This window comes from Peromyscus leucopus, chromosome 16_21, assembly GCF_004664715.2.
Source record: "Peromyscus leucopus breed LL Stock chromosome 16_21, UCI_PerLeu_2.1, whole genome shotgun sequence".
Lineage (NCBI taxonomy): Eukaryota > Metazoa > Chordata > Mammalia > Rodentia > Cricetidae > Peromyscus > Peromyscus leucopus.
The window spans coordinates 15,845,958-15,984,960 of NC_051084.1; the positions used below are offsets into that span (position 1 = coordinate 15,845,958).

At 52.2% G+C, this 139,003-nt stretch overlaps 8 protein-coding genes, 2 non-coding genes and 1 pseudogene across 14 annotated transcripts in view; 5 read left to right on the forward strand and 6 right to left on the reverse strand.

The window, feature by feature from the left end:
• Positions 1 to 8,779: 8,779 nt before the first annotated feature.
• Positions 8,780 to 60,410, forward strand: Trpm2 (transient receptor potential cation channel subfamily M member 2). Of its 5 annotated transcripts, XM_028860425.2 has the most exons (33): positions 8,780 to 8,854; positions 11,759 to 12,038; positions 12,797 to 12,885; positions 19,926 to 20,094; positions 22,368 to 22,548; positions 23,871 to 24,037; positions 25,361 to 25,541; positions 26,852 to 26,913; positions 27,639 to 27,839; positions 29,128 to 29,230; positions 31,630 to 31,751; positions 31,977 to 32,330; positions 33,234 to 33,371; positions 34,126 to 34,255; positions 34,479 to 34,624; positions 35,464 to 35,576; positions 36,659 to 36,872; positions 38,859 to 38,977; positions 39,493 to 39,625; positions 40,074 to 40,245; positions 44,052 to 44,235; positions 45,031 to 45,212; positions 45,471 to 45,603; positions 49,379 to 49,466; positions 50,103 to 50,190; positions 50,772 to 50,929; positions 51,714 to 51,790; positions 52,053 to 52,154; positions 54,895 to 54,981; positions 55,820 to 55,925; positions 57,094 to 57,195; positions 58,353 to 58,469; positions 59,397 to 60,410. In XM_028860425.2, exons 2-33 carry the CDS (start codon positions 11,880 to 11,882, stop codon positions 59,541 to 59,543), a joined length of 4,524 nt encoding a protein of 1,507 aa, XP_028716258.1. In that variant the 5' UTR covers positions 8,780 to 8,854; positions 11,759 to 11,879; the 3' UTR covers positions 59,544 to 60,410. The 5 variants fall into 5 exon arrangements, with proteins under 5 accessions (XP_028716258.1, XP_028716261.1, XP_037055380.1 ...); XM_028860428.2 differs by lacking the exon at positions 8,780 to 8,854 and having other exon boundaries at positions 11,950 to 12,038; positions 19,999 to 20,094; XM_037199485.1 differs by lacking the exons at positions 8,780 to 8,854; positions 11,759 to 12,038; positions 12,797 to 12,885; ... (11 more) ...; positions 34,479 to 34,624; positions 35,464 to 35,576 and having other exon boundaries at positions 36,814 to 36,872; positions 38,856 to 38,977.
• Positions 55,879 to 55,937, forward strand: LOC114685817. The gene has a single exon (XR_003733499.1). It is a non-coding gene; the product is annotated as a Z6 small nucleolar RNA (small nucleolar RNA).
• LOC114685818 lies at positions 57,062 to 57,137 on the forward strand. Its single transcript, XR_003733500.1, has one exon. It is a non-coding gene; the product is annotated as a Z6 small nucleolar RNA (small nucleolar RNA).
• Positions 60,411 to 66,118: 5,708 nt separating the features above from the next.
• Positions 66,119 to 70,878, forward strand: Lrrc3 (leucine rich repeat containing 3). The gene is made up of 2 exons (XM_028860454.2): positions 66,119 to 66,251; positions 66,925 to 70,878. The coding sequence occupies exon 2, from the start codon at positions 67,056 to 67,058 to the stop codon at positions 67,827 to 67,829; it is 774 nt and encodes a 257-aa protein (XP_028716287.1). The 5' UTR covers positions 66,119 to 66,251; positions 66,925 to 67,055; the 3' UTR covers positions 67,830 to 70,878.
• A 9,934-nt stretch (positions 70,879 to 80,812) lies between these two features.
• Tspear (thrombospondin type laminin G domain and EAR repeats) lies at positions 80,813 to 101,048 on the reverse strand. The gene is made up of 11 exons (XM_037199555.1): positions 101,040 to 101,048; positions 100,457 to 100,905; positions 99,109 to 99,199; positions 97,549 to 97,705; positions 96,366 to 96,497; positions 95,509 to 95,735; positions 94,019 to 94,205; positions 92,512 to 92,741; positions 84,981 to 85,168; positions 82,599 to 82,700; positions 80,813 to 81,399 (listed from the first exon to the last, which is right to left on the reverse strand). The coding sequence occupies exons 1-11, from the start codon at positions 101,046 to 101,048 to the stop codon at positions 81,246 to 81,248; spliced, it is 1,926 nt and encodes a 641-aa protein (XP_037055450.1). The 3' UTR covers positions 80,813 to 81,245.
• A 1,235-nt stretch (positions 101,049 to 102,283) lies between these two features.
• On the reverse strand, positions 102,284 to 105,314 carry LOC114685805 (keratin-associated protein 10-2-like). The gene has a single exon (XM_037199824.1). The coding sequence runs from the start codon at positions 103,404 to 103,406 to the stop codon at positions 102,546 to 102,548; it is 861 nt and encodes a 286-aa protein (XP_037055719.1). The 5' UTR covers positions 103,407 to 105,314; the 3' UTR covers positions 102,284 to 102,545.
• Positions 105,315 to 109,826: 4,512 nt separating this feature from the next.
• On the reverse strand, positions 109,827 to 111,292 carry LOC114685806 (keratin-associated protein 10-7-like). The gene has a single exon (XM_028860442.2). It carries the CDS (start codon positions 110,886 to 110,888, stop codon positions 110,121 to 110,123), a length of 768 nt encoding a protein of 255 aa, XP_028716275.2. The 5' UTR covers positions 110,889 to 111,292; the 3' UTR covers positions 109,827 to 110,120.
• Positions 111,293 to 121,538: 10,246 nt separating this feature from the next.
• LOC114685809 (keratin-associated protein 10-4-like) lies at positions 121,539 to 122,351 on the reverse strand. The gene has a single exon (XM_028860445.2). The coding sequence runs from the start codon at positions 122,301 to 122,303 to the stop codon at positions 121,803 to 121,805; it is 501 nt and encodes a 166-aa protein (XP_028716278.1). The 5' UTR covers positions 122,304 to 122,351; the 3' UTR covers positions 121,539 to 121,802.
• Positions 122,352 to 129,775: 7,424 nt separating this feature from the next.
• Positions 129,776 to 132,017, forward strand: LOC114685808 (annotated as a pseudogene).
• Positions 132,018 to 132,618: 601 nt separating this feature from the next.
• Positions 132,619 to 134,195, reverse strand: LOC114685793 (keratin-associated protein 10-4-like). The gene has a single exon (XM_028860418.2). The coding sequence runs from the start codon at positions 133,949 to 133,951 to the stop codon at positions 133,226 to 133,228; it is 726 nt and encodes a 241-aa protein (XP_028716251.1). The 5' UTR covers positions 133,952 to 134,195; the 3' UTR covers positions 132,619 to 133,225.
• A 4,417-nt stretch (positions 134,196 to 138,612) lies between these two features.
• The window catches only part of LOC114685795 (keratin-associated protein 10-4-like), a 1,758-nt gene continuing 1,367 nt past the window's right edge, over positions 138,613 to 139,003 (reverse strand). Inside the window, exon 1 of the mRNA XM_028860419.2 lies at positions 138,613 to 139,003. This exon is cut by the window's right edge and continues 1,367 nt beyond it. The gene's annotated coding sequence lies outside the window, so the exon portion shown is untranslated.

The window sequence follows — 139,003 nt, forward strand, 5'->3', positions numbered from 1 at the left end:
GGGGGATTCCCGCAGAAACCCCTCCTGGGCCGCTCGCTCCGGATCCTCATCCCTCCCAGGGATGAGCTCACCCTTGAGCCCTCGCCTCTTTCTGCTCGAGCCCACACCAAGGATTTGTGTTACAAAACAGCCGACGCACCACCAGGCGTTGGCTCGTGCTTGTAGTTGCTTCACTCAGAGACTGAGGCAGGAGGATTGCCTGAGCCAAACAGTTCCTGGTCAGCCTGGGTTACAGAATGAGACCTTTTATTAGAAAACAAAAAAACAAAAACAAAACAAAAACAAAAACAAAAAAAAACAGGAGGAGGCAGGGTGATCTTTGTGAGTTCGAGGCCATCCTGGTCTTCAGTGTGAGTTCCAGGACAGCCAGGGCCGAACGAGAGAAGCCCTGTCTGGGAACGCCCCACTCCAAGCCAGAGGGGCGGAGCTGGGATTGAAGGAACCGTTCAGAACATCAGGCTGCTTTTTAGGGGAACTCAGGTCTGTTCCCATCACCCATCTGGCGGCTCACAACCTTCCGTGACTCTAGTTCCGGGAGATCTGACGCCCTCTGCTGGCCTCTGCGTGCACCAGACATCTCGCTTGCAATGCACACAAACAAAAACACAGAAAAAAAAAAAATCTTTAAAAACAAAACCCAAACAGAAAATAGACTTTATGTTTTTTGAAAATCTCCCAACCCTATGCCTGTGATCTGTCAGTGTGCATCTTAAGTAACCACAAATGATTTTTTGTTTTGTTTTGTTTTGTTCAGGAGAGCCTGGCACTGAGTTTATTTTTAGGTTGAAAACTTCTCTATCATTTCCTGGCCTACAGATTACACCAGCACAGTATTGGGGACCTCAGACCCTTCAGAGGTGACAGGCTGTACTTGATGAAACTTTTCTAGGGCTGCCCTCTGACCTCTCTTTCCATCTGACCACTCTGGGCTGCTTTTACGAAGAACTGATTTAAGGGACTGGTGAAATGGTTCAGTAGGTAAAGACACCGAGTTTGGAAACTGCGTTTGTTCCCTGGAACCCACAGTGGAAAGAGAGAACAGACTCCCGAGGTTGATTTATCCTCCGATCTACACGTGTGTCATTTACCACAAGGGACAATAAAGCCTGAGCTGAAAGATACAGAGAGCCGCTCAGCCTAGCCAATGTGGTGGGGAGGTTTTCATAGGCTCAGTTTAGCTGAGCTTAGGTCCTCTGGCCCCTAGTGGAGGCCATGCAAGAAGGACATGGATGATAGAAAAGTGGCTGGAGAAGATATTTGGGGCCAAGACATGGAGCAGGAGGGTCTGACAGGAGGAGGTAGGCATCTACTCCCCTTTCTGTCCTGGGAGAGACCTTGGTCTGTGGTGGAGTTGTATCACATTGCACCAAACTCTGGTGAGCCAAAGGCTGATGGGGAAATGTGGAGTTGCTACTGTTGTGCCCAGATCAGAACCCCCAGAGAGACCACCAAGGACGAGCATACCAGAATGCAAAAGCAAGGTTTATCTGTTACAAGTCATGACAGGGAACTCATCTCAAGCCATCTCAAGTGAGGCAGAGAAGAGTTACTCTTTCTTGGAGAAGTTAGTTTTTATAGGCAAAACCCATAAAATTTCTTAGCGGGGAGGGGGTTAGTACGGGTCCATCCTTGATTGGTCCAGTTTTTCCTGGGCCTGGACTTTATCTTATTCTAGCTTGTCTGTTTGCCCTGTCAGGAGTTTTACAACTCCTCTCCGGGGTCTGGTCTTGTTATCTCCGGAGAGGGGCATCTCGTGGTTAATTGGTTACCATCAGACATCCTGACTCTGTTCTTTTGTTCCTGGGGCTGGCACCATCATTTCTGGGGACTTGAAACTGGCCTGGGTCTATCTATATTGAGATATCTTTGTCTAAGGCCCCCTTTTTGAGACAATAGAGTGAGGGTCTTGTTGTGCCTAGATCATGTTCCCAAAGCCTCCACTGGAGACTTTAGGTACAGAATGCAAAAGTAAGGTGTTTTCTAAGTTTACAAGCCTCCAGGGAGGCTCAGTTCCAAATCTCTCACTCACAGCAGGGAGGTTGGAAGGAGTGCTCCCCTTTCTTTGTGAGGCTAGTTCTTAAAGGCACAGACCATATAATTTATTTTAACCTGCCTCCCTTTTTGTTAGTCTTTTGGTCGAATATCCTGACTGTGTTTTCCAAAGTCCCTGTAGCAGATACAGCCACCTGGGGAAAAGGGGTCTAAGTTCTTATCTACACTTAGGAATCCTGGTTTAAGCTTCTCTTTGTCTGTAAGGGATAGAGTGAGGGGTTTTACTTAGGTATCACAGCTACCCTGTTCAGCTTGGGGTTGACTACCCTGGTTCTTTCCTTTTTTACCTAGACAGGAGTGGCCAAGGTGCAGGGGTGGTGCAGGCAGAGAATGAGTCGGGTCAGGCTGTGGGCAGGCCCTGGTTCTGCAGCTTTTCCAGTCTTGGTATCTGGTCCTTGACCGTTGCTATCCCCACTGAGACTTCCCTGCAAAAAGGCTGTTCCCGGAGATTCTTGATAGGGGGAGGGTCTGAGGAAAGAGGCCCTGCTGCATAGCCCTGTCACCATGAAGGTCTGACTGAAGCAGTGGGCCGACCTTGGCCTTCAGGGCTGTGGCTTTTCCTGCCCTGAGTGTTAGATCTCATAGCCAGGATGAATGGGGTGCCTATTAAACATATCAAAGCGGATCTGGCCACCAGGTTCTCCCAGCATATCCTGCCCCCTACCCTAAACTTCTCCAGCCCAGTTTAGGGGCTGCTCTTCCCTCAGCTCCCCTTCTCTACATAACCCAGCCACTTTGGTTACCTGGCCTCTACTCTCTTGGCCCAAGCCGCCTCTCTTGGTTGGTGGATCCTCTCTGACTTTCCCAGATGTCCCTGTCTCTGTGCTCTCCCTTTTATCCACTACACACTTACTCCTCCACCATACCTAGGAACAGTCATGTCCTTTTTTTTTTCATTCACCAAGGAGTCATGGGCAGTTGAACTAGACTCAGCTTGAGTTCCTGAAGCATCAAGCTGTCTCCCTGGAAGCACCTGCTTCTCTCAGGTTTCTCTGGCATCTCTGGTTTAGGAAGACAGGAGAGAGGGAGGCTTGTCATGCGGCCCCTGGGACTTCTGCAGGTGCTGTCATATTTGGTGGCTGCTGGAGGACCTGCGGGCTAGCGGAAGCAACATATGTGATCTGGAAGATGGAGGAGCAGCATCAGTGGCCTCATGGGAAGGTCGCTGTGGTGAGAGATGGCGGAGTCTGATGGCTGTCCTTCTACGCTGCAGCCAACAGTCTACGCTCATGGTCATCTTGTATGCACTCCCAGAAGCACCCTGGCATCCCCCTTGGTGCAAACTCAGAGCAGAACCCTTCTGTTCTCCCTCTCCGTCTGGCCCTGCATCTGCAGTGGGGGGCCCTTGGCTCCCCGGATCCTGAAAGCACCGTTGTCCCACTTCAGGAGGGCTACTAAGGGGCTTCCCTGAACCCTGCAGCTTCTCTTCTGGACTTCCACTTCCCCATGCTTTAACAACTGCATAAAGTTCGGCGCCTGTAACGAAGGTCTCATTTCAAATGCCGAGGAGCGTGTTTTCCTGAAAGGAACCCCAATTCACTTAGTCCGAAACTGAAGCCCTGCCTCCCATGTCTGGGAAACTTGAGTAGCGGCTTCTCACCTCTGGTCAACCACAGCTCTCAGGACATGGCCTCCTCCTCATCCTGTGTTCTATTGGCCTAAGACCGCTGCGGTCGGCCTCTTGGTATGAAGTTGGCAGTGTCAGGTCTGGCAGGAAGAGTATTTTGCCCAGTTCCTCAAGCTCACATGTGGGGACTGGCCCTGTCTGGGTCATGTCCTGTCCCTGAGTTGGCTGTCTATTTCCCCACCTGGAGTCTGTTGTCCTTCAGGGGGACTGGGCTGATAGTGTCCTGCCGGTCCCGCCCGACTATCAAACAGCCTGGAATGGAGGAGTGAGGATTTGAGAAATTACAGATATGAAAAACAGAGACATAGACGATGTAAAAGAAAAAGATGGAGACACAGAATAGCATCAGGAGGACTCTGAGTCAATACCAGAGTCACCCTCAGTTTATTCCTCAGGGCCTTTTATTTTAAATTTTTAAAAATTTTATTTATTTATTCATGTATTTATTTATTTATTCATTCATTTATTTATTTTTTTTTTTTACCCAAAACGGGAGGCAAAAAGACTTCCCCCTCTCAAGGACACCATGGCTCAAGGTACAAACAAGTGTAAACACCTCCTTAATTTTCAAGACACCTGGTAACCGTGCCTTGGGCCATACATTCTGTTATCCAGCCTTGAGGAACAAGGTATCTGGTAACCTCGTCTTTGGCCAAATATCCTGTTATCCAGCCTTAGAGAGTAAAGACAAGCTTGGACTCTCTGACCTTGAGTCGAAATGGAAGTCAAGACACAAGCTGGAGACACCGTGGACCCCCCCCCCCAGTGTCCTGGCTGCCAGGAGAACAGGCCGCCGCCATCTTGGCTTGGCTGTGAACAGCACGGCCCTTCTTTATGTACCTGGCTGGGTTCCTCAGCACTGACCCTTCCTGCTGCTGGTGTTCCCTCTCTGTGGGGCCAGGGCTCGTTCTCTAGTGTTGTGTGGCTTTTCCCAGGGAGACATAAGCAAACATCTATAGGGTAATGACAGCAGACAGACAATTCTCTGTCCAGCTTGATGAACCAATGAGTTTGGTAGGGTTCATTAGAGGGGCATGGGTGACCATTCACGAGAGCTGTACCCATCAAGCTTCCTGAACAAGTTTCAGGCAGCAGGTGGGACTCAGAGAGTCTCCTCTCCTCAGCGACTGTAGCTGGCTATCTAACCTTGGGGGAGGGGCCTTGTGAGTCCTGTAACTTTCTGAGCTTCCTGAGCCTTGTGGGTTTCCTTTGCTTTTTCAGTCTTGTGAGACTCCCTCTTCCCTTAAGGAGCAAAATACTTCAGTTCAGAGGAAACAGCTACAGGGTCCCCTTCTCCTGCCCCTGCAGAAGAGGAACATGGCTGTTGCAGAATGCCATCTTCATCAGATCAACTGTGCCTATTTGCAGGAGGCCAGTAGTAGTCTTGTTGACTACTGATGTTCTCTCATAGAAAGAGTGGGTGGGGAGGGTCATTGGACCCTCACTTGAGAGTTTAGCCCCTCCTCCCAGCCATTTGTATCCAACTTTGCCCTAATGACATGAGGCCTTGTGGCCTTAGGATGTGAGGGAGTATATAGACAGGGGAGGTGAGTGGAAGGGGCTCTGTCTGTGAGGCTGTCGGGGAAGCTATCATCATGCTGAGTGAAAACATTACAATGTAGCTTCTTTGGTGTCCACCCCATGATCCCACCACTAATCTCTTACCTCTTTGTAGGTAATCCCAGCAATGCCATGGGTTCCCCCAGGTGAACTTTGGTGAAATTGTACTTGTGATTTGAAGTTAGGATTATACTGGGAGGGGGGTAACATTCTCCCTAGGGAAGGAATTCTCCATACAGTGCCCCTCCTGTCCAGCCCTGCTCCTTCTTCCTCTGTCTGAAAGCCCCACTTTGATAGCCCCCAAAAGATGAAACTCAGAGCCCAGCCCTGGTAAGTTACCAACAGAGGCCAGCAGAGGGCATCCGACCTCCAGGGACTGGAGTTACAGGTGCTGGTGAACAGCCCTGTGGGTCCTGGGAACTGAACTAGGGTCCTCTACGAGAGCAATAAATGCTCTTGCTGTCTGAGCCAGCTCTCCAGCCCCACACAGCAACTCTCTGAATCAGAGTTCATCTCCATTCTCAATGGTTACACGGGCCAGGTATCTCTTATGGGTTTAACCACTGGAGGTCTTTTTGGTACTTAGAGCCAGGGTGCCAGGGACCACAGCTACCTGTGCTGGCTCCTGCTCTACCGTCCTTACTACGGTTCCACAGGACAGGTCCCCAAAGGGGACATCTGACAGCGCTCAGCTGCCTTGGCTGTTCTTCTCTCCTCCCGGGACCAGTTCAGAACCTGCTGAGGAAGGTTGGCCTTCCTGGCCTCTCCCAGCCCCAGTGTGAGGAATTCATCTCAGAGGGAGGCAGGTGCAGTGGACGACTGCACATGTGTCCCCTGCAGACCATGCCAAGCTTTGCATGTGCAGTTGTGAGTCTCACAAACAGCAAGGGATAACCTCATCTCATTATAAGCTGTGTGTTCATGTCTCATATCCATATGCTTTTTAAAGTTTTTTTTTTTTTTTTAAGATTTTTGTTAAAAGACAGACCTTTTTCGTTAGATTTTTATTTCTATTTTTAACTCTGTGTATATGTGTGTGCCTATGGGTATGTGCTGTTGACTTGTACTGAAAATGTCGTGTGACCTTTTGGGCTCTGGGGTCAATCCAGCTCTCAGGATGATACTGTGCCTGTGTTAGCATTCAGCAGTATTGTAGTGAGTGGGGAGTTCCCAGGTGACCCTGGCTGCTTTTCTTACAACTTCCTGTGTGCTTTCTCACCACTGAGTTTCACAAGCAGTCCTTTTGCTGAGATGTTTCTAGAATGCAGAGGACCCGCTGTCTCCCTTGATGAAGAAAAGTGAGGATGTTTCCCCACTCTCAAGCCTGATTATCATCTCCAACTCTGGCACTGTTCCTCTTTTTCTTCTTCTTCTTCTTCTTCTTCTTCTTCTTCTTCTTCTTCTTCTCCTCCTCCTCCTCCTCCTCCTCCTCCTCCTCCTCTCTCCTCCTTCTCCTTCCCCTTCTTCTTCCCCTTCCCCTCCTCCTCCTCCTTCTTTTTTGTAAATAAAGTTTTATTGGTACACAGCCATGCTCATCCACTTACACATCCCCTGTGGCTGCATTTCCTAACACAAAGGCGGCACTGGGACCGAGCAGCTACTGTACTCTAAAAGTGTGGTGCTCTGGGCTCAGACCTCTTCTCCCTCCACAGCCTTGCTTCCTCAGTTCTGCTTCTCACTTGTGACCTCCATGCAGAGAGCCATCGGATCACCTCATTTCTGTGGTTTTCCTTTTTGCTGCCCAAGCAGGGGCTTTTTGTCTTGGGCATAATGTCCATGCCTTGAAAAAAAAAAAAACTTTTTGTGCTGAATATCTCTTTCGTCAGACTTGAGGCGACTTTCTGGCGAGATCAGCACATGCTGCATCTGAGTTTTATGGATGGTGCCATTGTTTTTTATGGATGGATATTTCATAAATGCCATTGTGATGGCATCTTGGAAGACGTGATATGGCCATCCTGTAACCTGTGGTTCTTCTCTAAAAGAAAAGGAGCCACTCAGGGCCACACAGCACAGACACTTCATGGGAGATGCATGGCTCACTGGCCATTTCTCCTTAGATGATGCTCCCATAGGGACCCTGGGCTACTTGGAACCAGAGGCCAGTCTGTTCATCAGCTGGCTGTGCTGCAATTACTGTCTTATGAAATATTAACTTGCCATAGTGATTTCAGTTAATGAGATGTCTTAGGGAAGAAGCATAGGTCCATGTGCTGCTGGTATGGGGGGTGTATACGCTTCCTTACTTGTTACCCTAGATCTGGGCATGTCTCCTGGGAGTGGCAGCTTGTCCTATAACCTACCACTCAGTGACCTATGGTTGCCAGGCACTGGGAACACAGCAGAGGACAGAGAAGAGATCGGGGTGCCCACACAGCGTGCAGCCTAGCAGGGCAGGCACAGCACTGATAACCATGTGTACATTTGCCTGGCCTGGGACCCACCACCTCGCCACTACTCTGGAGGAGAGACAGCCCCTCCCATTGCATTTATTTCTAATAACATGCCATAAAGAAGCTATAAAATGTTGTCCCTGCAAATAATATCTCTTAGCCACGGCTCCATCCAGGCTGGGGTGGCTCCTCAGAGGGGGAGATGGTGGGCAACCTCAATGAGCCAAGCTGGTTGCCTCATCTCAGGTGGGGAAGCCACAGGGTAGTTACAGAAGGACCTTCAATAGTACATGCTGAATCAGGTCTTGGACAGGGAACTAGCACCCTGAGGAGGAGAGGAGGGAGGAAGCTGCTGGCTAGGCATGACTTCCTGAGCAGATCCCCCCTCCCATCTAGATCAGAGACCGTAGATCAATCCTCTTTACTTTCCTGGCACTGAGGCCAGGGACTCAGGAGTTCTGCTGGGCATTGTCTACTGGTGTTGGGGATGGAGAAGGCAGAGTGTGATTTTGGGATGAAAGAATGGTTGAGGAAGTCACAGCCATCTTCTTAGGAGCCAGCGCAGTCCTTGTCACTTTCAGGAACCAGGTACAACACTTGCAGGGTAACTGGGGTGTGTGTGGTGGGGGGTGGGCATCTTTGGGTTCTGGAACCAGCCTTGCTGCAGGCTCAACTTGGGATTGATCCTTTGGGTTCTTCCTGTCCCCTCTGTTGTGTGACACATTTGGGGTATCCTGAGGCTGACGTTGCCCTCAGGTCACTCCCTGGGAATTGCTTTTTGGCTTTGGGTGCTGCTACTGTGGAAGTAGCTGTGAGGGACTTCTAGCAGGAGGGTTCTGAGATAGGTGTATGTTGGGTACTTAACTAGGCTCAGGTCCAAAGGGGCCCCTGACTCTCTATCCCAGGCTGCCCTTGTGGTTCTGGGCTTGGAGACAAGGCTTTACGCTTTGCAAAGATCTGACCCTCAACCCGCAAATGCCATTTTCTGAGCGTCTGTCACTAGGTGTCCTGAGAAGGCTGACTGACCCGCAGGTGGGGCGTCTCAGGGGGCCCAGCACATGCTTGGCTTCACGTTCTTAGTTGCCGCTGCCACGCCATCAGGCTGAGTGACGCAGAGTGCGGGGCGGGCCAGTCAGGCTGCGCCTAGCCCTGAGATGCGGGTCAGGGCTGCCGTCCTGCGCAGCTGCGCAGCGTGACGCTGGGGTGCGCGGCCTCTGAGCAGGTACCCGGCACTGGTGAAGGGGCGCCGACCCAGCATCTGGAGAGGAAATGCGGGTTCAGTCGGGGGAAGGGAGTGTTGGTTGCAGGGGCTCAGGCGGAATGCGGGGAGGGTGCTCCTCGGCACCGGGAGGGAATGCGTGCTGCAGGGGCTCGGGTTGCTGTGTCCTTTGAGTGTGGCTTAAGAAAGTGCAAAGACTGAGTCTTGGACCCTGGTGCAGGCATGGGCTGGAGTGCGGTCTACTCTCTGGTGCAGAGATTTCGGCTTGGGGTGTGTGGGGGGGAGGGCGTGCCCTGGGATGGGACTTAAGTTGCGGTGTTGAGGGACTGCAGGGTTTGACCTGCACCCAGGAACAAACTCTGGAGCTAGGACACGGCGCAGGCTCAGTGTCAGCCGGTGTGATCTGTGTCCACACCGCGGTGTAGCTCCCGGCTCTCACTCTGGACCCTCACAGGGGGCTGGGGCATCAGTTCCTGTGCTTTTCCTGTGTCTAGTTGTTTATCCTAATCGAAGTGTTTTCCAGGCTGGTATGTCCAGGATGCCTGGGGAGCAAGCAGAGAACTAGCAGGAAACCTGAGTGCCATAGAGTTTACAGTGAGCAGGGTAGAGAAGGTGCCACACTTCATAGCCACCAGCCAGGGCTCACCCTGCCCCCCTCACTCCCAGCAATAAATTCCCTTATGTTTTCTGGTACATCTGTGCACTGGGGTGGGTGGCCAGACACACCCTGGGTCCGGAGGTCCTGAGCTCAAATGTCAGTTTGGAAGATGTTCCCAGAGTCCAGTTGCATTTGGCTATACATCCATTCCTAATGAGGGTTATCTCAGCAGTGCCTGGACTCAGTTGCTGTGAGGCTGTAGGGGAGGGTGTGCCACTGCCCACCCACCCCCACGTCTGAGCCCCTTTTTTCTGTGCCCTGTGTAAAGCTCAGATTTGGAGGCTCATCCCACGTGGGGGTCCTGCTCTGTCCCAGGCAGCTTGCTACTTCAGGTAGACTAGACGACCCAGACAAAAAGATCAATAGATGTCATGTTGTGCATCCTGTATCCAGGGTATAGGTACTGCCAGGTCCTGTCTGTCTGTCCATTCACTCTTTTGTCTTTGGAGTGCTCTGGACACACACCCCTATTTTAGCCGTAAGCTAGTGTGGGAAAAGCTTCATGTAGGTGTCAGTGACTGGGGAACTCCACTGGTGGATAGACGGACTGAGTAAGGTCATTGTCAATCCTGGGTCTCAAAGCACCTTTTACTCCTTTTGGGCAGAGGATGGGGAGGGAAAGAGGCTGAGCCAGGGTCACAGTATGGCCTGAGGGCCATTATGGGTCGGGGGGCAGTGGGCATCTCAGGGCCGTTTGCAGCTGGATTTCCAGGACATCTGCAGAGACCCAGCGGCCATGCTGAGACAGCAGCTGTCTGAATGTGAAGCTGGATTCAAATACCTCGGAGTCCTTAGGACAGGAGAAGACATCAGACACTCCTGCTGTGTGCTTAGGCCTACTGTACTCCTGGCATCGGGAGGGTAGGCTATCTCAGGGTAGCTGCCTCTAGTCTAGGTCTCTCCATGCTGCCTGCTGTATTTCCTCTTCTGTCACCTGGGCTCCTTTGTTTCTCTGTAGATGGGAGGCAAGGTGGGTGGCTACTGCGTATACAAGACAAGGCTCTGAAAAGTCGCACAGGGACAAGTCATGTCCCATACTCTCACAGCTGTGCAAGAGGCTGCCCAGTGCTCATCCTCACAACCCTCAGGTTCTGTCAAGGAGTTAGGCCCGGGGACAAAACAGGGGGTGGGGTGGGGATGGGGAGAGGATGGCAGATCAAGGGGACAGCAACTGTAACTACAGTTCAGCCCTAAGAGCCCCGAGGAGGGCGAGTTGACCGGCAATTTTGGCAAAGAAATAGCTTGAGGACCTGGTGTTGAGAAGTGATGCTCGGTGCAGGGAGAGGCTGAGGTGTGGGGTTGGCTTTTGCCCCTTGGCAATCCTCTTGATGCCTGCTGGAGCAGTACATTGAAGGGCGATGAGCACCACAGGTCAGCATTGCGGGGTGTGTGTGTGTGTGTGTGTGTGTGTGTGTGTGTGTGTGTGTGGGTGTGGGTGTGGTGTGGGTGTGGGTGGGGGGACACGACATCTCAGGTCCAGGGAAGCCCTGCAGGACTGAATACCTTTGTTTCCCTTAGTGTTTTTTGTTTTGTTTTGTTTTGTTTTGTTTTTGTTTTTTGTTGTTGTTGTTGTTTTTTTTTTTTTTTTTGAGATAGGGTTTCTGTGTAGCCCTGGCTGTACTGGAACTAACTAGCTTTGTAGACTAGGCTGGTCTCGAACTCACAGATCTGCCTGCCTCTGCCTCCTAAGTGCTGGGATTAGTGCTGGGATTAAAGGTGTGTGCCTTTAGTTGTTAACTGAGGGAAACCGGCAGCTTTTTGTGGCTTCGGCAAAACAGAGCCCGGGAGGAAAGGGTTGGCACCAACATGCTGGCTGTGGTTGACAGCTGGCGTCTCACGATGTAGCGTTACTGTACTTGCCGAAGCCTACTTCGTGGGAAGTAGAGGTTTTTCATTTTCCTTTTGGAAAATGAAAGAAGCCAACTGATTTCTGCAATCATGAGATGCAGAACTATAGGTCACACACCAGGGCATGGGGTGGCCACAGGAATTTGCCTCCCTTCACTGGTCTGGGCGCTCATCCAGGGAGCTGGTGAATGGCGGAGCTATGGAGACACCTGAGATTACAACCATTAGGGATGGCCTCCCAGGGTCCTCAGATGCCTGTGTGCCTGTAGACTGTCCAAGGTGATAGATCTCTGGAAGCTTGGAGAGATGTCCAGACGGACACAGGGGAAATAGACCAAGACGTCACAGAGGAAACAGGTGGGCGTGCCTCTTAGAACCACAGCCTCGTCTTCCTCTTTCAGATGCATTTCAGTACCTCTCTGTTGGGGTGTTTTTCCAGAACCTCCAGCCTCACAAATGAGAAGACTTCCCTGAAGGCATCTAGAGGTCTTCACTCCTGGAGTGAATCTGGAACTGTGGAGGATGGAGTCCTTAGACCGGAGAAGAGCTGGTTCTGAGCAAGAGGAAGGTTTTGGGGTGGAGGCCAGGAGGGCCACGGATCTGGGCATGGTCCCCAATCTCCGGCGAAGCAATAGCAGCCTTCACAAGAGCAGGAGGCTTCTGTGCCCCTTCATTGAGAAGGTAGGCTCCCGCTGGCTGGCCTGTTATACCCTGGACCACAGAAGCAGTCCAATGGTTACCATTGGTTAGGGTGCCCTGGGCTAGTCAAGGCAGTCAGTGACCACAGGGTAGTCCCATCTCTTACCTGAGGCTGCCCACCTCAGGGCCTCCAACCCAGAAATGTTCTTTGGGAAAGGAGAGGTGGGAATATGATAAAGCACCAGCCAGATTGCTTACTGAGTGTTACCCTGCTACAGCTGTTTCCCCTTTCTTCACCGTGTGGGAAATGGCCAGGTGGACAATGATGCCAGATGATGGAAGCCCTCACTTTTCTTACCATGTTCTACAATAACTCTAGCTCCTCTTTCTGTGGAGTCCAGAGGCATCACCTCACGTCCCAGGCCAGTGTCGCCGGAAGCCCTTGAGTAATCATGTTGAAACATTTGAGTATGTGGTCGGGCAGGCAGCAGGGTGTCTTCAAAGCCAGGTACCAGGTTTTCACCCTAGATGTTCTTTTCATATCATACCACCCCCAAGGAAAGCAATGTGGACATATAGCCTATAAAGTGCTGAGGACAAAGTATCCTCAAGAGAAAACAATTGTATGGTCTCATGCCTGTCTCTTGAGTACACACCCAGAGCCCAAGCAAGGCTGCTTTTAAGTTTTGAGGTGGCTTTGGGTCCCTCAGTGGGAGCTGGTCAGGGAGCAGACAGGTGTCTAAGGGAGGCCTGGGGGGTATGTGGCTTCACAATGTCAACATGCTCCTTTTTACTCCCAGCAAGAAAACCTCAGCTCATGGATTCCTGAAAACATCAAGAAGAAGGAATGTGTGTATTTTGTGGAAAGTTCCAAACTCTCCGATGCAGGGTAGGTGGCATGGTTTTGACTAAGGTCTCTGATCCATTTCTCTTGGTACAGTGTGAATGGCTGATCAGATCCACTTGTGCGGCCTCAGCCAGGGCCAGTAAAGGAGCATCTGGTGTTCATGGCAGGCTGAGAATCCCCAAGTCTCTCCATCTCATCTCAGGAGACACTTGGGGAACATGCCCAGCCCATCTCCTTCATGTCCCTAAGAGTCCTCTGGGGGCATGGATTGTGCTTTGCAAATAGGTTGGCCTGTGGCAGAGGGTTGGGTGACCTGTCCAGTGACCAGTGAATGGGGCTGTGCAGAGCAACATTCAGATCAAGCCTGGTGGGCCAGGGCTCCATTCCATGTCTTTGGAGCTTCTTGTTTTCCAGAGTCAGGAATCCAGGAACTGTAGGGACCCAGGGGAAGTCCACAGGCCAAATGTCCTTAAAAGCCATGTCAGAGGGTCCCGCTGCTGCAAGGTCTCTGGGCTGCCCTTTCTCCCTTCACTTAGCCCACAGTGAGAGTACGGTCTCTAAGACCAGGTTGGAGGCATTTGTGGTCACTCGAAGCAGCTGGATATTGCTGTTCCTCAGATGGGACTGCCTGTGAGTTGGGCCAGTCAGAGGGACTATGGAGCAAATGGGGAGGGGCCTATCCCTGTTCCTAGGAATGCAGCACCCTTAGACACTGCTCTCTGAGGTGGGGGGTCCCTGAGACAGAGCTGGGTGATGATTCAGGATAGTAGCCCTCTATTCAACCACCTACCTTCTTCTCTTTCTTTTCCCCTGGAGAACTCCTCTCCTCCTTCCTCCTCAAGGCCGATGGCAGATACCTCCTCTGCCGGGTAGCCTTCCTGGATTCCACAACTGTACAGGACATAGCCTTCCCCGCAGCATGCTCATGTCTTTCTTTCTTTTTTTTCAAGACAGGGTTTCTCTGTGTAGCTTTGCGCCTTTCCTGGAACTCACTTGGTAGCCCAGGCTGGCCTCGAACTCACAGAGATCCGCCTGGCTCTGCCTCCCGAGTGCTGGGATTAAAGGCGTGCGCCACCACCGCCGCCCGGCTCGTGTCCTTCTTATTCCCACTGATAGCTGTGCTGTGCCTGGAGGCTCAGCGCTTGTCTCTCCTGCTCACTGCTCAGGTCCTTTGGGGCTACAATCAAGGCTGAGCGGCTTTATGACTTCCTGGGCCAGGGACACAGCTGGTGTTTGGCCCCTCTGTTCTGAAGGGCATGGGGAAGGATGTGATCATGTTGCCTCTGAACCCTGTGACCTCTCCAGGTGTGGTCAGTGGAAACCCAGGGTCACGGAGGCTTTGGGGCCCATTCCCTGGCCTGGTTTCTCTTCAGGGAAGAGTGTGATTGCTGCTGGGTCTAGAAATAGGTCCTAGAGGGAAAGGTCACCACCGTTGCTCACAGCTTCACGCCGGGAACCCTACTGTACCCAGGGAACAATCAGGTTCCAGCAAACTGAAAAATAACAGAACAAACCCATGTCTGTCCTAAAAACCACACAGGCTTCTTTTCACATCAGTCTCTAAGCAATCCAATGGCTCCTGTGGCATCCACCCTGTAACTCCTGGTTTAGAGGAGAATGACTATGCATTCTATGCAAATGCTAGGACACATGGGAGGGGTGTCCGTGTCTGTGGAGCCTCTATGGACACCAAGGAACCAACACAGAAAGGGGCCAGGGCCGCCATGTGGGAAGAACAGCCTTTGTCATGCCCCAAGGAGACCAGGGGAAGGGACACGGGCCACAGCTTCTGTGTGCCTCCCACATGCTGGCTTTGCTCAGAAACTGGGTAATCAGCCTCACTTCCCGAGGCTAGGCAGGGCCTGGCGGGAAAGTAAATGCTGATTCAGTCGATGTGCTCGGTGTGAGCTTGGGAGTCCCCAAGGCCACCCCACATGCTCACTGAGAGCTGGGAGCTCTACATGATTGTGCTTAAAGTGGAGGGTCATGGCTGTGAAAGTGCCTTCTCCAGGTGCCTATGCTGGGGCTTCTGCTTAGAAGCCAGAGAGAGCCTTAGTTACTGTTCTATTTCCATGAAGAGATACCACGATCAAGGCACACTCCCAATGACACACCTCTTTCGACAAGGCCACACCTCCTAATCCTTCCCAAACAGTTCCACCACCTGGGAACAAAGTATTCAAATACATGAGCCTATGGGAGGTCATTCTCATTTAACCCACCACAGAGCCGGTATGTACTGACAAATATGTGGCCACTTAGTTGCAAACCAGAAGGAACACCAGTGTTCGGCAAGTGTCATATTATAGCAGCAGGATAGACCTGGTGGGTAGGGGTCCTGTTCCCAGCCTCCAGTTGGAAGGCCGACTTCCTAGCAGGAGGATCCCCTGTCCATGGTGCTGGGTGGGTGGGGGACAGGCACCTGGCTTGCATCTTTCCTCTGCACCTGTCCCTGGAGCCAAGGACAGATGGCCGAGAGTACGCCTCTGCTCTGTCATTGCCCGTGGCACAGGCAGAGGGGCAGAGGAAGCGGCCAGCATCTTTCCTCTCAGGACAGAACTTAGGAGCAGAGTCACCAACACAGCCACTAATCGCTTTAGGAACTTCCTTTCCCCCTTTTTCCTGTCAGGCCTGGAACCGTCACTGCCTGACTCCACCCCCTGGCTTCTTAGTCCCCCAGTACCAGTGGCCACCCTCAGCTCAGCATGGATGTGTCTCATGTCCCTTTGGACCGTTGCCACCCCAGGCCAGACATTCCTCATGTTGCCGAACATCTCCCCCTCTCTCTGGGCACATTATCTCTTTCCCACCCTGCATCCTTAAAGTAGGGAGTGGGCTTGGGAGGGTCTTCAGCATTAAAGCACGGGTGCTGAGTGAGGCCAGGATCATCCCATCTGGGAGAGGGACTCTGAAGCATTGGATATCCCCCAAGAGCTCTTCTCTCCCTTCCTCTCCCTATGTTATTCTTGTTTATGCCTAAATAGGCCAAGAGTGTCTAGTTGCTGAATTTCTAGGTTATCTGTCACAGCACAGCTTTATGTTCTGGGCCAGGATGGAGAACACCTTGGGGGGTGTAAAAACTCATTTCTCCAAAGAGAAGAGAGAAGGGAGACAGCTTGGTATTACCTAGTGGGATCCTTGCCATCACCAGACCGAGATACAACAGCCAGGTCTTATCTCGGGGGCATGCCCCTGCCTTCACCCTAATCCCAGCCACAGAGGGAGGCCACACAAGTGTTCCTTAAGATTCCTGCAAGCAGGCTGCGGTCATGGTGCACGCCTTTAATCCCAGCACCTAGGAGGCAGAGCCAGGAGGATCTCTGTGAGTTCGAGGCCAGCCTGGTCTACAGAGCGAGATCCAGGACAGGCACCAAAACTACACGGAGAAACCCTGTCTCAAATAACCAAAAACCAAAAACCAAAAAAAAAAAAAATCCAAAAGTATCTGGAGTCTCTTTCAGGGGTCTGTATGATTTTTCAGAGTGGAGCCAGGGAATGTAACCCCTCATGATAACGTTGAAGAAACTGAGATGGCGGGAAGATACGGTTGCCTCTCCCGACCCAACCATCTTCTCCTGCTTGTCAGAGTCCATCTGGTTTAGATACATCCTTGGCCTCAGCTGTACCTTGTCTTTTGTAGGGCTCAGTATATTATGCTTGCCTCTTCTCTTTTGTACTGGGCTTCTATTCTAATTTGGAATAATGTGTTCAACTTCTTTCTAATTTGGAAATAATTACAGATTTAAAAAAACGATGTGCCAGCCCCCTGGGCCCAGGAGCTCTGCTCTGTATAACAGTGATGCCGTATCAAAACTGAGAGGTCAGCAGCGGTCAGAGTGCACTCTGCTTTCATGTGTGGCGTGTGTCCCCACTCACACCGGATGCATGCCGAGATGGCCCTGCACTTCCCCCATGGCCACACCCTCACACCCTTTCTTCCCCTCCAGCTACCAGCACTCCAATCTTCATATAAATGTCCTATAAATTTGTCATTTGGAGAAAGTCACATGACTGGAGTTATATGCCTCCAGGTCTGTGTCACACAGATGGCACCATGCAGAGGGAGCCTGTGCCTTTTGACACGTAGCTTTGAGGGCCATTCATGCTCCTGCCTCCACTCTTTACTGAGTAAGTCTCTAATTGTATATTTGAGGTGAGACTTCGTAAATCATAACGAGGTCTTGGTTTTTGTTTGTTTGTTTTGTTTTTTAATGCCATCTGTCTGTCGTCTGTCTGTCTGTCTTTCTACCTAGAACAGGCTGGCCTCAGACTCACAGATCTGCCTAACTCTGCCTTCCAAGTGCTGGGACTAAAGGTGTGTGCCACCGTGCCTGGTGTAGTCTCTGTTTTTCGATGGGTAAATTGAATCACTTACGTTTAATATTTAATACTATTTAATGTTATTGCTACGTTGGGGGCTTCAATCTGCCATTTTGTTTTTGTTCTCTGTTTTCTTTCTGTTTCAGTTCAGCTTCTTGGTGGCTGCTGTGGTTATTGAAGTTACATAACAAAGTGTGTCACAATCCATGAGTGTTGATACACCGAGTTGCAATCGACTGTAGAAATGCCTCCTTTTACCACTCCTCACTTCCAGTTCTTTAGAATACCATGTCTGACCCAGTTCAACCACCAAACGTCATTTTAAAAACTTAAGAGAAAGCCGGGCGGTGGTGGCACACGCCTTTAATCCTAGCACTCGGGAGGCAGAGCCAGGTGGATCTCTGTGAGTTCGAGGCCTGGTGTACAGATCGAGATCCAGGACAGGCTCCAAAGATACACAGAGAAACCCTGTCTCAAAAAACCAAAAACAAACAAACAAAAAAACCCCCAAAAAACAAACAAACAAACAAACAAAAAAAAACCCCAAACAAACAAAAACAAAAACCAACCAACCAAAAAAAAACCCCCAAAAAACACAAAAAACAAAAACAAGCAAATAAACAAAAAAACTTAAGAGAAATTAAATATATTTACTCACATTTTTACTTTCTGTTGTTTCATCTTCCTCTCTGATATTCAGAATGCCTTCCTTTGTCCTTCCACTTCTGGTTAGATAATTTCCTTTGTCATTTTTTTAAAAAACAGGGTCTCATGTAGCTCAGGTTGGCCTTGAACTCCCTATGTAGCTGGAGGGGACCTTGATTTAAGATCTTCTTGCCTCTAGCTCCACCTCCTGAATACTTGGGTCACGGGGGTCCACCACCATGCCTGGTTCATGCAGTGCTGGCGACTGAACCCAGGCCTTCGAGTATGCTAGGAAGACCCTGCCGCCTGAGCCCCGCCCCCACCCCTTTAGCCGTTCTCTGAACTTGATCTACTGTGGACAAGTCTCCTTAATGGCAGTTCAGCTAAAAGCATCCCTTGACTTCATTCTCAAAGGATAGATGAAGGCTGTAGAAGTCTGGGTTGTAGTTTTTAGATCTTTCAGCCCTGAACCTCTTTATGTGGCTTCCATGGCGTCTGATAAGAAATGTGTTGTTTATAAGCTGGGTAGTGGTGGTGGTGGCGGCGGCGGCGGCGGCGGCGGCGGCGCACGCCTTTAATCGCAGCACTCGGGAGGCAGAGGCAGGCGGATCTCTGAGAGGCTGGTAGATGGCTCAGCGATGAAGAGCACTGGCTGCTCTTTCAAAGTACCGGGGTTCAATTCCCAGGAACCCCATAGTGGCTCATCTCTGTTTCTATCTCCAGTTCCAGGGAATCTGATGCTGTCTTCTAGCCTAGTTGGGCACCAGGCTCATGTGCAGGCAAAGCACTCATACAGATTAGCACAACAACAAAAACAAGAGCCTTGTAGGGTTTTGGCCTCACTGCTGTCCAGCTTTTTTCTTCTTTGGTTTTGGAAGTTTGATGATGTCATCTCTTACCATGTGTCTCTCTGGGTTTGCGCTGTTTGTTCATCACTCACTCAGATTCTCGGATCTGTAGGTTTAGTTATTTACGTGTTTGTTTATTTTTTAAAGCAAACGTGGGAAGTTGGGAGAGCCTGTGTAAGAAAACTGTGAACTTACTCTGGACTATGGATGGGGCAGTGTGCAGAGTGTTCTTCCCACCAGGTGGCCTTCTAGAAAGGATTGCATGAACCATGATAAGTGGATGCACTTGAAAACAAGAACACAAGGGAATCCCCGTGGCGTGTCCACGTTATCTCTGTGGGGAAGGCAAAGGCCTGGGAAGGAATATTCTTGGTTCTTTTCATAGAACCAAAGATGAAAAGACATAGCACCAGGTGTATAAGCTCGCCGTGCTTATATTTACTTAAGCTGATTGTAAACATCACCTCATGTTTTACTTGCTTTAGTAATAAAAATGAGAAGCACTTTCTTTATACCACTTTGGAGCTCAAATGCTTTGAGTCCTATGGTCACTCCACACAGGTCTTTGGCATTTTGATCCAGAGACATAGCCTGGCTGGCCAGGGGTGGGTCAACAGGAAATAGGACATTATTTCTTTACACGGCTTTGCTGGCTTGGCTTTTCTTTTTTTTCTGGGACTCGGATGACCCTGCTGGTCTCCCGTGGCTCTGTGTCTATGCATTTCTATTTTGGTTTATTTTCTCTCCCTCAGTCCTTACCTTTTGCTAAGATTTCCAGTTGCCATACTCTGTCTTTCTAGAAGCTGCAGTTTGGATTCAGGGTGTTTTTAGTCACTCACAGAAGCATTTTTAAGTTGGTTGCTGTAAAATCCTCACCGGAAGGTCCCCACACCTGTACCATCCTAGTGTGGGTGTCTGTCCTAGCTGCTTAGGACAAGACTCATGATTTTTCTGGCTTTTGAGTTTTAGATGGGTCCTGGCCCTGAGGGAGGGAGAGGCAGAATCTCATTATTGCCACAGGGGAAAAGTTCAAAGTCCAAGCTCACGGGCTATCTCTGTTTAGTTCCTGACTGATGCTGCCTGGCTGGGAGGGCAAGGATGCCTCATACTCACTGCCCACATGGTCCCCTTGACGCTCAGGCATGTGTCTTGTCACCTGCTGAGTGGGATGAATGTCCTGGCTCTCCTCTGGTCCCCCTGATGTCCCGGTAGAGAGAGAGAGAGCATCGGAGGCATTCCATTCCCATGATAACCTTGTTATCTTCACAGGAAAGTAGTGTGTGAATGTGGTTACACCCATGAGCAGCACTTGGAGGTGGCCATCAAGCCTCACACTTTTCAGGGTAAGGAATGGGACCCGAAGAAGCATGTCCATGAGATGCCTACAGATGCCTTTGGCGACATCGTGTTCACAGGCCTGAGCCAGAAAGCAGGGAAGGTGGGTCCCATTATGCTCACTCTTCGCCATGTTGGCCCCTGTGACCCTGTAGCAGATCTCCTGGAGGGGGGTTGGAGTTGGGGGGAGAATGAGAGTAGGTGTCTAGCTGCCTGGAACCCACTATACACGGAGGAATGGCATGGGGTGGTGTGCACTCTTCAGGCAAACGAGAGGCATGTAAGCAGAGGGAGGAAGGCAGGGCTTCCCGAGGGAGGCATGAGCTCATTCTGAAGGGTCTCCCGTCTGCCTGGGTCTAGAGGAATGAGGAGAAGAACTCAGGACCTAGCACAGAAGTGACTGGCTTCTGAGTGGTGGTGAGGTCTCCGGAAGGGAGGGGAGAGGGAGAAACCCCGGGTGGGAAACAGAGGCAGGAGCCATTCCTGGTGGCTGTACCCTGGGCTGGAGAGGCAGACACAGCTGCAGGAGGAGGTCCCGTCACCTGGCCTCAGGTCAGGAAGAGAGGCACGAGGAGGTCTCACCTCTTGCTCAAAGCTGCGGCAGGCAGAGCCATGGTGGGTGTGAAACCAGCTGATTCCCAGTCCCAGTTCTTAACCTGACAACCTTCTCCAAGGTTTGTCTCCAAAGCTGCTTCTCCCAGGGCAGTGACGGGGACAGTCCCAAGCCAGGGACAGTTAGAGGTAGGGGATAGTACTCCTGTTCTACCAGTGAGTGGGACATTCATTGAGAACCATAAGGTGTGTCCTGACCTCAGTGAATCGCCTCCTGAGAGTATATGTCCCCCACTGTGTTACTTTCTTGTCCCGTGACAAAAGGCAGTTTCTAGAGGAAGGATTTATTCTGGCTTGCGGTTTGAAGAGATACAGTCCATTGTGGTTGACACGGTGGAGTTCCAGGTGCTTGAAGCTGTGGGGCGGGGGAGGGGCTGAGGCTGCTGGCTGCATCCTGGTGGGTCAAGGGATAGATGAGATAGAGAGAGAGAGACAGATGAGAGATAAAAAGGGAAGTTGGGCTACCACCACTAAGTCCTGCTCCCCAGAGACCAGCAAACACTTCCTCCAGAGAGACGCTACCTCCTAAAGGTTCCACAGCATCTCAGTACCTCCAACTGGAGATCAGATGTTCAAAGATGATGAGCCTGTGGGGGAACATTTCATGTTTAAACTATAGCACCCGCAATGTGAGCCCATAGCCCCTTTCCTTCTGGACATCATGTGGTTTACAGTCTAAGAGCAAGACCATGAGAGGGTGGTCCTGGACCCCTGCTCCTCCCTGTGAGAACAGCTGCTGTGAGGGCTGACAGGCAGCAGCCACCGCGATATCAGTTAGCGTTCTTTGTTGATATGCAGTGTCCTGTTTGCTCTTGAGACTCCTAATGTCCCTTTGGATTTTGTGATGTCCGTCATCCTGCCCATTAGGGTCCCTTGGGTGGATTCTAGTCAAGCTGGAGCTCCTTAGACAGTTGATTTAACCAGAGTGGAAAAGTCCACCCTGGGATGTGGGCTGCAGTGCTTGCCTGGCATACATGGGTCTCTGGATTCTATCCCAGGTGTATGCACATACACACACACACACACACACACACACACACACACACACGCATGCATACACTCACGCACACATAACGTCTAGAAGGAGCATAAGGTGTTCTGGAGTGTGAAGCCAAGGGGCCGCCCCCTCCCACCTCCCGTACCCTCACCCTTCTCAGAGGCAGACAATGTGTACACAGAGCAGGGCCAAGCCCAGTAAACCCAGTGACAGGTCAGGGGTGGGAGTGTGAGGAGACCAGGAAGCAGATGAGAGGGAGGTCAAACCACATGGAGGAGCCAGTGCAGGGGGTGGCATAAGGAGGGTGTTTGTGGGGGGCGGTCTGAGGTGCCCCCTAAGCAGAGAGGATGAGGAAAGAGGAAGTATGGGAGAGGGAGCTGGGCCTAGGGGCTTTGTAATGAATAGTCTGGCTTTACCTAGGGAGCCCCTGTACTTGGGCTTCTCTTCTGGGCTCACCTCCTCTTTCTTCTTACAACCCATGTCTTGACTATGCTTTGCTGGCTATTTTTCTTCCCGGGTGTGAACTCAAGGTGTCCAGCCCCAGGCCGAGCAGGCAGGGCACAGGTGAGCCCACTCTGTGCTGAACATGAAGGGTGAAGCCATTCTCTCGGGGTTCCTTTACTGTCTCCTGCAGGGCATCCTCACTAGCCCCTGCGGGGTTCTCTTTCTGTCCCCTGCTCAGTTCCCTTGCCCTGCAGGATGCCCGCACTGTCCCCTGCAGGGTGTCTCCTGCAAGGCCCTCTCACCAGCCCATGATTCCCCTGCAGTATGTCCGGGTCTCCCAGGACACGCCCTCCAGCGTCATCTACCAACTCATGACCCAGCACTGGGGCCTGGATGTCCCCAACCTCCTCATCTCAGTGACCGGCGGGGCCAAGAACTTTAACATGAAGCTGAGGCTGAAGAGCATCTTCCGGAGAGGCCTGGTCAAGGTGGCCCAAACTACAGGTGAGTGCTGAGGTCCTGCCCAGGCCGTGAGGACAAGGAGGATGAAGGGGATCTTTGGGGGTCAGCATCATCAGTACTGGAAAACTCTTGGGGACAGCTGAGTTCACACCCTGGCCTGGGCCAGATTCCTTGGGCCTATAGACAGCACTTCCCTTGACGCCCAGTTGCCTCTCAGCTCACACTATTTATTTCCATGATGTTTATAGTCACATACCACTGCCATGTGCTAATGTGCTAGATTTATTTTTAAAAGATTTATTTTTACTTAGTGCCTGTGTACCTCTCTCTCTCTCTCTCTCTCTCTCTCTCTCTCTCTCTCTCTCTCTCTCTCTGTGTGTGTGTGTGTGTGTGTGTGTGTGTGTGTGTGTGTGTATATGCCACATGTGCTCAGATGCCTGTGGAAGACAGAAGATGACATTAGATCCCCCGGAGCTGGAGATAGAGGTGGCTGTGAGCCTTCCAACATGGATGCTAAAAGCAGAACTTAGGTTCTCTGGAAGAGCAGCCAGTGCTCTTAACTACTGAGCTCTCTCTCCAGACCCTGGGTTTTATTTTATTTTAACGTCCTCATCGCGTGTGTCTTTGAGGCGCTGATTTCAGAGGTCTGGCCAGCACTGTGCAGTAAACTCACCCCCCAAACAAGAGCAGACGGGACTTGGCTCATGTAGCAGGCATGAGAGCTCCGCCCACACGCCCTCTCTTTGGAGGTCAGGCAGGACCAGCAGAACCCACTTGTCACTTGCTGCTCTATAGGCAGAACTAGGTCACACTCAGCCCTGGCATTCTTTCACTGGTCAGCATGCAGTGCGGCCCTGAGGGTGGGGTAGACAGAAAGAGTGTCCCCTGTAGGGGCTCCCAGGGACTGTAGTAAGCCATATGGCTGTAGATGTATGGTCGGTCATTGGTTAGGAGTAGGGCCAAGGGATGGGGAACATGGGCATCACCTCCCACTCTTGGGTCTCAAACACTGACAGGAAAGTGGAAAGCTGCAGGTCCTGAAGTAGGAGATCCAGACCGTTTGTGCTCCTCAGCCTGGGACAGAGAGAAGGCAGAGGGCCAGGAGAGGCCTGCAGAGAGAAGATGGGAGTCTTTTCCATTGTTGTTTTTGCAATGTGGGGAGCTCAAGTCCCAGAAAGGCATCAGGAAGATGCTGTCACAACACAGTGTCTCTTCCTTGATCCTGCTTTAGAGGCATATCTGCCAACGTACTTGAGAGTCTGATGATGAGGTCCCGTGTCAGGAGCACACTGGGACTCTGGGTGTCACTATTGGCTTGACAGGATGCACACTGGAGCCTAGAGGCATGACTTGTCTTTCCCCAGGGGCCTGGATCATCACTGGAGGGTCCCACACGGGTGTGATGAAGCAGGTGGGTGAGGCGGTACGGGACTTCAGCCTGAGCAGCAGTTGCAAAGAAGGAGAAGTCATCACCATCGGTGTAGCCACGTGGGGCACCATCCACAACCGAGAGGGGCTGATCCATCCCACGGTGAGTAGCCACTCCAGAGTGAGCCTGGGTCAGAGGAGGAAGGCTGGGAGCAGAGGGTGAGGAGTCTTTACAAAGACTGTAAGGGAGTGTGGTGGGTGTCAACATGAGTGTTGGGGGAGGGAGGTGGTGCTGCAGGGCCCGGGTCTGACTTAGGTAATGTAATACCTCGGACACAGTGAGCAGGGTGGGCAGCTAACATGGACAGTCTTAAGATCACAGGAGGGATCCACATGTTGATTATTACCAGGTAGAGGTACATCCCAAGAGTTGCTTTGATGAGAAATGGACTTCAAGGACAGGGAGTGACCAGCCAGGACCACACAGCCAAGCAAGCACTGGGGTAGGACTGAGCCAGCTATCTGACCACAAAGCCTGAGCAGCGCCGTGGAATTCCACAGAGCCGTGGTTTCTGGCAGTCAGCAGCAAGTTGGGCTGCACTTTAATGCTACACCCAGAGCTTGGCTCAGCAGCTGCATAAGAATAGAGACTTGAGTTAGATAACTTGGTTCACTGAGTGGGATTTTCTAAGGACACATTGGATCTGTCCTAATGAGGACATGGACATTTCATTCACAGACAGGGAAATCTGGGGACCATATAGTCCGTGACTAGAGAAAGCTTCTTGTCACTGCTGGCCCAGTGTGCAGTCTCCCTGTCCCAGTGGTCCTTTGTCAGACAACATTGCTCTAAGGAAGTCTTGCTCTTTCTTTGGTGTCTGAATCATGGAGTGTCTCCCTGGGCAGGATGGACCAGCTGTCCTGTTTTGCACAGCCTTTTTATGGTGTAAGCCTGAGGCTAAGGGAGGCCAGGGGAATTCCCAGCTGAGAGCTGTTGTTACACTGTTTCATCCTCTGTGGACAGTAGAGAAGGTGTCTGGTCCAGAAGGTTAGTTTCTCCGGGGTGCTGTAAAACATGACAAACTGGTGGCAGAAAGCAACTAATTTATCTGTCTACAGTTAGTCGTCACTCTCCCACAGCACAGACACCATATCACTCAGCCACAATGAAAATGAGGTTATATACTATTCTGGGGCTCTGATGAGGACCTTTCCTGCTCTTTCAACTTCTGGTGCTTCTGGGAGTTCCTGGGGCCCCCAGTCAGATCATTCGGATTAATTTTCTCTTGTTTAGATCCTTAATATCAGAGCTACAAAGGCTCTTTCTCCAAATAAGGGGCCACCAGCAGATTTTTAGTCTTAGGGCTTGGTATCTTCGGGGTGGCATTATGTAAGCCATTAGACCCACCCACGCCCATTTCCAGAATACAGGTATGACTTTTTTTTTTTTTACCAACCTATGTGAGTCTCCCCTGGTCATCCACAGGGAGGCTTCCCCGCTGAGTACATGCTGGATGAGGAAGGCCAAGGGAATCTGACCTGCCTGGACAGCAACCACTCCCACTTCATCCTGGTGGACGATGGGACCCATGGGCAGTATGGTGTGGAGATTCCCCTGAGGACGAAGCTGGAGAAGTTCATATCAGAGCAGACAAAGGAAAGAGGAGGTAAATGCACATGCTTCCGAGGGCATTTGGGGCAGAAGAAACTGAGGCTGGCTCTGTGTCAGAGCCACCGCTGGCCATGGCCTGTATTGTACGTGGAGGTGAGATTGCAACACACCTGTATTCATTTCCCGGGTCCCTGTCTGCTTCTTCATGGGGACCTGTCTTCTCTTGCTGCCTTAGTCGGTGGAAGGGTGTCAGTGAAGGCTTGTCTGTTTTCTGTCCGTTAGTAGAACAGTCTACACTTTCAACTAGAGGCAGTTTCAGGCTGGGACACGAGAAGGGATGCCAGCCAGAACTCACAGCTTGACCTCAGTTGCTTGTGGGAAGGTGGAGCACCTAGTGTGTGAGGTGAGGAGAGAAGAGGGCACAGGAAGTGCAGGGAGGACTCCAGCTCAGCACTGGGTTGCTTGGGACGACTCTGGGTAGCTTATTTCAAGCTTCTCTGTGCTTCCTGAATCAGGGTCCTTAGTGGGGCTCATCACCCCCACCCTAAAGTCACCTCCCTCAGATCTGGATGGCGCAGAGCTTGCATGCCCATTAAGTTCCCAGGGGGGAATCTATTGCCTGTTCAGGCACCACACTGGGAGAGCACTGTTCTCACTAGGAGAACCCAGGGTGAGGTGTATGGAGGCAGGGACCCTTGTTGGCACCTCACCCTGGGTGGGCTTTGCTGCCCAGGGGAAGGGACTCCTCATATCATCTCTATTTCTCCTGCCTTCTGAGTGGGGTTGGGTAGAAGGGCAGAAGACTCATGACCTGTGCCCTACCCCAGCCCGTGCTGGATGGTTCAGTCCCCTCCTTGTGCCAGCTTGGATTTTGAGGTAACTTACAAAGGACAGCAGAGAAGGACTGGCTAGAGTGGTCCACTGGGTAGAGAAGATGGGGTTCCGTTCTTGTCCCTTCTGCACAGGAATTCATTCAGGATGGGGTGGGGTACAGGTGGCAGGATGGGGTGCGTAGTTGGGTACAAGAGTAGGGATGTGGTAGGTACAGGGGTAGATCAGGGGTAGGTGCAGGGGTAGGGTGAGTGGTCAGGGGGAGAGGCAGGGGCAGGGAGAATGGTCAAGGATAGGGGTAGAGCAAATCCAAGGATAGGTGGCCAGGTAGTCTTGGGTTTGCTCTTTTATGGTGCATGAACAACTTGTCTGCAAGCCCTCATCCTTCACCTATAGTAGCTGCCCATTATGGACCACTCGGCTGGTGCTTCCCCACATGACTAGGGTGAAGTTGGTTGGGCGGAGGAAGCAGCCTCTAATAGTAGGTCCGTGCTTCCCCCACCACGGCTTCACATGGGCTCCACGTCTGCCTAGGTGTGGCCATCAAGATCCCCATTGTTTGCGTGGTGTTGGAGGGCGGCCCTGGCACTCTGCACGTGAGTACTAGCTGCTGTCCATCATGGGGCGCAGGCCCTGCTATGGAGGAAGGGCTGGTGGGTACTTTTACTAAAATCTGGTGCCATCACCGGGAACACGCATGGCATGCTGTCCTCAGGATGCGGAGGGGAGGGAATCCACCACAGGACAGGGATGTTTCCAGGTGAGAGAGGAGACACCTCATGGGTAGACCCTCACGTGGGAGAGGTGGCTTGGCTTTGGCCCCAGTCATGGTGGGGCTGCTGACTCTCTCTTCCCAGAGCCTCTCCAGAAGGCCTTCAGCCAGTGTCCCAGGTGCTGCTCTCAGAGCACAGGCCCCAGCTCCAGCCCAGCTGTTGGAGCTAAAGTCTGGGGTTTTCCTCCTGGTCCCGGTATCCCCTAGGCTTTGGTCATTCTGGATCTACACAGCATCCCTGTGAGTGGGTCTGGTCAATGACTGTGCCATGGACCCTTTTGTTACAGTTGTATTGGGTGCTGAGTGACAAGCCTGAGCCAGGAGTACCAGTGGCACACTCCTTGGGTGTCAGCAACAGCTCTTTTGTCTCTTGAAGAGTGGGGTGCACCAAACCAGTGAGGCCTTCTGGAAAGTTCCAGCTTCACAGGCTCACTCTAGCAGCAAGTGACTTGCAGCCTTAGCTGCCACTGAATGATGCTGTGTTTCGGAAGTGTCAGAGCCGGGTGAGGACTCTGGCCAGCTCACACTTACTTGGTTCTGGTTTTGCAGACCATCTACAATGCCATCACTAACGGCACGCCCTGTGTGATAGTGGAGGGCTCCGGCCGAGTGGCTGATGTCATTGCCCAGGTGGCCACTCTGCCTGTCTCTGAGATCACCATCCCCCTGATACAGCAGAAGCTCAGTATCTTCTTCCAGGAGATGTTTGAGACTTTCACCGAAAACAGGATCGTGGAATGGACCAAAAAGGTGAGACACATTGGTTTACGGTCACCAGGCCGACTACCAGACAGACCAGGACTCCGGGGCTCTGAAATGGGTCAGAGTGGGTGCACAATTGAATTTGCAGATGGTGGGGAGCTCTGGGACCCAGGACAGGCAGGGCCTCCTAGTTGGGCACTGGGAGGTTGAAGCGTATGACAGACAGAATGCTAAAGGAGAGCTGAGGTTTGAACTCGATTTACAGAATGCCAGGGCTGGGCTGGGACATCTCAGAGCTTGAGAGTGTTGTTCTGGGACCCAGAACATGCTGGACTGGAGGGGTGCGGTGTTTGGGGAGGGGGTCAGGAAGCACCTCAGAGCACAGGAGGGGTCTTGGCTGGGATGCTGGCAGCAGAGCTTACCGGCTACAGCAGTGAATGGCAGGATGTGATCCAGCCTTGTCTCCACATGAGAACTCTAATGGAGCAGCCTCAGAAGGGCCCAGCACCCTAGTCTTGCAGCTGGGTTTTGGGGTGGTGCCTTGATGAGCTCTGCAAAGTGTGTAGTGAGTGTCTGCACCTTTGGTCCCGGCGCTCAGAGCTCACCCTCAGAGTTTTACACAGGGTGTGAGCATCCTGGGGTGAGTGTGAGCAGTGCTAGCTTTGGCTGAGCTGAATTTAGGAACACACTGGAGGGGCTTGGGCTGTGGCTGGACCACGGAGAACAAGGAGTTCTCTGACTGGGCAGCTCAGGGAAGCATGGAGACCTCATTTTAAATTTGCCAGGGACTCAGAGTGCCCCTGTTTAGTGTGGATGCTCTGTGAGATTATCTGGCAGGGAAACAACCTAAGTTGTAGTGAACTCCTCATCCTCTCCCTCTCTCCTTCCTCCCTCCCTCCAAAAGGCCTTTGATTTCTTATCCGGTGTGCTGTAAGCTGTTGGGCAGGCTAGGAGTCTTTTCTCAGCAACATTATAAATTATTCAGGCAATTCAGAGAACTGAATTTAATCTCTCTTTGCCAAAAGTATTTTTGTTACATTTATTTTGTGTGTGTGTGTGTGTGTGTGTGTGTGTGTGTGTGTATACTCATGCTCACATGCTGGTGCCTCAATGCACACATCATGGAGGTTAGAGGACATTTTGTGCGAGTCAGTTCTTTTTTCTACGATATGGGTCCTAGGAGATTGAAGTCAAGTCATCAGGCTTGGTGGCAAATGCCCTTTCTAGCTGAGCCTGCATAGACTGGGTGCTTCCTTGTTGGGACCCCAATCCCTTTTGTCCTTTGAGGAGGCAGAATACCTTAACCCCGAATCTCACTGACAACCATTTGCTGCAGATCCAAGACATCGTCCGGAGGCGGCAGCTGCTTACGATCTTCCGGGAAGGGAAGGATGGGCAGCAGGATGTGGATGTGGCCATTCTGCAAGCTTTACTGAAAGGTGAGGCTATGAGCAGGGGGAAAAAGAAGGGAGAAACCAGGACGTGTGCTCATGATGAACGACAGCATCTCAGTCAGATGCTGGCCAGAGGGAAGCTGTGTCGGGGCCTCTGTACACCCACCCCTGTCATCTAAGAAACACAGCCAATTCCCAGTAGGGTGAACTCAGAGGAACCCATACCAATCCCATTACAGTCATGCTTTTCGAAGACCATGAATCTTGAGAACAGCAAGGAGAGGTGGCTTATCCCAGACAGGGGAGTCTCAGTAAGATAACGCGTAGATTTCTAATTAGAGAGTAGAAGGCAGAGGGCTGTAAAGTGGGGGGGAAATTAAGGTAGTCTCAGATAAGTAAAAGCGTAGGGAATTTGTAACCACTAGACCCAAGTTACAAGAAATGCTCGAGGGAGCCAGTAGGGTGAATTGAAAAAACACTAGCCTATTGACTCGGTGCCGTATGAAGGAATAAAAATCTCAAACAGGCAAATGCATGGGCAGTTGTGAACACTTGTATCACTGTAACTGTGGTTTATAACTGCAGTGCTTGTTTTCTTCATTACATAAGAGGTTAAGACAGTAACAATTACTAGTCTGAAAGCTAGTACTCTAAGCCAGCTTTCCTGGCTCATGAGTGCAATCCCAGAACTTCAGAGCCTGAGGCAAGAGATTGACTGCCAAGTTCAAGGCCAGGCTGGTCTGTCTCCTATGTTCAGGATTAACTTGGAGAGCCTGCAAGATAGCTTGCAAAACATCCCTACAGCAAACTCCACTTACAAGAGGGATTTACAGTGGATAAGTGTAGAAAAAGAGGTGGAGCCGCGGGTGCCGGGGCTGGAGATGGGGCTGAGGAGGGGCCAGGGAAGGCTCCGGGAAGGGGGTCTGTGTGACACTATTTCTGCAAACATCTGCTCACCCCGGATAGGGAACCGATGACAGATCAAAGCGGCACCACCACCAAACTCCAACCTGGCGAGCCAGTGAGTTTATTGATGTTGCTTAGAAGAGCGTGGGCGAGAAGTTACCTATAGGAGCATGGATGACACAAAGGCAGGGCCATGTCACTGAAAGCTCGCTCTGGCATGGGTGAGGACTCAGGAGAAGCTGCATCCCTGGAGCTCTCTGTACCACCTGCAGGCAGCTGCATGGTGGGAGGGCATCCTTGTCCCAGTGCTCCTCACTGTTTCGATAACCCTGGGGAGTCTTGGGCCTTGCGAATCTGGCGAGTTTCAGGGACTTCCTGAGTCTTACGGAGTTTCCCTCCAGGAAGAAAGGTTTCCGCTGAAGGAAACTGCTACATAACGGGGGATGGAGACCAGCCTGGACATGATGCAGAGTTTCAGTGTATTTTTCCTGATGTATTTCCTGTGGCATGGGGCATGTTTCATGGCCTCTGTTGTCATTTTCTCTGCTCCTTGGTGAAGTGGCTTTTGACCATTCTTATCTGGCTGTTTGTCTGGCTGTTTCTGGGCTGTAAGCATCCCTAGTTCATTCTGATGTCCTCTGTCAGACATGTGAAGTGGCAAGTCTGCCCTTGGTTCGTGGTTGCGGCAACATTTTGTTAAGGTGGCTTTGAAGAGCAGAGGGATCGCCCTTCGTGGTTTGTCAGCGTTCCCTTTGTGGTTTGTGTTTTTCATGTCCTGGCTCAGAACTCTGCCTGTCCCAAGGTTGCAAATTGTCACTGACGTCACTTTACACACCCGGCCTGCCTCTTCAGCAGGACCCCACTGTGTGGTGTGAGGGAGAGGCCAAAGTTGTTTTGTTTTTGTTCTTCTCTGAGTAGAAACCATGTGCAGTCTTTGGGACCCGGGTTCTGATCTCCAACACATGTGTCACAGGCACATGCACACACACACACACACACACACACACACACACACACACACACACACAGTTAAAGCAGAGGGTGAGCTTAATAATGTTTGGCTGATATGCGTTCCTGGGAATCTGGGTGGTATGGCTGCTGCAGATGAAGAGTTAGAATAGAGAAAAAGGTGGTGTGTGTGTGTGTGTGTGTGTGTGTGTGTGTGTGTGTGTGTGGTCTTTTGGAATTCTGCTTTGCATGTTAATATAAATGAATGCTTTTGAGAACCCCTTTATCTTCTTTTACTGTGACTTTTTTCCTTATACTGTGGCCCACCTGTCACAGAGGGGCATGTCTGGGAGATGGTCCAGGGTGGCAAAATGGGGTAAACTAAAGAGATGACCAAAACCCTGAGATTCTCTGACTCTAACAACGGATGAAAAGTGCTTTACAAAGCGGGTGTCTCACGGAGGGTGTCTGCACTAAGCTCTGAGTTATCACTTTAAATCTTAATTAAGGGAACTAGAATTCCCCAGCCAACTCCTGGGCCCCACACCAAGCCTCACGGAGAGGCACCTGACACACACTGTCACCCACAGCCTCTCGAAGCCAAGACCACTTTGGTCATGAGAACTGGGACCATCAGCTGAAGCTGGCCGTGGCATGGAACCGTGTGGACATTGCTCGAAGTGAGATCTTCACTGATGAATGGCAGTGGAAGGTAAGGGGTCTGTGTAAGTGTGTAAGTGTGTGTGTGTGTGTGTGTGTGTGTGTGTGTGTGTGTGTGTGTGTCTGCAGGGCTCCAGGCCCACTTGGGGAATAGATGACCAGGGTGGATTCCATCCTTCAGGAGAGATATCCCAACAGCTCCTTCTAGGGTTCTGAGCTCAGAGTTCTAGGAGGTGCTGATTTAATGTGATGGTCACTGACCATTGTTCCCTCTTAGCCTTCAGATCTGCACCCCATGATGACAGCTGCCCTCATCTCCAACAAACCGGAGTTTGTGAGGCTCTTTCTGGAGAATGGGGTGCGGCTGAAGGAGTTTGTCACTTGGGACACTCTACTCTGCCTGTACGAGAACCTGGAGTCATCCTGCCTCTTCCACAGCAAGCTGCAGAAGGTGCTGGCTGAGGAGCATGAGCGCCTGGCCTGTGCACCTGCTGCACCCCGGCTGCACATGCACCACGTGGCCCAGGTGCTGCGTGAGCTCCTGGGGGACACCACACAGCTGCTGTACCCCCGGCCCCGGTACAGTGACCGGCCACGGCTCTCACTGCCCATGCCGCACATCAAGCTCAATGTGAGTATTGGTAACGGGGGGTGCTAGCCAAGTGGTTGCTGGTGTTGGGGTGTAGTGTCATGCTGGTGATGTGCAATGCCTGGCTCCTTGGTGGGTGACTACTGTCTTCTCAGCTGTGTTATGAAATTGCTAAGTGTGTATGTGTGTGTGTGTGTGTGTGTGTGTGTGTGTGTGCCTATAATTTCAGCTCTCAGGAGGTTGAGGTAGACGATGAAGAGTACGAGGCCAGCCTGGGCTACATAGTGAGACAGTCACCAAGAAAGGAAAAGGGAGAGAAAAGAAAGAGGGAGAGAAAACCAAAACAACTGACCAAACAAATAAATAACCCCAAAGCAATGGGCTCTGCACTCGGGCTGTGTGAAACCCTGCAGATCCAGGGCTTAGATAACAGCAACTCATTGTTTCACAGTCCTGGAGACTGAAGTCTGAGGACAGTGACAGGGCTGGTTGCTGCTGAGGCCCTCTCTCTGTCCTGTAGGTGGGGGCTCTTGCTGAGTCTTTACACGAGAAGGACAGTGGGAAAGAGAAGCCTCCCTCCAATAATCTCATTTTGTCTTAATTACCCCCAGAAATGTCTACACCAGTTACTTTTCTCCTCACTGAGACCAAATACCTGCCAGAAAACATCTTTTGGGAGGAAGGCCTTATTTTGACTCAGTTCCAGGGTGCATCTTTTTTCCTTTAATGTGGGTGGTGGGGATCCGAACTTAGGTCTTCAGGCTTGTGTGGCAAGCCCTTTCCTGCTGAGCCATTGGCTCAGCCCCCAGTGGATCATTTAACTAAGTTCCCAAGAGTGAAATGTGCCATCTCTCCGTGACTGCACAAGGCAGGCGACACACTGCTCACCACCTAAGGGGTCTGATGCTGGAGACTCTGTGGGACACTGACTTTCCCCGCCTACAGGTACAGGGAGTGAGTCTCCGGTCCCTCTATAAGCGATCAACAGACCATGTTACCTTCACCATCGACCCAGTCCGCGACCTTCTCATTTGGGCCATCATCCAGAACCGCCAGGAGCTGGCAGGCATCATCTGGGCTCAGGTACCCGGACCAGCTTAGTTGCAGACATGAGGATGTCTAGACTGGTGATCTGCATCAGGGGCTCACTTCCTGTAGCAAATAACAAACAGTTTATGGTTGTGTGGGGTAGTAAGATCTCTAACCTAGGGAGGCCTGGAGCACCCAGTGGTGGGGAATAAAAACTTTGGTGGGAAAATAATTCTTAAAAGAAAAAAGGAAGGGCCGAAGAAATGGCTCAGAGGTTAAGAGCACTGGCTGCTCTTCTAGAGGACCTGGGTTCAGTTCCCAGCAACCACATGGTGGCTCACAACCATCTGTAATGAGAGCTGGTGCTCTTCTGGTGTGCAGGCATACATGCAGGCAAAACACTATTCATAATAAATAAATAGATCTTAAAAAATAAAAATAAGGACTGACATTTAAAAAATGTAAGAAAGAGAAGGAAGGAAAGATAAAGGCCCTCTAAGCAAGCTGTTGTGGTTACTTCCAGGCCTGAGGATGTAGACAGTGTTGTTCTCTGCAACCTGCTCAGATCTTGCCAGCTCCTATTTGTTCATTATTCTTGTTAGAGTGATAAGCACATAGTACCCATGGGTCAGTACAAGAGGCCGCCATCTGAGGGCTTATGTGTTAATGTGGACGACTAGTTGTTTATATGGATAGCCCCTGCCCAAACTTCAAGTCCTAAGCATTTCTGTTCACTATCATAGGTTCTAGGTATAGGGTGGGTAAACCTAGTGGTCCCCCGGGTCCTCACAGTGCCCCTGTGTCCCAGAGCCAGGACTGTATTGCTGCAGCACTGGCCTGCAGCAAGATCCTGAAGGAGCTGTCCAAGGAGGAGGAAGACACAGACAGCTCGGAGGAGATGCTGGCGCTGGCGGATGAGTTTGAGCACAGAGCTATAGGTAAGCCCCCTGGGGCCGCCTGCACCGTCACCAGGGTCTCCATCTCTCTATGTCAGCTCCAATGCTGTTACCTAGAGTCCTTGCCCATGACCTAGATGTTTCAGGACAGTCCCTATGTGTTAGTCTTACCCTATGTCCTGCCTTTGCTGAAGCGGACCTTTGCGGCCGAAGGGCTGGCTCTCTGAACGTCCCAGACGCTATTTTCTTCTTCCTCCCTGCTCAGGCGTCTTCACTGAGTGCTACCGGAAGGATGAGGAGAGAGCTCAGAAGCTTCTTGTCCGGGTGTCAGAGGCCTGGGGGAAGGCCACCTGCCTGCAGCTGGCCCTAGAGGCCAAGGACATGAAATTCGTGTCTCATGGAGGCATCCAGGTGACTCCCCGAGGGCCCACTTCCAGAACCAGGTGCCCAGGGGGGCACAGCCCTGCCTCTGATGACGTGGCTGTGGCTGGCAGCGTGGCTCTTTGATGACTGGCATAGTGCCTAGTAGCTAGACATATGCTGATGGACAGGCACTTGCCTCCTGCTTTGGGGATGGGGAAGCTGGTACCCAGCAAAGGAAGTGCCTGGTAGGCATGGAGGCCAATGCTCAAATGTCAGGTGGCCCTCAGTGTGCTTTCCAAGAGCCTGTGTCATCTGGGGGCTCAGGAAGTACGGGGGGGGGGGGGACGACGACGACGACAGTGTGGCCTTCATGGAGCATTAGGGACTACGGAACATACTCCTTTATTACCTGGGTATCCTTGGAGCACAGCCTCATGCTGTTACCACACCCTTGGAACTCCATGTGTCCTGGGATGTGCAGAGCCTGGGGATACCCAGGGAGGAATCAAGCCCGGCCCCCATGGTGCCCAAAAGGGTCTGCTTATGACAGCCTGGGACTGCATGGCCCCAGGGCTTTGCAGAGACTGGGGGTTCCGAAGCTGGAGGAGGGATGGATGGCAGGCAGGGGGACAGTCAGAGCCCCATGTGATAAGTCCTGCTTATTCACTACTTATCATACACCATGGCCTGGCCCCCAACACCCCAAACCCTGATCGCTCTGCTGGCTGACCGCAGTGTGTCTGTGATGCTGGCCACCTGTGGTTAGGGGTTCAGAGAGCACAGTGATTAGGGGTGTGTGTGACTAACACTCATCCTTCGGTGGCTGGGAGCTTGGGTGGGGGTCAGGCTGCTAGGTGCCCACTGCCCTGAGACCACCCTGTCCACAGGCCTTCCTGACCAAGGTGTGGTGGGGCCAGCTCTGTGTGGACAACAGCCTGTGGCAGGTCATCCTGTGCATGCTGGCCTTTCCATTGCTCTTCACCGGCCTCATCTCCTTCAGGTGAGGGGGAGGGGTCTGGGCCCCCAGGACTTGCAGGAAGTAGAGGGGGGCACTGCCAGGCCTCAGTACCACCTCGGGTCCAACTCTTCCGTGCCCTGAATTTTCTGCTGGATACTGGAGGCTGGCGGTGCTGATGAGCCTGTCTCTTGGCCTCAGCTCCATGGCAACAGGGAGCATGGGGTGGATAGGGCACCCTTGGTGCTGCAGCCGGACTGGGTGGAGGGTTGAAGCCCAGGTCCGGCTGTGCTTCACTTGTGGTCGCCTCAGAGCACAAGGCCTCTTGCTAAGAGGTCATTTCTGTTTTTGCTAGATGTCATCTTTGGGCTCCCTGGCATCTCTGGGTTCTCGGGGGCAGATGCCAAACTCCGGGCCAGGTGGCCGGTGGCAAGCCCTCTCATAGCCATAGGCCACATGCTCTGTCGCCCTCTCATGCCCTGACGGTTAGGGATGTGTCTGAGGGGAAACAGAGGAGCAGATCAGGTGCTAACGCTGTATTAGTCCGCCCTGCTTTCTGGACTCCCACCCTGCACAGACCCAGGTGGACCAGACGTCAATCTCACATCCTTCCAGGGGTCAAGGACCTTGCCATGTGACCTGTATAGTGCCCCTGCCCTTCCCTGAGGGGAACAGAGCTCCACCTGTGTAGCAGCTGTGACAAGAGGCTGCCCGCCAGAGTGGCGTCCACGTGGGGACTTGGCCATGCCGTTAGTCTGACCTATACGACAGTAATGGCAGTTGGTCCCCACGTGTGGGGGCGCCAGAGGCCTGAGAACTCTGGCTACGAACTAATCCTAAGGGCATTGGAACCTAACCCAGGTTAGGCATACAGCCAGGCCTCGGCCCTGGATAGGAACTGTGGTGTTCCCAGCTCAGCAAAACGTACCGAGACTTGCTTCCCGGCCTTTTGGGCCTGTGCGAGGTTTGGGGTCTTGCTGGCCTGTCTATAACTGCTCCATGGCCTTGGGTACCAAGGGAGGTGTTCCTTTCCTAGTATGTTTGCCCCTTGAGTCCCATCTCTCACAGGGTAGGTAGGGATCCCGGAGACCGAAGTCCGTGACCATCACCTGATGTGTCCGCCGCAGGGAGAAGAGGCTGCAGGCCCTGTGCCGGCCGGCCCGCGTCCGCGCCTTCTTCAACGCGCCCGTGGTCATCTTCCATCTGAATATCCTGTCCTACTTTGCCTTCCTCTGCTTGTTCGCCTACGTGCTCATGGTGGATTTCCAGGCCTCACCGTCCTGGTGCGAGTACCTCATCTACCTGTGGCTCTTCTCCCTGGTGTGCGAGGAGACGCGGCAGGTGCTTACCGCTCCCACACCAAGTGTCTCTTCCCACCGAGCCTCACCCAGGCCCCTAGGAGCTGGGCGGGACCCCGGGAGGCAGGCGTCCACTCCTCCACCTGGGAGCCTTGCCGCCATGGCCCGGCTGCCTTGCCTGAAGCTAGGCTTCTGGACCTTTCCGAGGCAAAGCACTCATGACCGTCAGTTTCCAGCGCCCCCGGAAGTCGCGCTGGTTCTGTGTGGTCCAAGGTCTCCCACCTAATTCCATTCTGTGGCCACCTTTGAGTAGGTGTGTCTCTCGACATTGCCAAGTGTGGGGCCCTGTGTGATCATTTGCAAAAGACTCAGACCGATGGAGAGCCATGAACATGGTTATGGTTCATTCCAGAAAAGGGCGTAGAGTAAAACCTGCCCAACACAGAGGTACCCATCCATCCAAAGGCTGTTGACCCAGAGAATCCAGAGGTCCCTTCCCTGAGGCAGGGGCAGAACTTGGTTCTCCCTGCAAGGAGAAAGAATGTGTAATGATGTTCAGGGCCAGTGTCACCCAGGCAGCTTCTGCAAGCTGCAGGGTCCAGGGTCATACTGGGGTCAGTCACACAGACGTGGCTCTATCCTCCTGGCTGATCTGTCTCTAGTCCCCCTCTAGAGGTTGAACTAGTTCTGAGTGGCCTATATGACCGCCTGGACTAGCTCACACTCCTGATAAACAGGACACCACTGCAAGGCTGGATGTCACCTCCCAGGACGAGGGTCTGACCACTGAGCAGACCAACCCTCACTGTGTTAGTTTCCCGCTGCGTCCTTGAGGTACCAGCTTACATCGGATGGACACCCTGCCTGTTGGGAGACCCAAAGAAGAAAGAGGGGAGCCAAAGAAAGAACCATGGGGCTGGGGCATGATGACGCCAGAGCAATGCTGAGGTTTTGGGGCCTCCTCAGCCTCTGTAGCCGGACCCCCCATGGGGGTCAGAGCTTCTGTGTTTATCACCTCACCTGGCAGCCCAGGATAGAGAGCACGTGTGTCTCCTAGAATCTGCCCCTCAGGCCTAGGGAAAGGATATGCCTGGCCGTGACAGTTTGGGGGCCTGGTACCAGAAAAGCGTGAGAATTTCTACCAGGCAGACCGTGTGAGGATCCTGGGTGCTCTCCTCCAGGCCCCTCCTTCCCGGACTGTCTCAGGAAGCAGGTGTCATTCTAGACAGAGCAAAAATCCGTGTAGGAGGTGCTGGTGGGGAGAAAGGAGCTTCTCCAGAACACACACACGGATACACACACACACACACACACGGACACACACACACACACACACACACACGGACACACACACACGGACACGGACACACGGACACACACGGACACACACACACGGACACGGGGACACACGGACACGGGGACACACACACGCGGACACACACGGACACGAACACACACATGGACACGGACACACACATGGACACGGACACACACACAGACACGGACACATACATACACACACACACAGATACACACACACAGACACATGGACACACACGGACACACAGACACACAGACACATACATACATATACACACACACATACACGGACACACATACACACACGGACACACACGCACACACACGGACACGGACACACACACGGACACTAACATACACACACACGGACACAGACACACGGACACAGACACACACACACACACACACGGACACACACGGACACACACGGACACGGACACACACGGACACGGACACACACGCACACACACGGACACATACATACACGCACAGGTTCAATGGACCCCCTGGTTCATGAGAGACTGACTAGCAGTGGAGGATGGCAGGCACTTACCTCTGCTCACGCTGTTCCTGAACTTGTTGAGTGCAGAGGTCCACCCACCCTGTGTCCTGTTGGCCCCCACCACAGTCAAGCTCCGCCCACAAAGGGCTTTGTCAGTGTGACGCTGATGGCGATGTCGGCCTCCCCTAACTGCGGTCTCCTCAGTAGCTCTTCTACGATCCCGATGGGTGTGGCCTGAAGAAGATGGCGTCCCTGTACTTCAGTGACTTCTGGAACAAGCTGGACGTTGGTGCCATTCTGCTCTTCATAGTAGGACTGACCTGCCGGTAAGTGGCCAGGGTGCCCCTGCCTCCTTCCTGCGGGGCACCTGGACCCAGCCTGCCCTTGGCGCTGATGGAGAAATGGTGTTGGGGTATGTGACTGCTCTTTGCCCATCTTGGGTTGCTGTCACATGTAAGGGCCACCAGCCATTATTGTTCGTCTCAGCTTCTCAGACATACAGTGTCCTCTCTGCCCCTCCCTGCTGGGTTACATCCCACTTGTGACAGCTCGTGTATCTGAGAGGTGGTGGCCCTCTTCCTTCTTGAGGTAGGATGGATATGGCCAAGGCTCCTGGAATTGTTTCTGGGATGTCCTTGCCCCTGGGTTTCTGGACTCTACTGAAGCCAACTCAGTTCTCTGTGAATTTTTTTCCCTTGATGTCACCATTGCCTTGGACATATTTGGGCCCGGCTCCTCCAGAGCCCTGTACCTCCAAGAACCACCCCAGGGCAGGGAGAGGTTTCAGAAAACTCTGCCTTCTAGGGAACAGAGCCTGAGGTGGTACCTTGTCCACTTCCAGGCTCATCCCAGGGACGCTGTACCCCGGACGCATCATCCTATCTTTGGACTTCATCATGTTCTGCCTCCGCCTCATGCATATCTTTACTATCAGCAAGACGCTGGGGCCCAAGATAATCATCGTGAAGCGCATGGTGAGGGCACAACGGGCTTACCCGGGAGGGACTGGAGCCCACGGCTGCTGGGAGGGAGGCTGAGGGCTGTGCCCATCACGAAAGAGGCAGGATGGTACTAGAGATGACCGTTTGTCCTGTGTCTTGCCTCTGCCTCATCCTCAGAATCTCTGAATATCCCTCATCCTATTGTCTGGATGCCGCTTCTCCAGGCCGCCTTGCCTGTTTCTCATTCTGCAGCCCCAGCATGGACCCCATTGCTGCTCAGCTGCAAGTCCTTTCTTCTTGGGGGTCATCATTGTCCGACCCCATTCCACATCTCGGGGTATTCCTTATGAATACGTCGGTGTGCTCTGTGCGGTGGCGGGGAGGCCCTGGTTGCTCCTGGCATCCTGCATTCACGTCAGGGCGACAGCGGGAAGACGAGATCCAGGGTGGGAAGGGCAGCTCATTGCTTCACTCTCTGCAGATGAAGGACGTCTTCTTCTTCCTCTTTCTCCTGGCGGTGTGGGTGGTGTCCTTCGGAGTGGCCAAGCAGGCCATCCTCATCCACAACGAGAGCCGGGTGGACTGGATCTTCCGTGGGGTCGTCTACCATTCCTACCTGACCATCTTTGGGCAGATCCCAACCTACATCGACGGTAGGAGCCAGGTTGTGGGCATCTAAGGGGCCAGGGGGGTAGAGAGAGATGGAGTCGGGGAGCTCCCTAGGACTCCCTAAGAGTTCAAGGTTACAGGAGATGGGGTTCATTTCCAGCCAGGCTCTGTGGCTCTCTAAGGCCCAGGAAGGCCCAGGGCTCCACTGGGGTCTGCTTGTCCTGGATGCTGACAGCCCTCAACAGAGAGCGACGGGCACCTACCTGCATTTCCCAGTCGTGTGACAGCAGGAACTTTTTTTTTTTTTTTTGTTTTTCGAGACAGGGTTTCTCTGTGTAGCTTTGTGCCTTTCCTGGAGCTCACTTGGTAGCCCAGGCTGGCCTCGAACTCACAGAGATCCGCCTGGCTCTGCCTCCCAAGTGCTGGGATTAAAGGCGTGCGCCACCACCGCCCGGCAAGCAGGAACTTAAGATGTATGGGGCACAGCTGACCGTCCACAGCATCAGAAGCCACCCCCTTCCCCTCACCCCACTACAGTCAGACATGACTGCTTACTCTGTGGCAGAAAGACAGCTTTTCAGTGTGAGTGTGTGTATCTGTGCCTGTGCGTGAGCTTGTGTGTGCATGTACATGTGTGAGGGTGTGTATCTGAGTATGTATGAGAGTGCAGGTGTGTAAATGTGAGTGTGTGCACAGGTGTGTAAATGTGAGTGTGTGCACATGTGTGTAAGTGCATGTGTGTGCATGTGGACCACCTCAGGTGTCATTTCTTAGGAGTCACCCACCTTGTCTTTTGTTTGTTTGTTTTTACTTTTTCCTTTATTTTTATTTTATGTATATGAATTTGTGTTCACATATATCTGTGCACCATGTGTTTACACTGCCCAAGGAGGTCAGAAGAGGGTGTCAGATCCCCTAAGACTGGAGTTACAGACAGCTGTGAGCCTCCATGTGGTTGCTGGGAATTGAACCCAGGTCCTTTGGAAGAGCAGCCAGTGCTCTTAGCCACTGAGTCATCTTTTCAGTCCCTCATTTTTTGAGACAGGATCACTCATTGCTCTGGAACTTGCCTAGTAGGCTAAGCTAGCTGGGTGGAGTCCCAGGGATCCATCTGTCTCCTCCTTGGCACTGGTATTGGAAGCGTGACCCGTAACATCTGGCTTTTAACATGGGCCCTGGGGACTGAACTCAGTCATGCCGCAGTGCAAGCATTTTACTGATAGCTATTCCCCAGTCTCATGTGGTTTTTAAAACCAGCATCCTTCAGGTAGATTCCCCACATCAGCTACCTACAGAAGGTCCTCACATGCGTGGTGTCTTTCGGAAGCTAGCTTCAGACCCCGTCCCTGCAACAGCCACTGCCCTCCTCCCTCCCTGCATCCTACAAAGCCACCCATCTGCTGCTGTCCACACACATTCGCCCTCCCGGACATGTCGCACATGCTAGACCTAACGTGGCGTAGTCAGCTGTGTCTGTTTCTGTCACCCAGTGTCGTGTTTTCAGGGTTCACCGAGGGGTGTAGTGGTTATCAGCGCTTCATTCCATTTTATTGTATTTCTCTGCATGGATGAGGCACATTTTAATTATTCATAAGCTGTGGCCACTTGCATGCTTCCTAGGCTTTGGCTTCTGTGGCTGCTGCTGCTGCTGCGAACTTACGTGCATGCTGTTGTGCGGGTGTGTTTAACTCTGAGAAATGCCAAAGTGTTCCCACAGAGGCGACTCGTTCCAGTTTCTCCACGCTCACCTCACACTCGTTATGTCAGCAGTGTGTTCTTGTGGTTTTTGATTGGCGTTTCTCTTGTGGCTTCTGCTGAGTCTATCTTCATGTGCTTACTGGACCATTTGTACATCTTCTTAGCAGAAATCTCCATTTCTAGCTTTTGCTCATTCCCCCCTTCCATTATATTTTTATTATTGAGCTTTTAAGACTTTTATCATAGGACTAGTTTGCAATATTTTCTGTTATTACAGAGGTTATCTTTTTTTATTTATGAAAAGACACTTTCTTTGAAGCATAGAATTTTAATGAGGTGCGGTTTGATTTTTAAAATCGTTTGTGCCTCTATGTCACAGTGGAGAAAACATTGCCAAGCCCAAGGCTCAAATGGTTTATGTGTGTGTTTTTCTTGTAAAGGTTTATAGCTTTCGATCTTTCTTTCGGCCTCTGATTCATTTGCAAAAGCTAGCTTTCAGCCTCTCTCTATCCATGATTACTGCTCTCTTTCCCTGTACAGCCACGGATCTACTTTATCTATACACATTAGTATGTGAGAGAAGGGCCGTTCTTGTTTTTTTTTAAATTATTATTTTATATGTATTGGTGTTTGTTTGCACCATGTCTGTGTACCACGCCTGTGCTTAGTGTCCAGGGAGGCCAGAAGAAGGCATCAGATTCCCTGGAACTGGAGTTAGAGGTGGTTGTGACCCACTATGTGGGTGCTGGGAATTGAACCCAGAGCCTCTGGAAGAGCAGCCTAACCTCGGAGCCATCTCTTCAGCCCATTCCTTTTTTTTTTTAAAGACAGGGTCTCATTATATAGCCCTGGCTACCCTGGAGCTTTCGGTGAGTCCCTTGCCTCTGCCTCCCCAGGACTGGCACTGTAGCTGTTCACCACTGTGCTTGGCAAGGGTCGTTCTTTCTCACGTGGCTGTCTATTGTCCCAGCAGCATCAGTATGTCTCCCTGAGCTGTCCTGGCCCCTTATAAAAGTCACCCGATCCTTAATGAAAGCATTCACCTCGGGTCTCCCCTCTTTTTCTGCTGGTGTGTGCATCTGGCCTTGCCCAGCACCTTCCTGCCATGGCTGCTGTGGCTTGTAGTAAGTTCTGAACCTGGGCGTGGTGAGCCCTCTGGCTTTGCTCTTCAGTTTCCAAATTGTTTTGGGGTTTGAATTCCTTGGGTCTACATGAAGTTTGGGGCTTTGGGCTGGAAACAGGCTGTCTCTCTGACCGCTTGGTCCACTGGCTTACCTTAGCCATCCTTCAGTTTCCAATGGCCAGGTCTGGAGCCGTGAAGCTCATTCTGGGTACCGTCCTCCTTTTTGTGTTATTGTTATTTTTTTCTTTTAGTTCTATTATTTTCTTTCTTTCTTTCTTTTTATTTTTTAAAGATTTATTTATTTATTTAATGTATGCAGTGCCCTGTCTGCATGTACACCTGCACGCCAGCACCAGATCTCATTATGGATGGCGGTGAGCCACCATGTGGTTGCTGAGAATTGAACTCAGGACCTCTGGAAAAGCAGCCAGTGCTCTTATACGCTGAGCCATCTCTCCAGCCCCTAATTTATTTTATTTTTAGTGATGTGTATGTGTATGTCTGTGTGAGGGTATGTGTGCATGATAGCGGTGCCCACAGAGGTCAGAAGTGTCTGGTCCCCTGGAGTTGGAGTTACAACAGTGGAGAGCCACCTGAAGTGGGTGCTAGGAATTGAACTTGCATCCCCTGACAAAACAGTTATGTGCTCTCCTCTCTAGCCCCCAGTTATTTCTTTGAAGATCGTTTCCTTCTCATTGAATTTCTGAGGACCAAGACCCATCCACCGATATCTGTAGCCATGAGAAGAGCTTTGAGGGAGGGATGGCTGGGTCCTGGAGTGCAGAGTGCCAACCTGGGAGACAGCTCTGGCTCCAGATTCCCCCTGAATAGCCCACTTCCTGCTTGAGGATGCCCAAGTACAGACAGACCTCTTGTCGGTTTGGACTCTAGCCAGACACCCAGTCCTTAACTCCTGGGATGCAGGTGTCTAAGCCTATGGGGACTGTCAGTGCCCCAGTGGCCAGGGTCCCTGGCGGCCAGTTCCTGGTGACCGACTGCATGTATTTTGTCCCCTCCCACTCCCCACAGGTGTGAATTTCAGCATGGACCAGTGCAGCCCCAATGGCACAGACCCCTACAAGCCCAAGTGTCCCGAGAGCGACTGGACAGGGCAGACGCCCGCCTTCCCTCAGTGGTTGACGGTCACCCTGCTCTGCCTCTACCTGCTCTTTGCCAACATCCTGCTGCTCAACCTGCTCATCGCCATGTTCAAGTGAGTGTGGGCGCACCTGTGCACACTACAAGTACAGAACTTACTACAGCCCCAGGCCTCTCTGGGGCTGGCGTGTGCACAGGCAGGCGAGTGTGTGGGGAGCTCCTGTGGAGCCAGCACAGAACCCGGTCTGTGTCACTGTTCCCAGGGGCCCAGTACCCCCTGTCCACTGACTTCAGGGTCCTAAGACCCACTCCTACGCTGAAAGGGAACAGCTCGGCCATGGGAGGCCCAGCCTGCCCGCAGTGAAATCCCTGAGCCCTTGGCCCTCTTGTCTCTACAGCCAGGTTCCTGGTGGCCGTGACCTTTGGAAGACCCTCCATTATGGTGTGCACAATATATTCTTTTCTCACCAGCTGATTTCGGAGGGGTGCACCTTCTGTTTTAGAGTATTCTAAACATTGAGAACTGCATGTGCTAGTTAGATCTGAGATCAGGGCAGGGGGTGTGGGTAGGATTTGGGTAGACTCTGTCCCTCAGGCAGGAAAAGCTATCTGATAAAGTACCTGAAGTACCCGAGACACCATCCTCTGCTTCTTCAAATTACTAGATACACAGAGAAGCTCTGCGGTGTCCATTGCCCATGCCTAGCCCCTCACAGACGCCATCTTTATTTATTCAGGAGTATAAATCTAAAATCCTTGTGATTTCCTGTCCTCACCCGTTCCCAGAAGCTGGCTGCCTCTTGGCATCTGGCTTACTTCCCGTTCACCTGCTCCGGCTGTGCCAGGCACTTGACCCCAGAATGTTGTGTCCCACAAACATTCTGATACCTATACCTCTGCCTCCTGCCAGCTACACATTCCAGGAAGTGCAGGAACACACAGACCAGATCTGGAAGTTCCAGCGCCATGACCTGATTGAGGAGTACCATGGCCGGCCGCCGGCACCTCCCCCCTTCATCCTCCTCAGCCACCTGCAGCTCTTGATCAAGAGAATTGTCCTGAAGATCCCTGCCAAGCGGCACAAACAGCTCAGTGGGTCCCCCCTGCCCCCCAACACTGCCCCTGCCCCCCAACACTGTACAGTCCCACCGTCCTGGGTGCAGATGCGAGTGTGGGCTTCCTTCCAGAGCCCTGGGCCATCATTAAGCATGCTGACTTTTCATGCTGCTGGGCTTTCCCTGCACCTGGCATGAGCCAGTAGCTCCCTGGGCCTGGATATGGAGTGATGCACCCTTCCCATGGGGCCCTAGGCAGGTCATCAGATCTTTGCTAACCCCATCCTGCCTACAGAGAACAAACTGGAGAAGAATGAGGAGGCAGCCCTCCTGTCCTGGGAGCTCTACCTGAAGGAGAACTACCTACAGAACCAGCAGTACCAGCTCAAACAGCGGCCAGAACAGAGGATCCGGGACATCAGTGAGAAGTACAGAGGCTAGGAGCCCTGGGGGTGCATCCTTAAAGCCATGTCCTGCAGACTCAAAGTGCAGTCCCATGGGGCAGGACCATGCTCAGCTTGTGGGAGAGGAAAGTGGGTGTCATTGTGCCCAGACAAGCAAACAGGGCACCGGATTGTGATGATGATGGCAGTGATGGTGACCATGAAGGTGATGGTGATAATGGTGATGATGTTGATGTGGCATGATGGCAATAGTGACAATGATGTTAGTGCTGGAGGTGATGGCGATGCTGGTGATGACGCTGGTTTTGGTGTTGTGAGTGCTGGAGATGATGGTAACTATAGTGATGATGCTGGTGATGGTGATGATGATGGAGATGAAGGTGTGGAGAGTGCTGAGATGATGGTGGCTAGAGTGATGATGATGATGATGATGATGATGATGATGATGATGATGCTGGAGATGAAGGTGTGGAGAGTGCTGGAGATGATGGGGACTATAGTGATGATGATGATGATGCTGGAGATGAAGGTATGGAGAGTGCTGGAGATGATGGCGACCAGAGTGATGAAGCTGGTGATGGTGATGATAATGCTGGAGATGATGGTGACTAGAGTGATGATGATGATGATGATGATGATGATGATGATGGAGATAAAGGTGTGGAGAGTGCTGGAGATGATGGGGACTATAGTGATGATGATGATGATGATGGAGATGAAGGTGTGGAGAGTGCTGGAGATGATGGGGACTAGAGTGATGATGATGATGATGATGATGATGGAGATGAAGGTGTGGAGAGTGCTGGAGATGATGGGGACTAGAGTGATGATGCTGGTGATGGTGATGATAATGCTGGAGATGATGGGGACTAGAGTGATGATGCTAGAGAGAATGGGTGTTGAGAGTGACAGTGCGGCTCCCAATAGTGCTGGTCGTTATGGTGATGCCGATGGCAACATCAACGGACCTCAGTGAACTAGCTGATGATCAAAGTCCCTTGTGCCTATCGTGATGGGTGAGCTAGACAAAGAGGTACCATTTGCTTGAGTACAATGGCGTCAAGTTGTCCTTGGAATGCCCCCTACTTAGAGCCGTTGCCTACTCAGGGCCTTTCCTGCTTCCCCACTCCCCGTCCGCACCTCTGAACAATTACGAAGGCTGGCAGGTTGACAGGTTTGCTGGTGTGTTGATTGACGGCTTTGTGAGTGCATTGTTTGGTGAGTCTGTCTCAGGTTCATTTGTGGTTTATTGGTGGATTTGGAGATAGGCTTATTGGTTGGTGAATGTATCAACTGATTGCTTGGGGGTGGTACTAGGTACTTTTTGGTAGCTGTGATAAAATACTACGACCAAGGCAACTTGCAGAAGAGTTTATTTTGGCTTACAGGCCCAGAGGGTTAGAATCCACAACAGTGGCAACAGCATGGTGGCAGGTGGCAGGCATTTCAGCAGGAGCAGGAAGCTGAGAGCTCACCTCATTCTTGAACTGGAAGCCAAAAGCAGGGAGAGCAAATCTCAAAACCCATTGGTGACATACTTCCTCTAGCAAGAATAACCTAAACCTTCCCAAACAGGGCCATCGACTGGGACCAAGTGTTCGAATAAACAAGACTGTGGTGGGGGGCATTTCTCATTCAAGCCACCACAGTGGGCTGGGGTAGTATCCAGCTGTCCCTCCACGAGCTACTTGAGAGCAGGGACAGAATCTTACAGTACTTGACCCCCAGAGAAAGCCCAGAGTCAGGCAGAAACTCAGTGAATGCTGTGTGGCTCTTAAGCTATGGGCCCTGGCCTGGCTAGCCTGTGGCACTCTGGGCTGCGTTCTTTGCTGATACCACACTCTCATGATCTTGAAGTTGGGTCAGTAGAGTCAGCATGAGGGTTCTGATGGTGTAGTGTCAAAGTCATGCTGTGGACTGAACATGTGACCTGCTTCTCTACCCTAACCTTTCTTCTTCTTCTTCTTCTTCTTCTTCTTCTTCTTCTTCTTCTTCTTCTTCTTCTTCTTCTTCTTCTTCTTCTTCTTCTTCTTCTTCTCCTCCTCCTCCTCCTCCTCCTCCTCCTCCTCCTCCTCCTCCTCCTCCTTCTCCTCCTCCTCCTCCTCCTCCTCCTCCTCTTCATCCTCCTCCTCCTCCTCTTGATCCTCCTCCTCCTCCTTGTTTTTTTTTTTTTTTTTTTTTTGAGACAGGGTTTCTCTTATGTAGCTTTGGAGCCTTTCCTGGAACTCACTCTGTAGCCCAGGCTGGCCTCGAACTCACAGAGATCTGCCTGCCTCTGCCTCCCGAGTGCTGGGATTAAAGGCGTGTACCACCACTGCCTGGGCTTACCCTAGCCTTTCTTACAAAGAGATGCTGGTTGCTCCACCTTTGCACTGAGGAGGCAAAGACTCAGGAAAGGGACAGAAGTGGAGTAGTACAGTGTCCGCCACTGGTGAACACTATAGCCTGGATTTGGGGGCCTGTCCTGGCAATTTTGTGCTCTCCTGCCTCAAGAAACTAGGCTGACCCTGAAGAAGTCAGTCACATGAGCCCACTCAGCCTTCACCCCAGATTTCTCTCCTTGTAGGAGGCTCAGAATGGACCTGATGTCCAGTTTCCATCTTGGGGCCTGGAGGAAGCTGGGCTTCTCCAGTTATTTCCTGAGGTTGAAAAGGATTATTAAAATAGCAAATTTCCAAGATTATTCCTACAGACATTCTAGGGGGAACAGTAGCTAGTGTGCTAAGACATAACATTTCAGAAATCTCTGGCCCGTTGTCTAGAAACTGTTAACATACTCAGTAGTGCTGCAAAGCATAGAGCGACCGGGAAATGATGAGCAGTCCCTCAGACCTGGTGAGGACCCTGGCTTGGCCACTTTCTCTCTGGGGGTGCAGTGAGGGATCTGAGGCCCAGGGAGGCACCTTGGTGTGTGGTGTGCCAGGGCTTATGGCACTGTGGCTGGGCGAAGTTGATCCCAGATACTCACCCACAGAGTATGGCTGGAGGTTTGGGGGTTTCTGCTGATCTAGATGGTTCCCGTGTGTCACTGTGACTGAATCATGGGGGTCCAAACATGCTGTAAATATCACCCTCACATGTTCACAAAGTTGTCTTGGAAAAAAAAAGGCAGGGGCACCAGAGTGTCATTTGTGGAGTGAAGCAATGCCATGCATGGGGAAGTAGACGCCAGCACACTCAGTGTGGTCCTTAGCTTCCCTTTCCCGAATGACTGTTCAAATTGGGTCACATCCCCAGAAACACCGATCAGATGTTACAGTGTGGCTCATTTTATTATAAGAGGATGCTGCTAGCAGTCGGCACTTCAAGTGGGAGGAAATAAAGGACTCCCTGGGCAGGCCTTGACTGGATGGTAGTTTAAAAACAGCTGGCCACAGTGGGGGAGTGGGCGGGGCTTCTGGTTCAAACTAAACATTTCCCAACAGCCCCAGTGCCCCACCGGCACTCAGCATCACCACAAGCTTTGTGGTCTGAGACAGCATTCAGAGCTCATGGCCCAGCACCAGGGGGCAAATCTGTGCAAGTGGGTGACTGTGAATGCAGTCACCTCTCCCAGCTGACATCTCTGAAAGCCCATTGAGCTGTCCACCTGAGCCTGGGCTGCCCTTCTGCTGGGGCAGCTTTATTTTAAGGTAGAGATGCATGTTGTAGAGACTTTCAAATCACAGACAGTATTGAAGTGAGAGTCAGCGGGATGCTACGCTTGAGCTATTGGGTTTGCTGGGGCTGTCTGCGATTTGTATCGTATTTTTATATAATTGGCAGGGTCCCTAAAGCCTGTCTATTTATCCTCTATCAGAGTGGACACCATGGTGGATCTGCTGGACATGGACCGTGTGAAGAGGTCGGGCTCCATGGAGCAGAGGCTGGTCTCCCTGGAGGAACAGGTAGGTTGGCAGTCGGGACCTGGTGGGGCATTTTGTTGTGTGGTGATGCTGAGACCAAGAACTTTGGGGAAAGATGCAGAAATGGAGGTCTGAGAGAGAGAGAGGGGAAAGGAGAGAGTGAGCGAGCAAGCGAGTGAGTGATTGAGAGAGAGAGAGAGAGAGAGAGACAGACAGACAGACAGACACACACACACACACACGCACGCACGCACGCACGCACGCACGCATGCGCACATACACACACACACACACACACACACACACACACACTCAGAGAATTATCCATTGGAAGGAGCACCTTCTTTATTCCCTATTAAATTCTACCCAAGCGTTTTGCCCTGGGCCCCCTGCAGGTTTGAACAGTGAGGCACCCACATCAGTACACAGTCCTGGCAATCCCAGCATCCACATGGCTGCCTTCTCTATTCAAGGCCACCTCTGAGACACTAATGTCTTGGGACTATGTCTTAAATTTCACCGAGGCCAGAGGGCCAACCTCAAGTTCTCCTTTGAGGCGACATGGCCCAACAGGGTGCCTGGGTCCCTTGGGGAGTGAGGCCAGTCCTCTAGGTCATAAGCCACATGTAATGTGGACCACAGATGTCAATCTGGTCTTTCTTGGGATATGCCATCCAGGTAGCTCAGACGGCCAGAGCTTTGCACTGGATCGTGACAACCCTGAAGGACAGTGGCTTTGGCTCAGAGGCAGGTGTGCTGACCCTGGGTGAGTAGATGGTCTCTTAGTAACTTTCACCAATAGTCTGTGTGGTTTTGAGTCTGGGGGATGGGTTAGCAAGAGAGGCAGTTATAGGGATTTTGGCTGTAGTTATCTCGATGCCCTATGGGGCCAGCTCTCACCTCTGCCTATGAGCTGAGCAGGTCTCTCCTGGCTTTAGCAGTTACTGGATTCCTGGGGGCAGTACGCCATGCCTCCTTGACCTCCTTCCACACAGCTTGCTGCAGAGTTGGGGGCAGGGAATAGTTCTAGGTGACTGAGACTGTCATGTTAACCGAGGCATAGAAAGCAAAGTCTGTTTCCCTAAATGTGCAGCTAGTCAGAAAATAGACGTGAATGGGTCTTCCTTAGGTGTGACTGGCCCGTAGGAAGCAAACTTGCCCCCATTAATTGGACAGACCCTGTCACAGCCTGTGATGTTAGCTCACTGCTGAGACATTTAAGCGTGGCTTCAGTGGCAGGTGTCTGCTAGGCAATGCCGACCTAGCTTTTTGTCCTTCTGTGGCTGAGATTCCTGGGATGGGAAGCGGGGTCTCAGGGCTGGTGCTCAAACATGTGTCTGTTTCCAGCATCCCAAAGGACCTTCGATGAGCCAGATGCTGAACTGAACATCAGGAGGAAAGCGGAGGAGCCAGGAGATGGTTACCATGTGAACGCCCGGCACCTCCTCTACCCCAATGCCCGCATCATGCGCTTCCCTGTGCCCAATGAGAAGGTGCCCTGGGAGGTGAGTATAACTCTCTTAGGTGAACCAATGCAGGAGGGGCTTGGCTCTGGAGGAGGAGAAGAGGTGCCCCCCCCCCGCCGTGTTCATAGTGGCCTCTACCCATTACAGCCTCTCTGGTCATCTGAGCATTCGGCAGAGGAGGAAACTAAGCAAGGCATGCAGAGATTAAATCACATGAGCCTTACTACCAAAATGTGGAAGGGCCTGGTGAGGCGATCTGGCCTCACAGAGTCATGGCCCAGGGCTGCTTCTGTAGCTCCTCACATGCTCCGGCCTCATCCTATCCATCTTGTTCTTGACTCTTTGGTTCCCAGTGAACAACTACCACCACCCCCTTTGAGTGACAGGCATAAAAGAGAAACCTATACACAGAGACAGGGATAATGGCAACTACTTGCCATTCCAGCCTCCAGGGTTTTCTCTCAGTTCATCTGCAACATTCTAGACTGGAGCTCCCTCCTTACTTTCTCTGCTGTATGGAATTCTTTTTATCTCCAGGGGCCCATGTACCCTCTGTCCCATCCCTGGAAGGGTTCACACCATCCATAGCAATGCTTGGGCTGGTCCCATTGGAGTGTTCATCTGGAATTCTTCTCAGCTCTCCCAGGGCCGAGAGATGCCCATGCACACTTGGATGTTTGGTCTTGGTTGGGTAGTGGCCTTGGCTGTAGCTGCTCTTGGGCCCATTTGTACTACCCCCCCACCCCACCCCCACTCCCACCCCCCGCCTTGCTTGCCTGGAAGTCAAGCAAAACTCTGAGGAAGCTCATGTGCTTTGTTGTAGGCGGAGTTTCTGATCTACGACCCCCCATTTTACACAGCTGAGAAGAAAGACGTGGCCCTCACAGATCCTGTGGGAGAGTGAGTGGCCCTTTCTCCAGAGAGACCCCAGAATTCACCTGGGGTAGGCCCGGGCAGGCTCTGCTTCATCCGCCCCAGAGACCCAAGGGCACAACTCATCCTGACAACGGACATGACCTGCGGCCAAAGGCCCCTCTCTAAGGAAAGGCCCGTGGTCACAGAATTGGGGTTACTAGTAGAGGCTGAGCCCCCCTGTCCCTCTGTGTCTCTGCTCTGCCATAACCCCCCTCTTATTGGGACACGTCCTCTGTCTTGCCCCCAGCATGGCAGAACCTCTGTCGAAGATCAGTTACAATGTTGTGGATGGGCCAACGGACCGTCGTAGCTTCCATGGAGCCTATGTGGTCGAGAATGGGCTCCCTTTGTGAGTATGCCCAGCCTTAGCCGGCGTTAGTAAGCTGGCCTGTGGGGTGAATTCACCGCTGAGCGAGCTGGCATTTCTTTCTGGTAAAAGAAAACAAGAGAAAAAGAAACTCAACTTGTGCCATTTCCTCAGAGGCCGCTCAAGCTACAAAGCCTTTCTTTGTATCTTTCCCAAGAAGGCACCTGTATCACCCTAGCAGGGTCCCAGGTGCGTGGGTCTATTGGTACCTGGGGACTTTGACTCATGGTTGGTAAGGTGGGGACCACAGTCAGGTGCGAGGAGAGCATTCTGCTGCTGGAGTGCGTGGCTGGGGGGGCCCACATTAGGGATGGTAACCCTGCCCAGCATCTATGATGGACCGACCACTTATATGAAGACAGTAAGAGACCCATAAACACCACTGTGCTTCCAGATGGGATGTGGCCAGCAGGGGGAGCAGTGGAGCGGAGGACGCTGCGAGGGGGGGGGCTGAGGGAAGTGGGAGGTGGGAGGCAGGCAGTTTGGGGGGAATACAGAGAGTGGATTATTGTCCCTAGAGCCAGAGGTTGGAGCAGCAGGGGAGAGGCAGCATGAAACAGACCAGGGCTCTAGCCGCGGTGTTCTCATGATGGGTCCGTGATGGATGGGGCGAAGGATGCTTGGGAAGGAATGTCAGTTGTGGGACGAGTGACCGCCATGCTGGGATGACGGGTGAATGCCTGCTGTCATGACAGCTGTGTAGAAACAGACGAGCAGGAGGGACCTGACAGGGCTCAGGGTGCTCCTGCGTGTTTGTGCACATGTAGACAGAGGGGTTGGGTCTCCTCGATCATTCTCCAACTTACTTTTTGGAGGCAGGGTCTCTCAATGAGACCGGAGCTCCGCAGTTGGTTAAACTGGCTGGTCAGCGATCCTCCTGTCTCTGCCACCCCTGGGAGGACAGGTGTGTTCTTCCACACTCACCTTTTTTTACGTGAGTTCCGAAGATTTGAACTTAGGTCCTCCTGCTTGCTTGGCCAACACGTTTCCTAATGAGTCATCTCCCAACCCCAATAATTTTTATACAATAACATACTTATGTAGTTAGGACTCAAACTGGTTTTTTTAAATTATATTTTCCTGGATATAGTTTCCAGGAAATCATTGGCTATGTCTGTTTTATGTCACTTATAATAGAATACTGAGGAGTAAGTAGGTTATGAAAAAAAAAAAAGGCTGATTTTGGCTCATGGTTCTGGCCCGAGGTCAAGGGCTTGCATCCAATGATGCCTTCTTGCTGATGGAGGCAGAGGAGGTGCAGGATGTCACACGGCTAGGATTGTCTGTGTGAGCAATCACTTCCTGAAGGCCCCACCTGACCCCAGCGCCCCACGTATCTAACGCTAGGGTGGATCTGACGTGAGCTTTGGTGGGGACAAGTGCGGATGAGCAGGATATGATGCATCATCCTCTTCTCTTCTACACAGTAGTGGTTGGAGTGAGTGTTCCCCACTTGAGGCGCACTGCTGAAGTGTGGGGGAGCAGGGCTCGTCTAAGGCAGAGGAGGTGCTGGGTCAGTCAGCTTTCCATCATTACAAAACACCTAGGACAACTAGCTAAGAAATAAAGAAATGCCACGGTGGCCTCAGTTTGAAAGCCTTTAGTACAGATCCAAGGTGGCCCTGGTGGCCCTGTGGGGAGGGAACCCCGTCATGGCAGGGCATGTGGGGTGGAGAGTGCTGCTCACCTCAGGGCGGGGAAACAAAGGAGAAGAAAAGGAAGCTGGGGTTCCCTTGTCACCTTAAAGGGCATCCCAGTGACCGAAAGCCTCCCGCCAGGCCTCACCTCCAAAGGGCTCCACCTCCCAATAGCTCCAAGCCAGTACCAACCCATTGGGTGGAGTGGGAACACCAGGACCTCAACTGAGCAGTTAGAGATGGGCGAGAGAAGAGAGGGAGGGTGTCAGGGGCATTAGGAGCTGCCAAAGGAAGCAGAGCCCGTCCACAGGTGGCAGATGTGGAGTGGGGGGCTGGGAGGGTCATATGTGGAGGAGGCTGCCCACGTCCTTTGGCGGTACAGGGGTGTGTCTCTCTCTGTTTTGTGTTGAAGTCATAAGGCCCACCATTTTTTTTTAAAGATTTATTTATTTATTATATATACTGCCTGCATAAGTGTTCTGCCTGCATGTATGCCTAAACACCAGAAGAGGGCACCAGATCTCATTACAGATGGTTATGAGCCACCATATAGTTGCTGGGAATTGAACTCAGGACCTCCAGAAGAGCAGTCAGTGCTCTTAACCTCTGAGCCATCTCTCCAGCCCACCCACCAATTCTTAGACCTGATTTGGAAAGGGGTCTGGTGGGATGAGAGGAGGGGAGAGATCCTGGCACAGTGAGAAGCTCCTGTTCTGCCTGTAATTAGCACTGCGTACTCCAGGAGTGCAGTGAGTCCTTGAATCCACAGACTGGTCCCTTCAGCCTGGCTTCAAGTGTAGTTACCCATTTGTGACCACAAGCACCAGAGATAGGTCTCTGGGTGTTTAACCCTCTCTGTGAAGGAGGGCTGGCTGGGGTGGTTGCACACTGACCAGAAAGCCTGGCTTCACTCTGTGGAGATCTCAGAGGGGCCAGGACAGGTTGGCAGGAGCTGGCACACGATCCCTGTTATGCCCATTGTGACTTGGCCCCCCACCTGCCCATGTCCCTGCTCAGTTTTCCCCCTAGGGCTGTCCTAATCTCTCTATCAAGTATAAAGGCTAAGCGAATCCTTTCTAACCTAGGAACCCCATGGGCCGTACGGGGTTGCGTGGACGAGGGAGCCTCAGCTGGTTTGGACCCAACCACACACTGCAGCCGGTGGTTACTCGGTGAGTCCCGTGTCTGGCTGGCATCAGCACCTGAGTTCCAAAGACCCCACCCCCCACCCCCACGTGTTCTGAGAACCTAGAGAATGGCCTTGGTACTCGATACTTTGTGGAAGTCTGTGTGGAAGAACACAGACACATGCCCTGTGCCCCACCCTCTTTGAGAAAGCCTAGCCTACCACCCCTTTTCCCCTGAAGGCTGCTGAAGTTTCTTAGGGTGCCTCCTTAGCCCTGATAGAGGGCTGATTAAAAAACTATCTAGAGCTTCTACTAAAGAGAAAAAGTTACGGAAATTACAAAAAGCAAAACAAAACCAAACCCACCCACAATCCCGCTGAAATGTTAAGATCTGGGAGTTTTCCTACCAGGGGATCTGTACCTATCCACACTCTTACACAGCCTTGTGTGCACATCCACGTGTTCCCCTCTCAAGCCTTTTAACCACATGATCTTCTGACCCTGGGTCCCACCTACCTTCTGGGCGGGTTCTGACTGGCTGCACTTGGGGAATCCCCTGGGGGGGGGGTCTTAGCCCAGGCTGTGTGGAGCCAACAAGGCACTGGGCTCTCTCAGGGCCAGAGAGCTGTGACTTTGGACAACTGGGTCAGAGGCTGGGATGGACTTCCTCCCTGTGACTTCTGTCTCTATTCTGCCTGGGGATTAGGTGCTTAGGGAAGAAGATGGATGGGGGCAGAGAGGGGAGAGGAGAACGGGGTGGGGGTGGGGGCTGTGAGGGAGGCAGCAGTAAGTCTGATGCCGCCTCCGGGCCTAGCCAGTCCCTGCAGCTGCTCCGCACAAGGGCACCTGTGGCCCTGCAGGTGTAAGTGGGTCCCCCATGTAGGTGGAAGAGGAACCAGGGCGGAGCCATCTGCCGGAAGAGCGTCAGAAAGATGCTGGAGGTGCTGGTGATGAAGCTGCCCCACTCCGAGCACTGGGCCTTGCCGGGGGTAAGCCAGGCACTGTCTCTGTCCATCCCACTCACTGCCTGAATACCAGCCACCCACAGTCACTGGCAGGGACAGGGACAGGCCCCGCCTCCCATTGCCATGGGTGAGCCGACAGGGTGCAGTGTCTCTCAGGAGCTCCCTCCCTGGCTTCCTCACAGGCTCACCGTCTAGTGTATCCCAGACCAGGCTGCCCTGGGTGGCAGAGCTCAGTACTGGGACAACTCACAATGACTTAGACATGGGTTGCCTCTCCCGTCAGATTCTGAGTTGAGCCCTAAAGGCAGAGGGTGCTGTTTAAGGGTTAACGGTGGGGTGTTGCACAGGCCTTTGCCTCAGGAACGGTAGCTGGTTGTGAGACTGAAGTTGAATGGGCACGGCAGAGGCCCTTTGGTAATGACAGAATTGGGGTGCAGAGGCCCCGGGCCATTCATGCCCATGTGACTCCATATTGCTCATTTTCTTCCCAGATCAGCTTGTCCTGCCCCGTCACCTCCAGGCCCAGCTTAGAGCAGGGGTCAGAGAGCCTTGTCCTGTCAGGAGGATCAAGTCTAGCCTGACTCTGGCTGTGGCACACAGCATCTATAATGTAGCCCATCTGGCAAGGCCTCTCCTCTGTCCCGATTCCCTGGGTCTGTGGTTTTCTCCAACTCAACAAAAAGCGGTCCTGCTCTTGAGACTTCTGTCTATCCCCATGTCCCTGTAGTGGTATGGGGCAGTGGCGTCAACCAGGGTCGTCAGGCGAGAGGCTGAATTGCAGCGCCAGGACAGCATCCAGGTTTTCTGGGTGCTGATAGCCTAGCAACAGGGACCAGGCAGGAGGGACTGAGGACAAGCCCACAATGAGGGTACAGCGCCTGTCCCTCTCTGGTGCCAGCATGGTGGGCGGTGGTGGGAGGTTTGGTGGCCTTTATGGAGTCACAGCGGCTGCCCCTGCTCCTCTTTCGCTCCTGCGCAGGCTGTGGACTGCTGCTGACGCGGATGGTGGGTCTGGGTAGTGTCACACAGCCAGAGAGCTGACTCTTGACTGACAGACACTGCCGCCTTCAGCTTTCCAGGGGGCTGGCTGGCTGCCTACCCTGGGCAGGTGGCCAGAGGAGATGGGCTCCTGGGTTGTCCGGGATCCAGCTTGCATGCCTTGCTGACTGGCCTCCGTCTCCCCTCTGCCCAGGGATCTCGGGAACCGGGGGAGATGTTGCCACGGAAGCTGAAGCGGGTCCTCCGGCAAGAGTTCTGGGTGCCCTTTGAGACCTTGCTGGTGCAAGGTACAGAGGTAGGGCCCACTCCCTGAGCACTGAGCCCTGTGTATTGAGCCCCTGCATGCCTGGAATCCTTAGGCAGGGCTCTGATGCCTACTTCTTTATAGGACCCTCCACCCTCCTTAGCCAGACTCTCTGCACACAGATATGTGCGTTCCTGATGGACTGGGGCCATGAGCAGTCTATGACCTGCTTTTTCTCAGCAGCTGAGATGCTGTAATAGTCCAGATTTACAAGTTCATCTCCGTGTCCGTCGGGACTAATGTATTGCCGCCTATACTGTGACCAGTGTCAACAGCCCTCTGGGGGTGGTCCAGCTGTTCTGTGTCTAAGAAACAGGAGTGGTGGCTGGTGACACCCGCTGTTTCCTAAGAAGTCCCACAGTATTGGATGGTATCATCAGCACAGTGCCTCCCTGGACACCACTGCCTTCTCTCTTACAATTTAAAACGTAATTTCTTTTCTTACCAGAGTAAAATTCATATCACATGAATCTGGAGTAACTCCATGGATAAACATGGACACCCAGCAACGAGGCTGGAATGCCTGCACCTCACCCTCTTTGAGAAAGCCCAGGCTATCCCCCTTCCCCTGGAGGCTGTTTAAGTTTCCTGGGATCTCTCCTTAGCCCCTCTAGGGGGCTGACAGAGACTTCATCTAGAATGAGCAATTCCCTCACATTGATAAACTGCTAACACTCTGTGGCCACCATCCCTATCTAGTTCCAACATCTCATCACCCCAAAAGAAGCCCCTGTGCCCTGGGGTAGCCATCTACCTTTATCTCTAGGATTGCTGTTCTGAACTCTCGTTTTGAGTGTGGTGTATAGCAGTGACTTTTGCTGTCTGGGTTCTCCCTGAGCAGAATCCTTGAGGATGAGCCTCTGGATTCCCAGTGCAGGCAGCAGCGTCCTATGCTTGACTTGTGTCAGAGACTAGTCGTGGGGTCAGGAGGTTGTGGGGCCTGAGACTGGTCAGGAAGAAAGCATGTACTGGGCAGTCTCAATCATGGGGAGGCATGGGGAGGCAGGTCAGGGGCTGAACAGGATGGCTAGCCATGTTCAGACCCTGCCCCAGGAGGCACTGTGGATCTGAGCTCTTCCATGGTGGCCTGGGGAGTCAGGGCCCCATCACTGGGGGCCTGATAACTTACCCCCTGTCCTGGCCTCCAGGTGTACAAAGGGTATGTGGATGACCCAAGGAACACAGACAATGCCTGGATTGAGACAGTGGCCATCAGCATCCATTTCCAGGGCCAGAATGATGTGGAGCTGAAGAGTCTGGAAGAGGTATGAGGCCAGCCTCCAGGTGCTGATGCTCTGGACACATCTCAGGGCCTTCTCAGTAGTTGGTCTGCCTGGGGGTCTTGGCAGAGCTGCCCATGGGTAGGGAGCTGAGGCAGGTGCTCATCACAGAGGGACCAAAGGGGCACCAGGGAGAGGCAGTAGGAGCCTGTACTCAGGTGGTTTGGTGAGGAGATACATTAGTTATTTTTCTGTGTATTAGTTATATTGCTGTGACCAAATACTTGAGAAAAAGCAATGTAAGGGTTAGAGTCTACCTTGGCTCGCAGTGACCATGGCTGGGAAAGTCACGGCAGCAGGAGCATGGACCAGCTGGTCACATTGCATCTGTGGTCAGGAAGTAGGATGCTGGTCCTCAGCTCAACCTCCCCTTTTTATGTATCCCAGGACCTCATCTCAGGGAACGGTGCCATCCACATCCAGAGAGGTTCTTACCCTCCCCCTTTAGTTAATCCAATCTAGACATCCTCTCATGGACTTGCCTGGGGATCTGTCTCCGAGGTGATTCTGGATCTTGTCAAGTTGACAGTCAATATTAACCGCCACAGGAGGACCATGTCCAGAGAGGCTGGCATGGCCTCTTCTACTCCCTGTGCCCTCTTTACAGGACATTTGTCCACTGGCACTGAGAGCAGTTCCTTCCCACTGCTGATTTAGAACCAGGGTGGGAGAGTCCCACCCTGTGAAATCCAGGTTGTCCTGGCAGGCTAAAGGCCTCTGAGTAAGGTCACATCTCCTTCATTCATTTTAGCCTCTGGTGCCCAGCAGGGCCAGCTCAGGCACCCAGAGCAGGTGATCTTGTGTCATACAGTAAAGCTGGCTATGGGTAGGAGGTAATATTATAGGCTGTGCTGGCCCCTGCCGCCTGAGGACTCAGGTTGCTGGGTGGACACAGGCTGTTTGTCCTTGCAGAACCTGCGCACCCACGACCCAAAGGAGTCAACCCGCGGCCTGCAGATGTCTACTGAATGGCAGGTGGTGGATCGGCGCATCCCCCTGTACGCAAACCACAAGACCATCCTCCAAAAGGTGGCCTCGCTGTTTGGAGCTCACTTCTGACTGTGGCTTCTGGTGGAACTAGCTCCAGGGGCAGGCATGGCTAGCCACCAATGTTCCCCAGCACCACTTGGGCTGCTTTACCTTGGTCTAGGTGGCAGACTAGGGTACTGGGTTGGGGTGGTAGGTAGTGGTGCTGGGTTGGGGTGACCACAGGATCTTAACAAGTCCCCAGAGGTGCTGTCCTGAAAGCCACCTCTGCCACAACAGGATTACGGATGAGGACAGAGTGTATTCAGCGGCTCCCGGTGCCTGTGTCCTCAGGTACCACTGCCTTGACCTTGGCTTTATGGGGCCCTGTCCAGCCAGATGCTGCCACTATCCATAATCCTGACTGGAAGAGCTACCTCTGGGGCAGGTGCTATCTCCTGGAGGGACTTCTGTCCTCATTGTGGGAGCCTTCTACCCTAGGCAGAAGGCAGATAGAGGCTGGATCTCCTTCAGGAAGAGACACTGTCCTTATGATTCCTGGCCGGTGCTGGGTCACAGGCACTGGGGAGGCAGTGAGGACTTTGAGATAAATGATTGTCATCCCTAGACTTTAGAAAGCACTCAAGCAGGGCATCCCCCAGCTCCAGCTGACCTGCTAGATACAGGAAGTATCAGAAGAAGACAGTGCATCCTGTCACGGCCTCTAGAGGAATGTACCATTCTCTGACAGGGTGACCTATGACTCAGGGATTGGTACTGACTACAAGACCAACTATGCAGCCAGGGTAGGGGTGGGCAATGCTGAGGTTTAATGGTATGGGACAATAAAGGACTGGTATGATCAGTCTATCTAAAAATTAATCTTTCTGGGCAGTGGTGGCGCACGCCTTTAATCCCAGAGTTTGGGAGGCAGAGCCAGGTAGATCTCTGTGAGTTTGAGGCCAGCCTGGGCTACAGAGCGAGTTTCAGGACAGGCTCCAAAGCCACACAGAGAAACCCTGCTCGAAAACAAACAAACAAACAAACAAAAAAAGATAAATAAAATAAAAAAATAAAAATTAATCTCGAAAAAGCCCAGGACTCAACTTGGACCACCGGGAACAAAGGAAAGCATGTGAACTCTGGGGTGCGTGCGCGGAGGGGGTGGGATGGGCACAGGGCCTCTCCCAGTAGACTGGAGGACACATCCTGAGCTGGCATGAACCCGTGGAGGCAGCCTGGTTCCCAGGAAAGAAGCCTAGATGCCCAGAAGGAGGTGGTCTGATTGACATTTCCTGCCAAGCAACACAAGTCTTGGGTCTCTGGGAAGCAACAGGTAGCCCAGTGAGGGCGACCGCATGGCTCCAACCTGAGAGGACACAGTCCTGGGGGTGGGGGTGTCCTTTTCCCAGTTCAGTCTTCAAAACAATGCAGCAAGTCAGGAAGTCTGGAGGATTCAGGAAGCCCTGGAGATCCAGGAATCCTGGGAGATCTAGGAATTCTGGGAGAAACAAGGATTCCAGCGGTACAAAGGAGGAGGCTCTGTCTGGCCCACGCTGTTGAGAACACGTATCTTAAAAATGACTGGCTCTGCCCTGGCTGTGTCCCTGTGTCCTGAGATTGAGCCATTGCACGTGCTGATGGCATGATGGCACAAGGCTGGGTGTGGAGCAAGCGTATGGGAGCAGAACAAACCAATCACATGTCCACCAGCTGAGAGATGCAGGCCATTGTTCCCTTCAAGGGTACCTCCACAATGACCTGAGATCCCCCCTTCCCCATTGAGTCCCACCTCTCAAAGGTTCCACCTCCTTCCAGAAGTACCATGCTAGGGACCAAGCCTCCAATGTTCAAGTTATGGGCCCAAATGCTTAGTCCAACGCAGGAGATGAGGAAACAAAGATGTGTTGAGGGGTTGCTTAGAGCCCTTCTCCCTCCCAGTCATCCTTTAAACCAAGACAGCCCTGCCAGGAGACACCAGAGGCCAACCAGCTGCAGTCTAGCTGCAATGCTGACTCAGTTTCTCTGGATTTCCCATAGCCGTCTTTTGTCTTAGGAGCCCATCGCACTGAGGTAGACCAGTTGTCACTGACTGCTTAGCTTTCTCCATCTGCATCAGTGATGCAGACTTCTGCTGTCTGTAGTGATCTTTTCATCCCTGAGCACTCTGTCATTCTGGACAGTGTGGTTGAGCATGTCTGCTGTCTTCTCACAGCTGCATGAAGGGAGTCACTGGGCAGGACATCACCAGAGCAGGCCTTGTATGCTTCGATGGGTAGCTACCGTCTGTCTGATCACTAAAGACATATCCCCTGTGTGATGACTAATCATTATAAACTTGGCCGGACTTAGAATCATCTAGAAGACTGAAGAACAACTCTAGACATGTTTGTGAGAGTGTTTCTAGAGGAGTTTAAATGAGACAGGAAGACCCACCTCATTTAAATGGGTAAAGGTGACACCATCCCATGGGCTGGGGGCTTAGGTGGAATAACAGAGGAGGAAGGAAAAAGGCGGCTGAATGCCATCAGTCAGTCATTTTGCTTCCTGGTCCTCTAAGATGGGAGTAAGCGAGTCTTGAGCAAATCCTGCCTTCCGGGCTGTGGACGGGCACCTGCTGTCTTCCCCACCAGGACAGCAGCCTCACACTATTAACCAGAACAAATCCTCCTGTAAGTCGCTTGTCAAACTGTTCAGCAATGGGAAGAGCAACCAGCACAGCTGGCCACACAGATGCACTTTCTCCGCTGTAGAGTTATTGTTTTTTCCCTCTGGAGTTGATTGGTTTCGAGCGCTGCATCGACACTGTGGGACCCCAAAGGAAGTGGCTTGAAATGGAAAGTCCCCTTATGTGATGAGGAAGGATGGATGGGAACGTCCTACCCTCACTCGACCAAAAGGAAGCTGGCCTGGCTGTATTAACAGAAGACAGGGGGGATTTCTAGGGATCCACAGGACCAATTCACAGCGACAGTAGGGTCAGTTAGTCAAGAATACACAGGGTCACAACATGAGGGTTCAACATGAGTGGAGCAGACACTGGGGGGTCTGGGGAGACAGTTCGGTTGGTAATGTGCTTGCTGCATGAGCATGAGAAACTGAGTTCAGACTCCAGCACCCATGTCAAAAGAGCCAGGCACAGCATCGTGGGCCTGTGGTCTCAGTGCTGGGGAGGTGGAGACAGGAGGATTCCTGGGGCTTGCTGGCCAGCTGGACTAGTCACATTGGTGAGCACTGGGTTAAGTGAGAGACACTGTCTCAAAAACTAAGGTGGAGACTGAGGAAGACATGCAAGATCAACTTCCTGTAGAACACGTGTACACATGTGTGTTCACACACACACATTCATGTAATCATACATACACCCACAGATACAAACACACACACACACACACACACACACACACACACACACACACACACGGAAAGTAGAGTAGTCTATACTTTTTTAAAATTTTTTTTTTTAACATTTTATTTTAGTTGGGTGGTGGTGGCGCATGCCCTTACTCCCAGCACTCAGGAGGCAGAGGCAGGTGGATCTCTGAGTTCAAGTCTGGCCTGGTCTACAGAGCAAGTTCCAGGATAACCAGAGCTACACAGAGAAACTTGTCTCAAAAAAAAAAAAAAAAATCAAACAAAAAAAGTATTATTGTGGTGTGTGTGTGTGTGTGTGTGTGTGTGTGTGTGTGTACCACAGCACACATGTGGAGGTCAGAGGACAACTGTAGAGTCAGTGCTCTCTTACTTTTGGGGGATTCTGGGACTCGAACTCAGACCATCAGGCGTCAGTAGGTGCCGTCATCAGCTGAGCCATCTTGATGGCCCTAATTTACAGTTATAACTAGGGATTCAATCCCCACATATCGGTCACTTTTAGAGCCAGCAGGTGAGTTGGTAATTCCAGAAGCTTCTCTGCAACATAGCCAGCAGTCTCCATCCCAGATACAGAACACCCCACTGAGCAGAAGAACAGTAATAGGAGTGCATGCAAGCCATCTCCAGATTCTGGACCATAAATGGGTCTCAGTAAAATGAAGAGGTCCTAAAACATAAAATATAAACATAAAATATATCTTCTGACAATGGATAAAGTTAGCAATAAAAAAAAAAAGATTGCTGGAAATTTTCCAAACATCTGGAATTTGAATGACATACGGTTAAATTCATGGGACACACAAGAAATGGAGAGGCTGATGAGATGGCTCAGTGGGAAGAGCATGCTTGCAGCCAAGCCTGAGGACCCAAGTTTGACCCCTAGGACCCACAGGGTGGAAGGAGAGAACCAACTTCTCCAAGTTGTCCTCGGACCTCCACACACGTGGGTGGCATTGGCCTGACCACACAAACACAAAATAAATATTTATTTTAAAAAGTAGAATGAGAGGTTATAGAGTATTTTAAACTTGGTGATAATTAAAAAAAAAAAAAAAAATCCAAAGTTCTGGGATGCAGCTGAAACCAGATGAGAGGGCGTGCCTGTGCTGGAGAAGGAAGCAGCGCCCCGGAGCGCAGCCTCTAGCCGAGGAAACTAGAAAGCGAAGAGGGGATTAAACACGTGCAAGCAGAGGACAGAAGAAAGTCCAGAGTGGAAATCCACGGGGAAAAGTGAGACAGCGGAGAAGCCACTTTAACCCACAAGCTGTTGTTCTGAGTTGATCAACAGTCAACCGATACATGCCTATCCTGAATTCTCAGAGAGGAAGCGCAGGGCACTGGGGAGCGTAGGGCACTGAGAACAGTATGGCCAATCACTCACATTTCATGGACACTGAAAAGGTCATAGGGGTGCGTTATGAACTCATTTCTGCGACAGCTTGGATGAGATGTCACTTTCTTGAGTGACACAAAACATTAGGCTAAAAGGGAAAACTCGGCACTTGTAAACATGGTAAATAATTCAACTGCATACAAAGACGATGACATCACCAGCAAGTGGGCTTTCTCCCCAGACAGAGGCCAATTTAACACGTGGAGATCAATTGCTATAATCCCAAATTTAACACGTGGAGATCAACTGCTGTAATCCCATGTTAACAGGCCTTCAAAAACAAAATCCAACCTCCACTCGATTTAAAAAATATGCTCAGCAAACTAGAGAAAGGATGGTCCTCTCAACATCCAGACAAAATGGGCTGTCCATATACCATGCCTCATACCATGTATCCAGATTAACTCCAAACCCAGATCTGTACCTCTATAAAACCCCATGGCTTTACCTCAGGCAAAGGCATCTTACATATGACACACAAAATCATAATCCTCCAGAGAAAGAAAATCGCTGTTAGACTCCCTCAAAATTACAACCCAACTGTAGGAAAAACTGTGGGAAGAATGGAGATCAGTCCGCACAGACTGAAGGGCAATATTTACAAACCATGTGCCTGAGAAGGATGTTTTCAAAGAACTCTCCCAACTCAAAATCAAGGAAAACAAACAACCCAGCTAAAAGCAGAGTGATGGAGCAGACAGGAAACAGACCACACCATGAACCTCTGGGGTGACACAGACCCACACCACAGGTCACGCCAACACTCTACACCCGGAGTGTCTCCAGTGAGAGACACTGGCTCATCATTTGGTATGACAGAGGAACCAGAAGTCAGTCATGCTCCAGCCACTGCCCTTCAGGGTATTCATTCAAGGCTGCTGCTCCACAGTGCTTCATGGCCCTTATTAGAGCCCTAGACCAAAACCGGGCGGGAGCTGAACAGGTAAGCAGACCAGAAACTGGCACACCGGACCTAGGGAGACCCACAGCCCCAAGAGCCACTCCTCAAAATAAGGAGTCTGAAAGAGAACCTGTGTGGTGGGAGGCCATTGTGGAAAATGCAGACTCCACTGTCCGAAGAAGGCAGGTGACAAAGGGAGACTGAGGTCCTCCTGAGGCCGGTGGTGATAGGTCTGGAGCTGAGGATCAGGTCCCAGGTAGATGCCCCTATCTGCCTTCTTAGGGTGTCTCCACCCTGGACCTGGGATTTGGAGTGAGGGACATCAGTCCGGCGGTGGGGATGCTCAGGGCCGGGCTTGGCCACGTGGCACGCCCATGGACACTCCCCTTACCAATGCCCCAGAAAGCCGACACCTAAACCCGCCCATGCCCTCCCAGGCCCCGCCTAGACTCCGCCCCAGCCAATTCAGTTCTTATACCAGGCCCCGCCCCTCGCAGGAACCCCGCCCATAACCCTGCGCACCTCTCCCCTCTTGGTCTTCTACCGTCTTTAGAAACTCTATTTAGCCTTTCCTTACACAGGCCTCAGCCCCTACACAGACCTTCACCTATCAGGCCCTTCCCCTTAGGGCCTTGACCCTCAGACAAGACCCTCCCCTACCCAGCCCCTCCTCCTTCAGGCCCCTCTCCTAGCACAAGGACCGCCCCTCAGAGGCCCCGCCCCTCAACACTCAGACCACGCCCTTACCTGGACACCTCTCACCCACAACAGGCTCCGCCCCGTCCCCTAAGGCACACAACACCAATGCCCCCTATCAGGACCCCTTCTCACCCGTCCCATCCCTATAGCAAGGCGCCTCCCCACCCTGTCCCTCCCTTCAAGGCCCCGCCCCAACAGGCAGAACCCCGCCCCTCTGGCCTCACCCCTCTCATTCCGACCCCGCCACCCTCCTGCCCCTCCTCTGGCCGGTCCCTCCCCTATCTCAAAGGCCCCCGCCCCTCCCGCCCTGGCTTGCCTGCCGCTCTCCTCTACTGGCCGCTGGGTGGGCGCGGGGCGGCTCGCCGCGGAGCTGCGAGAGCTCTGGCCAGGCTTCGGGAAGCTCGGAAGGCTCAGAGCAGCCCCGGCCGCTCAGGTAAAGCCCCCACCGGCCCGCGTGGCCTCCCACCCGCGGAGCTCCGGTGTCCCGGCCCTGCTACCCTGCTCTCTGCCGCCGCTCCTCGCCCAGCCCGGCCGCACGCAGGGGGCTGCTTTTCCTCTCCGCTGCCCCCAGCGCCGCGGTCCTGGAGCTGCTGCTTCGGAGCGCCCCGCGAGCTGTAACTGATGGCCGCCGTCTTTAAGGTGTCACAGGTAGCCGAAGTGCTCAGGGACAAATGGGCACACGCGGCCACCTGCCCCGCCCGACCTGGCTGGCACAGATCGGGAGGGAAGCCCTCAGCCAGCACTCGCCTGGAGTTGGGGGAGGGGAGAGAGAGAGAGAGAGATGGATCCCTGGGCCTCCGCCCAGACTTGGGTCCCCAGCTATAGGTGGGTGACCAGGGCTAGGGCAGGGTTCTGTAACCATCTCGCTAGGGCCGGTCTCCAGCCAGCGTTTAGCTCTAGTTGTCTTTTTTTAGCTGGGAGATGCTTCTCTGGGTGGCCTTGGGAATCTTCCAGAGTAAGTTACAAGGCAGGTATATTTGATAGCCTGCAACCCTGCCTCCAACCTGGTGTGTCTATGACGCTTTTCCTCCCTGCTTCTGTCCTCCCAGGCGGACGGTAATGGGCAGTGCTGGTCACCCCCACCTCTCTTTCTCTTTTTCTTGTAGAGCTGAGACCGTTAGGCTCTTCTGCAGGTGAGGACACAGAGTTTGTGTTGGATGACTGCCCGCGACGTGGGGAAGGACAGCCACCTGCAAATCCCACTAGAGAAGAGCCACCTGGGTCAGGTGGAGGCAAGATGGGCCCCAGGGGCAGGCAGAGCCCCTCATCCCCACTGGCGCCCTCCCAAGGGTCTTGCTTGTTCATCCTCTTCTGCTTGCGCTTAGGTGCCTCCTGCCCACAGGCCTGCCAGTGCCCTGACCACGCCGGGGCTGTGGCTGTCCATTGCAGCTCCAAAGGCCTGCAGGAGATCCCTAGGGACATCCCCGCGGACACGGTGCTCTTGAAGCTTGATGCCAACAGAATCTCCCGAGTCCCCAACGGAGCCTTCCAGAACCTGCCCCAGCTGAGGGAGCTGGACCTGTCCCATAACGCCATCGAGGCCATTGGGCCTGCAGCCTTCTCAGGTCTGGCCGGGGGCCTGCGGCTTCTGGATTTATCCCACAATCGCATCCGAAGAATTCCAAAGGACGCCCTGGGCAAGTTGAGTGCCAAGATCCGCCTGTCCCACAATCCACTGCACTGTGAGTGTGCTCTGCAGGAGGCCCTGTGGGAGCTGAAACTGGACCCTGACTCTGTGGACGAAATTGCCTGCCACACCTCAGCACAGGAGCAGTTCGTGGGGAAGCCGCTGATCCAGGTCTTGGACTCGGGTGCCAGCTTCTGCAGTACCCACCGGAAGACCACTGATGTGGCCATGCTGGTCACCATGTTCTGCTGGTTCACCATGGTGATTGCCTATGTCGTGTACTACGTGCGCCACAACCAGGAAGATGCCAGGCGGCACCTGGAGTATCTGAAGTCCCTGCCTAGTGCGCCAGTCTCCAAGGAGCCTCTCAGCCCTGTGCCCTAGCGCCTGCCTCTGGTGGGCCACTGAGCCTGGCTGTCCTGGTTTCTGCACCGGGGGAGGTGATGGTGCTCTTGTGTTCCGGGGAGGTGCATTACAACCGCTTCTGCACAGCCCCCAAAGCACTTTCATTGGCGTTTCGTCTCTGCAGCCACTGCCGGCACAGTAGGGGATTTGCCCATCTTAATGGGTAGGTAAACTGAGGTTTAGAGAAATGGAAGACCTTGCCAGGGCTGGCTTCAGCTGGCACTCAAACCCAGGCTGCTTGTGGTGTAGGTCTGCCACCCCTCTGATCTGCCAACGTTTTCCACCCGGTGCTGTGGGAAGTGGATATTCGTGCACACGAAGATGGGGCCCTGGTGGGGAGGATGGCTGTGGCAGTGTCAATCAGAGGCATCAGCAGCTTTGCCGCTGGGGAATGGCTCACTCTGTTTACCGTTGCTCTCCCAGGACATCTGAACAAAGATGTTGCCCTTTCCCAGAGCAAAGCACTGGCGATCTAGACCTTTCTGGAGAGGTCAGTGCAAAGTACAGCCTGTACCGGCCCGCACTGACCTTTGTTCTGGGAGTGCTTGGGTTGCCCTTGTGCCAAAATTTCGGTCCATTGACGGGGAGGAAATGGGGAGACACGAGAAAGATCCAGCTTGGGCTCACCATGGCAGTGCCCGTTGCCAGACAACTTATGGCCCTCCCTTGCTTCCGCCACTCCCGTCTGTGCCTGGCCAGTGGAAGCCTGTCAATCACAGTGGCTCCTGTGCCTTGCTTTTCTACTGCCGATATCAAAAGCAGCTTTTCAAAGGAAGAGGGACTGGTGTTTGAGGTTTCCATGCCAATTCACAGGAGGCTGCTTTTCTCTAGCAACAAGAACTTCCTCTTTTCACCTCGCTGAAATCCCAGCGTTACTTTGTTGGTCAATTTTCTTACCTATCTTACTTCATGTTCAGGGGTAGATGTTACAGCCACCTACTTGACTAACTTCCGGTTTTATTATTTACTGTCTTTTTGGATAAGTGTTTTTTATCTTAAGCTATGTTGAGTACTTGAAGCAATGAGCATATGAAGAAGCAAATGAGCATAGATTGTGTGGATGTCGAGTGTCCGGTCTAGATGTCTCTTTCAGTGGAAATTGACTGTAGCTTCTGTTTCTGTTGGAAATTCTCTTGTGATCTGCAGGGACAAGGTGAGACTGTGTCTGGGGCCCGGCCTGGCTTGGTTTTAGCATCGCTGTGGCCCACAGTTCTGTCACCAAGAGACATGGCACCTGAGGCCACATGACTGTCAGCCACAGAAGTACATGAGAAAGAAACACTCATGAATTCCAGACTTCCTCCCACTGCTGAGTGCTCACACCTACATGGTGGCCCTGGGGCCACCATCCCCAGCGTGTGCCATATGGGAGGAGTACTAATCTGAAGCCTTAGATGAGCTCAGACCCTGCCCACCATTCTTGGCCCACGGCACTGGGCCAAGCGGCACTGTCTGCAGGGCTGTAGGAATCGGGCCCTGGCAGGGGCTAGTAGCACCGTTCCCGTTCCAGTGAGAATCAGAGCCATGAGTAGCCTCCTTAGGAACACCAGGCACCCGAGTGGCTGCTGCCTGGACCGCATGGCACAGACATAGCCAACACGTGGTGTTCGGTTAAGTGTTCAGGGGAGGCAGGTGCTGAGGGCAGAGTAGTCTGGACCTGGAGGGTTCTGTCCCAAGGAGAAGAGGCTAGAAAGCCCGAGCTGAGGGCTTGGATTAAAGACTGGGTGCTATCTTACTGCTGTGGCAGTGCCGAGAGTGTCTGTGTCTGCCCCATGAACAGGGACACCCCTAGCCTGGCACCTACTCCGGAGGTGCTGGTGCAGAGGATATGGCTTGTCGTCCTCTTACGGTGTGGTGTGATGCGTGGAGCTGCTTCCAGGCTGGTGCCACAATGCAGGTGGTAGCTGGGTCCCTGCAGCCCTTCCATCCCCCCCCCCACTTAAGGAGGGAGGCCCTCCCTGTCTCAGGAGCCTGCCACTGTCCAGCAGGTCTGTCCCGTGGCCATGGCCAGGTCAGGAAAGAGGATGGATGGAGGCTGGGTGGTGAGGTCAGCACCCCAGAGCTCTTCTGTTGCTCTTGTCCCAGAGTCACCCAGTGGGTGGGCCCTTTAGATACACAGGGGTAGGACTCCTTCCCAGGCTGCTCAACTCACTGCCAGGCTTGCTACCCTTAGCCTAGGGCTTGGCCCTCCCTGGTTGTGCATCAACAGGGCTCCTGCCCAGCCCCTGCTGGACAGTCTATGTGGGTGGAGCCTGGAGAAAGCTGCGCCTCCTCCTGTAAGAACCCCAGAGACCGCAGCACTCTCCTCCTCATCCAGGCTCCCAACCCTGCTTCTTTGGAGTCCCATCTCCCCCGCCATGCCGTTCCCTGTCCTCTATCTTCCCTTCCATGACCAGCTCACAGGAGAAGTGTATGAGGCTGGACTCGCTGATGGAGACTCACGGCGGGGGTTGGAGGGGGAGCAGTGCATTGAGATGCTCTTTCTCCCTGGATCCCATCTGCTTCCACCAGCTTCCCCATCCTTCCACCCTTGAATGGGATGCTCTTCCTCCCCAACCCTACACAGACCCTCTAGACCCTAGACAGACCCTTTTCTCTACGCCCCCAGACTCTGGAAGGCAGGTGGGACCTCGCCACACAAACAGAGGTGCCCAGATGTCCTTCAGGCACAGTGGGCAGTTTGTGCCACTTGGCTCAGTATTGTTCACCCCACTCCCACCTCAGTCAGTATAAAGTCACCGTCCCAGGTCCTAGTCACTGGTCCCTCTGGACGCTTCCCCCCCCCACTAGTCCCATGTGGTCTCCTAAGACATGGTTCTAGACTGAGTTCCTCGGATGGGGTCAGAGGTGGCGGATGGTAAGTTGTAGACTGAGATGGAGTGAGTGTTCTGGACCCGTGGCAGCTCTCAGCCATGCAGCAACCTAGGATGGCTTCTGAGCTGCCTTTCCTGGAAGCCCAGTCCTGAACCGGATCTGTCCCCTTCTCAGTCTTTCTGTGAACCCCCAATAAAGTTCTTTGTGCCAAAAAGCTGCTGACGGGGATTGTGTCATCAACTGCAGCTGACACCTGTCCCTTGCATCCCTGTCAGTGTCTGCGGGTCCTCACAGCTGGGAGGGCATCTCCAACTGATGGTTAGAGCTGCGTCCTGCTGATCATGAGGTATCAGGAATGCTGGGAGCCAGCTTGCGCCATGGCACCTTCAATCTGACCATGTTGAGGTGCTACACTACACCAAGGAAATTGGTAAACACTACATGTCAGAATTCCACTCTCATATCCTGGGAAAAGGTCATCATTTGGCAGCATACTTCCAGAGAAGCGTTCAGTGTGACCTCCAGGCTGGGCCAGCAGCACCTGGATCGTGCAGGCGTTCCCACGCAATGATGCTCCACAGGCTTACAGGCCACACGAGGGCCATGCCAGAGACAAAGTCTCCTGAGTCTGGGGATTCCCAGGCTCAGGACTTGATGACTCATGGGCTTCACCTTCTACTGATGCTTGTTGCCTCCTGACAGCTTCCTACCCCTGCTCTGGGGTCACAGGTGCCTGCCGACCCCACCAACCTTCTTCCCACTGCTGTTTCCAGGTGCCCTACCTGGAGACTCATGTCCCTGGGGATGGCCTGGTACCTCTCTGCCAACTGGGTTATCCTTGCCTTGCTCTTTAGGTTCATTCCACAATGGATGAAACCTTCCTCCTCTCAGTGTGCTCTCCTGCCATGGAGCCTTCCCACACCAAGTCTCTGCTCTCCAGATCAGTTCTCAGTTAATGTGTCTGAAAGACCCGAGGGTGTTCACGTCACCTGTCAGCCTGTCTCCCTTCCCTGAAGACTGGTTTCTCCCTCCTAGGGAACCCCTCAGTGTAGGCAGAGCAGGGCCTACCAGCTTCCGAAGTCTGCACACACACACACACACACACACACACACACACACACACACACGTACACACACGCACACATGCATGCACACATGCACACATTTTTACTACATACAAGCCAGCCAAACACTGGCGTGATGTCACATTCATGCTCATGCGCACACACTCACATGCACACTCTTACAGACATGAACCGCTCACTGGTGCCACCTCCTTTCTGGGCACATGCATTTACACTTGCTATCTCTCCCTCATTCCTGGCGCAGTGTGTCTGTGGTCCTTGCAGGGAGTGTTGCCCCTTGCCCTCAGGCCTCTAGAGACTGTTGCCTGCTCAGGGGTCTCTGTGTTAGCATCCGTTTCCAGACTTTTCCAGCATCCAGAGGCAGCTGCTTTCCTGGGATTCTGAGGACAGCTTTTGTGCAGCTCTCTGAACCTGCAGTGGACATCTCTGCCTTGTATAGCACAGGCTGAGGAGACCCTGACCTGAGTCCCTGAGTGCTGGGCTCAGGGGGAAAGCCCCTGCTTTGGAAAGGACCTCCGGGTGGTGCCAAGGACAAAGCCATGAGCATGGGTGGGACAGACAGCTCTGGCAGGGTCAGTGTCCAGGCCCTGCCAAGGCAAAATCCCATGACTCTGTGTGAATCTGGCATTGGGATAACAGCAGCTCTCGGCCACCCTCTTTACTCAGGACACAGGCCACTGGGAGGGGACCACAGCCTCTACATCACAGGGCCAGCTCGCTTTCAAAGGTGTTTTTGGTGGGTTCTCCCAGTGGCTGGCATGGTGGGTTCTGCTCTGCTTCAGAGAAGAGCTGAGGTGTCCAGGAGGAGTGGCGTGCGTCCTTAGTGGTGGTTGGCTCCTGGCAGCCTGGGCTGGAATCTGAATCTCGGATGGCTGGCCTGGACACTGTCACTTGGGAACTGGGCTTTGGGGTGTTGTCAAAACAAAAGGCCAGAGCTTGGTTGACTCCAGATGGAAGAAAGGCTAGCGGCCAGTGGGTGAGGCAAAGCAGACCTGTTCAGCCAGCCTGTCTGCATGGCCACCATAGCCAGAGGCAGGACGTGCATCAAGCTTGGAGCTGAGAACTGGCTCTTCACTTGTAACCATGGCAACAACACTGCCCAGAAAGGGAGAGGACACCCAGGCGACACTGGGTGACATTAGCCATCAGAAGTGGCCATGTGCTGCTGTCGAGACCATTGGAGGCCAACCATTTTGCCTCTTCCCTCATTCTGTGCAGACCGAAGCAAGGGGACTCCCTCTTGTCCCAAGCCTTTTTGTTCTGTCACTTTTTGAGATGCTCTTGTGCCCTCTTAGGAAGGGTGGCTTTGTGGTTTGGATTAGAGCTGCCTAATAATGACATACATCTTGGGCTACCCTGGCCGGGTTAGGACTGGGATGGGAATGTCTGTGTATTTTGTATCCTGTAGTCTGATTTTGTGGCTCTCTTAGTTTACATCTGGGGAATGTGGGCAACTTTTAAGTAGGCAATTCCAGGTCCTGGGGGACAGGTAAGCTTTGTACACAGACCCATCCAGCAGGAGAATAGCGGGAATGATAAAGACACAGACCACCCTGTCCTGTCCTCCATTAGGCTCCTGGAGGTGGCAAGTCTAAGGACAGGTGCCAGGTGGTGGGGTAGAGCTTTCTTGGACTTCTCTCCATGGCCATCTTCTCACTGTGTCTCCATGTTGGCCCCTCAGGGGCTGGGGGGGGGGAAAGAAGGGATGGGGAGGGGTAGAGGAGAGGGAAGGGAAGAAGAAAGGAGAGGGAGGAGAGAGGGGAAGGAAAGGTGAGAAACAAGAGGAAGGAGAAGAAAGGAGAAGAGACAAAATGAGAAAAGAGATGAGTGAGTGAGAAGGAAAGAGAAGAGGGGGAAGAAGCCAGGGAGCACTCAGCAGAACGGGCTCTTGCAGGCATCCCACTCCAATCCCAGAACAAGCATGGGCTCGTTTCCTTCCGCGGCAGAAAAGGACTCGAGGTTGCAGTTGCTGACCGTTGCACCGCGGTTCCGTGTGGAGCAGGTTGGGAAGAGGGACTCAGCGGAGGAAAAAAGATACAGCTGGGCTGGGAATGGGGAGGGAGGCCAGGAGCCAAGGGCGGCCCCTGGCTCCAGGAGCCGGAAGGATGTGGACACAGGTTCCTTCAGGAAGTAGCCAGCTTTGTCACGGCTTCAGCCAGGAGCCTGTGTGAGCCTCCTGCCCTTCGGGACACTGGGTTGAGGAAGCTTTGCTGGTTTTGGGCACTGGCTTTGTGACAACAGAGTTCTCTATATAATCCCCGCCACTCCCCTGTGGTGTTGCAGACATGACATGTTGCCCTTTACCAGCTCACTATCTGCCCTTCTTGGACACAAGGCAGGCAGGAGGAACCAGCTCAGCGCTCCCTAGCCATTCTCATCCAAGCAGATCCACGCTGCTGCAGCTTTGACCCACCCTCTCATGCCCTCCCACCGAACACACAGACCTTCCACAAGTCTTGCCATTCTTCTTCGGTGATTGGCCCCTCTCTCCGTGGCTTCTGTGATCTCCACACTGCAGTGTTAGGTGGCACCAGGCACCCGTCGGGGACCGAAGAGCTGTGAGATCTAGGGTTGTGGGAACCAAAGGCTCTGAAATGGTTCCTGTGGGAGGTGGTCCTGTCGCTCGTCACCAACCTGCCCTGCGGCCCAGCAATCCTGTGAATGGTCATCGGCCACAGTAAGCCTTCCCCCCCACGACCTTTCCCGCAGCCTCATGAGCATGACTGAAAGCCGAAGGCTGGTGAGGAGGAGGATGGAGGACAGACAGCATGCTCAGGGAGGAGCTAGGGACTGTGGCTGGTTGAGGAGATCGAGGAAGAGCAGCCCAGCTGTGAGGGAATGTGGGCCTCCTGAGGTGGTGGGCTAGGCAGGCAGGCCCTGGTTGAGAATGTGACCAAAGAGTGTGACCTGGATGGGTCCCACTGCACAGCAGTTTGCTAGGTAGCATCCACGCTATGCAGCACCTGCCCTTGCAGAAGGTGCCGGTGACACTCATGTAGGGACAGAGGACCAGCATGCCTCAGATTGAGCCAGCCGTGTGGGAGGGGTCTCAAGGCCTGCTGCTCAGGACAGTGCCTGGCCAGGCAGGGCTGGAAGGTATGTGTGAGCGTGCATTCGCAGCATACGTTTACGCTGTTGTACCCATGGGAAGGTATGCGTATGTGTGCACATGCCAGGCATCTGGGGGAAAGCGTTCATGTATGTATGTGAGGGAGGCGTTGGGGTGACAAAGGTACGTGTTGGCCGTGGAGAGGTCAAAGGTCAAACCCTAGGGATCCCAACATGAGGAACAATGACCTCAGAGCAAACAGTGCCACAGCAGGGCTACACAGATCAAGCTGGGTTTGGGAGGCAGGTGATGTAGGTGCGTTCACACATGGCTGGCTGTTTTTTGTTTTTTTTTTTTTTTTTTTGGCTACTCTTGTAGGAAGCGAAGCTTAGAAGCCAGGAACAAAGATGACTGCTGACATGTTCCTGTGGAAGGTAGGACATCCAGGAAGCAGCCCTAGCTGAAAACTGAGATTTGTCCAGTGACATTTTTATAACATGTTTATTGTCACCCATCACCATGGATTCCTGAAGGCACCTGGCCCGGCACACTTGGGACTTTGCTGAGGAAGTGCTAGGTGGGTCAGGAAGCACGAACTTGTGGCTCTGCAAGCAGCCGGGGCTGCATGAACCCCATCAGCAAGACGCAAACCAGAGGTACAGCCAGCATGCCTGCTGTAAATACCTGAGTGTTCTTGTTCCCCTCTGGCTTGCATTCAGAATTTAAAAACCTTGATTTATAGGTTCGGCTTTCATGTTTGTTTCCATTCAGCAGACCAACCAGAGCCAGGGTGGCACCTTGGGGTGGAAGACAAATTACTGTTCTCTGTTTTGTGCCCACTGTGTTGGCGATGAGCGTTGCCTGCCTCCTCTCCTTGGTGCCAGCTTCCTGGGTGAGTGGGCACTGTATCAACACTCCTGCCTCAGAGACAGACTATGTGGACATCATCTGCTTCCAAGAGGGAAGGTGCTCTTGGGGGGTAGGACAGAGCAGGTAACAGCCCTGGGCCATTCCTTGTCTAATGCATGCACAGACTTAAAGGCCACAGGTGGCTGATGGGACTAGACTTGGGCCGTCCGGACTCCTGCTCAGGGACTTTTGCCTGTTTGTGTCTCCAAAGGAACAGCTCCAGCCAGGCTTGGTAACACAGGCCTGTCATCCCAGCCTCTTTGGAGGCTGAGACAGGAGGATCACAAGTTACAGGTTAGCTTGGGTTACAGGGTGAGTTCAAGGGCAGCCTGAGTAATTTAGTAAGATCTTGTCTCAAACTAAAAAGGGGGAGGGGCTGGTAATTTAGCTCAGTGGTAGAGTGCTTGCCCAGCATGCACAAGGCCCTGGGACCTAGAAAAAAAATAATAAATAAAAACAGAGAGGGAGGAAGTGGTTGGGAGTATGCCCACAAGCAAGAGAACAGCAAGACAAACAGATGTCTTGGGACTGGGAGGCTAATAATCATGTTCAGTCCAGTGTAGCATGGGCCGACAGGCTGACGAACCTAGGAACGCTCACAGACCAAGAAGTCTAGCCTATTGACCTGCAGGTCCCTGATCTATTCAGGCTTTCAGTGGATTGCACGAGATCCAGTTGTCCGCATGACCTCCAGGTCAGACTTAGAAATTCAACTCCAGGCAGTGTCAGGCTGGGCTCATAGGGCTCACAGAGATGGAAGCAGCAACCACGGAGCCTGCATGGGTCTGTGCTAGGTCCTCTGCATAGACGTTACAGTGTAGCTGAGTGTTCTTGGGGGACTCCTAACATGGGTCCCATAAGCAATGGGGGCTCTTTTGCCTGCTTATGGGACCCATGTCCTCCTATTGGGTGGCCTCATCCAGCCTTGATATGAGGGTTTGTGCCTAGTCTTATTGCATCTTGTATGATGTGTTCGGTTGATATCCCTGGGAGGCCTGCTCTTTTCTGAAGGGAAACAGAGGAACAGTGGATCTTGGGGAGATGGAAGGTGGGGGGATTAGGAGGAGGGAGGGAGGGTCAGTATGTATTATATGAGAGAAGAATAAAGAAAAAAAAATGGGACTGGAGAGATGGCTTAGCAGTTAAGGGCACTGGCTGCTCTTCCAGAGGACCCGGGTTCAATTCCCAGCACCTACATGGCAGTTCACAACTGTCTGTAACTCCTGTTCCAGAGGACCTGACACTCTCACAGACATACATGCAGGCAAAACACCAATGTACATAAAATAATATAAAAATCTTAAATAAAAAAAGAAAAACATTATCTCATCTACAAGCACTTTCCAAACTGACACCCAAACTATCACAGGATGGGAGCTGGACATTTGGGGGCGGGCCAAGCTCTCCCCTTCTGTGGGACTAGTCCCCTGCCTGTGTGTCAGGGAGTCCGCCTGTGGAATGCGCCCTTCCCCTCAGGCTGCATGCTCAGCCCTAATGCTGTATTTGGGTTACAGTTATACCTCCTAAAAATATTCATTTGCCTGAAGTTCAGCTTTCATTGGGCATTCTGTATTTTTATCTGACGTTCTTAGTCTACTCTTCTGGAGTCAGGAAAGCCCTGGCCTAGACATATAAGGCCCCTGGCTACCCAGGGCCAAGTGGCCAAAGACAGCCAGTCTCAGGCCTCAGGGCAGCAGCCGCAGGGGTGGGCGTGCACACCATGGAACTCCTCCATCTTCCTGTCCTGAGGCTTCCTAGCCTGTCTCATGGCAGACGTTCTCCTGCCCAGGCTCCCCCAGATCAGCCAAGTCCCATTGGCTTGGCCACCCCACCTCCTGGAGCACACACATCTATCTACCAGCCACGGGCTCTAGAGGAATCCCAGTGTTTGGAAATGAGGCCTCCAGTGGCTCGAAATATCCAAGTCTAGACGGAGGAGGAGCAGGCCTGGTGTGGGGCTCCTTCACAGAGGCGATCGGAAGTGAAGACACGTGTGTCATCATCCTGATGGGAGTGAAGAGATGCTACAGAGGCATCGACGCCCCTCCCTTTGGCCATCAGACACTGAGGAAATTGACCCCAGGAATTGGGATTGCTCCAGGAGTCTCACGCTGGGAGAAGGAAAAGGCTAGTTCTCTTATGCCAGCCAGAGGGGCGCTTGTCTCCCAGGAGAGATTTCACACAGTTCTGACAACCCGTCAGACAGGAGAGCCCAGAGCCCAGACAATGATGGATCACTGTTGGACAGGACCCCACCTCAGCCAGGATTGCTTAGTTACTCAAACCTCATGCCCTCTACTTAAACCTGTGTGAGGACCCCTGTGGGGTCACTGTATCTATGTTCCTCTTCCCAGTGTGCAGATTGCATCTCCTTTCTGCTTTTGTTCTCACTGTCTAATTGGTCTACTGAGGACAAGTGCTGGAGCTTGGGTGGCGGGCACTGTCGAGGCCCTAGCTCTGACCCCAACAGCTCTGGTCACAGGTATTGTGCCACCATCAAGTGCTGAGCTAAGAGGAACAGGGAGGGCTGTAGAGGCCAGGGCACAAGGGAGGCAGGGTGGCCCTGCTGGTTTCAAGGGACTTGGGCACCTGCTAGGGAGCTATATGGGTAGTGAGGTACTACCACTGGGACCTCCTTGGGGGTACCTCAGCCTCTCTGCTTCTGGTGACCAGTGGCCAGAACAGTGATGGCTAAAAGAGACCCTTGTTGGGTACCCAGTTCCCTTTCAGTCCAGGACAGATGGTGCCCTCCTGTGCCACCCATGGCTCATGGGGCATAAGGTATAGAGATATGTCAAGAGCTTTGTCTCTAAGGGCAGAGGTGGGCACAGTGGCACAGCTCACTGTCTGGAGGGCAGGGAAGGCAGGAGTTAGATGTGAGACCTCTCTTTTGGAACCACTGAAGAGGGGCTTTATTTGGCACTACCCATGGATATATGGGATCATCTAACCAGATCTCAAGGACCGCTCTTAACAGAACCTGGGCTGAGCCACGGACCAAGCATCATCCTCAGATGTGGGTGTGGTGGCAGGGAGGTAGGCTGGGAAGGTGGGTTCTTCTTGGACCAGGAGCCGAATGGGGCCTTCACGGACAGGAAGGAGGCCGAGGGCCTTGAGAGACGCATCCTGAACTCACCAAGAGCTCGCCTCCCCTGCCCCGCCCCCGAGCTTGGGGACAGAGCCTGCTGGATGTTGTCAGAGGCAACTGGCACCCACCTCCCTGCTCTGGTGTCCGGCACCTGTCACACTTCCTCCTCAGCCCATGTCGTGGAGAGAGATGAGGTAAGGAGAGCAGAAGATGTATTGCAAAGGTCTTGCTGGGCAGCACCTCCTGCCAGGCCCCTCCCTGTGAACCGCCCCCTCTCCTCACTAGGACTGGCGTCAGAGGTCTTTCCAGCATGCCCATGCGAATGACGGGGTATAGGGATGACCCGCACTGCCCAGCCAGCACCTCATGTGAAGGATGATTGGATGGGGGCTACATCAGTACCGGAGTCCTGGGCTAACCAATGGACTGCTCTGCATGCGACTCTTCCATTGAGTCTGTTGTGCCAGTCTGTTGAAGTTTATTTCTTGGGCTGAGAGGGCTCAGTTTTGGAGCTGAACCTTTTCAAAACAGAATGAAAGGGCTGCCCATCACGTCTTGCTGCGAAGAGCTGATCAAGCAAGAAAGCCATCAAGTTTTTAAAGATGTGTTTAAAGTGACCAAATAATCACTTCCCCGTTGGCTCTTTTGGGAGGTAACTGATGGCTACGACTGTGGTTTTCTTTCCTCAGGTCCGGTCTGGCTGGGCTTCTTACGTCCTGGGTCAGCGTAGAGGGCTGGTGTGCCCAGCTTTCCTTCTGTCGGTGCTGGCTTCTCACCCTGGTGTAACCTACGGTCTGTGTCACTTCTGATCTCAGGCCAGCTGCTAGGAAGGTATTTAGAAGCTGTGCAAGGAGACACACACCTGTATCCCCAGTACTTAGGAGGCTGAGGCAGGAGGATCAGGAGTTCAAGGCCAGTTTCAGTTACACAGCAAATCTGGGGCCAGTGGGGGCCTCATGAGACCTTGTTAGCAATAAATAAATAAATAAATAAATAAATAAATAAATAAATAAACAAACAAATAAATAAATAAAATCCAAAGGCTCCCTGGGGTGTGTGACTGCTCTTTCTCTATCGCTTCCCTTTGCCAGCCCCTCTGTGAAGTGCACTTGTGCGTGCAAGAGAAAGTCTCAGTTTCAACCCTGAAGCAACACTTTGGCGGCCATGCAGGTGCAGACACCCAATATATATAAAACAGAGGTTTGGGGCCCTCACTCAAAGTCCACCCGTGGCTTCAAGGTCCCAACAGCAGGGTCCCATTAAACCTGGCAAGTCCCCTGAGTGTGCCCACAGCAGCCTTGGTCCTGGTCGTGGCTCCTGGCTCCAGCTCTGGCAGCTGGAGGGAGGTCTGGAAACAGGCTGGCTGAGCTTCCCTGTCCAATCCAGCCCCTCACCCTACCAATGGTTTCTGGACTCTAGTGGCAGGCCTGTGCCCCCGAATCTCCCACAGGGATGTCCCTCAAGGTTTGATTGCTTCTTGCCTACCCTAGAGATTGCTCAGTGTCCCTGTCCTCCCTGCCATCCCGAGGGTTTCTCACTGTCTACGCCCTCTGCGCTGCTCACAGTGCATCTATCCCACTTCTGGAGCCATTTAGACAAGCATTAGGCCTTGTGCTGGGGCTGGCCATGGAAAGGAGCAAGCCCATGTTTCCTTGGGTCCATTTGTATGCACTTAGATCACTTCTCCCGCATGGAAGTCACCCATGTCCCCATGATGGGGGTCCTGAGGGCTTTGTCTTAGGTCTATTGTATGCACCTAGCTCACTGCAGTGTTGAGGTTGGAGTGTGGCTTGGGAGGTCACCCATGTCCCCATGATGGGGGTCCTGAGGAAGAAGAGGGACACACACCACACAGGAGCTTGGGGCGTCTAGCCTAACTTTGCCCTGGTGCTTTATGGGTAAACTGACATCAGGGGAAGAATTCCTCTGCAGAAGGAGGCTTTTCTCTGCGTATGTCCACTACTGAGACCACCAAGAAAAAGGATGCCATTCATGCTTTTTGTAAAGAGCAATATAAATATATTTCCATATAGATAAAATACAATAAATAGGTGTTGGTGATGATGCGCACATCAGGGCTGCACAGCAGGGGTGGCTGAGAGAGCTGGGGCCCTAGAGGCTGCCAGGGCTCCTGTGTGTGAGGTAAAATGTGATAGCAACTGTCTCTTTAGGGCAGAATTCCTGCAAGACACAGGCTGGAAGCACCAAAATTGGGTAGCAGCCCTGGGCCTCAGCCTGAAGGATCCCAGGGTCACCTGAAATACGGCCACCAGTCACCAGGACTGTGGCTCTGGTATAGCCACCAGCTGGGGGAGGGGAGAAGAGCCAGCTCTGAGAGGGTAGAGAGGTTACAGCCATCTACACCTGCCCCAGGACCAGAGAGGGCTGGGTGGGTCCTGCCGTCTGCTCATGCGCAGCTGCTGGGGGGAGGCAGCGGGGTCGGGGTAACTTCAGCCAGTCTTCAGCTTCAGCACCCTGGAGAGGGGCTCTTTGGCGCTGGAGTAGATGAGGTAAGAGCCCGCAGTGGTGTTGAAGGCTTCCCAGTCCCGGCAGCCAAAGGTGGGGAGCTTGTGTACCGCCACGAAGCCCTCGTATCCTTGCCACCTGTGGGAGGGATAGTCAGCCTGGTCCCCTCACACTGGTGCAGGGGACATGCTCCCAGGGTTAAGAGAGAAACTGAGGCCCAGGAGAGAATCTGACCCATCCAAGCTCCCCAAGCTCCCTGACATCTGCCCAGGAGCCTGTTTCAGGCACCTGAAGTATTTGAGAGTGTGCAGTCAGGAGTGCTGGCTGTTCGTGTCTCAGTCCTCAGAAACAGGCTCACTCCAGGCACAGTGCGCTCTGGCATCAGCCTTGACCACTACGGTCTTTGCTCTCCACTCTGAGGTCAGCAGGTTCCTATAGGTTGCCTTTAAAAAGGACACATTCCCCATAGGGAATGACATAAATCGATACGCTATTACTTAAACCGGCCACAGGAGCAGAGAGAAGCCGCATCGCGTCCTTATAAAGTTATAGACTTTGGGGTGTCACAGACAAACTTCACTTCCTATATAAATCAGAGTCTGAGCCTCAGTTGGAATCTAGGAGGATGAAGAAATTCCAAGCTGGCCTCAGCCGCTCAGCTCAGGACAAATCTCTCATCACACCAGCAGATTAACATCTCCTGCTGCAAGTGCTATGGACGCCTAAGGAAATCAGAAACTAGGCAGGCCACTCAGCATGACATTCGGATCAAAGCCAGGGGCAGAACTGTGGGCCACCACTGCCGCTGTATAAGAGAGTTCTGGAACTTTGAGCTACTTAGGCAACTGAGTAAGCAATAGAAGCCTTGTCAGGCAAGGGTGTCACTACTTTTGTGGCCGAGATGGTGTGGCTAGGGCCCCCGAGACTCCTCCCAAGAGAAGGCTTTGGAGATGGTAAGACAGTCTGGTTAGGTAACTAGACACAAAAGCTTCTGCCGGTGGAAACAGCACCTCACTCATGCTCGAACACTCAAAAAGAAACTTCTAGAAAAAAAATGCAAGGATATTGTCACACTGTAAGAGGAAAACTGGACTTAGCATGCCCATCTATGCATCTTTATCTGTCAGCCACTATCTGAGGGATGTGGCCAGATGGGGAGCCCTCTAGCAGGTGCAGCTCAGCATCAGCATCCCTGCCCTGGCCAGGCCCAGGAAAACACACCCTCGGCCTGATGGTCTCAACTTGCTCTGAACCAGTGGTCACCGGTGAGGGGAGGGGAGTCCCACACTTTGAACCCTGAGGTGGGAGGAGGAACGTCAGCCATCAGCAGTCCTTACCTGTAAATAATACTGTTCACTGAGAAGGTGTTTCCATCAAAGGAGTTCGCAACCACCAAGAAGTGATCTTCTCCCACGGAGAAGAACTCCCAGTCCAGGGCGCTGAGGAGACAGGGAGCCAGGTGAGGACACCAGCGCCTTTGCAGAGCCGATGCTGACCCCACTTTGGACTCTGGGCAGGCCTTCTCTCCTAAGATACATCTCACTCACTCTGTAATTTCTTCCTCTCTTTTGTCTTTAAGATTTATTTTTAAGTGTGTTGTGGAATATTTAACTATGTAAAGTTTATGCTGCAGAATATTACTTTAACTGGGTAAAGGTGTGTTACATTTGTTTCTGCTGCATTTTTAACAATGTAAAGATGTGTTACATTTGGTTTTGCTGCATCTGTTTAATTATGAAAATATGTGTTGCTGTTTCACCTTGCCTGCCTAAGGCACCTGATTGGTCTAATAAAGAGTTGAACAGCCAATAGCTAGGCAGGAGAGGGGTAGGCGGGGCTGGCAGGCAGAGAGAATAAATAGGAGGAGAAATCTAGGCTTGGAAGAATGAGAAGAGAGGATGAGGGAGAAAGAAAGAGAGACACCAAGTCAGCCAGCCGCAAGACAGGAAGAAGCAGGAAAAGTAGGGCATGTATACAGAAAGAGAAGGTCAAAAGCCCCGAGGCAAAACATAGATGAAGAGAAACAGGTTAAGTTATAAGACCTAGCAAGAAAAGAGCTAAGCTAAGGCCAAGCATTCAAAACTAATAAGTCTCTGTGTCATGATTTGGGAGCTGGTTAGTAGCCCAAAAGAGAAAGCCTGGTGAGTGTGTGTGTGTGTGTGTGTGTGTGTGTGTGTGTGTGTGTGTGTGTGTTTGTGCGCGCGCGCACACACAATGCCCACAGAGGCCAGAAGAGGGCAGCAGATCCCCTGGAATTGGGGGACCTGGAAACTGAATTCAAGTCCTCTGGGAGAGCAGCAAGCACTCTAACCACCAGGCTGCCGCTTCAGCTCCCCTACAGCTGATTTTTAATCACAGCTCTTTTTTACACTTGTTTTCTTCCAAATTCCCTTCCAAAAGGCCTAGTGGGTGCTTTATTCTAAAACTCCTCCTCAGCAGATACCCAGTGTCAGATGTGGGGGCCTGGTGTGGAAATGTGACTCCCTCCAGGGTCCACCGGGCCCAGAGGCCACGGGCAGCTCAGGTGGGCGTGGTTCTGGGTTGAGCTGGACACTACTGTTTCCTCTCTTTGTTCTTTGTCTCGGGAGTTCTTTTTGAATTAAAAAAAAAAAATGAGATTTTCAAAAGTAAACATTGTGGGTACCCGTCAATCAAAAGATTGGGCCTAAGTAGAAGGTCCCTCCTCCCTTACCTGCCTGTAGCGCAGCCGCCTGTTTCTGGAGCAAGCCTGGCTATGGCCTGTGTGCTGTGTGCTGCCTGCCGCTGATCCCCCTTGCACTTACAGCTGTGCATCCCCACGAACACGTAGTGCTTGTGTGTCCTGTGATGTCACAGAGGCCAGCCTCACCTTTTTACTTGATTGTCAGCCTTAGAGTTTTTCTTTAAATTTAGAGTCTAAATTCACTCAGTGTTCTCTCTCTCAGGCTGAGGAGTGCCTGGCACTCAGGAGGGGCTGTGAATATCTCCAAAGCTCTTAAAAGATTAAAAAACACTGTGAGAGCTCCTGGTGCATCCTGGGTTGGTAAGCACCCTGGGCCTAGACCAGTGGTTCTCAGCCTTCCTAATGCTGTGACCCTTTAATACAGTTCCTCAAGTTGTGGTGATCCCCAACCATGGAATTATTTTTGTTGCAACTTCATAACTGTAATTTTGCTGCTATTATGAATTGTAATATAAAAATCTTATAGACAGGATATTTGATGTGTGACCCCCCCCAAAGGGGTCATGACCCACAGGTTGGGAACCCTAGCCTGGAGCTCAGCCATCTGGCTCTGTTGTGTGGACCGTGCAGCTGCATTTTTCTTGGAGATGGTGAGAGTCCTTCCAGAGGAACTCCACGTGGGTGGGGACAGCTTTGCCTTCTCAGTGCTGACTTGGTGGCCCTGCAGAGCAGGTGGGGGCAGGATCTGGCAGTGCATGGTGGGAGAGGGTACCTGCTTGAGCTCAAGGACCTCCCTGATGCTCACCCTTTAGCACACAGATGGACCATTTCTCCTTGTGGGAGTGCTGGGCCTTCTCTTAGTGAACTCACATCGTTAGGCCTTGCTTGTAAGAAGAAACCAGCTACACACGCAGGGCCAGCCTTGGGGATGGGTCTCATCATCATGACCACCTGCTCTGGCCAGGCATCCTGGGAGGAAGTCCGGGATGGCCTGGCCAGTCTTCCAGGGCTGCCCACCCACAGACTCACTCTGCCCTTCCAACCACCTGGTCGGTACCTGCAGGTGGGGATGTCCTGGAACTTAACAAAGGTCTGAGCTGTGACATTCAGCTCGTAGATGACGGAGCTGAGGACATAGGAATCATTCTGCGCCTGCATTTGCACGTCGTAGCTGTGACTGTTCGCCACCGCAAGGAAGATCCTCTCGCCAATGTGGAAGACCTCCCAGTCTGCAGCGCCGAAGGTCTGGAGTGAATGAAGAAGCCGTGTAGGAGGGTGAGGCCGGGGAGGGTGGCTCCAGCTGCTGCCGAGCCACTGAGGTCCACTGCCAGCTGTCCCACTGAGGCCAGCCGGCTGCCATCCTCTCACCAGAGCCCCAAACAGAGTTCCTCTGCCTGTTTGCTCCAGAGGCCACTCAGCCCCACGAAGTGTGAGGTGGTAGGGGAAATGGAGCCTTGGCCACAGACCTGAAGCTGTGCAGGTCCATTTGTATGAAGGGCCTACCAAAAAGAGGTGCGTGGGTGGCGGTGCACAGGGAAGGAGAGGGAGGCCCTGATCGAGGGGGAACATTCCCAGGAAAGCTGAAGCAATGGCAGACAGGGCCCTAGCAGGTATGTGACTGCTTAGGAAGACAGCAGGACAGGGGACCAGAGGGTGGGAAGGAACGTGCTAGCCCACGTGGGAGTCTGTGGCTGATGGACAGGCTCCAGGAAACCCAAGCCCCAGCCAGGGGCTCTGGAGTCAGTCTTAGCATCTGCTGCATCTATGCCTTAGATGTGCCATATCTGTCAAACTGCACAAAGTGAGGCAGGAGCTGCTGGAGTGGGGGGAGCTGCTGTGTGGGGGTAAGGGGAGAGTGTGGCAGATCCAGGAGACGGAGCCTATGGCAGCAGGAGGAGCTAGGACCAGGAGCCACAGTCCGTCAGAGTGTTCCAGCTGCCATTGTGGGAGGCAGCAGCAACAGAAAGGCCGCCCAGGAGTGAGAAAAGGCTGGGGGAGCAGAATGTAGGGAGACTGCCCAGAACTAAAAACAGAGCTTAGATACAGCAAAGCAAAGGCTAGAACCAAACTTCCAGAGGCCAATGGGACCAACAGATAATTGTTAGAACCTCAACTCCCCTCAGAGGGGGAAAACAGCATCTGCAGCTGCTACAAGCAATCACCATGTCTGCTACCCAATAACACATGCCCTATGGGGACAGGGATGAACCCTGCGTTTGGGTAACAGCTGACTCCTGCTGGAATGTTAGTTAGATGATGCCACTCATTCCCTATGTCTTGAGATAACACGTTATACCAGATTCTGTTGGGATCCTCCTTGAAGGATGGGGACCTGAGCCCAGGGCAGGGATGTTCAAGCCACACAGCCAGGAGGAGCCCACAGCTCACCAGCAAGCTGCTTCTCTGAAGACACAGACAGGCTATCCTGGGGCTGTCCCAGGTTGTCCTAGCTGGGGACAGAGTGAACCATTCCGTGGATTGTGCTCCAGATAGGCCAGTGACATTTTCCTGACTTTAGCTCATGCCCAGGAGCCTCCTGCTTGAGGGACATCTTGCACTGCCAATGTGGGAAATAGCTCTGGAACTTCTAGGGGTGTGTGTGTGTGTGTGTGTGTGTGTGTGTGTGTGTGTGTATATGTTCATATGTGCAAGTGTACGTATACATGTAAGCACATGTATGTGAAGGCCAAAGTCAACCTCAGGTATTATTACCCAGGACCCATTTGCTTTGCTTTTTTGAGAGAGGGTCTCTGTGTGGGACCTGGGACTCACTGATTCAACTATCGGCAAGCTCCAGGGATCACTTGTCTCTGCCTCCCCAGAACGTAGATTACAAGCACATGCCACTGCACATCTAACTTTTATGGGGGTTCAGGGTCTGAATGTCAGGGAAGCACTTTACCTGGTAAGCCATCTTTACACTGGAGGTCAGTTAACTACTTGTCTGCACGCAACCAAGAGCCCCTGGTCCCTTGCAGTCCCTGGCCTGGCTGGCCACCCTGCTGGAGGCTTAGAGGAAAAAAAAACCGGCTCCGAGCTGAATATAACATCATTCTCTCCGTGGGCAGCAGAGGGCACCAGTACCCACTGAGCCCAGCCAGGTAGTGGGCAAGAACAGAGGCCTAAGAGGCAGGGAGGTCAAGTGAGGAATAAGACTCTACAGGACAAGGGGTCCAGGAGTCCTGGGGTCACAAAGTCCTGGATGGGGTCAGAGGCTGTCTGAGGCTTTCTAGATCAGCATTCCTTCTCCTCACAGGGCTGTCTATAAGCTGGAATCAGTCCAGGGCCACCTCACAGAGAGACCCTCAGGCCTGCAGGACCTTCAGGCTGCCAGACCCCCAACCTAAGCACAGTGTGGCACAGACCCCCAACCCAAGCACCATCACGGCATTTGCTTCTTGCAAGTAAGTGCTGAGAAAAATCGTCACTGTTGGCCACATGAGGACACTTGTGGACACATACACACTCACAGGCATACTGGTGCACTATGATGTCCACAGCATATATCTACAAGTACATGCACAGGAATGTGTTTGTGCACACACATAGAAACACGTCTACACACATCTAGAAGATGTTTATGCATACCTGTGAGTGTGTGAATGTATGTACACATAGATATAAACATATGTGTGTATACCTGTGTATACACTCACCTACAAGCATGTGTCTGAACATATGCACATATGTGTACAGGCAGGTGCCTGCAGGGACACACCTACGTGCTCACACAGTACACTTCTTCCTCAGGTCACCAGGACTTCCTTTCAGCTTTGAGCTGCTTGCTCTCTGCTCACCTGTACTGACCGGGCCTGAGGGGATTTGCACAGGAAACCCTGGTAGTGGCCGTCCTATGCCACCCAGGGTGGCTGGAGGCCCAGAGCAAGCTCTCCTGGGACGGTGTAACTTCCTGCTGGTGTCAGAAGTTGCCAACTCCCTGCTGGGGCCAGGCCAGGTGCTGAGCATCAGTGAGCAACTGTCCTCCTTCCTGTCAGGAGCCCCGAGCAGGGGTGGAGCCTCCCATTAAGACCTGTAAGGGGCTGCCCAGGACTTTGGGAGTCCAGGAGAGAGGCAGAAGTGTAGGGGAGGTAAGGGGGTCAGTAGGTGAGAAGGCAGGAAAGGGTCTTGGGGTGGCAAAATAGCAGGGTACCCACAGAGCATGTGGGGAGCAGGGGGAATAAGGAAAGAGGGCTGGGGGAGATGGAGAAAGCTTTTGAGCACAAAGAAGGTGACAGCCAGAAGCCCTGAAACCCATAGGAACTAGGAAGGTAGGTGAGAGGTGAGCATGGGATATGTGAGGCTCACCCCAATAGGCAGGGGCTGGGACAGGGTCTTCAGTCACCTCTTGGAGAACCTGATGTGTCCCTAGGGCGTAAGAGACACAAGGCCTGCTGTGTGCCCTGGTATTTGGGACTCCTCTCTGAGCCCAGTCAGGACCAAGGTGCTGACTCAGCAGATGTGGGTGCACCGCTCCACACCTTATGTTTCAGGTACTTGAGGAGTGATACTCCATTCTCCATGTACCCCACACGACAGTTGGGACATAATCCTATAAAAATATTATTCATTTTTTTAATCTGAAATTCACCTTGTTCCTGGGTTAACGTCAGGCACAGACTGGACTGGTAGAGACCTGCAAGGACCCTGCTTGACTCAAGCTCTGAGCCCTTAGCTGGCCAGGTGGCTGGCTCGCAGCTGACTAGTCACTGGCTGGCTAGATTCCCAGGCCTGACTGCCAGAAGCCCCTCCTGGGGAAACCCACACTGCCCCCTCTGCAAGCCCCTCCCACTCAGAGGTGAGAGGGCAGCTGCCGGCCGCCTAGGGCATAGGCTGTGGCTTAGGTTGCTCCTGTATTCCCAGAACGTCAGGGAATGAAGAACCCCACCATCAGATCATTTCACCCAAGCCCACCTAACACAAGAGCCCAGGTGACCAGATATCCTCTGGGATGGGAGGCCTTCCCTCTCTCCCTGGGGAATTCCCCCAGGGAGCCGCCTGCTGTCCAGGCATTGGGTGTATGCCACAGGAGTACCTTGGCAGGATAATGGCACTTCCAGGAGCTGCTGCCAGGAGCACCTGGCATCCCACAACTCCCATTAGGGTGGGTAGGCACTCAGCCATCAGTGGATTAGTCGCTGGACAAAAGAGCCTCTGGGCCTGGCTTTGATGGGGCAAAGATTGAGGATGCCTCTGTGGTCCAGGAGTGCCAGGAGAAGAGGGAAGGCCAATGCATGGCCAGGGCTTCCCTAGCTGCTTGGGGAGGACAGTCAATCAGTGGTCCTGGGGGTACTGACCCCTCATTGTGGGCGGTCAGCTCAGGTGGGCACCCAAGGCTACAGGAAGATGCACTCCTGAGATCCCTGAGCACAGCACATTGCCCGGCCAATTCCTGGTGTCCCACGCCCCACCCCTGTGTTCTTGCCTGACCACAGAGGTAACCTCCAAATCTGGTGCTTTTCCAACCTGCAAGGGCCACAGCCAGTTTCTGTCTCAGTGAATGCAGAAGTCACAGGCATGCTGAGGTGCTTACGCAGCCCAGAGCAGTATCTCCTGAAGGCCATCCAGGTACTGCTTACCTCTGAGGGATGCTCTCACACCAGACTTACTTCACAGACAAGGAAACCAAGGCAAGGAGGCACACTTGTGGCCAGGCCTCAGGGGCGTCCATGATGGGGCATGTGTTCATGCACAAATACATTCGTGTGCACATGCAAATATCTGGGAGCAATGGTCCTAACTAACCTTCAGGATTCACATTGTGTCATATTGACATCATGTCTGATGATTTCATTATCTGCTCCTGCTGACCGGGTGGCAGCTGTTGTCCTTGTCCTGGTCTCACATACCTTACGGACAGTTTTCAAACCATAGAGCATGGAGGCTGCTAGACCAAAGTCTTTCCCAAACCCAGAAGCAAAATCCCACCTGCACGGCACGCCAGCTCTGAGGCTTGTGTGACTGACCCATGTGCTTCCCACCTGCTTGGTGGCAGTGTGGTGTTGGTTTGTTTTTGTCTTGCATGACTGGGGATTGAACCCAGGGCCTGAATGTGCCAGGCAAGCTCTCTACTCCTGGGACAAACCCTAGTCTAGTCCCCAGAACGCACTTTGATTGCAAGACCTAATCTAGAACCCTCTAGGCAAGCAAATGGAAAACTAGGGTCCTGGCCTTGCTGCCTTTTGGGATTGGTGATCTGGGGCAAAGGACTGGAGATGCTAAGGACTTGGCTGACACTGTCTCTTGTTTGAGCTCTGTGGCCCAGTGTGAACATTTGGTGATAGAGAGGGTCTCCCCCTTGTCCTTGGAACAAAATGACAGCATCATGGCTGCAAGCTCCTGGGTGTAGCAGGGTGTGGGGGTGGGGTGGGGGTGCGCAGCTTCATGAGAAGGAAAATGTGCAGAAGAAACCATGTGGGCACAGGGGGCCTCAACAGTGTTCAGATGAGCCTGTGTCAGCATGCATGTGTGTGTATGTGTATGCATAAGCATGTTTGTGTGTGTAGGTTCTCTCCTTGCCCTTTCTGAGGCCCAGGCAGGAAAAGATGGGAGGTGGTTTGTCTCCCATGTCTCCGTGGGCCTTGCTGTTCTTGCTTCTCACCAGCACAGGCTTCATGCCTCACCCCATCTCTGCTTTAGTGGCTCCCTGGACAGCTCTGACTTCACCTCTCACCAGTCCTGGACCCAAGGTTTCTTCCCTGCTTGACCTCTGCCCTCCTCTGGCCCCAGAGAACCTGAGACCCAGCCGCGTACCCTCTCCTGGTGTCTGCTTCTACTCCCACGAGCAGCCCATGTCACTCAGTCCCTTGGGTGTCTATCAGCATCCCTTGCTAGGCCGCTCCTGCTCTACCAGGAAGCCTTTGTCTCGTGGCTGCTATGGCTTGAACGTGGTATGTCCCCATAAACTCTCATGGAGGCTTGGAACCAACCCCATGTAGCTGGGAAGATGAGGCCTAGCCTGTCTGGGTCATGGGCAAAGTGAGTGTCCTTGCTCCTGAGGATAGGTTAGCAGCCCTGAGAGCATGCTGGTAGGCAGTGTGGTAGCCCTCCTGCTTCGTCTCTGCCGACTGCACCCGCTCACCCCTCTGCTTTCTGCCCCGTGTGGAGGCAGCACTTTGCTCTTGCCAAAAGCCGGGCAGAGGCATGCCCACGCTCTTGAACGCCCCACCTCCAGACCAGTGAGCCAATAAAGTTCCTTTGTTTATAAATCACCTCAGCTCAGGTAGTCTGTGGAAGCAATGGCCAATGGACCAAGGGCCCAATCACAGGAGACCGCGTCGTCTCTGCTCTAAGAGAAATCTGGAATTTCTGATGAGAGGCTTGAGAGACTGGAAGGTGCGGCTAAGGAATGCTCCCCTAAAGCATTTCTTACCCCACCACTCTAACTGGCCCCCCACCCCTACCCCAGCAGCCAGTGCCTGCTTACCCAGCCCTGGGCTGTAAAATCCCTAATGCCCGAAGCCTCCCTTTGAACCACTGCATTTACCCATGGTGCCCTGGGAGTGCCTGCCCTACGGATGGGAGCCTGCTTGGTTTGAGTCCCTGCACCACAGACCCTTCCAGAAAGGCATGCCCTGCAGAGGCGGGTGTGTCCCCACAGCTTGCAGGTGCATTCGGAATATGCACTTTGGTTAGCTTCAAAGCTCATGTTCGTGACATTGCAAAATGCAAATGGTAAACGTATTAAAGCATCTCCAGGGCTGAAAGGATTTAAGCAAAAGAAGAGAAGACTATTGGCAAAACATGAAAGTGGACTTCCGTGGGTTCTGAGGAGTCAGAAAGATGTGGGGGAAAGCTGCTTGTGAGGCTAGCCTGCAGCTTGGGCAGGGCTGAGTCTTCCCCTGGGATGCCCTGGTGGCTTCAAGCTGCATCTGCCTCTGCACCCTCGGCTACTCTGTTCCCGCCATGCCCCTCCCTCCCCTCTACAGCACACAGCCCAGCTTGCCCTGGGCTCAGGGTTTTGCTTTGATCCTGCGGTGCTGCTAAATGCAGAGCAGCTCCCCGGCCTCTGGCTGTGCCTCTGCCCCCCACTAAGGCTGGAAGCTGGAAGCTTCCGCTATTCTTGGCCAAGCTGTAGCTATTCAGTGCCGCTCACAGGAACAGACTGTGACCTAAAACTGTCTGTGCCACAAAACTAAATACTCAGAGATTTTGCCACCAGGGGTGGTGGGGACCAGCCAAGGGCCTTCAAAGTCAAAAGCGGATAGATACTATGTCTGTCTCCACCCGATCCCCTCAACCCCGGTCAGAGCCAAGTTGCTTTGCTACACCAGAGACCTGGAGACCCACAGACACCGACTGATCAGAGCAGGGGAGTTGTGACCCCTGGAGAGGACTGCTGTGGGCACCCTGGTTAGCCTCCTCAACAGCCCAGACCCAACCCACACCCAGGCTTTCCTCAGGAACACTGGGGGCTACGGAAGCAGTTGAGGGCCCAGGCCACCCAGGAAGATGTGGCATACAGAAGGGACAGGCACTGGGATCAGGGCCACACTACGGAGCCCTGGCCCTGGGTGACCCCTCCCAGCAGGCACCTGCCACGCAGATCGGGTATCTGTGGCGTCTTGCGCTAGAGAACTCAGGCTCCTTACCAGAAATGACTGGAAGAGCTGGAAGGCGCCGACCAGCCAGATGTACAGGTGGGAGTGCACCTGGGTGGAGGTGCCGTTGAAGGTGTTGGCCACCACGAGGAAGGAGTAGGGCCCCACGGTGAAGAACTCCCAGTCGTAGGCACCGGACGTGGCAATCGACTGGTTGGCTTCAAAGAGCTGGCTGCTGGGGTTCCACCTGTAGACCACGCTGTCGATGTTGTGGTTGTCCCCTGGAACCAAGGTCAGTGCTGGGGGAGCGGGGCTGTTCCCTAGGTGTCACAGCTGCCTGCAGGGCACAGCTTGGCCAGGGCACAGATCGCTAGCTACTATGCATATTCCCAGTATACCCAAGGCCCTCTCTTGTCCCACCCCTCAGGCAACCTCTGTCACCCAGCCTCTGGGTAACATGCCTCGATTCTGCATGCCTGCGGTTCCCAGAAGAGAAAGTCTGTGGGTCCAGATGGCTCACAGGCCTGCACTGGCTTTCCACCATCTAAGCCCTGCTCACCTCCTGCCTTGGCTCTTTCCTGCCCTAATAGGTCAGACTTTCACACAGCACTCTCTCTTTATCTGAAACTTCTCCCCCATGGTGTCCCTGGAAGTCTTCCATGAATAGTGAGTGCTCCCCAGGCATTTCTCCCTCATGAGGCTCTCCAGAAACGCCCCCTTGTGGTGCTCCCTGGAGGCCCTCCCCCATGATGCTCCTTGGGTGCCTCTCCTCCCCTATGATCCTTCCCTTCACGGTGTTCCCTAGAGGAGACCCCTGGGGCTCCTCTCCCATGGCCCTTCCTTGAAGATCTTCCCCATGGTCTTCCTCTTCAGTGCCTGCTGGAGCACTCACCCTGTGGGGTACTCTGTTGTTGGGGGTCTTGGCTCCCCTAGACCCTGAGTGCAATGGCTGCTACTTCACCCCCAGGCTGTCTGGTGCACGTCAGTCACACTTGGGTGGATACTGAGCTATGAAGTCTCTGGAGAGATGATTCAGCAGCCCTACAGCTGCTCCCAAGTCAGTTGTAATGGAATTTATGTGGACTACCTCTGACCACACATTTCAGGGGTAAGTTGCAGGAAATGGACCACGCATGACTTAGTGTTTGTGTGTGGGTACACGTGTGTGTATGTCTGTGTGGTGCGGTGCATATGTATGTGTGTCACGTCCATGTGGAGGCTAGAAGCCAATCTCCAGTGTCATCCCTCAGAGACACTGTCCACCTTGTCTTTTTCAGAGAATGCCTCTCAGTGGCCTGGGGATCACCAATCCGGCTCTGCTGGCTGCAGTGAGTCTCTGGGACCCTCTGCCCTAGTGCTGGGATTACAAAGGCATGTTCAGCCATTTGTCTTAAGTTCTGAGTGTCAACCCCAGGCTCTCGGGTTTGTAAGACAAGCACTTACTCACAGAGCCATGTCCCAGTCCCAACTTAATATTTTTTAATGAGATGAAATATCCACCCTTGCACACAGACTATGGAATGATTTCCTTCCAGGTCAAAGGTCACATGTGTCCTACCTTCTCGGTGGTTGGCTACCACCAGGAAGTACTCTCCATCCACCTTAAAGGCCTCCCAGTCACGGGCACTGTGGGTGGCGATCCTCTGGTAAAGGGTGAACTTCAGCTTTCTGGGGCTCCACTTGTAGATGACCGAGAACTCTTGACCCCTTTCATTTGGCCCAAAGTTAGCTACGGCCAGGAAGATCTGGAAGAGAAACATTATCCTTGGTTGGCACCAGGCCAGGAGCCCATCTACAGGTTTCTGAACCTCAGCGTCTCTCCCACATCCACAGGGAAGGGTATGGGGACAGACCGAGCAAACACCCAAGTGCGGGTAACGGGACACACTCAGCGCTCTATGCTGCGTGGTTGTGTGGCTTTGCCAGGGACAGAAAGCATGGTTTTCCATTCACGAGTGGTGTGTGCGCATTGCTCAGATGCAAATGAGAGCATGCATTCATTTAGGGACAAAATGTTTCCTTCCCTTGTTTTTCTGTTTTCCAATATTTCTTGAATGCTAAAATAGCTTTTTTTTTTTTTTTTTTAAATCACAAGGAAAATGAAAAGCTTTCAGATGTCATTAGGAAATAATCAACTGGTAACACTTCTGCCACTCTGAACCTAGACATGTGTCCCTGCCGGGAGACAGCAGGCTTTGCCTGTTTTGTCCCCAGTGTCTGGCATGGGCCCTCTGCTGGGCCAGAGCCCTTGGAGATAGCCATACAACGCTGTCTCCAGGACAATGTCCTGCCGTGCAGGCTGCAGAAATTGGGAAGAAAACATTCCTTTCTCCTGTCGTGGTGCCAATGCCCTCTCCTTGAACAGGTCCTCTGCTCACTTCAGTCCAGGTGGAAGGAACCGCCCGTGACCTCAGGCCCTTGACCTCCGGGGACCTGCTACTAACATCCACTTATGCATCCTGTGTGGCCAGCATGGTAGGGTGAGAAGTAAGATACTCACTCTGCAAAGCTATCTGTGTTACAACTGGCCCAGGGAAGTCCCTCCAACAGTTAGTGTTTTTTGAAACAGGGTCTCATGTAGCCCAGGCTGGCCTCAAACTCTCTATGTAGCTGAGGATGGTGTTTGAACTTCGGATCCTCCTGCCTCCATTCCCTGAGTGCTAGGATTATAAGTGTGAGACATCACACCTAGTTTATGCGGTGCTGGGGACCGAACCAAGGGTGCGTGCATGCCAGGCAAGGACTCTGCCAACCAAGCCATATTCCTGGCTTGCCCTTCCAATCTTAGCCCTTTTGATTTGTAGTGAGTTAGCCCAGGACCAGCCAGACTTTCAAGCTGGTACCACCTCTGCCTTGTGGGAAGCTGTGCAGGCTCCTTATAGGCATACTCCTGCAGTCTAAAGCCCATAACTTTGAGCATCTCCTCACCTCCATCACTTAGCAAGGGCTTGAAACCCTGAGAGATGCATTGATCTGCAGAGTTCCAGCCTATGGACACCATGGAGGCGCCCATCAACAAGGAAGGGGAAATCACCTGTACAGACTTGCCTTTTTCCCAATGGTGAAATGTCGCCACGACTGTGCCTGGTGTGTGGCAATGTTCTGATAGGACACAAATTTCCCATCCGTCCATTTATAGATGGCTGATCTAGCCTTCCGATTGGCCGTAGCTGCGAAGAGCCCCACACCGGGGATGTTGAACACCTCGATGCCCAGGGTCTCTGAGTTGGTGTGCAGACTCTGATGTTCTTCTACGTAGTCCAGCTTGGTCTTGGCTTGGAATGGGAGGATGGGGACCTAGTCAGTGTGCATAGGAATGGAGTTGGGGGTTCTCCTGGGAGTGGCTTTTGGGACCCTGCCATGACTCGGCTCCTAGGCTTGTGTCCAGGGCCCTGGAATTTATGAAGGAGATGGAGCCCCATTTTATCCTCTTGGGAAAGGACCATTAAAGGGAGGCTGCTCCTGTTCACTAGGGGCCTTGGGGCCTGTGTGGCCCCAGACTCAAACAGGACAAAAAGGAGGTCTGAATGTCTGTGCTGCACTCTCTTTCCGCTATCTACCAGGGAAGGGTTGCTGAGAGAAGCCAGCCATGCGACCCTCACGCCACACCCAGGATATGCCTATTTCTAGGTTGAACACACAGGTTTGCCACACTTGCTAGAGTTCTGAGAACAGCTCTGGGGATGGGCATGCCTATTCTAGGGAGGGAGACATCCTGCCTTGCCTGGCCTGTTCTGGTGGCCACCTGCTCCAGATGTTATTACTGGAGTGTGGTGGCTTTCTACTCTCTGAAGCGGCCCTTACAGATGGATGGGACGCTAAGCCTTTTATGGTAGCCTTTTCCTAATGGAGATACATCCAGCTGCTCTGTGTGCTTAGGATGTAAATTCTGGGTCCAGCCTCACCTGTCAACACGGAGACCCACTCGCTGTCCTCACACAGGTAGAGCCCCTTTCGGGCGGCATCAAACCAGAACTGGACACCCTGTGCCTTGGTGCATGGCGGCCGGGCTCCCAGGGTTACTTTCATGTCGGCTTCTGTGGGGAAGACCAGGCAACAGGGTCTGGCATATCAGGACTCCCAAGATAAGAACTCTGTGCAAGGGGTCCAAGTCTAGTGGTCCTGTCTTTATCTTTCTTGTGTCTGAAGGGAGCCCCAGACAGCACAGGACACTGGACATAGGGTGGGCACCCCTGAGGTCCCAGGCATAATGTGGCTGGCTGACCACACCCACCTTCTGCCTGGAGGGTGTGTCTCTCTGTCCCTTTTCTGTCACCCCACGGACATCCTCAATAGCCATACACTTCTCTACTCTTCCCTGGGAGCCTGCCTCTTCTCAGCAGCAGGAGCTAAGCTATGGGCAGTATTCTTGGGTCTGTGTTTTGATCTCACCACCGTTGGTACCAACACTGGTCTCATGCCAGGCCTCCTGGCTTTATGGGGACAGCTCCATCGGCATCAGGCAGCGATGTAACACAGTAAAACCTAAATGCCCGATATATTCGAATGGGAACTTCCATTATTTATTATGTGAGAATCATAAGCTTGGGGACCAGGCTGTCCTTCGCCTCATCTTCTTTCCACAGAGCAGGGGTATATGGGTAGTTGGGGAGGGACTCTGAGATTCTGTTCAGTTGGGGGTATGATTTTAATCAATGTCTCAACATTGCAATCTAACATTAGGATGGAGCAGATATGAACCGGAGAAAGCATATCCAGGAGATGCCATGGGTTGGAGGGCTAGTGGGAAACAGAGTTAGGTCTTGGTGTGGGCTGGGCTTTGGGATAAGCTGGAGGGAGTGGCTGGGAGGTATGGGCAATTGCTGGCTAGTGATCCAGAGGAGGGAGTCTTCCTGATGTGAGCCATGTCTACCATCTGCCCAGAAGACCAACAAAGGCACATGGTCTGCCTGTAGGCTATACAAGCACAGCCCTTCAAGGGAGGGACAGGTTAGTGGTTCTGGCCTTTCTGATGGCCCTGAGTGACAATTGCCCTTCTGCGACCGAGAGATACACACTGGGAAGGCTGAGAAAGGAGCCCATGCTCTCAGAGGTTGCTGGGGTGGGAAGCAAGCCCAGCCTACTAACCATAGGGATATTTCAGCACCTCATTATCATCAGGCTTCTCTGTGAGCCTCTTCAGCACCTGGGGGATGGACAGCTCAGCCAGCCTGGCGTTCCTGCTGGGACACAGCCTTGGGGTGGCATCTGAGCCTGGCAGCAGAACCAGTTGCCTTATCAGGCCCTGCAGAGGGAGAAAGTGAGGTTCCACTGATTTCTGCAGTTGCTGGAGACCTGGGCCCATATGGCCCAATGGGTCTAGCCTGCAGCGTGGGAATGGGTTATTGGGAAGCCACCAGGAGTGATGGCAGCCAATTGCTGGTAGTGAAGAAGGGACTGTCTACACAGAACTAGAGTGACCAGGCCACATTGCTTTTCCATCTGACCCAGCTACTCTTCCATTCCTTCTTTCACTATCCACCCACCATTGATTCATTCATTCATCTCTCTCTCTCCCTCCATCTATCTATTGTCCATCCACCTACCCTTTTACCATTCATCCATCTGCCCAGCTACCCATGTCCATTCATTATTATCTTCTATCTGTCATCCATTTATCTACCCACTTACCACTCATCCATCTGCCAGCCCACCCGTGTCCACTCATTAATAACCAATCAGTCCACCTACCTATTCATCTCTCTATCCATTCACTCACCCACCTACCCATCTACCCACCCACCCAACATACATCTAGTCACCCAGGCATCAACCCATGCATGCATGCATCCATCCATCTATCCATCATCACCCACCCATCCAACATACATCTAGTCACCCAGGCATGAACCTATGCATGCATGCATCCATCCATCTATCCATCATCACCCACCCATCCACGCATGCATCTATCCACCTATCTGTTTTTCCATTTGCCCATCCAGTCGTAACACAAGTACATTTCCACAGAGTGATTACTATGTGTCAGGTATGGTTGCCGATGCTGAGGACACCACAGGGAACTATAGCTCCTAGCTATGGAGTAGACTCCAGATACCACTCTATCAGTGAGTACACCACAGGAGATGGATGTATGGGTGAATGGATGGATAGATGGATGGGTGTGTGAGTAGATGTATAAGTGGGTGGATCAGTGGATGGGTGGGTAGATGAAAGGATGAATGTGTGAGCGGATCGGTGAATGGGTGGGTAGATAAGAGCATGAATGAGTGGATAGATGTGTGGGTGAATGGAAGGACGGGTGGATGTGGATGGGTGAATGGATAGAGGAGTGGATGATGGGTGGGTGGGTATGTGGATGAATGTGTGGGTGGATGAGTGGATGGATGAATATGTGGATGGATGGATGGATGGATGGATGGAACAGACATACATCAGGGCCAGAAAGACTGGATTTAAGCATCAGTTTATGAGAGTGTTGGGGACAGGCTTCCATGCTAGGAGGACCTGTGAGCAGGGATCCAAGAGTCTCAGGGAAGAGTGTGAGGGCCCCGTGGTGGACTCCTCAACACCTTTGTGTTTCTGGTTCTCACTTAGCATAGATGGCAATCTGTCATCTAAAGCATGTGACAGGCTGTCCCCACAGCCCTGGGGAAGGGGTGCTGCTGGCAGCCCCTCCACACTCACTGTGAATAGGCCTTTGGTTCTCTTCCGGCTGCCAACGAAGAACCGGGCTCCTTTTACTGATAGGGTAGGTGGGAAGGGAACGTCAGCCATTCTGAAATGTGAATGGACAGTACTGGTGTCACAGATGAGGAAGGGCATACACCTCATTTGCTTGTAAAGATAGGGGGTGGGTCTCATATGGAAAACTGGCGAGCATCCTGGGGCAGCTATGGTGACAGGTTCCATAGCAATTAGAGGTCCAGGGCCTGCAGAGCAGAACCTGCTCTGAGGCAAAGGAGGACACCTTGCCCCTCTGGCTGTAGTGGTCCCAGGTTCCCCAGCTGCGGCCACATCTCTCTACCTCCATCTCCTTCCCTATTGCATCTGAGCATGCTTGCAGCCTTTGCCCCGCCTCTGTGCCCTCTGCCTCCTCATCAGGAGCCATCTCACTCAGCTATCATCTTGACTTGGTTTAAGACCCAGTTGGCAGGTAAAGGCACATTCATAGCCCCCAGTGGACCTGAGCTGGAGCACCCCAGGACAGAGCTCCTGCAGGAATTCATGGTGAGGATACATACTGGGCCTTTTTCCTACCCCCTAGTGAACCTCCAGGACCTTTCCCTGCATCAGGACCCTAACCCACATAGCCATTGTGTGCTTTCACACAGCCCGGGGAGCAGGACCGAATGGTGGCTACAGATAGGAGAGAGGCACCTTGCTGGAGACCCAGGAGTCTCTGGAAAGTGCTGGTTGTGATTGCTATGAAGGTTGAACTCACTGAGGAAGCCATGAAAGATAGCAGGCCAAGGCAGGGACATGTAGGCGGAGCCTCTCCATGAGATGATATCGGCCTCTCCTATAGCTCCTGCTTCCTCAGCCTTAACCATCTGCTGCAGTGCACCTAGCTCCTGGCCAGGGGTACCAGGCAACCAGCTCTCCACCCATAGGCCACCTCCACTCTGTGCTAGGCATCCTGGCCCCTGAGCCCAGCCTGCAGCCTTGGTGCTGGTATGCTTTCTCAGCCCAAAGGTCCCAGATCTTCCTTGGCCACAGTCATTCCAATAAGTGATTTCTGGCCCCTGATCGGATCCCTCCATTTCATAGAGCGGTGTAGCTGCTCCATGACCCCTGGCTTGATAATGGAAGCCTGCCTTCCACCAACCCCTATCAGGGACCTGCCTTAGGGGCCAGCACCTAAGGCATTCTCCATAGCCTGTCCCAGGTAAAGGATCTGGCAGGGCAGGAGCAGAAGCAGACTTGCCCAGGACCCACTCCCCCACTGCACAGTGACAGAGCAGCCCCCTTGGAATGGGTTGCTCAGACGGCACACAGCATGGTCAATCACTGGGATGCACATCCTGGTACCTACATGTCTATTGGGAGGCCACAGTCCATGGTGAGGGAAAAGGATCCTTGGGACACAGCCAAGATCAGCGTGTGCCACTGGCGGTCCACGAGGCCGGGGCTCCGGAAGGATACACGGGTCTGCCAGGCACCAGCCAAGTCCTCGGTGAGAAATAGGAAGTGCAGCTGCGTGGGTGAGTACCTCAGGCCGAGCAGGAGTGTGTCCTTCTCCTCCGCCAGCAGGGAGAACAGGTATTCATTCTTCTGTGGAGAGCAGGGCCAGAGGTGGGGCAAGGCTGAAGGAAAGGGAGGAGGGAGGGACCGAGAAGGGTGGACAAGGCCAAGGGGGTGAAGGGGAGAGGGGAGCAGGACCTGTGAGAGGGTGGGGAGAGAGGGTGGGCATAGCAGGAGAGTGGGTGGGACTGAGGGGAGGAAGGTGGGACCAACCAGGGAGTGGATGGAGCTGATGGCATCCTACCCAGTAGCACTTCTGGGAGGGAATTCAGTATGCCTCCCCCCCCCCAACCCTCCAGCTGGTTCAGGACAAGCAGCCTAGTCCAAGTGTTCAAGAGAACGTTTTCAGCTTATAGAGAGAAATAGGTCCTGACCTGCTCCATCGTGAAGGAGCCAGGAGGACCTCACACTGAGTGAAAGAAGCCAGGCTGTAAGGAAAGTGTCTGCTTAGCTTCCCAAAGGCTCTGATTCATGAAGTCACAACAATATGGGTGCTAGAGGTTTGGAGGGGATTGAAGAGCAAGCAGCCAGTAATGGACAGGACAGCTGAGATTTGCTAGGTAGAATGTGAATGAACTAACTCAGTGCCGCCGAGACGCGCTCACATAGGTAAGCGCAGTAAGTTCTATGTTACATGTGTTTTTATTACAGTTAGCAAAGCAGAGTGATACGCCTGTGATCTCAAAAGCAGGCTTCTTGTCCTTCCCACTGTGGCCTATTTGTATCCACACATCTCACCAAGCCGCCCTTAACCAAACACAGGCTAAAGAGCTGAAAGGTAACTTAGCCCTGGTGATAGTTGAGTGTGTGCATACAGATGTGCGCACACTTACTATTTTCCTTAGCGAGGCTCTGCCCACGTGAACCTGCATGCCAGTTCCACACCCCTGTTCTAAAGAGGAGAGGAGGGCTCTTTCTGCTCCTGTGGCACTCACAGTGGGAAGAGAGTGAGTCTGGTTCCTGGGGACTTCCAGGAAATGGTGTGGAGTTTGGGAACTGACAGGTGACAGAAAACAAAACTTTCCCAGTGATGTCCAGGGGATCGGGAGCCACAGTACGCTGAGAGGGAGCTAGAGATGGAGAAGTGAGAATGGAGAGGTATAGGGATAGAAGCCCCTAATCCCCTGCCCCAACACACATACCAGGTTCACGCTGGTTTGAGCTGTCAAGTGCTCAGCCTGTCCATTTTGTATTAGTTACTTTTGTTGCTGTGAGTAAACACCACGACTTATGGAAGAGTTTATTTTGGCTTTGAGTTCCAGAGGGAGAGACTATAAAGGTGGGAGATTAATGGCAGCAGGTGAGAGGAACAGGATGCCAGAGGTCACATCTCTAATCACAAGCAGAAAACAGAGAGCATGGACCCAAAGTGCGTGAAGTCATCAACTCCCAAAGCCCCAATATGCCCCAATAACATATCCTCAAGCAGCCCCCAAACACAGCCATCCACCGGAGACCAAGTCTTCAAATAAATGTGCCTATTTGGGACATTGTTCATTCAAACAACCGGTGACCCCCAGGGGAGGTGGCTACTGTCCCCACTAGAAATGTCCCTGGCTAAGGAGACAGACATTTACTTGAACCACAGAGAGCATGAACCAGAGCATGAGAGCGGATCCAGGTGGTTAAAAGTTTATTGAAGTCATGATCTCTGACAAGCTGATGTCAGGGGCAGGTACCCAGAGCAGAGGGACAGGGGGAGGGACAGTGACCCAGAGGATCAGCAGGCCTCCTGGGAAGGAGGAGAAGAGATCAAGCCACAAAAAATGGGTTGGGGATCCATCCTGGAGGACTGTCTATTCCAGATCAGAATCAGACTGAGAGAGCTGAGAGGGGCCACAGGGAGGGACCTGAGCCAGCTGGCACCAGGAACAGGCCCATCAGCAGCAGGACTTCTGGCCCAAGGAGAGGCCACAGCAGGCCTGGCGGGAGCAGGCAGGGCGGCAGAGCAGGGACACACTGGAGCAGGGCTTGCAGCAGCTGGGCTGGCAGGAGGAGGCACAGCAGGAGGAGGTGGGCACACAGCAGGCAGGTCTGCACACAGGGCGGCAGAGCAGGGACACGCTGGAGCAGGGCTTGCAGCAGACAGGCTTGCAGCAGACAGGCATGCAGCAGGAAGATTGACAGCATGAGGGCTGGCAGCTAGACTGCTGGCAGCATGAGGAGGATCCAGAGCAGATGGGTGTGCAGCAGACAGGCTTGCAGCAGACAGGCACACAGCAGGAGGATTGACAGCATGAGGGCTGGCAGCTAGACTGCTGGCAGCATGAGGAGGATCCAGAGCAGATGGGTGTGCAGCAGACAGGCTTGCAGCAAAGAGTCACACAGCAGGACGGCTGGCAGGGGGAGCAGGTACAGCAAGCTGGCTGGCAGCTAGACTGTTGGCAGCATGAGGGTGAGCAGCAGACAGATTGGCAGCAGGGGCTGGACACACAGCTCACTGGGGTGCAGATGAGGGTCAGGCAGGAGGCTGGGGCACAGCAACTGGGCTGGCAGCAGCTGGGCACACAGCAGCTGGGCACACAGCAGCTGGGCTGGCAGCAGCTGGGCACACAACAGCTGGGCTGGCAGCAGCTGGACTGGCAGCAGCTGGGCACACAGCAGCTGGGCTGGCAGCAGCTGGACTGGCAGCAGCTGGGGGCACAGCAGGTAGGCTCACAGCAGCTCTCTGGGCAGTCATCCACCTGCCAGGAGGAGTTGGTGCGGGCGTCAGAGCAGACAGACATGGTGGAGGCGGCCATGGCGGGGTTGGCTGGGAGCTGGGAGCTTGTAAGTGTGTGAGTGTGTGAGTGTGTATGTTATGTACTGTGGTGTCAGCTTTTATACCACACAGGTTATGTTTTCAGCCGGAAGCCTCTAGAACCTTCCTTCCTCATGGGTATTTTAAGCTGCGTCTTGAAAGCCCTTGTTAATCTGTTTATTTACAGGAGAGTCACAGCTCCACAAGGTGCTGGCTAGGGCCTGAGGGTGCTGTGGTACTTGGTCCTCTGAGTGGAGCCTTGGCCATGCTGGATCTGGCTTTGTGCACACGCCACATGCCTCCTCCTCCAGGCTGTTCCACTAGGCAGTGAATAGCAGGAGTTCCAGCCCAGGTGGGTGGGTAGGGTTGTAAAGCCTGCTGGATATATACACCTGGTGGAGGAGTGTACCTGAACACTGGGGGAGACCATTCTGAGTGTCTCAACATGGCATAGGTCTGCAGAGAATGAGACAATGAGGAAAACTAGAGGGAGATAGATTCTTCTAGAACACAGGCTTTTCAACAGAGAAGGGGAGCTGTGGAGAAAAGTCCCACAGATGCAGGGACTGTGGCCCTCTGCAAGTGAAACTTCACCGTGCGCTGCCTGTGTGCCCACATAGGCTGGGAAACCTGCGTCTCGACTGCGCAGTGACACTTCGGGAGCATCCAGACAGCCCAGCACCCAACCTGAGCCTAGTAGGATGGATGCACCAAGATTGAGTCCTCCTGCGCTGTGGCTGTGGGATGACTGCGGGTGAACGGCACCAGGGAAGGGGTGTGTGTGAGCTTTAGTAAGAGGCTTCTTCGAGAGCTCCTGCCTACAGAAAGGAGTGTCAAAGCCAGGGACAGCAAAGGACCCGCAGGAACCAGTTGAAGCTTCTACCGCTGAAGGAGCGAGCGAGCCGGCCTCCCGGGACCCACAGAGCCACCGGCCACCCTCCCACGCCCCTTTCCTCCCCTCCATTTAAACCATTCTTTGTGGTTTACGATATTCTAACCTTAAGATTCAACCAGTGATTGCATACCAAGTTTATCTCCTTCTCGGCTCTATAATATTCCATTGTATTGATTTACCACAGTGTATCCATCCAGTGACCGGTGGGTATTTTGACTGTCCCCTGTTTACTACAGATATGAATAAAGCTGTTGTCACTGTTGTTTGTGTTTGGTGTTTTGTGTGATAATGAGTTTTCTTTTCTCTAGAGGAAATCTCCGCGTAGGCTTCTTGGGTCACGTGATGGGTAAATGTTTATCTTCAGGCTCCACTATCGCTGAGAGGCAGGCCATCTGCATCCCACAGTAGTGTGACTGGGTCCCGCTCTTCGTTCTTTGTGTTTGTGGTGGTAGCTGGCATTGTGTTGATGAGTGTGTTTCGTGGGCCTATCTGCCCAGCTGCCTCAAGTCTGCAGGGTGTCCTACACACAATGTGAGGGAATGTACTCTCCACACTGTGCTTCTCGGGCCCCGGTGGCTCTAACAGGCTGTGGGGCTCCTGTACCTTGGCATTTCCCTCTGAGACTCTCACCCGCTTCACTCCTGCCCAGGCATCTCACTTGGTAAAAAGTTTCTTTCATATTTATGCCTCTTTTTAAATTTTCTTCTTTTGAGACAAGGTCTCATGTAGCCTAGGCTAGCCTGGAATTCACTGTTTAGCTCAGGATGGCTTGCAACTCCTGGTGTTCCTGCCTCTTGCTCCTCCTCCTAAGTAGTGGGATTTCAGGTGTGCCTTACCTACCATGCCTGGCTCATGCCTGTATGGTTTAAAGGTGAGCGTTTAGTACCCACGAGGTCCATCTCATCAGCCAGTCTCTTGTACAGTCTGCTTCCCACGTTGATCTGAGGAATCTGCCTCACACTAGGGCACCCAGACACTTTGCCTGTATGTGCATGCTTCGTAAAGGTAAAACATGCCCACTCCCTTCTCTCTCCCTCCCTCTCCTCCTCTCTTCCCCTCCCCTCCCCCTCTCATGGGTTTACTGAGCACATAGCTGGGGCAGTGGCCTGGGCAGTGACAAGGGACCTGTTCTTTGTTATTTATAGATCAGGACCATCGGAAGGGCTCATGGTTGCTTTATGGGAAAATTTTACTAAGAAGCGTGAATTGTCCATATTTTGTTCTTTTTTTTTCTTGTGGTGATTATGGGTCTCTCGAAATTACTTATTAATGTAAAAACCAACTTGCAAATTTCTGCAAAGGTGTTTACTCAGATTCTGCTAGGGACTGGACACGTCTCCAGATGAGCAGGGGCACCACTTCCTGATGTATTTAGAAGGCCTTCACGTGAGTTTCATAGTTTCCAAAGCATGCGTTTTTGCAACTCAGGGGCTTAGCTTGGATATGAGGACATCTGCCCCCCAGTGGTGACTGGGACTGGTGGGCTGAGTAGATGTCTGTCCCTTGCTGGAGGTTAGGGAGAAGTCATGGCCCATGGTGATGTCAGCTGTGGGTTCCTAACAGATATCAGAGTAAGGAAGTGCCCTCGCCTGGGTTTGTGGGGGTGGGGCTTTTATTTTGAAAGAGAATTGGGATGTCCCAGCTCCTTTTCTGCACATAATGATATAATTGTATGATGTTTGCTTTTATTACATCAATGCAATATATTGCACTGGCTGATTTTTCAGATATTAAATCAATGTTTTATTCCAGAGATAAATCCCACTTAGCCCCAGTGTTAAGCAGCTTTGTGTTACTGTGACAGAATACCAGAGGCAATCTGCCTATAATGAGGAAAGGTTACTCGGCTCCTAGGTTAGGAAGTGTCACTATGCCTTGTGTGAAAAAACCACGTGACCATGGCAATTTAAAGAAGAAAGAGTTTCTGGGGGCTTATGCTTCCCGAGAGATAAGAGCCCACCATGCTGGGGAAGTGGCAGGTTGTAGAGGCAGCCGGGGCAGCTGGGGCAGCAAGCTGGGAGCTCACACCCTGAGCCACAAGCGTGAAGCAGAAAGAGACTGTGGAACAGAGGGAGCCTCTAAGCTCTCAAAGCCTGCCTCCACTGACGTTCTTCCTTCCACAGAGCCGCATGTCCTATTTTCCCCAAACAGTGCCACCAACTGATGTTCAAACACTGGAGCCTTTGGGGGACATTTCTCATTCCAATCATCCCGCACCACATGGCTGTTTGATGCCTTCAGGCCTGTGTCGGGTGGCATGTCATGGTGGGGAATGCAACAGGAAGCTGCTTACTTGTGGTGGCTAGGAGAGGAAGAAGAAGGCCATAATGTCCCAATGTCCCCTTCAAAGGCACACTCCCATGTCTTAGTGTGCTTTCCTGTTACTGTGAATAAAGGCCATGACCAAAAGCAACTTGGGGAGGAAGGGTTTATTGTTCATCTTACCATCCCACATCACAGCCACCATCAAAGGAAGTCAGGGCAGGAACTGAAGCTGAGGCCGTGGGAGACACCCCTTACTGGCTTGTTTCCCTTAGCGTGCTCAGCCTGCTTTCTTAAATACTCTAGGATCACCTGCCCAGGGGTGGCACCATGTATAGTGGGCCAGGCCCTCTCACATCAACTATTAATCAAGAAAACGTTCCATAGACTTGTCTATAGGCAATCCGGTGGAAGTTTAGTTTCAATTGATTTTCCTCTTCTCCAATAACCCTAGCTGTGTCAAGGTAACAAAAAACCAACCAGCATGTCCAGTGACCTCACTTCCTCCCATGAGGCTCCACCTCTTACAGACATCACCACCTCCTGACAACACCACCGGCTGGGGACCAAGCCTTCGGCACCTGGGTTCTGCGCACACTGAAGAGCTACAGCGGCCATGGCACATGGCTCTGTTTCTGTGATGCTGGATTCTATGGGTGGGGTCTGCCGAGGGCCTCTCTGACAGAGACTTCATATGCAATATGCAAAGGACCCTTAAAAACAACGAACTTGACTTTAAAATGGGCAGGAGAGCTGGACAGACCTAAGGCACTTGTCTGCGCGCTTGTCTTTGAGGATGGCCTGAGGGTAACACTTGTCTCAGAGTGGCTTGAGATGTACCATCCCCTTTCCAGTTTTCAGGAGAGGTCCTGAGGGTCATCGGTGTGGATCCTTCTTGGTCTGTCTCCACTGGGTCTTTGTTTTTCTTTCTTGTGCATTAGCTCTGCTCAGGTAGCTGACCTGAGGCTTCCTCGGCACATGTGTCCATGGCTGTGAGCTTCTCCCATGGCAGGGCTTCTGCTGAGTCTGTACTGTGATGGCTGATGCCCAGTGTCAACCTGACAGGATTTGGAGTCACCTGGGGGACACTTCTGGGCATGTCGGTGAGGGTGTTTCCAGAGAGGAAACACCTGAGACTCCATGGATGTGGGGGCACCAAACCACGGGATGGGGTCATGTGATGAATAACAAAGAGGAAGTGACCTGAGCATGTGTGTGCCTTGCTCTCTGCATCCTGACTGAGGACTCAGTGTGTCCCCTCACAACCCTGCCACCGTGACTTCCCTGCCATGACGGACTGTGTCCTCGAACCCCGGGCTAAGACAAACCCCTTCTTTCCTTGAGTTGTGTTGTTGGGTGCTTTTCACTATCAGAAAAGTAACTAACAGAAGGGGCATCAAGCCTTGATGGGGATGGGGAGTGGAGGGATGGGGGTATCTGCTCCCCATATCTGACAGAGTCTGCCATGCACACTGCGAAGGAGCCTTCAAATCAACAATGAATCAACCTGATTCAAAACTTGGCAAGAGAGCTGGATAGACCCCTTGCCAAAGAAGACATTCAGATGCCATGGTGTAAACTTGGAAAAATGAAGTCATAGGCAGGGTGGGGCACGTCTGTGATCTCAGCTAAGGCAAGAGGAGGAAGATCATGAGTGTGAGGACAATTTGTGCTATGTAGAATGAGAGAGTGAATCTATATACTTGTAAGAATGCCCCACATCAAGATACCAACAAGAGATGTTGGGGAGGAAGGGGTGACGGGAGGTCCCTTCAGTACTTCTGGAAACACAGAATGGCTCGGAGCTGTGGAAGAACCTGGTGGGCTCTTAAAAATATCAAACACACCTCCAACCATCCAGCACTCACACTCCTTGCTATTCCTCAAAAGGACCCGAAAAGCCACATCTTCACAGAGATCTCTGAATGGACGTGCACGCTAACACTTTAGTCACAATGCCAAAAGTGCCATAGAGCAATCCTGAGCCTCAGCTGGGAGGGAGAGACCCTGTAGGGAAGGGCTAAACCTGCCGAGGGAGAGCTTCTGCATCCAGAGCAGGGAATGATGTTCAGAGGAAAAGGACTGTGGAGGAGCATGGACCTGGAGAGGCTTGGAGGGGCATGGCGGATATGGGGGAGTGTAGTGGGACCTGGGAGGGCATAGAGCCCTTCTGAGCATGGTTCTAAGAGAGGGGAGAAGGCTGTGAAGGGATTGCTGGAGGTTGGTGGACAGGGAGACTCCACAGGGCATCAGAACCCTGAGGGCACTCAGGACAGCAAAGTATTCTGTAAGACGCTGCAGTGATGTGTGTGTGTGTGTGTGTGTGTGTGTGTGTGTGTGTGTGTGTGTGTGTGTGTGTGTCCTATTTGACAAAGTCCTGAGCATCTCTGACATCACGAGCAGAGTTGGTGACAAAGCCAGGTCCCCGGGCTGGGCTGTGCAGGGCAGGGCTTTCGTCTGCTGCTCCCGCGCACTCCTTTCCTCCTGTGCAGTTCACTGAGGACAGTACCTGAGCCAGGCCCGTGGTTTATTGCTTTTATCACAGCCTCACCCCCACCTCAGCATCCCTCTTCCACACAGTGCTCCTTCCAGCTGTTCTACTCTGGTTTTCTGTCTTTAAATGTCTTCCTGTCTTTAATCAATTGCTCCATCTTTCTCTAGCATCTTGGCTGTGTGGAATAGGTGAGGACCGTGGCTCCCAACCAATTGGCTTATCTTCTACTGACCACATTTTCCCACCTGGGGTGCCTACTAAACTGAATGGCTCTTCAGCTGGATGCTGCGTTTCTGTGATCCCCCAAGCTCTGTCTGGATGGTCTGGGTGGCAGCAGGCTGGTCACTTGGGACTTACTTAGGTGTTATGATGGTAAATTAGGTCAGGTAATTTCTCTGACTCCCTTCAGAGGAATTCCCCTCCGGGAACTACTCCAGGTGCTAAAGACAGGCTTCCCGCCCAGGAGATGCCCCAGACACGAGTTTCACTGTCTGTTTACTGGGGATCCCTTGCCCAGCGGCAGCTTCTCTTGGCCAGCTATGCACATGTCTGAGATCATCACCCACTGGACATTGGGGACCCTCTGTGGATGCTGGGGACTCTTCCCAGATGTGGGGGGCCCCTCATGGCAGCATCTCATGCTTCTGTTTTGTGCAAAGCATGACACTGAGCTCCAGCTCCACCCAGTGTCATGCTCAGCACAATGTCTGTCACTATTGCAGGGCTAAGTCCCTCCCTCCTGGAAACAGTCACAGTCACAGAGACTGACATGGACTTAAGTCGCATTTCTCACAGCATGAGAAGAGATCCAGGCAGTGAGAAGAGTTTATTGATGTTCTGAACTCTGAAGGACTAAAGCTGAAGACAAGTGACCAGGGCAGAGGGACAGTGAAGAGGGACACTGACCCAGGGTGCAGGGGAGCTCCTGGGAGACAGGAAGTCAGGTCAGGTCAGTGTAGGGAACATGTTGGGGTTCTGTCCTGGGGGGATCCCACATCAGGAGCAGACTAAAGAGGCTGAGAGGGATTGGGGAGCAGGACATGAGCAGGGAGCAGATGGGTCCATCAGCAGCTGGACTTCTGGCATGAGGAGAGGCCACAGCAGGCCTGGCGGGAGCAGGCAGGGCGACAGAGCAGGGACACACTGGAGCAGGGCTTGCAGCAGCTGGGCTGGCAGGAGGAGGCACAGCAGGAGGAGGTGGGCACACAGCAGGCAGGCCTGCACACAGGGCGGCAGAGCAGGGAAATGCTGGAGCAGGGCTTGCAGCAGACAGGCTTGCAGCAGACAGGCACACAGCAGGATGGCTGGCAGCATGAGGATCCAGAGCAGATGGGTGTGCAGCAGACAGGCTTGCAGCAGACAGGCACACAGCAGGAAGATTGGCAGCATGAGGGCTGGCAGCTAGACTGCTGGCAGCATGAGGAGGATCCAGAGCAGATGGGTGTGCAGCAGACAGGCTTGCAGCAAAGAGTCACACAACAGGACGGCTGGCAGGGGGAGCAGGTGCAGCAAGCTGGCTGGCAGCTAGACTGTTGGCAGCATGAGGGTGTGCAGCAGACAGATTGGCAGCAGGGGCTGGACACACAGCTCACTGGGGTGCAGATGAGGGTCAGGCAGGAGGCTGGGGCACAGCAGCTGGGTTGGCAGCAGCTGGACTGACAGCAGCTGGGCTGGCAGCAGCTGGACTGGCAGCAGCTGGGCACACAGCAGCTGGACTGGCAGCAGCTGGGGGCACAGCAGGTAGGCTCACAGCAGCTCTCTGGGCAGTCGTCCACCTGCCAGGAGGAGTTGGTACAGGCGTCAGAGCAGACAGACATGGTGGAGGCGGCCATGGCAGGGTTGGCTGGAGGAGAGTAAGTTTGTGAGTGAGTGAGTGAGTGAGTGAGTGTTGAGTGTGAGTGTGTGTGAGGTGCTGGGCCGTCAGCTTTTATCCCCCTGTGCTGTTGTTGTCTGGCTTGGCCTCCCTTCCTTGTTGGTGTGGCTCGTGGTCATCATCAGGGGTTTGTTTGTCTGGGATGTTGTTGTCAGGCCTGTCTGCCTCCTGCCAGTGGGTGGTGCTGGGGACAGAGGTGGGGCAGTTAGGTGAGGCTCTGTGAGCAGTGAGGTTGGGGTGTCACTGGTGGGACTCTCCCAGCCATCCTATGGCAGCAGGGATGTCATCCGGCCATGGCCAGCTGCCAGGACCCCGTCCCCTCTCAAGAAGTAGTGGCGGGAGAACAAGGTCCTCAGGCCAGTACTCCTCCCACAGCCCAGCTCTGGTGAGGACAGCTGTCACTCATTGCAGTGCCGAGACCAGAGGTGTGCGGTGACATGTGTAGAGCCATTGGGTTGAGGGTGCAGCGACTGGCCTGTAACCTCCACCCCTGGAGTCTCCTCAGCTCCTGCACCTCTCTGTGTCCACCCTGCCCTGGGTCTGTGTCCACCCTGCCCTGTGTCTGTGTCCACCCTGCCCTGTGTCTGTGTCCACCCTGCCCTGTGTCTGTGTCCACCCTGCCCTGTGTCTGTGTCCACCCTGCCCTGGGTCTGTGTCCACCCTGCCCTGTGCCTGGGGTTTCGGAAAGGTGGGCTCATCCCCTTCCCGCTTAGGCCAGTGGGCAACTCCTGGTTGGGTTTTCCAGTTCTGAGCCATGAGGGGCACTGTGTGAGATGGTTTCCATGTGTCTTGCCTGCCCCTCCCCATCCTCTATTCCTCTGCCCTGCTTCTCCTGGCCAGCCTTCCTCTCCCTCCCTGTGGATCAATCTCTCCCCTCCATAATCTGTGCTGTTGATGCGTTTTTTTTACATATTTTTTTTCATAAAAGTCTTTACTGCCTACTTCCTTATGAGACATGTATCCCAGCTCTTAAGTAGAACCATTTAGACCTTCCGAAGCAAATGACGTCTCAAAATGACGCCAGTGTCTGGGGCTAGTCCTTCCGTCACGGGGCTTCTAAGGTGAGATACTGACGTGTGTGGCCAGCTGTCACTCCACACAAACCTAGGTTGAGAGACGTAACCTGTGGTTTCAGAGCGTCCCGTCAGCCTCACACAGCCCCATGCGGCCCCATCCCTGGAGAAGCCCCTGCCTCAGAGAGTGGGAGACAAGCACAGGCTGGAGGCCACGGCTTCCACACCCAGTCCCTAAGTTTGTATGTTTGCAGGGCTGGGGATGGGAGTGGCAGGTGCATGATGGGTACAAGGTGGATGGAAAATTGTGTGCTGCTCTGTTCGGGGCTGTGGATCTTACTCCATGTTTGAGGGCCAGAGCTTTCTGAGGTGGTTTGGTAACAGACAAACTCCACCCTTGCCCAGCTTTCCTGTCCTGTCTAGTCTGCTCCTCTCTCCTTCCACAGCACGCTGCATCCCCACAGGCTCATTTACTGTGGAGTCTCAAAGACCTGGCACAGTCACCTCTTGGTAGAACGTCCCTGAAGGCATGGGCACATTTTCTTTTCAGAGAAATTGCTGTAAGATGGATGAATTCAGACAGTTGGAACCTGGCTACAAGAGTGAGACCCACTGTCACCCTGGTGGACCTGGGGTGCAAAGTGTGTTCTTGGGGCTTCGTTTTGCATTTCCGTGATGACTTGGGAAGTGGTGTGTAACTACGTGTGTTTATTGTCATCCTTAGTTTTGCCTTCCTGGAGGGTCTGTGCACACATCCTGTGGCAATATGTGAAACACCGTGATTCCATGCCTACGACATGTTGGGAAAGGTTACAATGAGGAGATGGTTGTGGTTTGGATGTGAGATGTCCCCACAGGCTCACATGTTTGAATATTTAGTCCCAAGTTGGTGGTGCCACATTGGAAGGTTGTAGAACCTTTAAGAAGTGGAGCCTGGCCAGGCGGTGGTGCACGCCTTTAATCCCAGCACTCAGGAGGCAGAGCCAGGCGGATCTCTGTGAGTTCGAGGCCAGCCTGGTCTACAGAGTGAGATCCAGGACAGGCTCCAAAGCTACACAGAGAAGCCCTGTCTCAAAAAACAGAAAAAAAAGAAAAAAGGAAAAAAGAAAAAAAGAAAAGAAAAAGTGGGGCCTGGCTGGAGGATGCATCACTGGGGGAGGGGCAGGCTTTGAGGTTTTATAGCCAGCCCCACTTCCGTTCTGCCTCTGGACCAGTTGCCTCACACTCCTGCCGCCTAGCCTTCCCCACCATGATGGACTGTAATCCTCAGACTCTGAGCAGAAACATTCCTCTCCTCACGTATTTGGTGACAAGTAGCTACTGGGTCTGAATCCAGATCAGTGACAGCCAGGGGCTGCAGTGGCCAGCAACTGATAAACAGGGAGAGGGGACAAGAGACTCCACAGATGGACGTAGGTGGTGATGCAGTGCACACACCTGCCTAGCTTTAGAATCCAGGGAACCCATGCTCCAGGCTGGGTTGCCTCGCCGGCCTTGATGCCGGGGGAGGAGCTTGATCCTGCCTCAACTTGATGTGTCATCTTTGTTGACACCCATGGGAGGCCTGCCCCTTCCTAGAGGGAGACAGAGGAGGAGTGGATGAGGAGGAGAGGAGGGAGGGGAAACTGTGGTTGGTATGTAAAATACATGAAAAAATTAATTAATATAAAAAAGAACCCATACAGAAAGAAGGAAAGTTGTAATATCTTAAACCCAAACATCTAGGGTCAAAACCTAGAGCTGAATTCTTTCTGCCCAGATGTCTGGCAGTGAAGACACTTTCATTGGAGGATTCTCCAGTGGACTGGAAGCAGGAAGCACTCCAGTCTTGCTTCCCCAGGTTGCCATGATTATCCAGACCTCAGGGAGTTGGGGCATTGAGGAGTTTGCTTATAGGGAGAGCAACTGTAGAATGTTATGTGTGGTCCAGAGGCCATGGTGTGTCCTGGAGACACGAGGCCTGGCTGGGAGGAGCTGGCCACAGCCAGAAAGGTGGCAGTGGACAGTGGACAGTAAGGAGCTAGTTAGTGTGCTAGCTGGGGTGGGTTATCAGCAGGAGAAGGGGCTCAGAGCATCAGATGATGACAAGCAGGATCCCTCACAATGGTCCAGCAACCCTGGATGTTACCAGATGTCACTCCCTACATCTGAACCCCAAAACACAGGAAGCAAAGCCAAACAGAATCAATGAGCTGGGCAGTTGTTCCAGGCTATCCGCGGAGACTTCAGTAAGCCTTCCTCTCTCTAGTAAAAACTCAATGCTAGAACTAGATCCAAGTCCAATAAGGAAATGGAAGGAATGGAGGAACACTGGGAGCCAATCAGGGTCCATGGATGAGCACAAAACAAAACCAAGCAACAGCAGACCAGATTCCTTCCAAACGCGCATGGACCATTCTCCTGACAGACAGCAAGAGAGGCCGTGAAACCAGGGCAACAATCGAAAATGATTGAAACCATACAAGTCTCTCCCCTGACCGCACAGCAAGAAAGCAGACAGTGAACTAGAGGTAATCGGAGTTCACAGTAAATTTAGCCTCATGGACAACCTGGATGCCAAAGAGGATGGGAGAGGTCTTAAGAAAGGCCTTAGCTGGAAGAAGAGGCAACTGTCAGAGCTGATGAGGTGGTAGCCAGAATGATCCTCAGCGGGGAGCAGGGAGCTGGGGACACCTGAGTGAGAAACCTCACATCCATCTGTCTTTATACCACAAAGAAGAGAAGTGATGCCCAAGGCTAACAGAAAGACCCCAAGATGAGAGAACTAAGAACTAACAGCAAGTAGAAACAGTGATTGAGGAAGCCCAAAGTTAGCTCTTTGAAAGCAGCAGCAGAACTGATGACATTTAGCCAGACTGATAAAGAATCGGTTCAAGCCAGACGTGAACCCGGAAAGCCCTATCAAGAACAAGCATTCATCGAGGCACGGCTCGGGTCAGCCTTAGCTGAGTTCCCATCCAGAATCAGTGTGCACTGTGAACATCTACAGATTAGCGCCAGGAGAGACAAGCTGGGTGACAGATGTCAACTGCCATCTTGTCCCTTCACTGTGGTCCAGCCGCTAGCTGGTGTCTGGTTGGTTCAGCCATAAGTATCTTTTCTTTTCTTTTTAAATTATCATTATTATTATTATTATTATTATTATTATTATTATTATTATTTTGGTTTTTCAAGACAGGGTTTCTCTGTGTAGCCCTGCCTGTCCTGGAACTCACTCTGTAGACCAGGCTGGCCTCGAACTCACAGAGATCCGCCTGCCTCTGCCTCCTGAGTGCTGGGATTAAAGGCGTGCTCCACCACCACTGGGCCACAGTAAGTATTTCTTACAGGACAGGTCTGCTACGGATCAACCCTTTCTGGTGGCACCACCCTATCTGAGGCTGTTGCTTGTGCTTCAGTTTTGGTAGTTAATGAGTCTGCCAGGTCGAAGGATGGGTCCCGCCCCGTCCCTCCACCCCCAGCACTCTGTATCATCCATAATCCTCTTCCTCCCGCTCCCCTGGCTTTTCACAAAGCCTCAGCTCTCAGTCACCTCTCTCATTGTGTCAAGATTCACTGTTTTTCTCTCTTAGCAATCCCATGCCTCCATGAAAGCACCATTGTCCATGGTGTCCATTGAGTCTCCTGGAGTGGAGTGCATGCTTCATTAAATTAGGAATGTTTGAGGCACCATTTCTTTAAATATTTCTTTCTTACTCTCTGCTTCTGGAACTCCTCTCACACATGTTGACGTGCCTTAGGGTGTCCGCTAGTCTCTCAAGATCCACCCAATCATCTTCATTTTAAAAATCTACCGCTGGCACTGGCTGTCTCAGGGGTTGTCCTCACATCGCCTCGCTCTTCTGGTCTCCCCCTTTGACTGCCAAAGCCCAACCGGGAAATCTCCACTTCAGCTGTCTTACTTTCCAAGTCATGAAATTCCTCCCATTTCCCCCCTCGTTGTATCCTCTGCTGTGTGGTCTGATCTAGAGGCCCCCTCCAGTGAGCACAGCCTCTGGGCTAGTCTGGGAGCTTTTTCTAGCGGTTTCCTCCTGTGCCCAGCTCCTGCTTACTTCTTTGCAGGATGCAGAACTTGCTGACTGTGGATAATGAGCACTAATGGCTGGTTCTGGGTTTCTGGGTCGCTCCCCACCCCCTGCAGCCTGTTACTGACATTTCCGGTGTAGACTTGTTATTTTTGCCTTACAGGTTTTTTTTTTTGTTTGTTTGTTTGTTTGTTTTCTGAAGTAGCCTCATCACATGTACTGTGTATTGGAACTATTTGTTGAGGTGGTGCTCTGGCAGTGATTTGGCAGAGTTTCCTTCAATGTCTGGTGTCATGGTTTGGATTTTAAATGACCCCCAAAGACTTAAAAGCTAAGACTCCGTCCCCAGCTTGCAGCACTACTAGGCTGAGAAGGAACCCTTTAGAGGACGGACTTGTTAGAAGGAACTGAAGGTTAGCCTGTGAAGGGACCCTGGCCCTTTGCCCTTTCCTCCTGGTCTCAGGTGAGCATCACCATGTTATGCTTCTCCACCACGAAAGTGTGAGCCCAAACAGTCTCTTCCTCCATATGTGTTGTCTACCTCAGGTATTTTGTCACAGCCCCTAAGCTTTGTAGCTTTTGTGTGTTTACCCGTGGGGCTCCCCCTCAGCTTCCAGCTGGCAGTTTCCACCCTTCTCCCCTTCACTTCCTGTTGCACCTTTACTTCCTGTTTGCTCAGGGCTCAAAGCTCGGCCCCCAGTGATGCCCTCAGCACGTGCCTCTGTGGTCATGTTTGGGACCTTCTAGACCCCGGGGGCTGTTTCAAAGCCCTGATTTCTCAAAGCATTTGGTTCCCAGCTTTCCTCAAACCCAGGCCTTCTTCTCCACCCCGGGCAACACTGATGGGTTGTTTACACTTGGATGCCTGACCGATGCCCTCCCTGTATTCAGCAAGTTCTGAAGTTGGAGAAACTGAGGCTGGCTCCTCAGGGAGCCTCAGACAGGTGAAGACCAGTGCCTACATGTGCTAGTTTTCTTTTGGTTGCTGTGATAAAACCCTTTGACCAAGAGCATCTTAGGGAAAGGAATTATTTGACTTATACTTCCAGGTCACAGTCCATCACTAAAGGAAGTCAGGCCAGGAACTCAAGCAGGAACTTGAAGTGGAAAACATGGAGGGACATAGCCTACTCATGCTTAGCTAGCTTTATTTATTTATTTTTTGAGATAATAATAATATACTTACATCGTTTTCCTCTTCCCCTTCCTCACTCTAACCCCTTTCATATACCTTTTCGCTCTCATTCAAACCCATGATCTCCTTTTCTGTGATTGTTGTTACACACACACACACACACACACACACACACACACACACACTTGTCATCTATCTATCTATCTATCTATCTATCTATCTATCTACCAATCATCTATCTATCTATCTATCTATCTATCTATCTATCTACCTACCTACCTACCTTCCTACCTACTTATCCCTGAATATATAAATACAACCTGCTCACTTCATATAATGCTATTTGTATAGATATGCTTTTCGGGCTGACCCTTTGGTGTTGGATAATCAGTTGGTGTGTTCTTCCCTGGGGAAGACTATTTTTCCTACTCACAGTGTTCCTTAGTTGCCTGTAGTTCTTTGCGTAGGATCAAGGCCACTTTAGCACGTCTACTGGTTTTGTCCTTGTTCAGCTCACATTTAGGCAGCCATGTTAGTGAGACTTCAGGGGTGTAGCTTCTATGGCATTTCTAGTAGACACACTCTCACAGCAAACTTCCTGTTCCTCTGGCTCTTACAGTCTTTCCACTCACTCTTCTGAAATCATCCCTGAGCCGTAGGTGGAGGAGTGTGTTATAGATGCATCAGTAGGGACTGGACTCCACAACCCTGCATTTTGATCTGTTTGCTATTATTGTCCGTTGCAAAAAGTTTCCTTGATGAGGGATAAGAACTACATGTATCCGTGAGTATAAGAATAAACATTTGGAATGTAGTTAGGGATTATGCTGGTTTACACTTCACTAGCCCTGGGTATTTGGCTAGGTTTCCAGTACCAGGCATGATTTCGCTCTTGTTGAGTGAGTAGCTAGCTCTCTTATACAGCCAGAACTACCTGCCCAGGGAATGGTGCCACCTACAGTGGGCCCTTCTACATCAACTAACACTCGAGATTATCTCCCACAGACATGTCCACAGGCCAACATGATCTGGGCAATCCCTCATTTGAGACTCCTTTCTCAGATGATTCTAGACTGTGTCAAGTTGATAGTGAAGCTTCCTCAGAAACATGTCCACTAGACATGTTCCTAGACACCAGTCCCACATAGGGACTGCACCTGCTGCCAGCCAGGACTCGGCCCAGTAGGGCAGGGTTGAGAGGTGGCAGTCACAAAGCTCCCCCAGCTGTGCCCTGGTGTTTCTATGCTTCAGTGTCCTGTGTGTTGATGGCTGTGACAGAAGAGCAGCAGGTGGCAATTGAAGTTCAAAGTGCCAGCCCACCAGGAGGTGAATCCTTGATGGGTGAATCTTGGATAGGCAAGACTCCAAGACCACAGACTCCAGAATGTCTTTTGCTTCTGGTGTTCCTTTACATGTTAGCCGCTGCCATCTTTCTCTGGTATCTGGCATGGTGTGAATGGGTGTGGGGAGATCCCCACTGCCTGTAAGGTAGTGTGTTTATCTCATGGATACATTCTGTTCTACTGGGCATTTTTACCTGTGGATTATTGTGAAGATGATTTCTTCTTAAACTGTACTGTCTAATTGATAATAATGTTAGTTTAAATAGAGTTTTGATGATTAAAAATAAGTACAATGAAGTGTCACCCAGTTAGGACCTATGAATTTCACTTAAGGAGCTGCATAGATCACAGTTCAGGTTAAGGAAAACAGTGGAGTCCTCAGGAGCCAGGCTGGCTAGAATTCTTTTAATCTTAATATTGAACGATGCATTCATAGGTTTTGGTGCACATCATGGCCGAAACAAAGCCTTAAAATAATTTCAGGTTAGATCAGATGTTTTGATAATAGCCTTGAGATGAAAAATCCTAGAAAACAATCTGAAGTTCACAAGGACACATAGCTGAGCTATAGATTCTTTAGGTGAGGGTCAAAAATACAAAGCAGCCCCGTCATTACTAGTTGACGTACTTCCCTGATAGGATTGGTTGGTGATCAGTTCCTTGTACCCATTTTTGTCCTCAATCTCCTGATATAAAAAACTATTATTGAATGGGTATACACCCTAAAGATTTAAAGTAGAGCTAACGGATTGTTTTAAAAGTTAAAACAATGTATGTGGGTTCTTGGGATGACTTTGTTTTACTCATGTAAGGGAGATGAAAAACATGTTTTTATATGTATTCATTATAATCATTCACTTGAAAAATAGGTGTAACCACATTGTAATTTCTATATTGCCTGAAGGATTTTGTTAGGATATATAGTTGTAGAAGAAAAATAAAGAGACAGAATATAAAAGAAGAATCAGAATACAAAAGAAGAATAAAGAAAAGGTCTGAAGGAAACCATCAAGAGTGTATGAGTGTCTTTTCCCTTACCTCCTCAGATAAAAAAGTCATAGTGCACCAACTCCATGAATTCCCTTCGAGCCCTGCACCGCTGAGGGCTGGTCCCCCAGGAAGCAGAACATGGAGGCACCTGGCACCTGGCAAAGGCCACCATGGGAAGCTATCTTCCTGGTCACATGACTCCAGGGTAATGTGTCCATGATGAGGTGGCCTCCACTGTCCCTGCTGCTAAGTGGACTCAGGAATCCCTGTAGAGACACTGCCTCCCTCTCCCTGACCAGTTTGTTCCCTTGGCTCTGCCCTTGCACTTCCAGGAGACAATTCTTTTCTCTGTGTAGCTTTGGAGCCTGTCCGGGAACTCCCTCTATATACCAGGCTGGCCTCGAACTCACAGAGATCCACCTGCCTCTGCCTCCTGAGTGCTGGGATTAAAGGCGTGCACCACCATGCCTGGCTCCTGGAGACAATTTTTTTTTTTTTTTTTTTTTTTGGTTTTTCGAGACAGGGTTTCTCTGTGTAGCTTTGCGCCTTTCCTGGAACTCACTTGGTAGCCCAGGCTGGCCTCGAACTCACAAAGATCCACCTGCTTCTGCCTCCCGAGTGCTGGGATTAAAGGCGTGCGCCACCACCGCCCGGCAACAATTCTTAATGTTTCTCAGTAATGGTGAGGTCACGTTTGCCCACATTTGGACATCATGTCCTTCTGTCTCCTGTGGGCACATTCCCTTACCACTCTGGGTTGCTGTGGCCACTCCAGGCTTATGGCCATCCCCATCCCATTGTACACCATGCCTCAGCCTCCACCCATAAGTGGGCAGCCAGAGGCATTCTGGTGCTCACTTAGCCTCCCCAAGCACATGCATGGGCAGGAAGTCAGGATGCCCACATTTCACCACAGTGGACCCTCTGGGTGCTAGGCCAGAGGCCAGAGTCCCCTCATCTTTACCACACACACAATGGTGGACTTGGGCAGTGGGGTAGGGTGCTGCTCAGAGTGGGGACCAGTGTGCAGAGTTTCTGCTGCCCAGAAGATCTAGAAGTGGCCAGCAACAGAGCACAGAATGAGGGAACAGGAACTTCAGATCATATTTGATGACCCCCACACCTCACAGATGCGGATACAGAGACAGTGGGTGGGCACAGGTCCAGAGTCAGGTGCAGGCCTCACAGAGCCAGGTGCATAGTCAAAGGGCAGGTGCAGGCCTAGCAGCCAGAGGCAGAGCCCAGAGCCAGATGCAGGCCCAGAAACTGGATACAGAGCTCAGGAGCCAAGTGTGAAACCAGGTACAGAGCCCAGAGCCAGGCGCAAGAACCCAAAGCTAGATGCAGAGCTCAGTGCCAGGTGCAGGCCCCAGAGCCAGGTGCAGAGCCCAGAGCCAGGTGCAAGAGCCCAAAGCTAGATGCAGGCCCCAGAGCCAGGTGCAGAGCACAGAGCCAGGTGCAATAGCCCAGAACCAGATGCAGGCCCCAGAGCCAGGTGCAGAGCCCAGAGCCAGGTGCAGGCCCCAGAGCCAGGTACAGACCACAAAGCCAGGTGCAGAGCACAGAGCCAGGTGCAGGCTCCAGAGCCAGGTACAGACCACAAAGCCAGGTGCAGGCCCCAGGGCCAGGTGCAGGCCCCAGGGCCAGGTGCAGACCACAGAGCCAGGTGCAGGCCCCAGAGCCAGGTGCAGGCCCCAGAGCCAGGTGCAGAGCACAGAGCCAGGTGCAAGAGCTCAGACCCAGGTGCAAGAGCCCAGAGCCAGGTGCAAGCCCAGAGCCAGGTGCAGAGCCCAGACCCAGGTGCAAGAACCCAGAGCCAGTTACAGGTTCCAGAGCCAGGTGCAGAGCACAGAGCCAGGTGCAAGAGCTCAGACCCAGGTGTAAGGCCCAGAGCCAGGTGCAAGCCCAGAGCCAGGTGCAGGCCCCAGGGCCAGGTGCCAGGTGCAGAGCCCAGACCCAGGTACAAGAGTCCAGAGCCAGGTGCAGAGCCCAGAGCCAGGTGCAAGAGCTCAGACCCAGGTGTAAGGCCCAGAGCCAGGTGCAGGCCCCAGAACCAGGTGCAGGCCCCAGAGCCACTTTTCTGTATGACAGTTACTACAGAGATGGAATGGGACAGAAGAGGTTTTATTGGTGCTCAGAGGCCAAGAGTAACACAGCACATAGCAGGATCAAGCCAGCCAGATTGGGAGTGGGTGAGGTGGAGCAGCCAGCACTTCCAGGAGCTGAGGCAGGAGAGTAGCTGGGGGACACTTAGGCTCCAGACCTGGCTGGACTGGTGGAGGAAGGGTAAGGACGGGTGGGCCCAGAACACCCAACAGGACTATGGGTCGGGGCAGACAGGTGGCAATCAGGCTCACAGCTAGACAGTCAGCAGCATGAGGGGGAAGCCCCACAGCAGACTGGCTCACAGCAGACTGGCTTGCAGCAGACTGGCACACAGCAGGATGGCTGGCAGGGAGAGCAGATGGAGACACAGCAGACTGGCTTGCAGCAGACAGGTGTGCAGCAGACGGGCACACAGCAGGACGGTTGGCAAGGGGAGGAAGTGCAGCAAGCTGGCTGGCAGCTAGACTGCTGGCAGCACGAGGGTGTGCAGCAGCTGCTGCAGGCAGATTGGCAGCAGGGGCTGGACACACAGCTCACTGGGGTACAGACAAGAGTAATGCAGGGGGCTGGGGCACAGCAGCTGGACTGGCAGCAGCTGGGCTGGCAGCAGCTGGGCTGGCAGCAGCTGGGCTGGCAGCAGCTGGGCTGGCAGCAGCTGGGGGCACAGCAGGTAGGCTCACAGCAGCTCTCTGGGCAGTCGTCCACCTGCCAGGAGGAGTTGGTGCAGGCGTCGGAGCAGACAGACATGGTGGAGGCGGCCATGGCGGGGTTGGCTGGGAGCTGGGAGTGTGTTGAGTGACTGTGTGAGTGTTGAGTGTGTGTGTGTGTGTGTGAGGTGCTCTGGGCTCTGGGCTTTTATCCCCCAGGCGTGTTTTGCTGCAGGAGGCTCTGGGCCCTTCCTCTTCCTTGTTCAGTCTGGAGGGTGCTCTGCGGAGCCCAGTCATAAACTGTTGTGCTGTTCACTCTGCTTGGGCCTGTGGCTGTTGGGACCCCTGGAACACGGCCTGTCTGCACTCTACCTGGTGGCCACCTGTCAGGATCTGGGAGATGACTCTTGGCTCTGAGGATGCACTGTGTGTCCCCAGCCTCTGACCTCAGTGGGGTAACCTGGCTGGCCTGTGACTAGGAAAGAGGAGGCAGGCATCCTGATTTGGAGCAGGCAAGGAGGACATCCAATGAAGTCTCCGTGGTGCAAGAATGGGTCAGTTGTAGGCAGCCAGCCAAGGGTCTCTTGGGAATGAAGATGGTCACTGAAGTGGACTCCTAGGCATTTAGAGACCACACTGAGTCTGACCTAGCCATAAGCCAATGTCCTCCTGGAGCACAGGAGGTCCTTGTCACTTGTCCTGGGTCAAAACCTGAGGCTGGGGTGAACATACAGGCTGCGGGAGGCAGGCATGGACTAAGGTCACATGGATTCACTTATCATCCTGGATGGCCTGTGCCAGGGAGGTGAGCTGGCGAGAGCTGGCCCTGATCCCAGATGCCCATCTCAGGCATAGCTCTCCTGCATCCCAGGGTCCTCTCGCCCTCTCTTGTCAGGTGCAGAGTAGCACTGTGGGCAGGAAGACAATGTTCGGACCTGACACAGCGGAGTCTCCCACAGAACGGAGGCCTCCTTAGCGTTCTGGGCGGATGTGAGGGGAGGGGTGAGCAAGGCCATTGTCACCAGAACTTCCCATGCTGTTCTGGGGTCCAGTGAGGTGACACACAAAGAATCCAGATGCTAACAAGCGTGTCTGGTGTCTGTGGGTGAGGGGACCCTCCACCAACAGCTGAGTTGCCTGTCTGAGGAACTGTTGTGTCTACATTCACAGGGGGCCAGATGAAGAGAGATTCTGAGCACCCAGTAGCCCTCCAGGGTACCTGTTGGGTCATGGTGCGGTCAGAGGGAAGCAGAAACCAGCAGTATAAAACATCCATGAGTCTCTGAGACAGTGCCAGAGCTGTGCACAGAGCTCAAGACCCTCACCAGAGAATGTGCTTGCTCCCTGAGGAACTCAGGACATGATGTCCCTGGGACATAGGCCTTCTGCAATTTTTATTATGACTTAGGTCATTGAGTTTTTCTGCACACTCAATGCATTCCATGCTCCATAACCGTTAGCCATAACCCTCTGTGGCCACCCACAGGTGACATCACAGACTCGCTGTGAGACTGTCCCAAGGAGTGTGAGCAAGGGGACAGCAGCCGTAGGGAGCCAGCAGCATTTGTCCTCAGTGGGACACAGAAAGCTTGGTGCCATGGCCTGAGAGCAGGACATCACAGTGCACAGACTTGAATGACAGATTTAGTGAGCTAAGAAAAAAATGGTCCTTATACCATGGTCAGGACAGGGACAGGGATGGTGCCTGGAATGCTCTGGGAACCTGCTCTGTGCCTGGCAGTATTCTCAGCACGTCCTGTCTGTCGTGGTTTGAGTGTGAAATGTCTCCATGAAGCTCACCGTGTGCTTGAACACTTGACCCACAGTTGGTTGTGTTGTTTGAACACAGGGCCTAGCTGGTGGTGGAAGGTCATGGTGGGGGCGGGGGAGTAGCTTGGGGACCACAGGCTGACTGTCCTGGTTGGAGTGTCTGCCCCTTGATCCCTAAGATGTGAAATGCACAGTCATGTGCTTCTCCTGCTGGGACTCAGTGTACCCTCTCGAGCCATGAGCCAGATGGGTCCATTCTCCTGAGCTGGACATTGCCTCATGATTGTGAGAAAAGAACCCCATAGAAAACCAGGTTGGGGTGGCCCTGCTGTAGTGGTGCATCTGACCGTGTAGTCAGGCCTTTAGATAGGGGCATGGGAGGAATGTGGGAGAGTCCTGGACTGTTGTGAACTGGAGCTTAATGGGCCACTCTGGAGGCGGTTCACAGGATCAGAGGTCAGTGTAGACCGTGAAGGCTTGACTCTCGACATTTCAAATAGGGCTCCCCTGAGACCTGGGCTCTAGGCCATTCAGGATTACAGCCTGTCAAAGAAGCTGGCTACATTCTGCCCGTGTCTCAGAATACTGAATGGGACTAAGTTAGAAACTAATGGACTAATTCTTCTGATGGAGGGAATTTTAAAGATAGCCTAGCATCAGGTCTGTGGCATGGTTGATGCTCACCGCCTTTCTCCAGGTTTACAGCGAGAGTTCTGAGCAGAAAGCAGAGCAGGGAGATGTGGAGAATACACATTTCGGTGGGGAAAGGTGTGGGAGAGAATTTGAAGTCTCCAACAAAGCAACTGTGGATATGACCAGTGCCAACAGAAGTGAGTGGCAACTGCTAGAGAGATCAGTGCAAATAAGGAAAATCTCCGCACGATGAACTGGGGCAATAGACCCGAGGCCCCGAGAGTGAGAATGTGTCCACTCTAGGGCAACTTGCTCCAACAAGACCGTCTAGATTCCCCTGACACAGGTACAAGAGACTGCTTGGGCTGTGGGGAAAGAGGGCCAGGCTAGGTCTGGAGCTGAGAATACAACCTGCTGTCACCGTCCCTGTAGTGCTGTGACTTTAGGCATACAGAGTACGAAGGTTGCGATGTCACGGAGCATGTGCCAAGGTCGCAGCCAGCCTCTGAGGGCAGGCACTGTGTGGAAGGCCAGAGTCCCTCTGTGAGCTTGTATGGACTGTTCAGGAAGCTGCAAAGGTGAGGTCTGAGTAGCAATGGGGACCTAGAGAAGCCCTAGACTACTGTAATGGGGACCTAGAGAAGCCCTAGATGACTGTAATGGGGGCCTAGAGAAGTCCTAGACTACTGTAATGGGAACCCCGGCATGTGGGAGATGCCAGGAAGCCTGAAATCTGTTGGGGAAAGCTGCAGGCACAGGGTGGGATTCTCCAAAGAAAGAGATGTGTGCCGCAGGTGGTAGAGCTGTGGGTAAGGCTAATCACGGCACTGGGGCCCCGACAATGACACCATGAGGCTGCGATCCTGGACTCAGGGCTGAAGGGGTGTGCCCTGGCGGGTTCTGCTTTTGCTGGTCTTTGTCTCTATTCCTCCTGCTCGGACTGGGAATATGACCACGTTGGCCGATGCCAGCAGGGTTTGACTTTTACAGGGGCTCATAGTTAAACGACTGTCTTGTGTTTCAAAAGGGATTTTGGACTTTTAAGGGTTGAGGCTGTTGAGGGACTATGGAGAGGTTTGAATTTGATGGCTCTGGGGGACAACCATCAGCCAACAGGGACCAGGGTGGAATGTCACTGACTAGAATGTCCTTCTTAGGCCCCCATGTTCGAATATTTGATACCCTGCCGGCAGTGGTGCTGTTTTAGGAAAGTTGTGAAACCCACTGGATACAGGATCTAGCGGGCAGATGTAGGATGGCAGGGGTGAGGTTTGAGGGTCCCAGCTAGACTCTGCTTTGGTCCTGAGCTCTGTGCTTCCTGGTGAGGAGGCACGAGGGGCCTGTGCCCCATGTCCCTGCTGTTGTGAGCACCACCTTGTTTTATCCACCATGATGACTGAAGCCCTCTCCAATGAGAAGCCAGAGTAAATCCTTAGGTTGTTACCACTCGGATAAAAGTAACTAATTCAATATCTACCCACTGTCATATCACCTAGATTAACTTCTGTTTAGACAGATAAGGAGAACCTGGCACAAAGAGGTTAAACAGCTTTTTCCTTGCTGCCCAGTAAGACAAACTGATTCCCTACATTCCAAAACAGAAGACAGGAAGTATGCAAGGAAATGTAACCCCGAGCAGCTGGGTTTAAAATTCCCCTTGGAGGCAGGGAAGAACAAATTATCACCACAGAGCTTCCACACAATGGCTTTAAGGACGAACACAGCAAGTTCCTCCAGACACAGAAGGAAAAAGATAATAAACAGAGTGGCTACCTCACTGAGACCAAGCATGCCAATTCAGTCACAAGAGAGAGAGAAAACACAGCCAGAACAAAAACAAACAACAAGAAATGAGGTGGCCTGAACGAGGACAGCCCCCATAGACTCACATGTTTGAATGTTTGGCCCCCAGATGGTAGACTGTTTGGGAAGGATGAGGGGGTGTGGTCTTGTTGGAGGAGGCGTGCTACTGGGTGGACTCTGGGATTTCAAAAGCCCACATCACTCTCCATTAGCTCTCTCTGTCTCATGCTTCTGGATCATGATATAAGCTCTCAGCTACTGCTCCAGGGCCATGTCTACCTGCCTGCTGCCATGCTCCCCTCCATGATGGTCGAGGATTTAACCATCTGGAACTGTGAGCTCTTGAATTAGATGCTTCTTTTATAAGTTGCCTTGGTATTTTGCCAGGGCCGTAGAAAAGTAACTAAGACAAGAAATAATGGTTACGGAGCTGGAGGGATGGCTCAGGGTTTAAGAGTACTCACTGGCTGCTGTTCCAGAGACCCGAGTTCAGTTCCCAACACTGCCATCAGATGCTTACACTGGCCTATAACTCCACCTCCAAAGGATCCAACACTCTGTTCTGGACTATTCATGTGCATAACCCCCAGCCCCCACAGCATGTACACTCACAATGAAATAAATATTCTTTTAGGAAAGAAAAGAATTGGGGGACGCTTAGCTGAGTGCTTAGGAGCTGAATGTCAGTGGAACGGATGAGTGAGTGTGAGCACTGGTCTCTGGAGGACTCCAGGGCCACAGGTCACAGAGGCATCTGCACAGCAGTGTGTTCTAGACTGTTCTTCATAGCCCAGGTGCCCATCAACAGGCATGGACAGAGAGAGGGTTCGAGTGTGCATAGCCCGAACTTTATCCAGGCACAAAGAGCAAAGTCAGGTTATTTTTAAGGAAACGCCGACCCTGGGAACAATCACATCAGCGAACCCAGCCAGTTCTCCGAAAGACAAATGTCGTTGATTTCATTCCATTAGAAGTCCCTAGATTTTATATGGTTACAGAAAATCATGTACACGTGGATTAAATGCAAACAGAAATCAATGGTCTATGGTAGTGGTTCTCAACCTGTGGGTTGTGACCCCCCAGGGGGTTGAACCACCCTTTCATAGGGGTTGCCTAAGACCATTGGGAAACACAGATTTTACATTACAATTCACAAGAGTAGCAAAATTACAATTATGAATACAAAATATTTTGTTTATGAAAACAAAATTAGTTTTGTGGTTGGGAGTCACTACAACATGAAGTGTGTTAAAGGGTCACAGCATTAGGAAGACTGAGAACCACTGGTCTAGGGGAACAAAGGGGATTGATTTGGAGGGAGAGGCGGGAAAAGTAGGTGGAGTAAGGTGGTAAGGGATGTATTCGATGTACAATATGTTCCTATAAGAAAACATGAACATAAAAGCTGGTCCGAGTGTCCACGCTGGATGGGTGTTGGGGAGGTTTTTGATCATCAGTCAGAAAAGCTGTGTTCAGCAGTCATGAGCTCTGGACTGAGTCTAGGCTGTCAGTGGCCCTCCCCTAATCCTAGTGTGTGGGTGTGATGGGGTGATCAAACCAGCAAGGTGGGGCCTCGCGATGGGGTTGGTGACTCCAGTCACACTGTACCCCCCTTCCATGCTGGAATGTGGTCTGTGGCCAGGAGTGGTACTCCACCCAGGACCCTGAACATACCCTACATGACTGACTGCCCCTCAGCTGACTTCCAGCCCGCAACACTGGGAAGAATCCGTGTTTATGATCTAAGGCCCCAAGTGGCAGCTGTGTGTGTGGCCTGGACTAAAGAGGCAGAGGCAAAGCCAGCATGTAGGTTCCAGTGCAGGGATATTGGGGCATAGGGGCGGGGAACATGACCTAAGTCTCAGTTAGCAGTGATATTGAGTATAAGTGTGAAGTTCAAATCGATTACATAATGTGGCGTTAATCGCTATTGGCAATGGTGGGCTCTAACATTTCATCCACTGCTCATATGATAGCAACTAACCACATACAACTAGGGAACATTAGAAATATGGCCAGTTCAACCCAGTGGCGTGACTGCATCCTACATATACGATGTCAGCATGTTTTCTGTTCCTATAATGAAATACCCAAGGCCCAGGTGCTAATGAGGAGATTTATATATAGTTCATGGCTCTGAAGGCTGAGAGCCCGGCAGCACGGCCCCAGTTCTGTGTCATGGTCCCCCCTCCCCCCAAGTGTGTCATACTGTGGTGGATGGCGACCTGGAAGGAGGTCACACAGGGCGAGGGAATCTCTGAGGTAAAAAGGAGTTAGTTCTGACCATCATCACACTCCACCTCTCAGTGCCACCCTGCCGAGGACCAGGCTCCCAAGACAGACTCTGGGGACACCCTTCAGCCACATCCAAATAGCCCTAGTGGAAAGTCTAGATATGCATTTCCAGTTTCAACCTGGCACAGTGGAGGTTGCCCAGGTGGGCTGTATCTGCTGGATAGCGCTGTTAGAGCATGCCAGGTACCCAGGTGAACAAGGGCAGAGTGTCAACGAAGGCAGAAGAGCCAAGCCAGCCTGTCTCAATCAGGAACTCCATAAACTCATCCTCTCACCCTCTGTGTCAACAGCTAAAAAAATAAATATGAACTCATGGCTCAGAGCAAAGCCTGCAGCCGAGTGACCATGTCCCACAGAAACTCACACAGTCAGAACAGGTGACAGCTTCTGGGATGCTGGATAAGCACAGGGCCTCCTTGACCATGGCTGCATCTAGAAATGTGGGTCCAGCACCCCACACACCACAGTTGTTCTGACTCTAATGGCCGAAGGGCATTCTTGCCTGATTACAGCTCCCCATGATGGGGAAACGTCTTATTTCCAGAACTCTCCGAGGAAGGAGTGGCCATCTTCCAAAGTCAGGCTGGCCACCATCAATGGGAGGCTTACAGAGGGAGTGAGCCATGGTGTCAAGGACCAGAGAACTGCCCTCCCCAGCCCCATGCGGTGAACAAAGGCTTGGATGGAAGCTGAACGTGTGGTCAGCCATGCTCAGGCTGGCAGATCCACTCCTTGGAACAGACCAGGCACTGGGCAGAGAAAGGACCCAGGTGGCACCTGTTGCCGCCCCTCTTTGCCTCCCTGCAAGCTCTGGAACTTGGAAGGAAGTTGACCAGGCCCATGTTCATTGTAAGGCTGCTGAGGACTGTCCCTTCAGGTGAGGACCAGCAAGATGCATCACAGTAGCCAGCGGGGTCAGTGGCTGCTGGAGCACTGTGCGTTAGAAAAGAGCCATCAGCCTGTCAAACCACCGATTCCCATTCTGCTGACAAACGTGTCTTAAGAAAATGGTTTGATGCCTCCGACCCTAATTTCTTCGTCCATTGGAACAAGGGTGAGACGTCTCTTTCCGTTCCCAGCCCAGCCATGGCTTGTGGTCCCAAGAAACATCAGAACTGTGTGGCGGCTCCAAAACATGGGATGCTGGATAAATCGACCAGTTTGTTTGCTCCTCGTCCATCCACTGGTCCTCACAAGCTGAGGGGATGTCTGCCCCTGATCGTTTTCCTAAGGAACAGACTTAAGTATGCCCTGACTAGAGATGAAGTAAAAAAGATTTGCAGTCAGCGCTTCATGAAGATTGATGGCAAAGTCAGGACCAACATAACCCACACTGCTGGGGTTATGGATGTCATCGCATGACAAGACTAGAGAGAACTTCCGTCTGATCTATGACACCAAGGGTTGCTTTGCTGTTCATTGTATTAGACTTGAGGAGGCCAAGTACAGGTTGCACAAAGTGAGAAAGGTCTTTGTGAGCACAAAGGGAATCCCACATCTGGTGACCCATGATGCTCCTACTATTGCCTACTTTCATCCCTCATCAAGGTGCATGACATCGTTCAGATTGATTTGGAGACAGGCAAAATAACCAATGAAATCAAGTTTGACACCAGGAACCTGTGTATGGTGACTGGAGGTGCTGCTAACTTGGGAAGAATTGGTGTGATCACCAATAGAGAGAGAGACATCTTGGCTCTTTTGATGTGATTCACGTGAAAGATGCCAATGGCAACAACTTTGCCACGTGGTTTTACAACATTTTTGTTATTGGCAATGGCAACACCATGGATTTCTCTTCCCCGAGGTGCTGCAAGCCACAAAAATATATGAAGTAGGATTTCAGCTGATTATGACAAGCTAATACCTGGAAGAAGCCAAGGGCCTTCCAGAGGTCAAGCTGAGGCTCAAGGGGTCTTGGTGATATTAGCTTTTGATTATCAGCCGTTTCCTAATATGAATTTCTCATGTGCTATTGTAGCTTTTCCACCATTCTTTGGGCATAATTTCCCCTCTACTAAGAAATATTTAGATAACCTTCCAAGCAACAATGCAGCCAGGATCCTTAATTTCAGGCCTTTCTGTAATTATTGTTATTAGCAGCATCTGGACAGGACCATATCTGGACATATCTTATCTGAGATACCTCTGTACTCTCTAAGAACAGACTTAAGCGTCCAGACTACCTGTTTGAGAAGGCCTGGCAGATGTGCCAATTAAGCTTAACTTTCTCCTTTCCAAAGTCTTATCTCTAGTTTTAGATGCACCCTTAACAATTAACTCAGAACTAAAGGGTTCTCACTTACAGGTACATCTAGCTGTGATGGAGGTTGCCTAGCCAAGTTGCCTAGCGACTGAGCACACTTGCCAGAAATGGCAGGAGCAGATATAGCTTGGAGAGATATGGGTCAAAGGGATAAAAAGGTAGTTTTATTTTCAGAGAGGGATGAGACAGAAGAAAAAAGAGAATGGAAGAACTAGATGGATAAGAACTGGAGAGGAACAAACTGAGATGGGGAAGAACTAGACTGAAGGGCTAGAAGAGAGGACTAGAGGAACGAAATGGAAGATGAGGAAGAGCCAGATGGGGAAGAACAAGATAAGAAAGAAGGAGCCGGGCGGTGGTGGCACACGCCTTTAATCCCAGCACTCGGGAGGCAGAGGCAGGTGGATCTCTGTGAGTTCGAGGCCTGCCTGGGCTACCAAGTGAGTTCCAGGAAAGGCGCAAAGCTACACAGAGAAACCCTGTCTCGAAAAACAAAAAACAACAACAACAAAAAAAAAAAAAAAAAAAAAAAAAAAAAAGAAGAAGGAGATGGGAAGGAGCTGAGATGGGAAAAAAACTAGATGGATGAGAACCAAGATGGGGCATAACCAAGATGAGAGAATTAAGGGAGAACTTAGAGGGGACAGCAGAAAATTGTAGAGAGAAATCAGGCAAGAAAGGAGCTAGGCATAAGAACAGAATAGAAGCTTGTAGAGAGAGAATTGATTCAGAAGAATAAAGCGTATGGACTAAAGAATTTCGCGTAAGTAGATTCATTTCATGTCATCAAAGATTAAATTATCAGCTGGCTGTAGATTCTTCCCAGACCCCGGGAGAGGACTATCGAGGGGCTGGACCCCAATAGTCTACGATACTGAGGAAAAGGAATCCGCCTGACCATTACTGAAGAGAGAAACAAAAGACAAGCGGCCAAACAGAGCAGTGGGTGAAATGGTCTCTAGGAGACATTGCTGGAGAGGTACCTGTGATCTTGCTACAAGCCTTTCTAAGCAACATGCTAGATTAAACAGCATGATGAAAAAGAAAAGATTTGATTTATTTATGTAAGTGTGTGTGTGTCTATGTGTGTGTGTGTGAGTTGTGTATGTTATGTGTATGTGCATGCATGCAAATGGGTGTTGTGTGTGAGTGTGGTGTATGTGTGTGTACACGCACACGAGTGCGCACACAGGTATGCATGTGTGTGTTGTATGTGCCTTGGGTGTATGTTTGTGTGTGTGTGCCTGTGGATGTAAGAAGAAAACTTGCAGAAGTTCTCACAGGCTACCTTGTGGGATCTGGGAAGCAACCTCGGTTGGCAGGCCTCCCTCTCAGTGCCTCAGCCCACTAAAGATCTCTCTACCCCTCCAAAATAGTGTGCTGTGTGGTCTTCGGGATCAAGCCCCAACTCTAACACAGCTGATCATGGCCCTGGTGTTTCAGGACCTTTACCCAAGGCCTCCATCGGTGCTCTGTCAGGGACAAGACCACGACTCAGCACAAAAGGACAAGGCACACAAGGAAACAAGTCACCAGGAGGGAGAACCAGCAGAAACTTCTGGAAACAGAATTGGATCCCAGAGAAGACCAATGTGAAAAAGATCAGTCAGACTGGAAAGTAAATAAATGTGGAAGCTTAAAGAACCAGATCAACATCACAGGCTCTTTGTGGATCTCCAGTTTTATTGTATCTCACAAGAGTAGAAGATGGCAATGTAGGGCAGCCAGGAAGGAGAGGGGAGCTCAGTGGAGGAGGGAGGTCACAGAGGAGGAGACCTCCATGTCAGCTCAGCTCCGAGGACCAGGACAGGGGAACAAGAGCCAGAGCCTGCTGTCGCTAACTGGATCAGGTGTCCAGTAGCCACAAAGTATCTCCCTGGAGCTTGTTGGGTAATGACTGCTTCAAAGGAGCCATAGAAACAGAAACAGGACAACCACACAGTCAGTGGAAGGCCAACACTGGATGCAACTCCAGGCCAGGGTGCCAGAGAGACTGACCTATATCACACACACCTGCCCCCATGGGGGGCCAGATACTCCTGGGAGGCCTTAAAAGGTTTTCAGGACTCACAGGTCATCAACTGGTCATGGGATGGTAGCCACCATCGGGGCAGATGAAAAGTGTGGGAATAACCAATACAGAGGACACTGGGGGCTGAGGAGGGAGAGGTGGGTAGGAGGCTGAGCGCAGTTGTGGGGAGCAGGACAGCTGGGATCACAACTGTGAGAGTATCAGACCTGCACTGTGGGACTCTGAAGCATGGGACAGGTCAGCAGCAGCTGGACTTCTGGCATGAGGAGAGGCCACAGCAGGCCTGGCGGGAGCAGGCAGGGCGGCAGAGCAGGGACACACTGGAGCAGGGCTTGCAGCAGCTGGGCTGGCAGGAGGAGGCACAGCAGGAGGAGGTGGGCACACAGCAGGCAGGTCTGCACACAGGGCGGCAGAGCAGGGAAATGCTGGAGCAGGGCTTGCAGCAGACAGGCTTGCAGCAGACAGGCACACAGCAGGAAGATTGACAGCATGAGGGCTGGCAGCTAGACTGTTGGCAACATGAGGAGGATCCAGAACAGACGGGTGTGCAGCAGACAGGCTTGCAGCAGACAGGCACACAGCAGGAGGGCTGGCAGCATGAGGGTGTGCAGCAGACAGATTGGCAGCAGGGGCTGGACACGCAGCTCACTGGGGTGCAGATGAGGGTCAGGCAGGAGGCTGGGGCACAGCAGCTGGGTTTGGCACAGCAGCTGGACTGGCAGCAGCTAGGGACACAGCAGCTGGACTGGCAGCAGCTAGGCACACAACAGCTGGGCACACAACAGCTGGGCTGGCAGCAGCTGGACACACAGCTGGGCTGGCAGTAGCTGGGCTGGCAGCAGCTGGGCTGGCAGCAGCTGGAGGCACAGCAGGTAGGCTCACAGCAGCTCTCTGGGCAGTCATCCACCTGCCAGGAGGAGTTGGTGCAGGCGTCAGAGCAGACAGACATGGTGGAGGCGGCCATGGCGGGGTTGAATGGAGGAGGGTGTGTCTGTGAGAGAGTGAGTGTGTATGTATGTGTGTGTGTTTGTGTGTGTGTGTGAGGTGTCTGGTGGCAGCATTTATACCCCTGGGCTGCTTGTGTTGTGCCTCAGGTCCTGGCTTCCTTTTCCCTGTCTGTGTTTGGGGTCAGCCTGTTTTGTCACTAGTGAGGGACCATCAACAAATACTGCTGTCTGCTGTCACTGCCCCTGGGGAAACCCCACAGAGATGACCAGATCTCAGGGGAGGTGGGGATGGCAGCAGACAGGTGACCTTCTGGAGGTGGCAGCCACTGTCCTATCTCTGAAATCTTAGTGCTTGAGGCAGCTTCTCCACATGGGCAGAGATGGAGAGAGGACAGCCCGGGGGTGTGATAAGAAGATGGTGGCGTATGCTCTCAACTGTTCTATAGGACTTGATGTCTACGGATGTCCCTTCTTTCAGTGAGAACTCAAGGATCCCTTGGTGCCTCTTCAGGCCTGATGGAGTCAAAGCGAGCAATAGGATGAAGGCTTCTCTCACATTTCAAGTTGAAGTTGAACTTCTCTGGAGCCCCTGACAGTGTCCATGACATTCATGGGCCTTTGTGTCCTCTGAGCTCTGGCAGTTTCTCCTGTACCCAGGTCCTCAGAGCTCCCGTTGCTCCAGTGACACAGCCATTGAGTCCCTCAACACCACTCTGCTGCAGGACTCGGGCACACTGAGGACAATGTATTTACTGGAGTCCGACTTAGGCACCTACTCATGCTCAGCCCTGCTCCAAGCCTTGGGGACACCTTGGGATCCGGTCACTTATCATTTCACGGACCCTGTATTCTGCCACTTTTCTGAGGTCAAGGGCACATCCTTGTGGATACTCTAAGCTTTAGATATCAAATAGCTTCTTCCTCTATCATCAGACACTTTCTGGGGTAGGTGAGTGGGTGGCTGGGCTTGGAATATCTGTGGCTCTAATGCCGGAGAGAGATGATGAGTTAGAGTCCTCCATACAGTCAGATGGAGAGGGTTAATTTCAACCAAAGCCTGTGACTCACCAGATTTATTGAAAGACAACAACCTGAACACCCAGGGAGCTCAGCTGAGAAGACAGTGCCACTTGTTGGATCCTCAGGCAGAGCTGTTACAATGAGAAAGCTGTGTAAACCCAGAGAAAGATTTTTTGTTTCTTTGTTTGTTTGAGACAGGGTTTCTCTGTGTAGTTTTGGTGCCTTTCCTGGATTTCATCTCCAGACCAGGCTGTCCTCGAACTCAAAAAAAAATCTGCCTGGTTCTGCTTCCCCAGTGATGCGATTAAAGGTGTTCTCCACCACCACCAGCCTCAGGAGAACATTTTGAAGACTTACATGGGAACCCCAAGGGCAGCAATGAGAAGCTGTGGCAGACTCCTAGAGACCAGAGGCAATTGATCAGAACTACAGACACAGCAAAGTCAGAATGCAAAATAGAGATATCCCAATTAATAAAATAAAGAGAATTTGCTGTCAGCAGGAATGTCATTTGGACAAAGTGGCAGCATACAGCATGGAAAAGACTTTACCAGCTGCACATCTGATACAGGGCCAATGTCTAACATGCAGAATGAACTTTGAAAAATGAGCATGAAGAAAACAACACAATTAAAATGGGGTGTATGCCTAAGTAGAGAGTTCTAGAGGATAAAACACATACGGCTGAAAAACATTTAAAGAAAAGTTCAACCTCCTTACTCATCAGAGGAAAGCCAATCAAACTATTCTGAGATGTCATCTTACTCCCAGCAGAATGGCCAAGGTCAACAAAACAAACAACAGCTCGTGCTGGTGAGAATGTGGGGAAAGGAGACCCACATTTATTGCTGGGGTGCATGAAAACTTGTACAGCCACCATGGAAATCAGTGAGGCAGTTCCTCAGGAAGCCAGAAATCAACCTACCTCAAGATCCAGCTGAACCTCTCTTGAGTATGTACCCAAAGGACTCTGCATTCTACTACAGAGACACTTGCTCATCCATGTTCATGCTGCTCTATTCATAATAGCCAGAAATGGAAACAGTCTAGATGTCCATTAACTAATGAATAGCTTATGAAAATGTGGTCCATTTACACAATGCAATGTTACACAAATGTTTAAAGATGGAACCGCAAAATTCTTAGCTAAACTGATGGAGATAGGGAAAAAATTATCCTGACTGAGGTGACCCACATCCAAAATGACAAGTATGGTATGTATTTGCTTATATGTGGGTGTTAGCTGGTAAGTCTTCTATAAGGAAAGCACAGTCTGCATAACCCAGGGGTTAGGTATAGAGAAAAGTATTGGAGGCAAGGATTTCCTAAGGAAGGGGAAATAGAATAGATAGTTATGGAAGGACAAGATGGAGCTAGAATGGGAGAATTAAACAGAGGAGGGAACAGAAGGGGAGTGAGGAAAAGACACATGGAAGGACACCTAACACTAAGGACCATTTGGGGGTCAATTGGAAACCATATATATATCCATATCTTTATCTCTCTATACACATATGTAAGAACTATGAATAGATTCACCAAATAACAGTGTAGACAAAGCTCCAAATCAACATCTCTTGGCACCAAATTAAACCTCTAGTGCTGGGAATGGATCACATATAATTGAGTTGTTGGCCAAGGGGCCCCATGCAAATCTCCAAGCAACTGAAGCTACTGTGAAGGCCATTGGTTGCTCTCCACAAATGGAAGGCAAGGCTCTGTTGGTGAAGACAACCCTGCCCTGCAGAACTCACTGAACAATGAGAAGTTGAGCTGGTGCCTATCCAGATTCTTTCCTCCTACTGAGACCTTTCATGGTACTGTAAGGCACTCTGCGTGCTCCCATAGGATGAATGTAAACACCAAGCTAACTATAAAACCTTCAGTCTACAAGGGTGATTTGTCCACAAAGTACACCAGTCCAAAAGTGGCACCTAATCTGTGGGAGTAACCAACCACTATCTGATTAGACTTCAGACCCACTCCATGAGATAAACTCATGCCTGACACTGCTTGGGTGGCCAAGAACCTGAGACCAGGTCAGCCATGGAAACCTAGCTCTGAAGGGACCTCTAGTGGCTTCCTGCTGTGCTTGTGCGTCAGTGTCTTGCCTAGCCATCATCCAAGAAGCCTCCTCTGCAGAAGATGGGACCAAATACAGAGACTCAAACTGGACAACGTGAGACACTGATAGACCTTGGAGCACCTGGCCCTAAATGGGATGTCTTCATAAAATCCTTTTCTCAGGGCTCAGAGAGGACGCAGAGACATTCCAAGAGCCACTGAGGATGGAGGACACTAAGGACACAAAGCCTTCTGGACCCCAAATGGTGAAATTACAAAGACTGTGGTAGCATGCACGGTCTAAGTCAGACAGGGTTCCCAGTACTGAAAGGAGAAGTGGACACAAACCCCATCCCTAATTCCAACTGAGAACCACTCACAAAGGAAAAGTAAGTGTTACCACATAGAGTCTCACTGGGCATACAAACCACACTTAAGGGCACGCCCCATGCCGAGTGCAGATGAAAAGAAAAAACAAACTCAAAAGTATTTTTGGAGGTTTTTGCTTTCATAATACTTTGGACTTTCCTTTGTGTGTGTGTGTGTGTGTGTGTGTGTGTGTGTATGTGTTTTAATCTCACAGGTGTTTGCCATATATATATATACATATATACACATATAGTATGTATATACTATACATATACATGTGTATATTATTAGTTTCCAATTTTATGCTTTAATGACATTTCTCTATGTACAAAAGTATGTGTCTCTGCACGTGTTATGTTTCCTGTGCTTTTCTTTGGCTCTTTTTTTTCTGATTTATTTTGTCTTATTCTGAATCATTCTTTTTTTTTTTTTTTCAACAATCCATAGGAGAAGCCAATGGCCCAGATATGATCAGCAGACAACCAGGACACCAGAAGACAAGAGACTGCTTAGTCTCCATCCTGCTCCAGACTCTTTAAAAGCCAAACATTTATGGACGAGTCATTATACCAAGCTAGTTCTTCTAAGGTTTATTTTTACTTATGTGTAGGTGTTTCTGTGTATTTATTATGTATACAATATGCCTATATGCCTGAAGAGGGCACAAGATTTCATTATTGATGGTTTTGAGCCACCATGTGGTTGCTGGGAATTGAACTTAGGACCTCTGGAAGAACAGCCAGTGCTCTTAACCTCTAAGTCATCTCTCTAGCCCGGGTTTTTAGGATTTATAGATACCATAGATACCTCAATCAATAAGACCACTGACTGTGCAAAGAATAAATAGGAGCAATATCATTTGTGTACATATGTGTGTATGTGCTCACATGTTTGTATGAACACCACTCTAGCCCCACAAACTCATGTGTTCTGGGTGGATTCAGGAGCAAGGCATAGCTGATCATGGCCCTGGTACTTCTGCACCTTCATCCAGGCCTCCATTGGTGCTCTGTCGGGGACAAGACCATGACTCAGCCAAAAAGATCAGGCATTCTGGGAAAAAGCCACCAGAGTAAGAACTGGAAGAAATTTCTGGAAACAGATTTGGATCCAAGAGAGAACCAATATGGAAATGACCAGTCAGCCTGAAAACAGAAAAAATGTGGAATCTTAGAGAACCAGATGAACATCACAAGCTCTTTGTGAATCTCCAGTTTTATTTAATTTCACAAGAGTAGAAGATGGCGATGGAGGGCCGCCAGGGGTTGAGGGGAGCTCAGTGGAGGAGGGAGGTCACAGAGGAGGAGACCTCCATGTCAGCTCAGCTCCGAGGACCAGGAAAGGGGGACAGGAGCCAGAGTTTGCTGTCTCTAAATAGGTCAGGTGTCCAGTAGCCACAAAGTGTCTCCCTGAAGCCTATTGGGTAATGACTGCTTCAAAAGAGCCACACAAATAGAAACAAGACAACCAGACAGTCAGTGGAAGGCCAACACTGGATGCAGCTTGGGGCCAGGGTACCAGAGAGACTGACTTGTACCACACACACCTGCCCCCATGGGGGGCCAGATACTCCTGGGAGGCCTTAGAAGGTTTTCAGGACTCACAGGTCATCAACT

Bases quoted from the DNA above. Each gene is read 5' to 3' on its own strand.
- Lrrc3 (XM_028860454.2), top strand. From the start codon at position 67,056: ATGGGCCCCAGGGGCAGGCAGAGCCCCTCATCCCCACTGGCGCCCTCC.
- LOC114685806 (XM_028860442.2), bottom strand. From the start codon at position 110,888: ATGGCCGCCTCCACCATGTCTGTCTGCTCTGACGCCTGTACCAACTCC.
- LOC114685793 (XM_028860418.2), bottom strand. From the start codon at position 133,951: ATGGCCGCCTCCACCATGTCTGTCTGCTCTGACGCCTGCACCAACTCC.
- Trpm2 (XM_028860425.2), top strand. From the start codon at position 11,880: ATGGAGTCCTTAGACCGGAGAAGAGCTGGTTCTGAGCAAGAGGAAGGT. The intron at 25,542-26,851 runs GTAAATGCACAT...ACGTCTGCCTAG, and splicing joins GCAGACAAAGGAAAGAGGAG to GTGTGGCCATCAAGATCCCC. The intron at 45,604-49,378 runs GTACAGAGGCTA...ATCCTCTATCAG, and splicing joins ATCCGGGACATCAGTGAGAA to AGTGGACACCATGGTGGATC.
- LOC114685805 (XM_037199824.1), bottom strand. From the start codon at position 103,406: ATGGCCGCCTCCACCATGTCTGTCTGCTCTGACGCCCGCACCAACTCC.
- LOC114685809 (XM_028860445.2), bottom strand. From the start codon at position 122,303: ATGGCCGCCTCCACCATGTCTGTCTGCTCCGACGCCTGCACCAACTCC.
- Tspear (XM_037199555.1), bottom strand. The intron at 96,498-97,548 runs GTTAGTAGGCTG...TCTTCCCCACAG, and splicing joins GGTGCTGAAATATCCCTATG to AAGCCGACATGAAAGTAACC. The intron at 92,742-94,018 runs GTAGGACACATG...CCTTGGTTCCAG, and splicing joins GGTAGCCAACCACCGAGAAG to GGGACAACCACAACATCGAC.